We start from the raw sequence: 135,236 nt of genomic DNA on the forward strand, positions 1-135,236 counted from the left end.
TGGGTTTTGTAGCAGAAGGGCAACATCCAATCCTAGCTCCTGCATGTGATTAATGGAGCAATTCTCTGTTGCCTCTAGCACAGTGGTCCCCAACCTTTTTTGTCTGGCGGGCGCCAGACGACGAACCATGGAGGACTGTGGCGGTGGACGAGCATTTGCCGAAATGCCACCAACAAGCAGCAGCATCCAGAGGCGTCGCCGCCGAAATGCCGCCGAAATTCGCATGTGGGCGGCTGCTCATCTGCCGGCCAATACGCGGGCACCGCATTGGGGACCCCTACTCTAGCACATGGATTCTGTACAGCAGGGCCCATATGCAGATATTCTATAACCCAGGCCCCTGGTCTCCAAGATGAGAAATAAACCCTCAGGAGTGGGCTTACCTGGGGAGGCTTCCAGTCAGCAGTGCAGAAGGGGTGCTAAGGCCAATGGGAGTGCAGAGCCAGTGCTTGGGGCGGGGGCAGTGCGTGGAGCCCCTCCTTTAATTTTTTATTAATTGAGTCCTGTATCAGCCACTCCATTATCTTGCCCAGGATCAATAACAGGCCTGTAATTACTCAAGTTGTGCCATTTACTCTTTTTAAATATTAGCACAATATTAGCTTTCTTCCAGTTTTCTGGAATTTCCCCAGTGATCCAAGACTTATTGAAAATCAACATTATCGGTCCGGCAAGGCTCTCACCCAACTCTTTTAAAACTCTTGGATGCAAGTTCTGCTTTTTAACATCCTCCTGAGATACTAGTGGGATGGAAAGAGTGTTATCATATGATATAACTAATCACCTGTTCTCTTCCCAAATACAGAACAGAAATATTCATTGAATACGTCTGCCTTTTATGCATTATTATTGATAATTCTACCATCTCCACCTAGTAATGGACCAATACCATTGTTAGGATCCTTTTTGTCCCTAATATACTTAAAAAACTCCTTCTTATTGTCTGTAACTCTGCTGGCCACAGGTTTGTCCTTGTGTCCCTTTGTCTCCCTTATCTATTTTCTACAATTCCTAGCTTCTGATTTATATTCATTATTATGAACTTCATCTTTCTTCCATTTGTTTTATATATATACTTGTATAACTGCCTTACTTCCCCTCTAAATCAGGTCAGTTTTTGAACCAATATGGACTTCTTCCTCAATTGGAGGATTGTGAGGGGTTTTTTGGGGCATCTAGTGAGGTGTTCTTAAACAGTTCCCAATTATCATTCACATTTTTCTGATTACATTCTTCCTTGCAGCTGATTTGGCTCATAATTGTTTTAATCTTTGTGAACTTGGCCCTTTTAAAGCATCAACTATATATATCACTGGTTAGGACTTTATTCTGTTCACACATTATAATGGGATCAAGTCATGATCATTTGTACTTAAGTTAGCATTAATTTTTAGTTCTGTAATCAGTTCCTCTTTATTTCTCAAGAGGAGGGCTACTATAGAATTCCCCCATGTGGGATGCAACACTTTGAGTTAGGAAATTGTCATCTATAAAGTTTAGAAATTCCAATGTCTTTCTGTCCCCTAGTGTGATTTGACAGTCTATAGCAGACACCAGCTACTACCCCATCTTGTGCTGTATCTGGTAGGACATTGACCCATAAGCATTCAAGATCCGAGACCTGGAAACAGGTAATGACATTTTTGACAGAGTGTCATTCACGGACGGCAGGTTTCATAGGCTGGGGGAGGCTGTGTCTCTCCAAACAGCCTAGCATGGCCTCTCCGATGCTCCATCCCCAGACCCTCTCTGGCAGTTTCCGGCACTTTGCTCTGGCCCAGGCTGGCAGGGGCTGGCCAGCCTGCCTCCCGCCTGGTGCTTGGACCATGATGCCTGGCCACCCGGCACACCAAGGCTGGGGGCAACTTCCCAGTATACCGGGGCTTAGGGTGCTGTCACCACGCTGCCTGGCCTCCCGGCACACCAGAGCTGGGGATGCTGTGGCCACACCACCCAGCTGCCTGGCCACCCAGCACACCGGGGCTGGGGGCACTGCCACTCCGCACTGTGGGGCTGGCTGCCCAGCGCACCAGGCTGGGGGCTCTGCAACCATGTTGTCCAGCCATGTGGCGCATTGAGGCTGGGGGCGCTGCTGCCTGGTGCTCCAGGGGTGGGGACGCTGCAACCGCACCGACCGCCTGGGCTGGGGCCAGGGGCTGCAGTGGGGTGCTCTGGGCTCCTGTCGGGGAGGGGTGGCAGAAGAGGAGGGGAAGGGGCGAGGTATCGGGCACAAGGGGCAGGGCCGGGGGCTAGCCTCCCCCAAGGGCTGGGTCACTGGCCACCCATGGTGTCATTCCCTCTTCCCTTTTGCCCACTCGATCCTTCTTATTATGATCATTGATTTGTAACATTTGAATTATGGGAATCATCCCACTAGGTTTCAGTAATAGCAACTACATGAAATTTATGCTAATCAATGAGCAATTCCACTTCCTCTTGTTTGTCTCCTGTGTCCAGTGCTCTGTCCGCTAGACCTCACTGCCTCCCAAATATGTGAGGTAGCTCTGAACTTCTGCTCTTAAGGTCTAACAACTTCTTTCTTCTTAAGAGAATCCAGACAAAAGTGCACAAAGGGGAAGAGAGAGACAACGAGCAAGAGCCAGGGAAATGCAGCTTCAGTCTCTGACATTCCCAGCTCAGTTGCTGGATGATTACGGACTCAGCAAACGGCTCAGCAAGCCCCTTGCTTTGCTCCTGACACTGATTAGATTGCTCTTATGTGCCCATCTGTGGGTTGTAGTTTTTTTCTACTGAGATCAGGCTGCTTTTGGCTTCTCACACTGCCCAGTGATGGTCACAGCAAGTGATGCACTCTGCATAGATTTCTTCTGGCTGGCTACTTCCTTCCCAGCTAAGTAGCTGCTCATGACCCAGCCATGGAGACTGGGATGTCATCTGCTTCCTCATCCTGGTCTGGCCTGGACCATTTACAATCCTCCCCCATACCTCCACATACACACCCACTTATACATTTTCACCCACATACAGACATCCCACTCGCACACAGAATCTGCATCCAAAAACACTCTCTCCCACACTCTCTGATCCACCCTCCCCTACAGCCAAACACCTAGCAGCCCCAGGGCTCTTGCCTCTTCTCTGTTGTTCATTCATGCAGTAGCATGTGGACAAAGATATCGTCAGTGAGGAGAGGGGCAGGTTGGCCCTACAGCCAAGAAAGTGACAGGCCCACTGGGCAAGTACCTGGTGGTCCAGTCTGATATCATCAGAGGCTGCAGTGACAAATGGATGCTGCAGAGAAGAAGGCTCTTGCACCAGCTATAGTGAGACTAGGGCTGTGCCTACACTTAAAATGCTATAGCAGCACAGCTGCACTTCTGCATCGGCCCTGCAGCATAGGCAGTACCTACAGCAACGGGAGGGGTTCTCTCCTTGCTGTTGTTAATTCACCTCCCTGAGAGGCGGTAGGTAGGTCGACAGAAGAATTCTTCCACCATTCTAGCACTGTTTACACCAGGGCGAGCACTTGGCTGGTATAGCTATACCGGTATCCTATATGCTAGCTATACCTTGCTGTATATTATACTGGTATAACCATACGGACCCACTTGCTGGCACAGCTCCGTAGGGGCAAATCCAGGGCCTCTGTTCTTGAGCGCCATCTACTGACACGTTTCAGAGTATCTACTGACACCTGATCTATTAGCTAGCTAGCTGTCTACGTAGGCACAGCCATAGAGCGGTGGAATGCTTGGGAAGTAGAGAGGTGAGGGCTCCGAGAATGGCTGGCTGATGTGGGAAGGGGAGGGGGAGCAGAGGATGTATGTGCGGATGGGGGAGAGGTGAGAAGGCAGCAGCACAGCTGGTGCCCAGGGAGGCATTGATGGGATGTTTTGCCCAACTTACCAGAAGGTCACGGAGGGCATGCCCTTCGTCTCCACTCCCTGCTCTGGGACTGCACACACACCAGGAGCACAAAGTCCAGCCCTGGGACTTCCCCTGCACTCACAGCTCAGCCACGGGCACAGGGAGCCAGAAACCTTGACTCTTGTGCCGTCCCCTCAGTAAGAGTGTTAATGCTGCACTTTCCTTTGCCCTGCCACATGCCTCAGATCCTGCCTCTTGCCTTAGCAACCCCCCCACAACACCTGTTCTCCCGATCATCCGCCTGGCCCTCAATCTCCCCATCACTCAGCTCCCCCCCAACTCTTCTGCTTACATGGCTTGTGAATGGATCAAACCAGTTTCCCTTGTCTTTCTCTCCCATCAGCTTTCCCCATGGCCAGAGCCTGCCTCCCTGGCTTTCACAGGTCCCATCACTGCATGAAGCATGAAAGTCCCATTCAGTTACATCACATGAAGGCAAACAACTAAATAGTGACACATTTTATAAGTGCTCGTATTCAAATCCTAGAAGCCGAAATACTCAGATGGGTGAACTTGAGTGCCTGGTATTAAATGAGGATATGGATATAAGAGGCATCACAGAAACTTGGTGGAATGATGATAATGAATAGGCCATGGTAATACTAGGGTACAAAAGATATAGGAATGACAGAATAGGTCGCACTGGTGGGGTAGTGACTCTATAATGTGAAAGAAATCATAGAGTAAAATAAATTAAAAATCTTAAATAAATCAAACTATACCATAGAATCGCTATGGATAGAAATTCCATGCTTGAATAATAAGAGTATAGCAGTAGGAAAATGCTACCAACCACCTGACCAGGATGGTGACAATGACTGTGAAATGCTCATGGAAATTAGACAGGCTAGAAAAACAAAAAGCCCAATAATAATGGGGGATTTCAACTATCCTCATATTGACTGGGAAATGTCGCCTCAGGACAGGATACAGAGCTAAAATTTCTAGACACCATTAATGACTGCTTCTTGAAGCAGCTTGTCCTGGAACCCACAAGGGCAGAGGCAATTCTTGATTTAGTCCTAAGTGACGCACAGGATCTGGTCCAAGAGGTGAATATAGCTGCACCGTGCAGTAATAGTGACCATAATGTAATTAATGTTAACATCTTAATTCCAAAGAAACCCAGCACAGTAGCATTTAATTTCAAAGAGGGGAACTACAGAGAAATGAGGAAGCTAGTTAAATGGATATTAAAAGGAACACTCACACAAATGAAATGCCTGCAAACTGCATGGAAACTTTTTTAAAGTACCATGACAGAGGCTCAAACTAAATGTATACCCCAAGAAGCTTTCTAACAATGGGTGGGCCATTGGTGCCCAAACCGTGGTCCCACCCTCTGCACTGCCCCTTCTCCCCTGCCCTGCCCCTTCCCTCAAGGCCCCACCCTGCCCCTTTTCCCCAAGCTCCTACCCCTTCTCCCCGACACCCCACCCAGTCCCTTCTCTCTGAGCCCCCACCCTCACACTACCCCTTCCCCTGAGGCTACACCCCTACACTGCCCCTTCTCCCCAAGCTCCTGCCCTTATGCTGCCCCTTCCCCAGAAGCCCTGCTTCCACACAGCCTCTTCCCCCCAAAACCCCGCCCCCTCCAGTCGTTCATCCTTAGGGCCAATAAAAAGTGGAAGGGCATAGCCCTGCCTCTTTTAAAAGTGAGAAGGGCATGGCGCTCGGCAGGGCCGGCTCCATGCACCAGCTGAGCAAGCTGGTGCTTGGGGCGGCAGATTGTTCGAGGCGGCATTCTGCCCAATCCTAGGGCGGCACGGCCACTTTTTTTTTTTTTTGTTCCGCTCCGGCCGCCCTTTAGGGGGCAGCGGCGCGGAGGACTGGAGCGCCCTGCAGGGCAGTCCTCTTCCTTCCCTCCCCGCCGACGGGAGTGGAGCCCTCGCGGCAGGTGGCAGGAGGCGGCGCAGTGGGAGGGGGCCGCGTGGGAGCGCCCCTGCTGTAGCCCTGGCTGCCTCTTCTCTCTCTCTCCCGCCTGCTCCCTCCTCCTTCCCCCCACAAGCTGATCCCCCTGCACCCGCGCTCCGGCCGTGCCGCAGGTTTTTTTTTTTTTGCTTGGGGTGGCCAAAAAGCCAGAGCTGGCCCTGGTGCTCGGCTCCTCCTGTTCTGGCACCCCTGCTCTGGACCCCTTCCTATGGATGGCCGTCTCCTCTGCCGAGGTAAATCACCGTAGCTCATTGAGTTTATAGACCTACAGTGATTGACACCAGCTGGGGAGCTGGGTTGGCCCGTTGATGAGAAGTCTGAACTGGTGAATCTCTGGTCCCTTTGAAGGTTAGCTGCATCTCTGGTAACACGGCCCAGGTGAATGTATCTAAACAAATATGTGTTTGGGAGGCGCGAGGTACTTCTGAGCTTCTCACATGTCCTGCCGGTGCAGCCCTCACATAGGGCCAGATCCTGGGAGGTGCTGAGCATCCTCCTCTTCCTGTGAATATGGGAGCTGCGGGCACTCAGCCCTTTGCAGGATCAGGCCCAGAGATGGGTGTTGTGATGTGAGTCCCCAGGCTGGAAAGAGGCTGCCTCCACAGGTTTCCGGCAGGAGACAATTGCAGATCAAAGTGCACAATGGGGACCCATCCTGGGCGGATCACTGAGAACTTTGTATGAGGGGAGGCAGTAAAAGTCATGTGACGCACCTGTTCCTTGGGTGGGTGTTTTAGTTAGCATGAACACGGAGCATTGTATTTCCATTCAAGTCACAGCGAGGGTCCCTGGAGACTATGTGCCCTAGCATAGTCCGAGGCCAAGCCCACCACAATCCAAGCTAGACACTGCACCCTAATCAGCTGCCTGGACTGTGATGGCGCCTCCCGGGGGCCAGTCATCTCCACAGGACCCACAGCAGAGAAGTAGCATTTCCAGCAACATCCATCACCTGTCAGCAGTCAGAGCTGGAATAATCCTTGACCCCCTCCTTCCATTCCTGGGCTGGGACAGGACTGCTCCCTATTGCATATCTGCCAGTGCTTCACTGGTCTGGTGTCAACTGTCCCAAGTGAGGGGCTCCCAGGCCATTTGTGGGAGACGATTCCACAGCCCAAGCCATCTCCTGTCCAGGGCATGTCCCCTCCAACCTCACCCATTCCTCCCATGACATCCCTGGGTCTGCACTGAGTACCTGACGAGTCTCCCTTGATCCAGGCAAAGCTAGTAGGCACAGAGAGTGCCAGACCCCTTTGGGGGAATGGCCCCATGCCTGTGGGATCCCGGCAGCTAGCACCCTGCCCGTGGCTGAGCACTGCAAGGCAAGAACAATCCCTTACTCTGGCAGCAAGGTCTACCTGTCTCTGTAATGCCCCCAGCCTGCAGATCATGTCATAAGAACATAAGAACAGCCATACTGGGTCAGACCAAAGGTCCATCTAGCCCAGTATCCTGTCTTCCGACAGTGGCCAATGCCAGGTGCCCCAGAGGAATGAACAGAACAGGTAATCATCAAAAAGCAACAAAGAGTCCTATGGCACCTTACAGACTAACAGACGTATTGGAGCATAAGCTTTCGTGGGTGAATACCCACTTCGTCAGACGCATGTAGTGGACTCTTTGTCGCTTTTTACAGATCCAGACTAACATGGCTACCCCTCTGATAGGTAATCATCAAGTGATCCATCCCCTGTTGCCCATTCCCAGCTTCTGGCAAACAGAGGCTAGGGACACCATCCCTGCCCATCCTGGCTAATAGTCATTGATGGACCTATCCTCTATGAACTTATCCAGTTCTTTTTTGAACCCTGTTATAATCTTGGCCTTCACAACATTGTCTGGCAAAGAGTTCCATAGATTGACTGTGTGTTGTGTGAAAAAATACTTCCTTTCATTTGTTTTAAACTAGGGCTGTCAAGCAATTAAAAAAATTAATCGCAATTAATTGCACGATTACAAAAATTAATCACGATTAATTGCACTGTTAAACAGTAATAGAATACCATTTATTTAAATATTTTTGGATGTTTTCTACATTTTCAAATATATTGATTTCAGTTACAGCACAGAATACAAAGTGTACAGTGCTCACTTTGTATTTATTTTTTATTACAAGTATTTGCACTGTAAAAAAAAAAAAGAAATAGTATTTTTCAATTCACCTAATACAAGTACTGTAGTGCAATCTCTTTATCATGAAAATTGAACTTACACATGTAGAATTATGCACAAAAAAACCTGCATTCAAAAATAAAACAATGTAAAATTTTAGAGCCTGCAAGTCCACTTAGTCCTACTTCTTGTTCAGCCAATCGCTCAGACAAACAAGTTTGTTTACATTTGCATAATGCTGCCCGCTTCTTGTTTACAATGTCACCTGAAAGTGAGAACAGGTGTTCTCATGGCACTGTTGTAGCTGACGTCGCAAGATATTTACGTGCCAAATGTGCTAAAGATTCGCATGCTTCAACCATCATTCCAGAAGACATGCTTCCATGCTGATGACGGGTTCTGCTCAATAAGAATCCAAAGCAGTGTGGACCGATGCATGTTCATTTTCATTATCTGAATCAGATGCCACCAGCAGAAGGTTGATTTTCTTTTTTGGTGGTTCGGGTTCTGTAGTTTCCGCATCAGAGTGTTGCTCTTTTAAGACTTCTGAAAGCACTCTCCACACCTTATCCCTCTCAGATTTTGGAAGGCACTTCAGTGTCTTAAACCTTGGGTTGAGTGCTGAAGCTGTCTTTAGAAATCTCACATTGGTATCTTCTTTGCGTTTTGTCAAATCTGCAGTGAAAAATGTTCTTAAAATGAACATGTGCTGGGTCATCATCCGAGACAGCTATAACAGGAAATATATGGCAGAATGCGGGTAAAACAGAGCAGGGGACATACAATTCTGCCTCAAGGAGTTCAGTCAGAAATTTAATTAATGCTTATTTTTTTAATAAGCATCATCTGCATGGAAGCATGTCCTCTGGAATGGTGGCCAAAGCATGAAGGGGTATACGAATGTTTAGCATATCTGGCACGTAAATACCTTGCAATGCCAGCTACAAAAGTGACATGCAAATGCCTGTTTTCATTTTCTGGTGACATTGTAAATAAGAAGCGGGCAGCATTATCTCCCTTAAATGTAAACAAACTTGTTTGTCTGAGCGATTGGCTGAACAAGAAGTAGGATTGAGTGGACTTGTAGGCTCTGAAGTTTTACATTGTTTTGTTTTTGAGTGGTCATGTAACAAAAAAAATCTACATTTGTAAGTTACACTTTCATGACAAAGAGCTTGCACTACAGTACTTGTATGAGGTGAATTGAAAAATACTATTTCTTTTGTTTATCATTTTTACAGTGCAAATATTTGTAAGCAAAAATAATACACACTTTGATTTCAATTACAACACCAAATACAATAGATATGAAAATGTAAAAAAAATCCAAAATATTTAATACATTTCAATTGGTATTCTATTATTTAACAGTGCAATTAAAACTGTGATTAATCACAATTAATTTTTGAGTTAATCATGTGAGTTAACTGAGGTCTGGTCTATACTACCCGCCTGAATCGGCGGGTAGAAATCGAGCTCTCGGAGATCGATTTATCGCGTCCCATCGGGACGCGACAATCGATACCCGAATCGGCGCTCTAACTCCACCAGCGGAGGTGGTAGTAAGCGCCGCCGACAAAAAGCGGCAGAAGTCAATTTTGCCGCCGTCCTCACAACGGAGTAAGTCGGCTGCAATACGTCGAATTCAGCTACGCTATTCACGTAGCTGAATTTGCGTATCTTAAATCGACTCCCCGCTGTAGTGTAGATGTACCCTGAGTTAATCGACAGCCCTATTTTAAACCTGCTGCCTATTAATTTCATTTGGTGACGCCTAGTTCTTGAATTATGAGGAGTAAATAATACTTATTTACTTTCTCTACACCAGTCATGATTTTATAGGCTTCAATCATATGCCCCTTAGTCGTCTCTTTTCCAAGCTGAAAAGTCCCAGTCTTATTAATCCCTCCTCATACGGAAGCCGTTCCATACCACAAATCATTTTTGTTGCCCTTTTTTGAACCTTTTCCAAGTCCAATATATCTTTTTTGAGATGGGGCAACCACATCTGCACGCAGTATTCAAGCTGTGGGCGTACCCTGGATTTATATAGAAGCAATATGATATTTTCTGTCTTATTTCCTATCCCTTTCTTAATGATTCCCAACATTGTCTTTGCTTTTTTGACTGCTGCTGCACATTGAGTGGATGTTTTCAGAGAACTATCCACAATGACTCCAAGATCTCTTTCTTGAGTGGTAACAGCTAATTTAGACCCCATCATTTTATATGTAGCATGCCCTAGGATGCTCTGCCTGGGGGCGCCCTGTCACCCTCCCCCACCGTGCTGGGGGTGGTCTGGTTATGCTACGGGGATCCCAGTGCGGGGAGGCTCCGTCGCCCTGTCCAGCCATCCTGGTGGGCCCTATCAGAGATCCCCATCGCCCTGTCGGTCCGGGGTGGGCCCGGCGTGGGGCTGTCCGCAGTAAGCTCAATCTTCCCAGGCTGCTCTGGTCTGCCGGACAGGAGGCAGCGCCCTCTGCTGGCGGCTGTGCGCGTTACAGCTCCCACACTCCCGGAAGAGTCCATTGGGTGAGGCCGCACGCACAGCCCCTACTCGCACCTCCAACTGCGCTGTTGGTACGGCCCGGCCGAGCTGTCGGGCTGTAGTGTAGCGGACCGGGCGCGGTGGCTGCTGGGAGTTGTAGTCCCAGGGGGCGGGGGCTGCCTTGCGCGACGGGGCGGGCGGACTCGCTTTCCCGTGCTGCCCCGCGACTGGCTGTGGTGGTGCGAGTCGCTGGGTCCGGGGCGCTCGCTGGCCGCTTTCGCCGCTGCTGGGTCCCCGGCCGGTCCGGTCCGGTCCGGTCCCGCCATGGGCTCCCTGCTGAGCCGGCGCATCGCGGGCGTGGAGGACATCGACATCCAGGCCAACTCGGCCTATCGCTACCCGCCCAAGTCCGGTAAGGGCGGTTCGGCCCGGGGAAGCCCCCCGCACCCCCCCGGCGACTCGACCCCCGGCCCTCCCCCCATCTCCCCGGGCCTCGACCCCCCGCCCTGTCCCCGCATCAACCTCCTCTCAGCCCCCCAGCGCTCCCCCCGGCCTCAGCCCCCTCCATTCCTCCCAGCGGCCCTGGGCCCTGGCCCCCCTTGGCGGTGCTCAGGTTTAGGGCTTGGCCCCCGATTCTGCCCCCCAGGAGGTGCTTTCACCCTGCACCCGTTCCCCGGGGCCTTGGGAAGGTTGGAGGTTAAAGGCCACTGTGTGATGCCGTTGTGTAGGTGTGATCAGCGCAGTCCCGAGGTACACTGACCAGTTAACGCCCATCCGGCACCCCCCCCCCCCTTGTGTTATTGAATGTGAAGTTATTACTTCAGACAGAGCTTGCTGGGCCTCACCTGTGCAGTTTGATTGCTGCTATCACTGTTTGGGTGGCACGCAGCCGGCCAGGTCCCTCTTTTGGGGCCCCTGTCCTAGCCCAAGGGTGCAGAGTTTGGGTTGCACACATGATGGGAGAATTTACATCATGGGAAGATTTTTTTTTTCACCATGGAACTTATAGAGACCTTTGCTTATCAAACACTTAAATGATGGGCCTGTAATGCCTGCCAGGAGTCCTTTGGGTTGTGTCATAGAACAGGAGAGGGGAGCTACCTGGGAAAAGAATGGGTGTGGATCTGCAAGTGGAGTTTTAAGAGCACTTCATGGGCTTTTGGGGCTTAGCCCTGCTCTTCTAAAACGCAGAGCATTTGACTTCTTTACACCATAAGGGCTGTTCTCTATTTCCCTATCTCTGCATTTAACTTCCTTCTTGTATGGTGTAAACAATACAGGGTGTGTGGTGCTCAACAAAAATTACTGGGTGGGATAATAGTCTCTGTCAGGGAAATGCTTCCTTCCTGCCAGTATCTGACCTCAGGGTTAAAGACACAGAAAGCAACACCTTGCAGTAAGAGGACAGCATCTCCTAAGACTAAATGCTTCCTGCTGTCACTGCATGGATTGGAGACAGCTCCTTGTACCATCAGAACTTAACAAGAACCGCATGCCTCCACAGAGCAGGGAGAAACCCTGATTCTTACTGAATCAATAAATCTGTAACTTCCAAGCTGTCTGGCCCCAAAAGTCCTACGGAAAGGATTTTTTTGCCTGACGGTATAAATGTGTTGCCTAAATAAAAAGGTTCTGTTTGATTTTTTTCCTTTCACTCTTCCCTGGGACCTGTATGGCTGCAAAGGCTCCCAGCCTGCCACTTCTGTTTTGCGCCATCCATCGTTTTCCTTTCTTCCTTTCTCCTATGAATGGGAGGCTTGTTCAATGTCATTAATTCTGCTTACGGAGGGATTTTTGTCTATAGTCCATGGGACAAGGTCATTTGATTCTTCTGATTGGTGAATTCCTCAAACTGGGAGGTCCAGAGATCCCAGAATGTAACTACCAAGCTCCAGCCTGAAGGTTGCACAAATCTGAACTGAAGAGGCGATTGCCTGTCATTGGTTAAAGAGAGTTGGGAGGGTTCCCTCAAATTTTTCCCACACGTGGTCTGGACTGGGTTGGGGCTGGGGAGAGGTGCCCCTCCCCTGGCCGTGGCAGGTCCTGGCCGGGCGGGTTCCCTGAGTACCTGTGCAGCGCTTAATAGGCGCAGCTTACAGGGAATTTAGGTTGGGACATCCAGACCTGACTCCCCACAGCCTTCAAGACTCTAGGTTCACCTAAAAGTTGCTCCTGAGTATTGGTTTGCAAAGGAAAATAGGAACCAGATTGATGTGTTAACTTATCTGTTAACGTGAAACATTTTTATCAGGCCTTCTAGCTGCTCTCCTAGCAATGACAAACACACACAAACATCTGTGTTGCCAATGCCATGTGACTCTTTATCCTTTGTGTCTCTTACCCTCCCCAGGATAATTAATTGGCATCCAAATAAATCAGGGGCATCTGTTGCCATGGGACTGTAGAGATGTGGGTTAAATTCGATTTAACGGCGAAGCTTTCAGTGGGGGCAGAAGTGTTTGTGTTCCACCGTTTAAGAGGTGGCTGTCAAAGAGCTCTGTGTTTCTGGCATCTTTTCCCAAGGGCTTCTTAAGCAGATGCCCTTGTGCTTGTTCTGGAGAGAGACTGCTGTGATCAACAAACCTGAGGCACTGTTCACTGGTATATGACACTGGTTTGACCACTGCTGAATCAATAGAGTCTTTAAATGGCCTGATGAGGGGGAAAGGAAGGGAGATGTTGGTAGTCTTGGGGTGATTTGAAATGTATAGGGGAACCAGCCTACTAACTGAAAAAGCAAGAGACTTATGGTGCTGCTTTGTGTAATTGGGATGTAAGGCCGGTTATCACAGTGGGTTCTAGATGTAGACTCCTGACGGCTGTAATTTCAGTCCTCCTGGCATTTAGATTACTGTGACATTTCTTCAGAGGGAATGATGAACTAATTCATCTTATTTGAAGAGGCTCAGAGTATGTATAGACAGAAGACCTTGTTTGTGAGACATTTCTCAGTAGTTGCAGCAGTTTGATTATAGGGATGTTCATTGATTGGTCCCCAGGCAGTTCTCTATTTCCCATAGTGGGTACAGAACTCCTGACCCTGAATTTCCAGAGATGGACAGCCACCTTCAGCATTGTGTTCCGTGGGGATAGGCCTGCTTCCTAAAGGCATGCACAATCCTGACCCTGCCTAAAAAGGCTTGAAACTCAGGCCTGGTCTACACTACATGGTTAGTAAGTTGCCTTGCGTCGACCTAATTGTGAAGGCGTCTTCGCTTAACTTTGGCTCCTCATAACAGACCTCTTTACGCCGATTTAGTAACGCCACCTCCTCAAGCGGCATAGAGCCATGGTCGATGTCATTAAGTTGACGCGGTGTCAGTGTAGACACTGCATTGCTTATGTCAACTGTTACTGGGTTTCAGGATCTGTCCCGCATTGATAGTACGATCGACACAAGTGCTCCTGGGGAGGATGTGCACCGCCGACACAAGAAGCCAAGTGTGCGCACACAAACAATTTAATAACTGCGGTGGCTGTATGATTTTGGCACCATCCCATCTTGTCCCAGAGTACCTCTACAGAAAGGGATACTTCTCTATGGTTATGCAAGTGTTGGTGGATCATGGGGGACACTTCGCCAACATCAACATGGGCTGGTCCAGGAATGCGCGTGATCCTCGCATCTTTAGGAATGCAGGACTGTTCAGAAAGCTGCAAGCAGGGACTTTCTTTCCCAACCAGCGGATTACCATTGGTGATATTGAAATGCTAATAATGATCCTGGTGGATCCAGCCTACCCCTTACTCCCCTGGCTCATGGAGCTGTCTACAGGCCACCTGGACAGCACCAAGGGAGAGATTCATTGGCTCAGCAGGTACAGAATCCCAGTTGAATGTGCTTTTCGTAGATTGAAGGGATGCTAATGTTGTTTACTCACCAGATTGGATCTCGGTGAGAAAAATATCCCAATGGTTATAGCTGCCTGCTGTGTCTTGCATAGTATCTGTCAAGCAAAGGGGAAAAGTTGCTGCCAGGGTGGAGATGAAGCAGCTGTCCACTGAGTTTGAGCAGCCAGATGCAAGGGTTATTAGGAGAGCTCAGTGCAGAGCTGTACAGCTCAGGGAGATCTTGTGGCTCACTGTTAAAATGCTCTTTCAGTAATGCATTGTGGTGTACTGTGCTCTACCTGGCTCTGCTGTTTTGGGGGACTGCTAGGAGTTGTGTGCTGCTTGGTGTACATCTGTGAATATAACACTGCCAATGCACCTATTAATTTGGTGGTTCTTGCTGTACATTTATGATTATTATGCTGTCACTGATCCTATGAGTTGTGTCATGCTGACTGTAATAAGTAAGTGGATGCTTTCAGTTCTGGTAGGCATTCTGCAGCACATGTTGGGAATTAATAAACATGAATTATTTTCCGAACAATAGAATTTAATTGAGTAACAAAACCCGTGTGCAAAAAAAATTTGTGTGTGTGCGCAATTTAAAAGCAAATACATAAAAATCGTAATACATGAATGGAAGTTAACAAAGAGAAAGAATGTTCATGTCCATTTTGGCTACACATACAGCAACCATGGCTTTCATAGGTCAATGTATGTGAAGCTACTAGCCTGTGTGCTGCAATGGTGCCTGGCAATGTTATCACCCACTGGTGTGGGAAAGTGTCCTACTGCGGAGGAAGAAATAAGGCTGTCATCCCTAGAAACCTTTGGGAGAGGACTGCAAAGTACCTCCAGGAATGTTTCATTGAGCTCTCTCAGGAGTATTCAGGGGACATCCCTGTGCACACAAACTGCTCTGTATGGCCCCCTTTCTCAAACTGTACAGGGCAATGAAAAGCAGAGAACTCCTCTACCTCGCCTAGTATAAGTAAATTAATGTAAAGTTGATAGCTGCTACATTAGGGGTGCCATCAGTATATCATTATAATGGGACATACATTTACACGGTTACCTGATGTTCCTTCCCCCGCATCAGGCTCGCCTGTGCTCAGTGCCATGACTGACTGAACTGCAGTAGAGTCTCAAACAGATACTGGCTTGAGGTATAGCTGGAGCCCCTGGATGCATGTAGCAGGCATAGTCGGTTGGGCAGTTGCATACAATAGTAGATGACTGCTAGGTGTGCTTGCCAAGCTGTCCAATTGGGAATAGGCATTTCAAAAAATTGCGGGGTTTTAAAGGTCAGCTGCTGGAGGACTGTTAAGGTCGACATAGGTAATGCAGTGTCTACACTTTCACTGCATCGATCTCAGTATGTCGACCCTGGCTTTACACATCTCAGGGAGGTGGTGCTACTGCATTGCTGTAATATAGCGCACTTACATCGGTGGAAGACAAATTTAAGTATAGAGACACATGCACAGCGAGGTTAATACAAGGTGGTATATGTCGACTTAACTTTGTAGTGTAGACCAGGCCTTAGAGTAACCTTACTTCTGGACTAGGTAAACTCCAACCCTCTGACTTCTTTGGAGGAGAAATTAAAATGATTGAATTGGATCAATCTGGAGTGAATGTACAAACTCCATCCTCAGTGGTGGTTACTGCTTATAACAAAGGACTGACAAAAGACGGTGCTGGGTTGAAAAGCCAGATAGAGCTACCAGTAGACCAAGCATAATCCCAAAATACGTGTATTCTGGGCTGTCCAGCAGAGATGGAAAATCTAGAGCCTGGAGCATTTATGGAAAAGCTGCTGCCCTAGTGTTATATAAATATTAAAGGTTGATCCCTTTGAGAAAAGAAATAATTCACCAGGAGCCAAGATAGCCGCCTCCTGGTATGGAGACAAAAAGTTATGAATACAGCAAAAAATAAATCCACAACAGGGGTCCGTAGATAGCTTCTGCTTCTTTTGCGCCACCTAAGCAGCGCAAAGGGAGCAAAATAGGGCAGAAAATCTGTCCCTAAACTGTTGATTTGTGACCCTTGACTTTTGGGAATAACATGTTTGGCCCTCAGGCTGAAAGACTACCAGAGGACCAGGGCCTGAGAACTGAAAATGAAATAGACCGGAAACAAATGCAAGTGACTAGTTTTGATTTCATAGTCTAGGTTGGGAGAAATACAAAAGTTAAACTGTGCAAAGCAATTATATGTTAATTATTTGTGGATCACGATGTGGTAGTTAAAACTTGTTTTTAATAAGATTTTTAACTTGAAGCTGTCCCTTTGCATCTACCTCTGTTACTGATAGAGATATTAAAAGGGATCTTTGTATTTTCTTTAGTTTTGCTGTGTGTCCATGCGCGCACATGCCTGACCAGTCTCCTGAGTACATATACTGTGTTTTTGGCTGTCTTTCAGAACATCTCAACTGACATTTTTATCCACAAATTCTATCCTATTTTAATTGTTAATTCATCTCCAAGTGTCTCCTGTTGCACATCAGGTTCTCTGCCACCTGTGATTTGAGCCCCTACAGGCTCACTGTGAGCGTGCATGACATGCTGCTGTGACAGCTCAAATCGAGTGAACCAGTCTCTGGATCATTTGCAAAGACGCAAGTTTTCAACTAGGGACAAAAGCCTTTAGGCCAAAAATGGCTTTAAAGAAGGCTCCCAGAAAGGACACTGTTAGAAATAATGAAATAATGCGGTTTTTAGATAAGAAAGATGACAACCTTCATGTTGAAAGGAACATGACAGCTTGCCAGGTCATGCAGAGTGACAGCACCTTGGTGGGCTATCACTGGATACGAGGGCTGTGATGAATGCTTGGTTTTCATGTATGCCCTTCTGATGTGCCTATGCTATGATAGCTATGCAGGAGAGTTAGCAGAGCACTGGTGCTGCGTCCAACTTGGCCCATATTCTTTGTCTCTTTTTGTATTTCTGATGGATCATGTTGGAGGATGGTTACCAGTGAAGTGTTGCCAGGCCTTTTCCCAGCTATCTTTGTAGAGGAGATGCTTATACGCCATTCTACAGCAAGACTTCTCTGAAAACACCGTCTGCACCCCCAAGAGAGTTGAGTCAGTTTTTTGGCTGGCCGCATTGTCCCTCATAGGGAGGTGGGGAGAGAAGACAGGCACTGATACAGCTAGGATCTTGCCTGTTGAGTGATTTGTAGAGGAAGAAAAGGACCTCTTGCTAGTCCTGCAGTCATTCTATGGTTGCTGGACATGCAAAAGTAGATTAAAGCTGTCGCTCCAGGAGCAGAGCACCATGTTAGCTATTCCCACTCCTCAGCTGCCTTCTCCATGTGCTAGCAGAAGACCTGGAGCTCTGCCTTGGTGCTGTGAGCTCCCAGTTTAGCAGGGTGAAGTGAGTTAGGATTCTGTCTAAGCCGGGGTGGGCAAACTACGGCCTCCAGACAGCCTCAACTGTTGGAGAGGGGCTGGGAGCCAGACCTAAGGACAATAAAACGTATCAAGTGGGCTCATTAAAGACAAGCAGACATACTGACGGCCTCGGGGGTTAGAAGCAAGTACCTTCTTTTGGAAACACCCTCTTTGCAGCATTGGGACAACACTAAAAAAAAAGCAGCACAAAGGACCAATGGACACAGACACAGAGTTTGAATCTGATATAAATTTGCATAAAAGAAAAGCTGCTATAAATGTAAGGTGTCTTGCAGAGGACCCCGGGTTTCGTCTTGTCAACATGGGAGCATCGATCCGGATCGGCAGAAGCCCGGCTCCACCCCCTCCCCCATCTAACTCACCTGGCCAGTGAAGTTAAGGGGAGCAACTAATTGGTAACAACAAGACGGAGTGTGTGTGTGTGTGTGTGTGTGTGTGAGTGTAAGTGTAATATATTATATGCATATAATACAATGTTAATGAATACATGTATTACTAATAAATGTGGCGTTTTGCCTTATTCCCCCTGAAAAGATCCTGTGCAGTACTTTAAGTACAACTCTTATGTAATTCCTACATATAACGATGAGCTAGTGAAAGTCTAATGCAACACCCCTTCAAGCTATATTTACTCACAAAAATAGTCTCAGTAATTTTCAGATAGTTGATACATTTCTACTCCCCCTCAGAATCTGTGTCTGATGAGTTTGTTAGTCTGTTGCTACACTTGTCACTTTCCCAGCTGCATGCGTTGGAGCACACCAAATCTTCCCTGCGACATTTGCGTCTCCTTGTTGCACTGGTACACTCTCAGCCACATTGCACGAAGGTGAGGATGGTTTCTGGGGCAGGCGGCAGCACCATCGTGTTCGGAACAAGATGTCCCGTGCTGTCTATCACCCATCTGTTGCAGATGGGACATCTGAAGATTCTGAACTGTTGCATGATTCCATATGGCTGACTGATGATTTCCATTTTTCAGGTGCTCTCTGAAGGAGGCCATTTTTGGTGGCAGTTTCTCATGTGTTTTGTTGTTCTTAGCAAAAACCTCATTGCACATGTTATCCAGAGATGCTTGCCTCTTCCTTTGGCCGTTTTGTGTGGAGCAAGGCAGGTGCCTCACTCACTCCCACAAGAAACACAATAGGTGCAGCTGCCTGACTGGAGTGGGGGACGGGGAGGGGAAGGGAGGAGAGGGGAGGTTCCTGTTTGTGGGTAGCTAAGCAGAACTTACTTTCCTAGAGAGAGGGAAAAGGCTTAGAGCACACCCCTCTCCTTGACATCTCCAATTGACAAGCTTCGTTGGCTCCCTGCCTAGTGAGCTGATTTTTGTGAATTGCCTTCTAAGGCGTTGCTCTCTCACCATTCATTGTATATGGAGACAAGGCCCCTAACTCAGGCTTTGTGGATTGCAGTATTGCTCCTGATTTTTTTTTCTAGGTGCCTAAAAGTTGGGCATTGCAATACCTAAGTCCTTTTGTGGGTCTGGGCCAAAGTGTCTAATGGGAATCCATCCTAGTTAGCAAACTCTGTTAGAAACCAGAGGGATATGGAGGCATGTTTTCACTGTACTATTCTGGTTCCATCATTAAAAGTTTCAGAGTAGCAGCCGTGTTAGTCTGTATCCGCAAAAAGAACAGGAGTACTTGTGGCACCTTAGAGACTAACAAATTTATTAGAACATAAGCTTTCGTGGACTACAGCCCAAAGTGTCACCATAGTGTCAAGATTGCCTAGACTTCTCCCAAATACTGATTTAACTCACTTGGATTCTGTCCTGGAGCATCACTTGCTTCTCTCCAAACCCTGTATACAGTACCCTGTTGTTTGCCTCCTTAGCTTCCTCCTCTGATCAAGCTGCTGAGCTCTAGTTTCCAGCTACTGGGCCAAAGAGTTGAGCATAATCCTTTAGCACAGCTGGCAATTGTTAAGCAAGTCTTGGCCAGCAGCAAAGAGCGAGAGATGCTAGTCATTCACAAGACGATAATGTGATGGGCAGAGATGCTAGAATGAAAGTTGAGTTCCAGCTCCTGCTTTTTTTAATCAACATTCCTCTATTGAAGCAAATACTGTATACAAGGAGTATGGCAGACTTCTGCTATCGCTAGTAGGCATTTTGTTTTTGTAAGCAGAGGCCTCTAACACTTTGACTTCAGTAGGACTGTTCATGTCGAATTTGTTCCTACTTGGTCCTTCATTGAAGGAGTGCATGAGTATAGGGTGGTGGTGAAATGTTAAATATTTAACAAAGACTTCTTTTCTCCCAAGCATGTTGGGCAATTGAGTTAAATAGCTGTTAACAAAAAGAAACAAAGATTTAATTAGTATGAATAAAAATAGCTTCCCATGTCTGTCAGATTTCTCTTGTGTGTACTGTGGTTTTGTGGTAACCCCTATCAGTTCTCTAATGCTCTGTAGAATATTCTGGGGTAAACAAGACCTGAATTTCTAATGTAAAAAGTAACCAGAAAACAACTAAAACAACCACCCACCCAACTTTCATTCTGCCATTATACATTCTGAAGAAACAAATTAAAAATAAAAAGACGTGATTTTTTTTTCTTTGCAGGCCCCCTTTAACTCAGTCACAAAATAAGTATGCACTATTTTTATTCTGTCTGTGAGAAAAGAGAGATTTATTTTTAAAAAAATTCTATTACGGGCACGTGGAAGGGTGAATTTTATATGTCACCAAAATAAACAAGAGCATTTTATATTCCTCTTATTAAAGGGTGAAACCTTAATGTTTGCACCATGAAACATATAGGATGCGTAGCAGATCTGAGTTCCCCACCTTGAATGTTTGGAATTTTTGACTCTAAAATTGAAGTCAAGCATGCTAAAGTTGCAGTAGCACTAGGTAAGGCGTTTGGGTCTTTAAAAATATATTTAAAACAAAAATCAAGCCCAAAATCTGAATTTTGCTTAAAAAAAAAAAAAATAAAAGGTAGGGGGGAATGGGTGAGCACACAGTGAAGTTCAATGATGCAGTTTCTTTAAATGTAATGTAAACCTTCCAGGACAGTATTCAAAGCCTATCACTTTGTGCTAAACACATGGAAGCCAGAAAATGAAACTGACTAATTTAGTATGTGTCCAGAGGAAAATGCAAGAAGCAAACAAAGCATGAGCAGGGAAAACTCAATTGGATTTTTTTTCTCTTCAAATTCTCCTTGTTCTAAGACTCTGAGGTGCTAGTTAAACAGGGTAAGGACTTTAGAGAGAGTTCTGTGTTCTCTTTATTTTGGGCAAGCTTCAAAAGTCACCTGTGACTGTGGTTGAGCAGCTTGTGTCATTGGTAGTAGAGGGTTAAATTTTAGGCCATGTCTATGCTACAGAGTTAAGTTGACTTAAGTTATGTTGACTATCATAAATCGCTGTAATTACATTGCTTGTGCACATTCACACAACATTCTTTGTGTCGGTGGAGCACGTCCCCAGTTTGTGCTCTCGCACTGACAGAGAGAGCAGTGCACCGTGGGCAGCTACCCCAGTGTGCAACTCACCACCTTCTGCCACAAGGAGTTCTGGGAATGGATTGCGGTGCATCATAGGCGGGGCCGGCTCCAGGCACCAGCTCAGCAAGCAGGTACTTGAGGTGGCGAACGGAGGGGGGCAGCACGTCCGGCTCTTTGGCGGCAATTCGGCGGCGGGTCCCTCAGTCCCTCTTGGAGTGAAAGACCTGCCGCCGAAGAATGAAGCGGCGGCGGTAGAGCTGCCGCAGAAGTGCCGCAGATCGCGATCGCTGCTTTTTTTTTTTTTTTTTCTTTTGCTGCTTGCGGCGGCAAAAACCCTGGAGTCAGCCCTGATCATAGGGGCAGGCTCACCACCCCATGATGCAGTTTTCTCTGTCTCATTGTTCCATGGGCGGCTGACTACGTTTCGTGCCATTTTTCAACTGCCCCTGTGAACTGTGTGCCCGCCATCTCTGCCTGAAAGCATGGATCCTGCACTGCTCTCCAGTGTTGTGCTGAGCGTTATGAACACAGCGCGGCTGATCCTGCAGTATTTCATGAGCTGTGAATCTGAACAAGAATCTGTGCTGCCTGCCCTGCTGTGTGCCATGGAAAGAAACAATTCAAGACTGATGTTGGCATTCATGGAACAGCTGCACCCGGTGGACTGTCACTATTGGGCTCAGGAAACAAGCACTGAGTGGTGGGATCGTACTGTGATGTGGGTATGGGATGAGGAGCAGTGGCTGCAGAACTTTTGGATGCACAAAGCCACCTTCCTTGAACTCTGTGCGGAAGTCACCCCTGCCCTGCAGCGCAAGGATACCAATATGAGAGCTGCCCTCACAGTGGAAAAGCACGTGGCGATTGCTGTGTGGAAGCTGGCAACTCTAGACTTCTACCAGTCACTCACAAGTCAGTTTGGAGTTGGGAAGTATCCACCATGGGGGTTGTGGTGATGCAAGTGTGCGGGGCCATTAATTGCTTCCTGCTGCAAAGGACTGTGATGCTGAGCAATGTGCAGGAAACAGTGCATGGTTTTGCTGCAATGGGATTCCCTAATTGCAGTGGGGTGATAGATGGAAGCCATATCCCAATTTTGGCCCCAGAGCACCTTGCGATGGAGTGCATCAACAACAGAAAGGGCTACTTCTCTATGGTATTGCAGGCGTTGGAGGATCACCAGGGTCATTTCACTGACATCAACGTGGGGTGGTCAAGGAGGGTGCATGGCCCACGCATCTTCAGGAACACTGGCCTGTATAGAAAGCTACATGCAGGGACTTTCTTTCCAGACCAGAAGATTCCAATGGGGGATATTGAAATGCCAATTGTGATCTTGGGAGACCCAGCCTACCCCTTACCTAAGTTCTCTCTAAGCTGCACGGCCACGCAGCAGGCTATCAAGGGCTGAACGGATGTGCAGCCACAGGGGCCTGGACTGGAGAGGAGAGAGGTGCCTCTTCCCCGGCCCCAGAGGTGCCACGGCCAGGGAGAGGCGCCTTTTCCCCTGGTCCCGGAGCTGCCGCGGTACGAGAGGGTTGGGCAGAGTCCTCTCTCCTCGCCACAACCCCGGGGTAGCCTGCACCCCAAACCCCTCATCCTCGGCCCCACCCCAGAGCCCGCACCCTCCCCACACTCTTAACACTCTGCTCCAATGCTGAGCTCCCTCCCATACCCTGCATCCCTAGCCCCACCCCAGAGCCCGCACCCCCAGCCGGAGCCCTCCCCCCCCCCGCCCGCACCCCAACCCTCTGCCCCAGCCCTGAGCCCCCTCCCACACTCCGAACCCCTGCCCCTCCCCACATCACCTCCATATTGGTGCACATAACAAAATTCATTCCGCACATGGATGTAATTAATTAGAGGGAACATTGCCCATTACCCCCATGGCTCATGAAGCCTTACACTGGAATCCTGGACAGCAGCAAGGAGCTCTTCATGGACAGTTCTTCCTAAGTAATTCTGTAGGATAGACCAGGGCTAACAGTGTCACACGTGGAACAGATAGTTTAGTGTATGTAGTTAGCACACATTCTAAGGGACCAATAAAGGTGAAGAGGCCCGTTAACACCCCTGTAGTCATAGGACAAAAACTGGGGTTAATGGCTTACAGGTGGTTGTAATAAGCCATAAATCCCGTGTCTTTATTAAGACCATGATTATTAGTGTCTAGCAAAGTTATGAATTTAAGCTCCCAGGCTAATTTTTTGAAAGTGTTGAGCGGGTTTCCTTTGCGGATGAGGCCTGATAGGTCAGACATAGTGATCGCTTTTGTGAAAAGTGTTTGTGACAGTGTACCCCATAATGTATGTATGACATAACTGGAATATGTTTTGTGCTGCCTGTGCCATGTAACATATCTCTGTAAAGGTTATGGTCTACTAGATCTATTCATCCTGTTTGTACACATATATCATTTTCTACTTGAGGTTAAGAATATGGGCTGTATACTTGCTTGGTTTCTAAGTAAGCTTTGTGAGGCATTTGGTCAGCTTTAGGAAGGTATTCGCAAGGTTAAGTACCTGATCAGGAAGCACTTGGGGTACAATGCATCTTGGAATGCTCCAATCCACATAAGACGTCTTCCTGGAGACATACAAGATACCATGTGGACAATGGCTTCGGCCTGTAAAGACTGAGTCATGCAGGGACATGTGACTTGCCCAGGTGAATCCAGAACTCCATCTTGGAGCTGGACTTTGCATAGGAGTGAGGAGGGGGGTCTCCACCCACAAGAGAGAGTCTATTTCAACCCATGGGAGACCCCTCCATTTTGTCTTCAGCTGGCTAAAGAAAGAGCCTCTCCACCCCCAGGATACTTGAAGGAAACTGGAACAAAGGACAGTAACTACAGGGGGTTTGAGTGATTGCTGGACCCAGACTAAAAGGAGATTAGCCTGTAAAAGGGAGCATTCTGGAACTGGTGAGGATCTTATCTGTATTTAGTTTGATTAGACATAGATATGTGCATTTTCTTTGATTTTGCTTGGTAACTTACTTTGTTCTGTCTGTTACTGCTTGGAACCACTTAAATCCTACTTTCTGTATTTAATAAAATCACTTTTTACTTATCAATTAACTCAGAGTATGTATTAATACCTGGGGGGGGGGGGCAAACAGCTGTGCATCTCTCTCTCTATCTGTGTTATAGAGGGCAAACAGTTTGAGTTTGCCCTGCATAAGCTTTATACAGGGTAAAACGGATTCATTTGGGTTTAGATCCCATTGGGAGTTGGGCATCTGAGTGCTAAAGACAAGCACACTTCTGTGAGCTGTTCTCAGGTAAACCTGCAGCTTTGGGGCAAATAATTCAGACCCTGGGTCTGTGTTGGAGCAGACGGGAGTGTCTGGCTCAGCAAGACAGGGTGCTGGAGTCCTGAGCTGGCAGGGAAAACTGGTGCAGGGGTAGTCTTTGCACATCAGGTGGCAGCTCCCAAGGGGGTTTCTGTGATCCAACCGGTCACAGTGTTCACCTCCTTATATTTTCATGACTATTGCACACTGTATTATGACTCTGTCACCACAGGTAACTGCCATCTTTGACTTGTTAGGTAACCATCTAGCACTAATTTAGTTTATTTCCCCAAGTCTTTACGAGTACCCCCAAGGGCTTCTGATGCTGTTCTGGCTCTTTTCCTCTTAGCTCCTATAAACCCCTTGCCCTATGCTCTCTAGGATTTGCACAGTGCTGCGTTTCTTGCTTGGAATGTCTGCCTTTCAATGAGCACTTTACGTGCATATGCATTCATACATCTACTAGTTGCCCTAGGGGAGGAATGGAGGAATAGTGTTTGGGGTCACATAATGGCTGTCCTCTGGACCATACACCTCTGGCTCAAGGCAGACCCTTACTACTTTAAGGCAGAAGGGGCATCCGCAGAGCAAGAATTCACATTTTGACTTGGAAGTCCTCCCCAGCTTTGGATGGCATATACAGCCTGCCATCAGTATGGCAAGCTTTATTTATAGACTTTTCCATAGCACTGAGTGCCTCACACATTCATTATCCTTCCAACACCCATCTGAGATAGGGCTGTGATATTGTCAGATATCTTGCAAGCTAAATGATGTCAGGCCTGGGCAGTACTTGTGAATGAGAGGCCTCTAGGGCAGTGGTTCTCAGCCTTTTTTTGTTTGCAGACCCCTAAAAAATGTTGAATGAAAACAGGGCCGGCTCTACCATTATTGCCGTCCGGACTGTGCCGCCCCAAGAATGGACGGAGTGCCGCCCCTTAGCATGTGCCACCCCAGGCAGGTGCCTGGAGCCTTAGCAGGTGCCTGGAGCCAGCCCTGAATGGAGACGCGGACCACTTTGGAAATCTTAGACATAGTCTGCAGACCTCCAGGGGCCCAGTGACCACAGGTTGAAAACCACTGTTCTGTGGTAACAACAAACTTTCACGGACCCCTTAGACCAGGGGTCTCAAACTCAATTTACCTTAGGGCCAGTGCCAGTCCTCAAATCCTCCAATAATGTCACTCATGCTGCCCAGAACCTGCCCTCCAAACTCTGCCCCCCACCTGCCTAAGGCTCTGGGAGGGAGTTTGGGTGGGAGAGGAGGTCTGCGGTAGTGGATTGGGGTGCAGGCTCTGGGAGGGAGTTGGGGTGCAGAAGGTGTGAGAGGTTGGGCTCTGGGAGGGAGTTTGGGTGGGGGAGGGGGTCTGGGGTGCAGACTCTGGGAGGGAGTTTGGGTGCTGGGTGCAGGCTCTGGGCTGGGGCAGGGGGTGGGGTTGCAGGCTCTGGGAGGGAGTTTGGGGGCGGGAGGGAGTATGCGGGGAGGGGATGGGAATGCAGGCTCTGGGAGGGGGTCAGGGGGTGCGGTGCTTACCTGGGGCTCCAAAGCGGGGCATGCTGGGGGGACTGCGGGCCGGGGGGACTCTGCCCCCGCAGCTTCCCATTGGTTGCAGGGGCGCTTGGGGTGGGGGCAGCGTGCGGAGGCACAGCCCTGCCCTGGGGCTTCAGGGAGGGGCCAGCAGCCATGTGGAGCAAGCACGCAGGAAGCCGTTCAGCTCAGCTCCACTCCGCTGCCGGTGGTGGCCGGGGCCACAGGCCATTTTAAATCGCCCGGGGGATGCACGGGGGGGGGGGGTGCTCAGGGGCGGGACCAAGGGAGAGACCCGGTCCCAAAATTTCTGGAGCCCTGCAGCCCACATTGGAGAGGTTCTCAGGCCACAGATGGCCCGCGGGTCGGGACTTTGAGACCCTGCCTTAGAAATAGTCTGCAGACCCTCAGGGGTCTGGGGACCACAGATTGAGAACCACTGCCTTAGGTAAAATCCTGGGTGCTCCGGGATGTAATATAGTGGAGGAGAGATTCTTGACTGAGTACCGAACAGATGCTCTAGCTTGTAATTAGAGGGTGGCTGTGTTGCTAGGTGGGCCATCTTCTGGATGAGAACAAAAACAGAGATCTAATCATTTGTGGACGTTAAAGATCCTAATAGCATTTCTCAGAAGTGTGAAAATACTAGCTGTAATGTCCTGGCCAGATTACAGTCGGCCAGTTCTGTTCCACCTTCCTAAAATCCCTCCTGCAGTTCCAGTTGGCTATGATATTCTGCCTCACTTCTCATCCGGAACTGCTACGTAGCGTAGCATTGCTGTGCTCTTTTGAACAGCTGCTGGGGCTGCATTTCAGTGGTGGGCAAAGTGATCTATGTGGGGATAGTGCCTGCTCCTGCAAACCTTACTCACACGAGTAGGTCTATGCAAGGTTGGTTCATGGTTGTATAAAGCACTTTGAATTCCTGTGGGAGAAAAAGCACCATGGATGCTCTGATGAGGCTACTAAAGGATACAACCTCCTTTGAATATATGGGGATTTGTGTACAGTAATGTTAATGTGAACTGCACATAAATCCAGGTTTATTGAGATGAGCTATAACCCTGTTAACACGTCCCATTCATGGAATACAAAACCAGAGTCAAGAGCAAGCCATCTGACACTGAGCCAGGATAATCAGCCACTGCAATTCTGAGATTTCTTGCAGAGGAATTTTCCTTGCAGTTAATCAGATCAAATGCATCAAAACATCCTCCTGCGTGACCTACATAAAATGTAAAATTGATTCCTAAATCCTGCTTTCACAAACCACAGCATAAGCATAAATATCACAATGCATCCTTGGCTGGGTGGCTATATTGAGCAAAAAAATCTGGCTTGGATTTGTAACCGGAATAGCTTTTCCTTTTGCTCCTAGTTGCCTGGGGGTCTGTGGTTTGGGATACCTCAATACTGCCATGCTGCTGCAGTGGACTTGGTAGTGGACCTAGGTGAAGCTTGTGATTGGTGTATCCAGGGAGCAGGCTTGTTTTTAAAACACAAACATCTGGAGGTCTGTGAGCTTGTTAGCTGAGCTCAGCAGTGGGGAGCTCATCATTAAAGTGGTACCAGCTGTGAAGGGTAAAAAAAAAAAAAAAAAAGCCTTTCTTGGAGCCAAAAGGAACAAATATAATTGAAAAAGCAGAAACCTTTCATGAAACCTCTCTTGTTTTTAGAGAGCAACTCACCAGTTCTGCTAGCCAGATGGATGGAGAATCCCGCCCATCGAATTCCTCTCCTTCCTCTCCATAACCTTCCAGATGCAATCATTCTAGGTAGTGCTCTTTTGAGGGGCCCAAAATTCCTGTATATTGCACCGAGACAAGACAGTGAAGCTATATTCGGCCCATTTCCTTTCTCATTGTGGGCATGGAAAAGCCCCAGTTCAAAACTGCAGGAAGATCGCTCGGTTGGGTCTTAATAGGTCTGTGCCACCTCTCACTTCTCTGTGCTGTGAACATGTGACAGCTGCATTTGAGAGCTGCAGTTGCCCAAAGCGGCTAGCTCTTTTCTGCAACTGACTAGATTGAGTGTGGCATTGTAAGTAATTCAGTTACTGCTGGAGGGGGGAGTTTCAATGACCTTGCACCCAGCTTCGTCTCACACCGTTTGCTGCCTCAGTTCATCCCCTTGAAATGGAATTAAATGAATCTGTGGCGAGGGAAAGTTGTGTTCAGTCTTGGGGTTTATCTCTTACAGATGTCTGTTTTTTACAGTTATAGCCGTCTGTGTTTAATCAAGGCATGCATCTGTGTGGGTTACCTCTAGCACCCTATCTGTAAAGACTTAATGTGTTTTCACCCTAGGGGCATGGGGAGGGGAGGAGAACCAAGCATTGCTTGACAGTCACTCCTCTGGCTGTATGAGGAACTACATTCATGGGATCTGAAAGGAAATGTGTCTGTTCCTTATTGGCTAGGCAGATGGTGGACCTTGAAAATGAGGTTGGAATGTGGGAGAATTCCCAGAATTCAGCAGTTTTGTGAAGAATCTGCCCCTTTCCTTCCTTGGGGGAGAAACTTATGATAGGGTTAACAACCCTGTAATACATGGATTCCAAGACCATGAGGCCCCACTGTGATCCTCTCCTCTGCCCCCCTGTATGACACAGGCCAGAGAATGTCCCTGATATAAGTCCCATTTGAAGTAGGGCATATTTTTATGAAAAACGTCCAGTGACTTGTTTTCTGTAGGGTTCTCGATGCTGCTTCTTGCCCAGTGCTGTTGGCGCTGACTCCACATGATGTAGCGTTGCCAGGAGCTGTCTAATGCGGCACTGCGATTTATGGCTGTTGCCTAAAAAAAAGTCTTGTTTGTGTCTTATGCTCCCCCACTCAGCCACCTTCCCCCCCAACTAAATGCTGCACATTTCTGCCATGTTCCAGGAATGAATCTCACGTTAATTTTTTTCTCTTTCCAGGAAACTACTTTGCAAGTCACTTTTTCATGGGAGGTGAGAAGTTTGATACCCCACATCCCGAGGGTTACCTCTTTGGGGAGAACATGGATTTAAACTTCCTGGGGAACAGACCCGTTCAGGCAAGTTCACATGTGCTGTTAATTTCACATCTGTATGTGTCTGTCAGTAGGAAACCCAGCTTTGATACTTACCCAGGAGGAGACTGAACATTTTCTTGAAGCTGGTGCACAGTACTAGGGGATCGGGATGTTCCATTTCTGGCTCTGCCAGTGACTTGCTGTGTGATCTTGGGCAGAGGTATATTTGTGAGTGGGCATCTGGTATAATGCCCCATCAGCATGGAGGATGCCATTTTGAGAACAAAATGGCATCCTCCATGTGGCAAAAGTGCCATCCTGCCACAATCCAGCCCCACTGCAGCACAGGTTTTGGGCAAATCACATAGCCTGTCTCTGCTTCTGTTTTCCAATTTGCAATATGGGGATAATGCCTACCTCTCAAGTGTCTGACAAGACTGTAAAGAGGTCTGAGATCCTGGCATGGACAGCAATATGGAATTGCAGAATGCTCTGTTTGGAGAGAGATTTTTTTTTTCTTGTGATTGCTTTGGTATGAACAGGAAGTAACAGTGCTGCATGGTTCAGTTTGTCACGGGTGACAGCTCCTGACTCTCAAATTTGGCATTTTATACAAGCTTCCAAGTCTTATGAACAGCCTTGATATGAATAGCCTAATTGCCATTAGTTCTTTTTTCCCTTTAATGCAGACTGCTGAGCTGAGTAGTTCTGATCTGATCTCAGCACTGAGGATGAGAGACACTGATTCCCGTATAGTTACCTTGGAGTCACTTGTAAACCTGTTGCACTGCTATAACCTCCTGGATTCTCCTGCAGGGAGGTTTTAGACCTGGGGATAAATTCAGTGCAGGCTTTCAGCCAACTCCCTGCTGCCAAAGACCCTGTCCAAGACCTTTTTCTTTTTCCCTTTGTGTGCACCTCTGAGGCTATTAGTTCTGACTGGGAGAGAAAGGAAATTGGTCTCTCTTGAACAATGACAGTAGTCTTGGTCCTGGATTTCCCCGTGGGTCTTTTCCTCAGACTTCCCCGTTTTGAGCAGGAGAAGAGCTCAGGTGGCCAAGCCTAGGCTGTAGTACTTAGGAACGTGTTATATTCCTTCTTATCAAACTAAGGATGGAGATTTATTTTAGACTAAACAAATACCAAACTTTCCAGGAGGGGAGTAGAAAGCACAAGCATGAAGAGGTGCTTCCTCCTGCCTGTGGCAGACAAGTTAACAGTAGATGTGCATGAGCTGTGAGGTATTTAAGAGACCGATGTCTGGTTGTGTTGAAAAGTGCTGCATTGGGACAGCATGGGCAGCTTCAGGACAGGCTCTGCACTGTGTCCTGCCAGTGTGCATACACTCTGCTGTGGGGACTGCTGCTGAGCTGGAGAGGGCTGAGTAGTCTCTCTGGCCTATTCAGCTTGAGTCTCTCTACTGAGCCTGCCAGTGGGATTGCTGGTTAGTGCCAGCTGTGGTTGGTTGCAGCCCAGTGTTGACATAAGCATGATCTCGGACAGTGTGGATGTTTCTTGTATTAGATAGGCTGCATCTTGTTTAAAGTGTCAATTCTCAAGCTGGTGTGTTAACAAAGCAACTCCTTGCCTCTCATTCTAGTTTCCCTATGTCACACCAGCTGCACATGAGCCTGTGAAGACGCTGAGAAGTTTGGTGAATATCCGCAAAGATTCTCTACGTCTTGTGAGGTACCTTTACTGACCAAACTGTTTGTTGCATTGAAGGCAAAGGGTGGGTCATACCTACATTTGATGGCCTTCTCTTCAGAGCACTAAGTGACAAGTCCTTATTCCAGTGACGCTCCCAAGGGAGGTCAGAATATTCAGGGTTCACATGTGATTAGTGCTGTCCAGGGCTTTTCAGATAACTCCCATTAGTTATTTCCCTAGAGTCGGGTAATCAGCATTTCCAACCAGCGCCTGGGGAGGCATCTTTCTCCAGAGGCTGAGTAGAGCAAACACTGCCTTGTAGGAAGCTGTGACACTTGGGTTTCACTCAGGAACACTAAAACAAATGGAAAATATTAGTCATGTCACTAAACCTGCAGACAGATTTCTTTCTGAACTTTTGTGTTTGCAAAGCTAGAAGTTGTTTTTGGTGCAAGGCCCAGGCAAGGAGGACTGATTAGTTTTGAATAAAACTCTGCCTCAGATTTTTCTTGCTGGCTAAGACACAGTGTAGTCCCACTTGATCCACACGTTTTTAGGTGACTGTATCTCACACTTCTAGGGAAATAGATCATCCAGCCTAACGGGTCTGTATCTCACTGCTCTGCACCTAAATCGAATGCAGCGATAGCTAGAGTTTGGTCTGTGGATTAAACGTAGCTGTGGAGTGTCTTAGCAATCAGCCTGCAGCTGTACTTGTTTAATACAGGTGTAGAGCCTTGGGGTAGATCTAGGTCCCAGCATACAGTCTGAGCAGCCTGGCAGCTGCATGGAGCATTTCATACAGCCCCTAGAGTCTCTGTGCAGTTTGTCATTTTATGGAAATTTATGCATTCCTGGTAAGTTGCCAATTTCAGGTCATGGATGGGCAAGGTTTGGGTGCCTTGGTATAAAGTGTATGGCAGTGTAGTTGTAGCTGCTGGGAGCTTAAATGTATTCCTTTGCTAGACACTAACAATCGTGGACTGCACAGACACCAGATTTATGGCTTATTACAATAATCTGTAACCTACTAATCCCCTCTTTTTGTACTATGACCACCTTGAATGGTCATAAGAACATAAGATATATGCTAACTACTTATGCTAAACACTCTGTTCCACCTTGCATTTTGCTGTGACACTGGGAGTACCTTTCCCAGCCCTGAAGAAGAGCTCTGTGTGGCTTGAAAGTTTCTCTCTCTCACCACCAGGAGTTGGTCCAATAAAAGAATTTGTCTCACCCACCTTGTCTCTCTTGGTAGAAAAGGGATTAGATTAGCCAGAACTGCACTTGAAACTGATCAACCTTGTTTTTCTTTGAAAACTCTGATTTGTCTTTTTTAATGGTCAAAAACTCAAAGTGATGGTCTCAGAATGAGCTGGACAGGTGGAGAAGGAAGACGCGCCTGCTCAGATAGTGGGCCTTGGTAAACGTCCATGTTCTGAAGATCTCTTGGCTCTTCCACCCAAAGGATATGTGTGTCTCCATTGGAATAACACCTTAGTTTCTGCTTCCTTTGAAGCCAGGACTCGCTCTGTAAACAGTGTCTTAGTCCTCTAGGACAGTGCTTCTCAAAGTGGTGGTCTGCGGACCGGTGCCGGTCTGCGAGCCATCGGCTGCCTGTCCGCGGTGAGTTTCCTCATAAGATAATAATATGGCACTGGTCCCTGGCACATTGGGGAAAAAAAATTGCCGGTCCCCCACATCAGATAGCTTGAGAAGCACTACTCTAGGAAGCATATGTTAGCAATGCACCAGCTCTCAGATATGCAGTCTTACATCTGTGAAAGGGCCTGCTGCTAGTACAGGAATTTGTAAGTGCTAATCTTAGCTCTGTCATTGGTCTGCTGATGGACAAGTCATCTCCCTGCTTTGTGACTTAGTTTCCCTGTTTGTCAAGTGGGGAGAATGAGATTGACCTGCCTTCCGGGGGAGTTGAGGCTGCATTGCTGTTTGTAAGGTGCTTAGTGGTGCCACAGCGATGAACTCACGTAGATGCAGGTGGTAGCACTACAGGTCTGTCTCATCTTACACTGGGGTTACGTTCCGCGATCAGCGCATAAAGCGAAAACCACGTATAGTCAAAATTACATTGAGTGTAATAGCGGGCGGAATCGCCCGCACTACAGGAACAGTATTTAAATTGTTATTTTTCTCGTTTTGTTTTGTTTTGTTTTTTGTTTTTTGTTTTTGCTGACCACATAAAGCTGAATTTGCACATGTTAAATGCATGTAAGATGCCACAGACCTGTATCTGCTTTCACATGGCAGCCAGTCTTACTGGTCCTGGGTCAGCTCCAGAGCATGGTCAGGGCTCGTTGTTTAATTTTCTCTTGAGATCAGTATGTTTAGGAGTTCTAGTGACCCAGATATTTAAGGAATTTTAACACTTAAGGGTTAGCAGCCTTTTTCACAAGGGAACAGTCTCAGTTTGCATTGTGCTGCCTGTCCTGAGTGGAAGTTCGAACCCCTCTCTAGGAACATGCAAAACCCCCTCCCTGACCTCTCCAGCAAGGGTTTCTTTGTGATTGCAAACATGGAAAAACAGCCAGTTCATAGTTCTCTGGAGATTCTCCTCTTCTCTCCCTCCTGTCCCTGTAAAATGAGGCTGAATTTGGCTCACTTTTTGATGGAAGGTGAGATCTGACTGTAAAATTCCCACCAGCTCTTTGGCTTTCCCTGGCTCCGGATTGTTAGCTGGAGTCTCACCTGTCTAGAGGGCGAGGTGATTCTTCTAGATTGCAGTTCAGAGCTTTGGCGGAGGGTGTGAGGAAACTTCCACTCTGGCTCCCGGCCATGCTGTGACTGGTGAGCAAAGTTCAGTGTGTTGCCAATCCTGAAGTATTTATGGTGGTCACATGAAGAAATTCCACACTCATGAATGTTCCCTCCTGAACCTCTGTGTCTTTGAGAACTTTTGTGAATTCCTGATTTCCTGCCCGGACCAGACTGTGTTAACTTCAGAAGGGGCAGGGGTGGACTCTCCTGTTGAATGTAACCGAGTAAGATGGCCTCACTTCCCTCCTGCCCTGCCACTTCATAAGCTGACTGTGAGTTCCTGGTAGGAACTCTGCCAGCTGCTGAGTCCCCACAGGAGACAGAACAGCTGCAAGCAAATTGTCACCATGCAAAGTCCTGGGAGTCAAATGGCTGAGGATGTTTTCTCCTCTTGGTGCTGTGAATAAGTTTGAAAGTAAGTCAGGAAGCCAGCGTAAGTCAGCAGCTCCTAACCTGGATGGCATCTCCAGTTCTTGGAGGGAGATTCAGAGTCCTGAGGTGCATTATGTGTGTGGAAAGAGGCCATCTCATGGTGGGATCTTGTTGCCCTCTGCCGCTGCTGGCTTCAGCTTCCAGTCATTGGTTCTTGTTCTGCCTTTCTCTGCTAGATTAGAGAGCCCTTTAGTACTCAATATTTTCTCCCTGTGAAGATACCTGTTCACTGTAATCAAGGCACGTCTCAATCTTTCTTATAAGCTAAACAGATTGAGCTTTTTAAGTCCCTTACTCTAGGGCACTTTCTTCAGCCTTTGAATCATTTTTGTGGCTCTTTTCTGCACCGTGTCCTATTTTCTCAACATCCTTTTTAAAATGTGGACCCCAGAACTGGATGTAGTATTCTAGTATCAGTCCTGCCAATGCCATGAAAACGCTCTTCACTCCTCAGTACTCCCTGTGTATCCATCCAAGGAAAATATTAGCCCTTTTTGCCACAGCATTGCACTAGGAGCTCATGTTCAGTTGCTTGTCCACTATAATCCCTAAATGCTGTTCATAATCACTGCTTTCCAGGATACAGTCCCCCTTCTGTAGGTCTGGCCTACATTCCTTGTTCCCAGGCATGTAACTTTTGCATTTGGCTGGATGAACATGTTTTGTTTGAATGGGCACAGTTTAATAAGCAATCCAAATGGCTCTGTATGACTGCCTTGTCCTCCATCATTATTTCACATTATATCAATCTTTGTGTCATCTGCAAGTTTATCATCAATAGATTTATATTTACTTCCAGAAATTTGATTAAAATTGTTGGCTAATATTTGCTGGCTAGCATGCGTGCACGTGTTTGTGTGTGTACACACTAATATATATTATCTGCAACATATAAATATATTGGTATGCCTTGTGCACCATTACCGTTAAGCACAAATATTGCAACAGTGATGTAGCCTAAACTGGCCTATACCGTGTCTCCGCCAGTGATATTCCTGGCCAATGCCTGCCTGGTTGCCTATATGAAATGAGGTCTAGGTTTTGGTACATTTCCCACTGGAGAGGTGTCCCCATCACCATCCCCTTCCCCATCAAAATTGGTACTGATTTACCCCCCCCTCCCCCATGTCAGTGGTGGGTGGTGGCATGGAGACAGACCTCTCCTGAGCCTTTAGGGGGGGTTCTTCGAGCTCAGGGGCAGGCACACTGGCATGGGATGGTGCAGGGAAGCTTGCACTGCTGCTCTCTGTGTTGTACCTGTCTAGAGCAGTGGTTTTCAACCAGTGGTCTGCAGCCCCCTGGGGGTCCACAGACTGTCTAAGATTTCTAAAGTGGTCCGCACCTCCATTTGAAATTCTGTAGGGATCTGCAAGTGGGAAAAGGTTGAAAACTGCTGGTCTAAAGGTTTCTGCTTCCTTCAGTCTCCCAGGCTGTTGGTCTGCTTGAAATTCCAAAGTTACACTCGCGCTCGCTCGGAGAGGTTGCTGATCTGGCTATGCCTTGCCACGCTTACAGCCTTGAGCTTTGCCGTGAATTTATTCTCTTGAGTGGCACTGGTAACCACACTTAAATCAGGTCTTTATCTATTTGCATAATCGTGCAAACGCAACCTGGTCACGTTTTTCTTTGGCTGCCTTATGTAGGTCACAGCAGCCACGGTTTCAGAATGGCAGCTATTTCTTGCTTTTGTCCTTTTTAATCTAGCAAGTTGGAAAAGCTCTGGTGAAGAAGCCAGTTCCTGTTTTGACCTAGGTGAACCCTGGAGAAAGGTCTGTCATCTCCTGCTTGATTTGTGTGGAATATTCCAGATAGCTGTGCACTAAGGAAATAAAAATAAGGCTGTAACCATTCCTTGCATTGCTGGTTTAATTTGACTATTTTTAATCTTTATTTGGCAGCTTTTATATTAAATCGTCGATGCTTTAAAACCTCATACCTATTAAATGCCCGCTTAAGGTGGAATTTATGTTGGTGTTGTCCAGAGGAAGCAGCAGTTATTGATCTCACTGAATGAGGTCTAAATGGGTTCCCTTGGAGACATCCTGCTAAAGTTACATCTAGCTACATCTACTGTGTATTCCTGATAGCTTCATAAAGTGCTCTATATGGCCATTTGGGAGAGAAGATCTACAGGTGCTCTAGAGCCAGAAGGATTCTAGGCAAAAGCTCCTTTGTTATCCAGACCTTCCTGAATGGTTTGTCCACTAATTTAACCAGCTGAGCCTCAGATGTGCTACTGGTAGAATGTTAGAGGCTGGGCTTGGGCAGGAAACTCAGTATCATTATAGGCATTTAAAAGGCAATCTGTTTAAAACTGATCCACAGAAATAACTTTTCTACAAGCACATAAATAACTAAGGCACTGTAATGGGACGGGACTCACCACCTCGGTGCCTCCTGCTGGCTGTGCTGGGAATTAGCTCTTGGTTGCCAGTGAGCCTCCCTCTAGTAGCGTCTCACCGCCGTCACTTCTGCTCCACCTCTAAGACCTGCATTGCTCCCTGGATCGCAGCGTCCTCTTCTGGGCATGGCCCTCTAGCCAGGCCCAGCGCTTGAGGCCCCTGCAATGGCAAGGAACTAAGTGAGATAGACCCAGCTAATCTTGGCAAGTGACCTGCACCCCAAACTGCATAGGAAGGTGAAAAATGCCCCAAATCACTGCCAATCTCACCTAGGAGAATATCTTTCTCGACCCTCCATATGGCGATCAGTTAGACCCTGAGCATGTGAGCAACAGCCAGCCGTCTAAGCACGTGAGAGAGAGAATGCTCGGTGTCACCTCAGAGCCCAATGTCCCATCTCCAGCCATACTCATCGCTGATGAAGGAAGGAGATATTAAAAAAAAAAAAAAAAAACCTCTCCAAATATGTTGTGGAGGGAATCCCTTTCTGACCACTGCAGGTGTCCAGCTGAAACCCTGAAGCATGGCCCTCAGAACATAAAGGTGGTGATGGAGTAGCATTTTAAATTACATACTTCTCTGATTTCCAAGTGCATCTTGTCCTTTCTGTATCTCTCTGTTAGGGCATGTCTACACTACAATCTTAAATTGATCTATGTTAGGTCAACTTACAGCCACCGCAGTAATTAATGTGATGGCTTACGTCCACGCTGCCCTCCCGTCGATGGTGCGCGTCCTCACTAGGAGCACTTCCACTGGCTGAAGAGGGGCAGTGTGGGGGGCTGCGATCCAGGGCTCTCAGCTCTTCACTGCTTCCCACCGGGAGACCAGCTGCCTGGCCAGGCCTTCTTACCTCCCTGCTGAGAGTGGAGGGGAAGCTGCCGGTGTGTTTCACCTCCAGCGGCGTGATCCATGCCCAGAGTCTGGTCAGCTGCCATGCTCCCAGCAGGGAATCGAGACACCAGGGGACAGCAGGGCTCCCTCTGGGGAGCCCGGGTGGCAGCCTAAGCCAGGAGCCTGGGTGGCAGCCCAGCTTGGGGCGGAGACCCAGCAGCAGCCTAGCTGGGAGCTGGCTTTCTTATCAATGTCATGGCTCCAGCGGAGCCGTGAAATTGACAAGAATGACAGCCAACGGCAGTCGATGTAAGGAACAGTGTCACGCTGACGTAAGCCCTATGCCTCTTGTGGAGATGGAGTTATTATGTCGTGTACTAGGGCACTTACATCGGCGGAAACCAGGCTGTAGTGTGCATTGTCCATTGCGCGGATAACTTCATTTATAGTGCTTTCTCTTCTGTAGGATTGTGACTGTCACCTCCCAGGGACTGAATAGAGTGACACTGAGATCAGCTAACAGATGTCAATAGCAGGCATTTTGCAGATAGATAACCTCTGAATGAGATTCAGGTGCTTCTTAGGGCAGATCTCCTCCTCTTGGTTTAAATGCTCATCTCAGTGAGACTTGCGCTTCTTGGGGTTACTCCCAAGAAAAGGTGACTTGGATGGGTTTAGGGGGGTATCTTGATCTGAGGCAGATAACAAGGAAATTTAGGCTGAATATCAGAAAAACCTTCCTGACAGTGAGCTCTGCCGGAACGGTGGAACTCTCTGCGGTGACATGGTGACCCATCGCTTGAGTCATTAAGACTGTACTGGACAAAACTTAACATACTCTAGAAACGCTCTTACACTGGCCTCTGGGGATGAAGTAGGTGAGATAGTAAGTCTCTTCCATCTGTAATGTTTGTCCTGACTCTGGCTTTTTCTTGTAGGTATAAAGATGACCTAGACAGTCCTACTGAGGAGAACGGGAAGCAGAAAGTCCTGTACAGCCTAGAATTCACCTTTGATGCTGATGCCCGTGTTGCCATCACAATCTACTGCCAAGCTACAGAGGAATTCATCAGTGGCATGGCAGTGTAAGTCGTGGGAAAACAGATTTAAAGGGGCACTGGCGACTTACAGGTCACAAGTCTGTCTGAAATTTTTCTCCTGGTACAAGTAACACCTAAGGAGGCAGGAGAGAGCGCGAGGTTTCTCCTTTCCAGTTTGCTTGCTTTGTGCATTCAGCAGCTCTGTATATTAGTAGTTTCCCCTGTTAGTTGGTTGTGTGGGTTCTTCCATGCACGTTTGGGAAAAGAAAACTAAAACCATACAGTTTGTCAGGGAGACACAAAGTGTAACTCCTGAAGGTGTAAACTAATTTTTTTAAATTGATTGACTAGATTTGAAGAGGATGTCCCTTTTCATTGGGACCCCTGGGTCAATGGAACTGATGCGGTGAGAATGAGCGCCCTTCAAGGATCAGGAGAGGGAAAAATGTGTAAGGAATCAAGCTGCCTCTCCCCTACTATTGTGGTTAAATGACCATCTTATACAATTAATTATACTGAAGGGGCTCTCCTGTGTTTTATAGGCAGTATTGCCTGTTAGATGTTTCCCTCCAGGTGTCTACTCTAACATTTGCATGGTCGATGGGGGTGGTCAAAGTTCAACCAATGCAATTTTAGTGTGGCTTGTATTGTCAATATAATTCAGTCATGAAGACTCAAAGTCCTAGTATGCAATGCTTAATGTAGGTCAGCGTATCTAGGCTGTGTCCAGTCAAGGCGGAGTTTCCTATTTTTGGGCTGTTTTAGTCTCAAGGGACATGCTTCTGTGTTTAAAGACCTAGGGTGCTCTTTTTTTTCCATGCAATTTAAGTACACATTTGGGGGCCTGTTGACTTACTACTGCAGGCCTCTGATGGCATGATTTGTAGACCCCTCTGTTTATAAATAGCTCAGGATCTTTTGTTGCTAACAGAAATGTGCAACCTGGAGAAGCTTCATGTAGAACTATAATTGATGACTGACATGTCTCTACAGTTAGCATTAAGGGCTTCTGCAATTGTGTTCTACATCATACTGGCTTTCAAAGGAAACTTGTGTAATTTAAGATAAGTGATCTATTGATGATTAAAGCGAAAAAAAATCAAACAGAATTCATGTCAAAAGACTTGCTTTAGGCACAATATAAACATCCTGCTAATGATCAATGAATGTTATTTTTAGAAATGAGGCCAAAGACTGAACATTCCCATCCTGATGTGAATTCCTCCAAACTTGGAGGGTGTCCAAAGTCAGGATTTTGATCAGGCTCCTCTCTAGTTTTGTTAAAGCCTGCAGCTGTCTTTACTCTTTGTGAAAAGTAATAAATTAGCTCCTCTTACAGAGCTTTGGCACCTCTTGGGAAGCTTTGAAAATGCAGCTCTTTAGCCCCAGTCTCTCCTGAGCAGTGCAGTGAATAGGCAGGCTCCTAGAAATCCTAACTGTTTCCAGGTTATGTTTTCGTAAGTCTTTAAAAATGTTTCCTGTGAATTTAGTGCTAGCAAAGGTCTTGGCTTGACACTCTTGGCACTTGAAGTCCTCTGTCCCTAAAACTGGTGCAACATGGCTAGGCAGCAGTGCCAGCTTCCCTCCTACTGCCCTGCAGAATATCCCTCGCCCTTGCTCTGGAAAGAGGACCATCTTTAGGGACTATGCCTTAATGTTGGGGTGGCATAGCTGTCCAGTGCGCAAGCTCTTAGACTGAAAGAGCACAGCTGGGTTCTGTTCCTGCCTTTCATTGATCCCTGAGCAAATCAACCATGCCTCAGTTTCCCCACCCATACAAGGAGGATAATGAGGGCTTATGACTGGTAGTGGTTACAGTTGCAACAGAAGCCGGTGGACTCTTCTGAAGCCAAGATCCTGTTTTCATGCAGATGTGGTAGGTAATAGGGATCTGGGGAAGAGAACAGCAAATATAGACTTTATAAGCTGCTTTAATTCAACCCAGACTATTTTCCCATGTGATGGTGGTGGCGGCTCTGTAAGCACATCTTGGGGCTTGTGCAGCTGCCCGAAGTGGGTATCTCTGCTTCTCTGGATTTAGCATGCTGCTACTAAAAACCTTCTTTTAAAGCCCCGATTTTAGCTTTGCCAAGCAGTTCTGTAAGGGCAAACACTATAATTACTTTGATTTATTCTCTTCAAGTTCTGGTGGAAAAAACAACTCTGGGCTGCATTTTTAGAACACCTCAAAGTGGAGAGCTGCATTTTTAGCACACTAATTGGAGTGAACGATCACTGAGGGTACTTTATCTCCATTGGTTTGATGGTAACATCTCAACTGAAGGGTCAGTGTGTGCAACTGTTGTGTGTTTTAGAATCAATACCCCCCTCCCTTCAGACTGATATGCCCAGCGCTTCCGGGGGAGGAGCAGGATCTCTCTGAAAACCAAACTCATTTTTTCTTCTTAAGTGGAAGCCAATCTCTGAAGCAGGAGAGGCTTCCTCCAAAGGGTGCCAAAGTGAACATGTTCTCTTAACCACCAGTCTGCAGTGTGCTCCTTGGAAGTTCTAAATGGCTGAAGCTCACTTCCCTGGCTGCTTTGCTGAAAGACCCACCCCACAATCCCTAATCACACTAACATGATGTTTGCTTCAGTCTCCTGCTTGGAGCATGGCTTGGGCCTCTTAGAGACATTTTGCTGCATTTTGGAGGAGGGACTCTCAGATCTTGGGGAGAGGCATCCTGTGCAGAGACCATTCATCCATGGACCACAACCCCCCATGGCCTGCTTATCCTACAGTTCTATCCAGAGCTAATAGGTCTCCTTCCCTTTGCTAAGAGAACTGGGATCCATTTCACAGACAAAAGGAAATCTCCTCCTGGAATGGCTCAACACTCCAACTGAAAAAGGAATGACATCAATACCATGGGAATCCATCTTGAAGACACAAGGAGGGGAGACTTGTCTCTTCTCTGTCTGAGACTTGTCTGTCTGTTTCATGGGACAAGCTGCGTTTTCTGGAATCTGTTAGGCTGGGGAAGATGGCATGTGTGTGTTGTATGAGCAGCCTGTGTGTTTCATTTGCATGATTAGTAGCTTTGAGATCCCTTCCCTCATCTGTCCAAAGCCTCACATCACACTGGCATGTCATGCTCTTTGTTAAAACAGGGTACCTAGGGATTTTCCAGCTGCAGGTGTCTTGCTGAATGTCCCAGAACCATTTCCTAACTGTGAGGTCTGAGGGTTCAGTAGTCCCCTAAGGGAAAGAGTTGGAGTCAGCCCCATGACTGGAGTCACTTAAAACTAGCCATCTGGGCTGGACGTGCGCTTTAAGGACCAATTCTGTGCTGCCAAAGGTGACCTGATAGTCTTGGTTTCTAACTGCGTGAGGATATTGCTTGTGCAGAGCTTTTCCTCTCCATGTGCTTTAGAGACAAGAGATACTATTCCCTGGATTACTTATGCTGCACTGTTTTCTTGCAGGCACAATGAAGCACGGCTGATTTCATTGGAATGATTTATTACATTTCATTTCTATTAGTATTAGCTGTTGCAAAACCACCCCACCCAACCCAGTCTCTCTTAAACTGACAGCACATGTGACATGGGGTCACTTACCTGTTACACATTCTGTTTGCATGTGGGATTTTGAACTTAATTCCTTTTGATGGCGGTGACCCAGCTAATCAAATGTATGGCTTGGCCTACTGGCTGCATTCAGTTGAGTGTGTACAAAAAGGAGGCAGCAGTACTAGATGAGCCTCTGGTCACTTAATAGTCTCATGCTTATTCATGGCCTGTGAAAGTCCTTTCTGCTATAGACACTCATGCTTAATTTGGCTTCTCTGTACAATCAAGGAGAAGGGTGTGAAGCAATCCAGGGCTGGGAATTTGCTGCTGGGCACAAGCCTACTCCTGTCTTTAAGGCCAAAGCCTGCTTTGAACCATACAGATAGCAGCCCCCAAAGAAATGCTGTAGTGCTTGGAACTCATATGCCATAAAACTAAGTTCCAGAGATTTCACTGCTCACAGGTAAATAAGAGTTTACCCCCCTCTTGCCTTACATGCTAGTGCAGCTGCAGAGAAACTGAGCAACTTGGGCATGCTGGTTAGAGTAAATATGAAGGCAGCACCTCTTACACAGCAAGTCCAGCTAGCAAATCTAGATCAGCTACAGTCTTGGGATGGTGAAACCTGCCTGCCAAAGGGCAGATTTCACACACTCAGCAGGCCAGCGTTTCTCTGGGGCTGGTGCGGAGAAGCTGTGCCTTTTCCTGGGAGAAAGGAGAGAGATGACATTGCACTACGTGGCAACCTGCCACCAGGTCAGGAATGGACACACAAACGGACACGGGATCAAACCCCAAACACGGTGCGTGACCTGTCCTGCATGGGTCCTAACTGCTCTGACGGAGACCTGAGGGGTCTGACTTTTCATACTCAGCTATTTAGCAACATTTGTCTAGCTTATTCTGCCAGTAACATCTCATTGAATTGAAGTGATGCCTATGCCTGACTTGTTACACTTACGTCTGAAGGGGAAGTAAAGTTGACTGCGGATCCCTTTCCTAGGTGAAAGGAGAGGATGCAGTATGGGGGAGCGGGGTGTCAATTCCATGCCAACTCCTGGGACTCAGAACATCAGCAAAGCACTATTGGCTTTCCCAACTCTTGCCGCTCTCAGCGTGAAAATCCACCAAGAACACCCAGACCAAAATGCAAGCTGCCTACACTCAGACTTGCAGATGGAACTCAAGTGCATCCCCAAAAGGCAGACCCATGCTCTTAAATTTTCTTCTGTGCTGCTTATTGTAAGGCAGGCTGCACACAGGCGGTACATACAGGCTTTTGAAGCAAGATAATTCTAAATGTGGGACTGGTGTGGAATGCTACCCTGTTTCCCCGAAAATAAGACATCCTCCGAAAATAAGGCCTACTTACAGTTTTGCCTCTCGTTGTAATATAAGGCATCCCCCCGATAATAAGACCTCCCCGATAATAAGGCATCCACCGATAATAAGGCATTTTTCATTTCTGAAAAATAAGACATCCCCTGAAAATAAGACCTAGCGCATCTTTGGGAGCAAAAATTAATATAAGACACTGTCTTATTTTCAGGGAAACAGGGTAACTACATTGGCTGACAGTCCATGTGGTGGTAGTTGTGCCCATCGATAAAATGTCTTCCTAGCTGCGATGATGAGAACATCTGCCTTCTTGAGCAGGTCTTGTCTGAGGAGCTCCAAATGCTGTGCAAGCTACAATGAAGTACAGTCTTGTGGCTGGGGAAGGCTATCTTCTCCCTCATCTCTTCTAGCAAGTCCTAAGAATTGTCTAGTGATTAGCTCAGGGGATGGGGACTGGAACTCGAGGCATTTGTGTTTCATTCCCAGTTGGATGTGACCTTGGGCAAGTCCCTTTCGTTCTCCACTTCAGTTTCCTCATCTGTATGATGGGGCCGTTAACACCTAGCCAGCAATTGAGTTGGTTCTTTGATGTCATTGAAGGAAGGAATCAGACAGGTACACCGTGTACTCGCTTTAGCTGATTTGACTGTACGGGAAGTTAAACCACACTCACCTGCGTGCCCTATAATTCACACACAAAGCAGCTGTCACTTCCCACCTCCCCACAGCACTTTAATAACAGAGGTTGCAGCAAGATCTCCTATTACTACAGCTGTGTTATTTTTATGCTGTACTGTTCTGAACATTTTTTAGTACATTGTAAAGTATTGTCATAAATCATTAAAATGAAACTAGCCCAGCAAGAATGAACAAAGCACGTTTTAGTGCAGTCCCCTGGATTGTTTTTATTATTTGCCCACCCGTCGATTTGCAAAATCAGTCTTTTGCACCCCGTGCAAGTGAGTCCACTGACCGTCTAATTAGCCTGGCAAAATTCTACCAGCCAGGTCCTTAGCTGGTGTCAATGTAGTGGCAATGGATTTCCGGTGTAACTATGCCAGTGTACACCAACTCGGGAGGAGGTCCTGTATGCTCACTTGCCTGGGGCATGTAATTTTTGGCTCAGGCCGGCTGGGTAAGACATCCTCAGTTCTTTCTCCTCCAGACATTTATGCTGTGCTCATCACCAAGATAGCTGAGGCCAAACTGGGAGGCCTAAAATCAGAAGTTTAAACTCCTAAAATAGAAGTGGTCTCTTTTTCTCCAAGCTTCCTGCTCCCACTGGCTTGAGTGGGATTTGTAAGTGCACAGCTTCTCTGACAATCGGCGACTAAATCCTAAGGACTTGATTGTGGATTTAGGAGCCTAACTTTAGGCCCCCCAGTTTGAAAGTAGTGGCCTGAGCGCGTAAGGGTAAGGGCAGATGAGCAGGCGCTTTCCCTGGGTTGGTGCTCTTTAATGGTAGGTGTGCAGTGGTGCTCAAAACAGGCCGTGGATAGCTAACTATTGATCACGTGTGTCAGAACAGCATTAAATCTCTCGGCTGTTAGGTGGGTGAGTGGTGTAGCTGTCCTGGAGCAGCTTGCTGTGGACTCCAAAGAGAACATCCCCTGCTTTAGACTGCCAACCAACAACTTGGAAATGGAACTGTCAGCTAGTTAAAAGTTCATCTAAGGAGCCAACCAACTGTACCATGCAACCATGGCAACAAAAGCATTACTATGGAGCTCTGGGAAGCTTTAAGCTCTGAATGCAAGACAGAAAACATGAGGGAGATGACTGCTGTTGTGTAAATATGTGGGAGCTGCATCGTGCTCCTGGCTGGAGCAGAGGCAGGGCACAGTAGGTGGTGGCGGCTGTTGTCGTGTTCTTTGGAGTCCTCGTGGGAGCTGTGCCTTACCATCTCTCTTCTGCACGCGCTGCGTTAGTTACCTTGGCCGAGTTGTATTTTGTGGAAGTTGCAAGTGTGCTTCCCAACCACAGCAGGCGCTTTAGTTCCTAACAGTCTGTGAGCTCCACTTCTGTATCACAAAAGAGCTAATCAGATCCTTAATCCTTTTAAGATGCTGAATCCAGATCTCCTAGCCATATGTCTACTCCCTGACTTCCTCTTTCCTTGCACATTTTCCTCAGAGCCATGGTCTTGCCCTTCGCACACCTCTGCCCTTCTCTCATTCTCTTTCACCTCAGGAGCCTCGCCTCCCATTCTCCTTGCCTCCCTTGCTTGGTTTCTCTCCATCCCCTGCTCTTTGAGCAAGCACAAAGCCCCTGTTTCAAGCCATTTGTTTTTACAGAGCCGCTGCTATTCCTCTCCCTTACAATGGAGGATACTGAGGATAACAGCCTATTACTATGGCTAACCAATGGAGTTACTCCTTTAACTCAAGTACCTAAAGGTCTGGACTGTAGGTCCTGGGTTTGAACTCTGCTAAACACCCCTTTGCTTCCCCTGTGATTTGTAAGACATTACTTACACCCTGGACATGGTAAATAGTTGCACCAGGCGGAAATTTCCTTGGATGCTTACAGCCCTGCTGGAACTTCTAACTTGGGTTAGGGCAGAGAACCCAGCTGATTACAAGTGCAGAAGGCCTGGAGGGTGGCAGGTGACCCTATTGCTCCAGGTGATGCCTTGGTTTCAGAATAAGACACTAGACAGTGAAAGAACTGTCACTCCACCGTAAGTGTGGAGGGAGAGTCGGCCAATACCCCTGGATCTGGTGTTGGTGCAACTGGTGGGGGATGCCCTTGAGCTAGTGGAGTCGTACTGCCCTTAGACCAAGGTTGCTTCTCTTGCAGGGAGGGAAGGGGGCATGGGGCTTGGAGACTTGGGTGTGGGAGGAGGATGTCAAATTTAGTTCCTGCTGCTTGGCCCAAATGCTGATCCAATGCTGAGCTGCCGCTGCTGTCTGTGTGCAGCCATTAGAGGGCACCAAATGCCATCTCGCAGGCGGGGCGCAGACAGCCTGTCAGCAAATGGGGGGAGGTGTGGAATGATTTATCACTGTTAGATCACTGCTCAAGCTTTCAGCTGTGCGTGTGAGGGGAGGGGCCAGGCTTCCTCTTCAAAAGTATTGAGGAGACCGAGCCTGCTAAACCACGTGCCAGCAGTGCCCATACTCCAGATCTGTGGGGTCAGCCTTTGCTAGCCTGGGCCCCTTGTCTGCAGTGCTGTGTGCTGCCCTGTTGACTGATATTCTCAGCCAGGCCACTATGGAACTGATCAACTTGACTGCAGATCAGGGCTGTGTTCCTGTGCTGTTTCCCTCTCCTGAGCCCACTTTCTCTTCCTTTTTGTGTCCAGAGTGAATGACTGTCAGCCCCTGCCAGCGTCGCTTCTCAGAGCAGCCATTTGTGATTCCTGGGAGGCCGCAGGCATGAATGACTTTCTTAGAGTCCAGCACAGAGCAATCACTTGTTACACTGAGTTTTCTTTTTTGCCCCCTCTCCAGATACAGCACAAAGAATCCTTCTCTGCAGTCAGAGACGGTTCATTACAAGAGAGGGGTGAGCCAGCAATTCTCCCTGCCTTCCTTCAAGATTGATTTCTCAGACTGGAAGGACGATGAGGTAAATCTCTCCTTAGATTTCCCTCTTCTCCAAAACCCTATTGTTCCAGAAACACTGGGCTCTGTTTGTTTAACTTCCTGAGTTGTAGCTGGAAAATTATCAGTCACAGCTGCTGTGGCATGATCTGTCAGCGTGGGGTGAAGGTCCCTGGGAAAAATGGATCTGAAATATTCAGGACAACTGTTGGGTAGGTACATTAAGCCTCCTGCTCCTACTCCCCCCCCCTCAAAAAAAAACGGGCATGGGAAGGGGGCAGGTTGGACTGTCTGTTGAGATCTCAGATACCTGGAGTAGGATGGAACTTGTCTACAGCTCTCGGGGTGAATGATACTGGTGCCATCTCCAAAGGAAGCAGCTTGTTTTTCAGCCAGTCTTGATGTGATGCTCTCCCAACTGATCAGGGCACTGTGGGAGCTCAGGAACGTAAGCCCCCTTCAGAGAGGCGTTTATTGCCTAATAACATGTCTGTTTACACACAGCCTGCAGAAAAGTTGGTGTCCCCTTTCTGTAGCAAATGTATTAACCACATGATTGATAAGTAAACTTCTTTTTAAAGAGAGAGTTTCCAGGTACAATATTGACCTTTTTTTTTTTACCCCATCAAAGGAAGTCAGAATCGTCCAAGCAGGGTTGAATTTGATCGCTTTGAAAATAAATACTTATCTTCTCTAGAAAAAGAGTACAATTCTGAATTGTGTTCTGAGCTGTGAATTAGTCTACTTCTCATAATGTCCTACTGATGAATCAGTGTGTGTGTGTTTTTTCCTAGTGTGTGTCTGTTAGGCCTTGGCTACACTTACCAGGTAGTTCGACGGCTGGAAATCGAAGTTCTGGGTTCGACTTATCGCGTCTAGTCTGGACGCGATAAGTCGAACCCGGAAGTGCTCGCCGTCGACTGCGGTACTCCAGCTCGGCGAGAGGAGTACCGCGGAGTCGACGGGGGAGCCTGCCTGCCGCGTGTGGACCAAGGTAAGTTCGAACTAAGGTACTTCGACTTCAGCTACGTTATTCACGTAGCTGAAGTTGCGTACCTTAGTTCGAATTGGGGGGGGTAGTGTAGACCAAGCCTTACAGAATATTGAGGGGGGGCATATGTATTCATAGATTCCAAGGTCAGAAGGGATGAAAGCCACTGCGATCATGTAGCCTGATCTCCTGTGTAACACAGGCCAGAAAACTGCCCCACAATTATTCCTATTTGAACTAGAGCAGGTATTTTAGAAAAGCATCCTCCAAATCTTGATTTAAAAATTGCCAGTGATGGAGAATTCACCACAGCCCCTTTGGAAAGATGATACAAAGGTCATTGAACCTATAAGGCATATCTGCGTTCATTCAAGGGTTTCAAAGAACTCAAGATCATCATGACTGAAACTGTGTTGGTTGGGAAAGTGAGCATTTATGTATAGCCTTCCATAAGCTTCCCTTTTCCTGGTATCTGATAGATAAGAAGATTCTTACAAGACAATGAAAGGGATTCTACCAAGTCTTGTGGGCCCAAAGCGTAAAGGGATATGTCACCTCCAAAATCGTACTCTGTGTGACATGTTAGTTACAGTTATTACAAGTAATTTACCTACCTTCCTAGAACTGAGAGATTAGCGAGAAAAAATACTGGTATTTTTTCTGGGTTTTTGTATGTTTAACAGCACTTTTGGTATGTTCAATTTCACTGTTTCATCTGGTTTATCACCCTTAGGGTGAGGCTTTCATGTTTGCTGATTTAATTTCAAAATGATGGTGCACCTTACTACAGAGGAGGATTGTGAGGTCAGAGGTGACTGAGCCAGTCACTGCATTTCTTTTCTTTGGTTTCCATTTTTCCCAGCACCTGCCAATTAGGTAAATATTGGGTGGGATCTTTCTCAGTTTAAAATATTGTGTTTAGCATAACTGACGTTAACCACCCTTGGACGGTATAGTTGTCAAATTACTAAAATACTGATGGTGAATATCCCTCTAAACCTAGCTAGGGAGCTATAAGACTTCTCTGTTCATATAAATTGCCTGGTATTTTAATCATGCTGAAGTCTATCTCAGTTGCATCTGTGGCATTGAGATCAACATGTGAACTACACTCTGTACAAAATAGCATCTTCTCTGCTTGGTTTTAAATTTGCCTCATTTCAGTTCCTAAGTTCCCTTTGTTTTTGTCTCTTGGGACAAGATTAATAGGCGCATCTGACTAGCTTCCTCGATAGCATTTTCTTTAGCTTATCCTCGGAACTTGTCACATATCACTAGCTATGGAAGGCTGGGTTTTCTTTAGCTAAGTACTTACCTCGCCTATGTGCTAGAGGAAGTGGTGGTGACCCAATAGTCCTTTGAGTCAGTAACATACCAGTGCCCCAGCACGGAATTGTGGGAAGCTGTGCTGCTAGAATTGTTGTCCTTGTTGATGAGCCATAATACCAAGTTCTTGGCCATTTGTGGTTAATGATGCTCTCTTCTCGTAAGAGTATTATGAGTGCTATTAATCCGGGTGTCTTGGCCACATTCCAACCAAGATAGGGACCTTCTCTAACCCTCACCCTACTGTCCAAGCTCACCTGGATATGATGATACTCTCTTCCTGTCCCAAACTGTTGTAATGCTGCAATGCATGGTTAAATCGGGGGTGGGGGGGTAGAGAATAAAAAAACCTGTATATTTTGTGCAATCCCAGCAGAGCGAATAGCCATTGGTAAAATACACCCCAACCATAGTTTCAAAACAAACCACAAGGCAATTACCAGCCTCTTCCCCATGATCCTCAGAAATCTGGGCTGCAGATGTTCTGGCTTCTCTGCCAATAGATGACCTCACAAGTACACCTATGATGGCCTGAAAGAACTGTCCCATTCTCAGCCCTGCTTTTCGTTCCCTTTGTCACTCACTCTGACGAAGGAAGCAGGATGCTGGCAGTCCAGACTCTCCTCAGCCTCTTAGAAAAGCAAATTTGTTCAAATCCTCGTTAATGGCATTTCTGACCAGCCAGAGTTACTTGTAGTTGTGCAAACAGGTTTTTAACTCTTAGTAAAAGTTTTGCAGCTCATCTTTAAACAGCTGTGTGTCAGCAAAGGTGGAGGCGATCTGTGTATTGCGCATCTGTTGGTCAAGTCTTCAAAGCTCTTTGGAGTCAGAGGTACTATAGAAATGTAAGCTATAAACCCTCTTCCCATCCCCTCTTCAGACCAAATTCTGCTGATCCACTCTGCCGATCTGTTGCCTAATCAGCACTGCTGTCTGGCAGGTGTGCAACTGACTTCACTGGGAGCTCTGCTTGGGGAGCAAATGTAGAACAGGAAACATGGCTCAGAGGAGGGTTTCTGTGTGTGTGTCTATCTTCCCTTCCCCCCTCCATGCCCAATAACATGCATGTGGCTAGATCTTCCTAACTACTCTCTGAAATGCAACACTCCTATGTCTGACATCAAACTGCTGCTGTTCAGCTGTATACTCCTAAACCCTGTGGACTGCTTGCCAGCTTCACTGTTGGTTTGTCAGAATAAGATAGAGTTCATGCTTTTGCCTACTGTAATGCTTGTATATGACATAGCCCTTGACCAGATGAAGGATGGAAAGTGGTATTGCCTGGGGTGGTTGGTTGGATAAACTTTACTAAGTGCATGTTTTACTTTGTCTTTACAAATGTGTTGGTTCATTGGCAAGCTGTACTAAGAGGCTTTCATTGTCGAAAGACACTCTTCTACATATCCAAGAGTGAATGTGAAGTGCAGCCTTTGGGAGACTATACGTTCAGATGCGGCACAAATTCAGATTGTAAAGCAAAAGTAGTTCTGGCCTATGCTTTCTCCACCAAATGTGCAAAAACGTAGCTGTGCTCTTGCAATAGTAGATTGGAGCAGGAAGCAAAGCAGGAACCTAAGAGCTGCTTTCAGCAACACCGTAGTCAATTATCTTTAATGAGTTGAGAATGTTTGGAGCGAGACATGGTAGTTTGAAAATGGCTAGCTAGAGACGCAGCGTACCCCTGCAGAGGATCTCACAGTGTTTGAGGGTGAGCTGAGACAGGAAGTGGTTGCAGTCACAAGACCTTTAATAGCAACTGGTCTGAATTGATACACAGTAGTGTCATTATATAATTGAGAACTGAAAGTTTTTTCTAGGAAGCCTGTAGACTAAATATAGTTAAACATTTCCTAGAACATTTGGCCTCTGTAATGATTAGACTGAAGCTAGGAACAAAAAGGTAGTAGATTCCCAATTTTCTATTTTCCCGCACACTCCACAAAGTAACTAAAGCCTGGTCTACACTGCAAAGTTAGGTCGATGCAAGACAGCTTACGTGGACCTAGTTGTGCATGTGTCTATTCTTAACTTTGTCTCCCACCAATGTAAGTGCCCCATTACACTGACACAATAACATCAGCGTCCCGAGCAGCGAAGAGCCATAGCCATTTACTTAGGTCAATGCAGTGCGAGTGTAAATGCTGTGTTACTTATGTCGACCTTAACTGTCCTCCAGCAGCTGTCCCAAAATGCCCAACGCTGACTGCTTTCGTCACCAATGTGAACTCTGCTTGCAGAGACCGGATGTCCCGCCCGCCCCCCTTAAAGCCCTGCAAATTTTTGAAATTCCTTTTCCTGATTGCCTGGCTTGGCGACCACACCTAGCAGCTCTCTATTGTTGATTGAAACTGCCCAGTTGACCATGCTGGCTGCACATTCCTGCCTGGAGTAGGCAGGAGATATTGGCACTTCTGGGCCTGTGGGGAGAAGAGGCTGTGTAGGCATAGCTCCGAATCAGCAGTAGAAACCTTGACATCTATGAGCAGATTGCTCAGGGGATGCAAGAGAAGGGTCATGACCAGGGACCAGCAGCAGTGCCGCATGAAAATCAAGGAACTGCAGCAGATGTACCAGAAAGCCAGGAAGGCCAACAATCAGTCTGGTGCCGAGCCACAGACCTGCTGCTCTTACAAAGAGCTGTATGCCATCCTTGGTGGAGACCCCACCACCACTCCCAGCACCGTGGATATCTCTGAGGAGCCTGAGTCACAGGTCCCTGCCATGAACAGCAAGGAGGAGGTGGAAGAGGAGGGATATGGGAGACAGGTGACCAGGGGAATCCAGCTGCACAGTGAGGACCTGATTTTGATTCCACCGCAATCCAGCCAGTCCCACCTGTTGATCCCAGGCAAGCCCATTGAAAGGAAAGGAGCCTTGGGTAAGTGTCTGTGGATAAATATTTAAATTACAGGGGTGGCATCCCCAAAGTAGCAGGACATTTTTATTAATTGACTCGTAGAAGAGGGAGTGGTACAACCAAGAGAGGTAGAGTTGCTATCAGGTTTTCATTCCCCTCTAGAATTAGGCGAGGGGGCCATGTGGAGCAGTTTGATTATGTACACAGGGATGTCCCTTGAATCCTCCATAGAGATCGCAATGAAACTTTCATGGCGGTCCTCTTCCGTTGTCAGCTGAAGGTTGTTAGGGAGGGCTGTCTTATTTCTTCTTCAGTGGTAGGACACTGTCCCATGCCACTTGGTGATCATTTTAGCAGGCACCATTGCAGTACACAGGCTAGCAGCATACGGGCCAGGCAGTTTTGGGATGCCAGCAGCAGCTGTGGTCTCTCTGCCTCTGTTACTCTCAGGGCTGAGATATCAGCTAAAATCACCACCATCTGTGCCATTGCCCTGTATGGCTAGAATCATGTGATCAGACAATTCCCTCCTCACTTCCCCTACCCCCAATGGATCATACTCACCATGGCTGGTGCAGTGATGGGTGCCGTGCACAAGCAATCCCAAGTAGAAGCAAGAATGCAGAGCTTAAAACTTTAGAGGAGCAAGGGGTGTGAATTCAGCATCTTAAGTTTCGCTTTCTGTAGTGAATATGCTGACAATGCTACCTCTGTGTGTTTTATCTGCAGCTGCTGCCATTGCGACCTTCAGGGTCTCCCACTCCACACCCGCAGAGCCAGATAAGGAGGAGAAAAAGGAGATCTCAGGATGACTTCTTTAATGAGATCCTGCAAGCCTGTATTGCACCTTACCATGAACCCGCGGCCTGGAGGATGAACTGTGTGGACAGCCTGGAGAAGGAGTGAGTGGAGAAGAAAGGCTCAGGAGTCCCTGCAGGACCAGGAGACGGAGATGCACCAAGACATAATGGGGCTTCTCAGGCAGCAAACACAGATCCTGCAGATTCTGGTGCAGGTTTAACAATCCCAGGCTCGCGCCTCTCTGCAGCTCATTAAGAGCCCAACATTGGGACCTTTCTACACCCCCCCTCAACATTCCACGCGGAATCAAGGGTCACTGCAGTACCCTTGCCACTCCACACGGGGGCACATGGAAAAACAATCATAGCTTTACATACACTGAATCGTGACGGCCACAGTCGGTGTATTTGTTGCTGAAATGGGCATGAATGTTCTGTCCCCTTCACAAGTTCTGTTCTCTTTAATAAATTCAGTTTCGTTCTGTTTTTAATGGATTTGTTTTGAAATTGCACAGGTTCTTTTTGCACTGAATTTGTTACAGAATAAAATTCTATTATTTGTAACTATTCATTTTTATTAGTTCACAACATATGCTGCTGAGTGCTCAGCAGTTCTGAAAGCAACCAATAACCCAATTACCTATTACTGCACAGTGTCTCACAACTCATAAGGTCATTCAGAAACAAAATTAATAGGTGCATTGACAATGTTATATTCCTACATGTACAGCAATAACCACACGATTCTTACCAGGCCACTAAAAAGCAGGATGAGGTAGAGCCCACTACAACAACACATGCTACTCTGGTTCACTGTTAAAATGGTCTTACAAAGCTTCCCTGAGCTGTGTAGCTCTGGATTGAGCTCTTCTAATAGCCTTTGTATCTAGCTGTTCAAATTCAGCAGACAGCTGCTCTGCCTCCACCCACCAGAAACTTTTTCCCCTTTGCTTCACGGATGTTATGCAGGACACAACAGGCAACGATAATCATTGGGCTATTTTTCTCACTGAGGTCACTGAGTAAACAATGCCAGCGTCCCTTCAAACGACCAAAAGTATGCTTAACTGTCATTCTGCAATGCTGAAAGAAAGTCCTTGCTTGCAGCTTTCTGAACAGTCCTGTGTTCTTAATGATGAGAGCATCGTGCACCTTCCCTGACCAGCCCACATTGATGTCAGTAAAGTGTTCCCCGTGATCCATCAACACTTGCCTAACCGTGGAAAATTAGCCCTTCTATTGATACACTCTCTGTGGCGTGGTGGTCTGGTGCCAGAATAGAGATATGCGTGCTGTTTATTGCTCCACCGTAGTTTAGGAACCCCATTGCTGCAAATCCATCCACTACGTTCTGCACATTGCCGAGAATCACATTCCTGCGTATCAGGAGGCAATTAATGCATCAAAACAGTCCCTGCAGTGGATTTCCTGACTCCAAGTTGGTTTCCTGCTGACAGGTAGAAATTTGACGTTGCAAGTTTCCACCGTGCAATCGCCACTCGCTTCTCTGCTACCAGTGCAGCTCTCATTTTGGTGTCCCTACGCTGGAGGGCTGGAGCAAGCTCAGCAAACAGATCCAGGAACGTGGCCTTGCACATCTGAAAGTTCTGCAGCCACTGCTCCTCATCCCAAACCTGCATTAAGATGTGATCCCACCAGTCAGTGCTTGTTTCTCAGTCTCAGAAGTGGCGCTCCACCATCTGCAGCTGCTCCGCAAATGCCGCCGACAAACTTGAATTGGTTCTCGATATGGCCCACAGCAATCTGTCCTCCAGGGAAATGTCACATTCCTCCCTCATTCCATAGTTCTTTCATCTCTGCAAATTCCGCAGGATCAGGCACCCTGTGCTTGCAATGCTTAGTGCAGGGCTATACAGGTGCCATGCTTCTGTCAGACGTGGCAGACAGCAAAGAGGGCCGTGTGGGTTTGTGGGATTTTGAAAAAAGGTGCAAAAATTTTGGAATACAGATAACATTATGGGATGGAGACAGTTGCAAACTGGGAAGTTGACCCCATTCTCCCAGTCACTCTTGTGACACTCTTTTTGGTAGAATCATGCATTGCCAAGACTTCCCAAAATACAGTGTGCTGGAAGGTGGTGAGTTGCATAGTGGGATACCTATCCAGGATGCACCACACTCTGCATCGAGACAAGCAGTCCTGATGAGTACGCACACTGGCAACACAAAGGGGCCGGTATGCGCTCACATGAGCAATGTACCAACTGCAGCGGCTCTGTGCCGACCTAATTTCAGTCGACACAAGTTTGTAGTGGAAATCTGGACTAAGGCTAGATCTACGCTAAAAAGTTGACTTGACCCAGCTACCTTGCTCAGAGGCATGAGAAATCCACACCCCCTGAGTGACATGGTTAAGCCAACTTAACCCCAGTGTAGACCCCATCGACCTAGCTACTGCCTTTTGGAAAGGTGAATTAACTAAGCGAGGGTACTAACTAAGCACCCCCGTGCTGCTGCAGCATTTCTAGTGAAGATCTACCCTAACTCTGGGAGCTTGCTGCAGTCTGATATGCCTAGGATATTACTTATGGTGCCCATCTGTTGGCAGTGCAGCAGGGTGTTTAATGGGCCATGTTGGTAGGTGGTGCTAGTATACTTCAGGGCTGATCTACACTTGAAACTCTACAGCAACACAACTTCAGCTGCATTGCCATAGCGCTTCAGTGTAGACCCTACCTACACCAGTGGGAGAGGTTCTACTACCCATGAGGCCATCAACCTAGCGCGCTCCGTACTGGGTCGGCTAAACTACATCGCTCAGAGTGTTGATCTTTCACAACCCTGAGTGATGTAGCGGGATCGACCTAACTTTTTAGTGTAGAGCAGGCCTAAGAGACCCACTGTTACACCTTTTAATATTAGGTTATAATTAATGGAAGGAAGCACACTGAACAGAGAGAGATAATGGGACAGTGGGTCTCTGTTTTCTATAGAAGTGCCCCTTGTGCCGTGGTTTGAAATTGAAGCCGTTCTCAGCATGCTAAATGCTCCCCTGAAGGAACATCATGAACAACTGTGGGTAAGATACTAGGTATAAAATTAAGCTCATAGCAGTTAGAGATGGAAAGACACCCTAGAACTTCAAGTTCAGTACAGGATAGTTATCCAACACAGAAGCTCTCTTGGGTATTATGCTTTTAACTACATGGGACTTTACTCTTTTGTTTCTCCTCTTCTGCTCCCCTTCCCCATCCCCCCCCATTTGCCAGATGTACTCAGGGTCTCCTGCTGAGAAACTACACAGCTGAAAAGGAGTGCTCTGGATGTTTGGAATTCCAGTTGTCAACAGTTATAAAGCATTCTGTTTTTGAGATACTAGCTGATAAAATCAGTCCTAGATGAAGTCTTGGGGAAAAAACAAGATAAGAGGTCCAATTGGACAGGCTCGTGGCTGCTCCGTGAGCACTGCTTTTTCATTGGTGGGCATCTTGTGCTCTATAAAATAAGCATTGTTGCTTTGAAATTAAGGTCATGGCTACACTTGCAGATGTAGAGCGCCGGGAGTTAAACCAGCCCTCGGAGACCGCAGCAGGGAATGCGCTGCCATGTGTTCACGCTGTCAACTGCAAGTGCAGTGGCGTGAGCACATTTGTGGCACTTGCAGCAGCATTGGGAGCGGTGCATTATGGGCAGCTATCCCACAGAGCACCTCTTCCCATTCTGGCGCTGTGGCTTGTGAGAAGGAGTGGGGGGGCGCACGCGAGGCATCCTGGATCCTGTTCCAGTGCCCTGTGATGCATTGCTTCGCATCCCAGCAATCCCTGTGCTTCCATCCACATTTGGCGCCATCTTTCAATGTTTTTTTTGTACTGCACGCTCTGTCTTCCCTTTCAGTCTGCGGGAATGGATCCTGAATTTGTAAGGAATATGCTGATGGGTCTCACCAGCACGTCACAAATTGCAGTCAAGTTACTCCTTAAGCTACAAAGTGACAGTGAGGAGTCCGACGATGGTGTCGACACGCATAACGCATACAACACAAGATTGTTTGTGGCATTCACAGACATGCTCACCACAGTGGAATGCTGCTTTAGAGCTTGGGAAATAAGCATTGAATGGTGGGATCACATCATCATGCAAGTCTGGGATGACGAGCAGTGGCTGCAGAACTTTCAGATGAGGAAAGCCACTTTCATGGGACTGTGTGCTAAGCTCGCCCCTACCCTGCAGCACAAGGACACGAGATTGAAAGCTGCCCTGCTGGTGGAGAAGCGCGTGGCTACTGCAATCTGGAAGCAGTCTACTTCAGACAGCTACCGATCGGTCGCTAACTAGTTCGGAGTGGGAAAGTTGACCGTTGGAATCGTGTTCATGCAAGTGTGCAGGGCCATTAATCGCATCCTGCTCAGAAGAACCGTGACTCTGGGCAACGTATGTGACATTGTGGCTGGCTTTGCACAAATGGGTTTCTCTACCTGCAGAGGGGCGATAGATGGACGGATATTCCAATTCTGGCACCAGAGCACCTAGTCTCCGAATACATAAATTGGAAAGGCTATTTCTCGATGGTTCTCCAGGTGGTGTGGATCATCGTGGGCGTTTCATGGACATTAACGCAGGCTTGTCCAGACAGGTGCATGACGCACGCATCTTTCGGAACACAGGCCTGTTCAGGAAGCTGCAAGCCGGGACTTTCTTCCCAGACCAGAAGATCACCGTAGGGGAAGTCGAAATGCCCATTGTGATCCTTGGAAACCCCGCTTACCCTTTAATGCTGTGGCTCATGAAATCCTACACAGGGAGCCTTGACAGTATCAAGGAGCGGTTCAACAACACGCTGAGTTGGTGCAGAATGACTGTTGAGTGTGCTTTTGGCCGTTTAAAGGGCCGCTGATGCTGTCTGTATGGGAAACTGGACCCGGCCGATGACAACATCCCCACAGTTATAGCCGCATGCCATACCCTCCATAACATTTGTGAAGGGAAGGCTGAAAGCTTCACTCAGGCATGGACCATGGAGGTTCAACACCTGGAGGCTGAATTTGAACAGCCAGAGAGCAGGGCTATTAGAAGGGCCCAGCGGGGGGGCTATAAGAATTAAGGATGCCTAGAAGGAGCATTTTGATGCTGAAAGACACCAGTAATGTTTGGTGCCCTGCACGGGAATGAAGTGCAGTGATTCCAATTCTAGTAGGCATCTGTGTTTGCTACGTATGATGCTCTGACTTGCAGTGCCTGTTGCTTTCCTGGGCTATGCTATCTTTTTACTTAATGCAATAAAGAATGTTTGCAAAGCCAAAAAATTCATTTATTGAAAAGAAACACAACTGCTGGGGAAACATACATGACATGACACATCTGTGCTGTGTGGGAGGAGGGAATGGGGTGGAGTGGGGAACGGGACAATCACAGATTTGCGTATGTCCTGTTATCATATTCAGCCTTCCTGTCTGGAGTGCCGTGCAATGAGCGCTGCACTTCAGGCTGGCTAAAACGCATGGTGATGGGGGTTGAGTGTAGTGGGTAAGGGTTGTAGTTTGCAGGGCTGGGTGGTGAAGCTACAGGTGTTGGAGGCAGCTGGTGGCGATAAGAAACCAGATGTTGGGGAAAGTGGGTTGGCAGTGACAAGGGAGCACAAGGGAAAGAGTTTTGTGACAAGGGCTGTTGGGGGGAAATGGGGGAGGCAGATCTGCTTCATCTGCAGTGCTATGAGGGCCTGCTTCGAGTCCGCTTGGCGTTTCATAATGCTTAGGAGCCAGTCCGTGGCTTGTTGCCAGCGATCCACATTCTCCTGGCGGAGCCTCCTTTCGGTCACCCACCACTCCTGTACTTTTTGGTTTTCAGTAAGGGACTGCTGCATGACTTCATGCAAAAGGTCCTCCTCGCTTCTTCGCGGACGCTTCCTGATTCTTTGCAGCCTTTTGGCTGTTGATAACAAGAATGGCTGGGATCTAAATGTTGCATCTGTAAAGCCAAAATGCAACATTTAGCACAGGCAGCATTGTTCACACTAGACAGAGCAATGATTTGGCCGAACTTAAAGACAAGCACAGTGCACGCAATAGCAGAAAGTGCCTGTCCCAAAGCGAGTGCACATAACCCACAAGAGCCCTGAAATGGTGAGTAAGCACAGGGGCAAGGGGGGACTGATTGTTTCAGGGCCGTACTGTTCTCTGGGGTTCTGTGCCTTTGGAAGAGCCAACAGCTGCAGGGGCCTCTATACTGAACACTGTCCCCACATTTTCCACAGGATGAGTTCGTCCTGGAAGATATCTCGCTGCTGAGGGTGACCTGGGAAGCAAGGGAGGGTCTTCTACTACAATGCGGCTTCTGCCCTGGCCCTTATGCAGCTTGCCTGTGTGCAGCAGTGGTCCCCCCGCCCCTCACGGCACAGTGGCGCGAACTTATTAGCCTTACTGGGACAAGGAGCACAGTAGCGCTGCCAAGGAACCTGCGCAAGCGGATTGCCCAGCTTCTGCATTAGACCTTTGATGAGATCACTAAGGCCGATTATCGCGATGTGAAAGAGCACATCAATGCCCTATATCCGCATCTAGGCATGCACGCAGCCCTAACCCTTTTTTCGGCAACCCTCCTCGCCCCAAGAGCCCACACCGAGCAACTCCCTTCCCAAAATAAAAGCCGCTTATCGGGCACCTCCTCTGCTGTTTGTTCTTCCACAAGCACCGTCCCCTGTGACTGGCTCTCTTCCTCCTGGCTTGAAAACAGCTTCTGGCTGCATGCATCTAAGGGATACTGGGCTGTCCTCTGGCTCTGGGCCCCCCTCCTCCTCAGCACCCTCGCTCCCACTTTCCTCCTCCTGCTTTCTTGAACTCTGGGCTGCCACGGCTTCTGAAGTGTCCATGGTGCTCTTCGAAGTGGAGGTGGGGTCGCCCCCAAGTATTTCGTCCAGTTCTTTGTAGAAACAGCAGGTTGTGGGCACAGCACCGGAACGGCGGTTTGCCTCCCACACTTTGTGGTTATCTTCATGGGGCTAGAGATTTAGGCCTTGGCTACACTTGCAAGTTAGAGCGCATTAAATCAACCCCGGGCGCCCTAACTCCTGAGGTGTCCACACTGGCAAGGCACATAGAGTGCCTGGACTCCATGACTGGAGCGCCCCTGGTAATCCACCTCCATGAGAAGCATAGAGCTTGCTGTGCCCTGGCAGGAGTGCTGCGGTGCCAGTGTGGATGCCCTGGTCTATTAATGTGCTCTGATCGGCCTCCAGAAGCGTCCCACAATGCTTGTTCTAGCCACTCTGGTCCTCACTTTGAACTCTACTGCCTGCCCTCAGGTGACCAACCATCAGACCCGCCCTTTAAATTCTCTGGGAATTTTGAAATTCCCCTTTGTTTGCTCAGAAAGGCGTGTAGTGCTCTCAGCGCATCCTTCCAGGTGACCATGCTTCCATGTGCCAGGCGATCCCTAGTATGGAGCAATGGCGAGGTGCTGGACCTCATCAGTGTTTTGGGGGAGGAAGCAGTCCAGTCCCAGCTGCACTCCAGCCATAGGAATTACGATACCTACGGGCAGATATCAAGACACAAAGTGTGAGGTTTCAAATTGCAAACTGCCTGTAATACTGTGCAGTGCTGTCTGCCTCTGGCTGCAGACAGCCTGAAACAATACCTCTGAGAGGAGTGAGCTGCTCCCATTTGACTCATTGGGTGAGAATGGCGAAACATAAAGATTAAAATGTTCTGACCTTTTGCTGCTGATCAAACCCAATGAGAGAGAGTGTCTATTTAACAGCTACCTGATGTTGGATCCAGAGAAGCTGGTCATCAGTACAGCTAACAGGGGGAGCGTATCTGGATGCCTGTCTGTGACCCAAGGAGGAGATGTGGTGTATAAGCCATCTTATACTGTGGACCATCATTCTCATGCCTTCATTTCCAGAGTGAACCTTGAGCATCTGGAACTTTTTTGTAACCTCCTGCAATAATTCATCATTTTCTTCCTTTTCCAGTGCACGCACACGACACTGGCATGTGGGGATGTGTCCCTTCAGAACGGACACAGACACTTTCCTTTCTCACAGTGTTTTGCTTTTGTGAAGCAGCTGTGTGAGCCTTTTCTGGAATCGGGTCTTCCTGTGGCTTTGAGAGACTCCAGTGCCCCATAGCATGCAGGCATTGATTTCTTTATTGTCACTATTGCTGGATTGGCAGGGCTGGAAAGTGAAGCCATCAGGTAGCCATGGAATGAGCCTGGGCAGTGTCATCCCCTCGCACCTCTGTTACCTCCTGCCATTGTGATTCAGCCTAGCTTGAGGGTAGGGTGCCAGCAGTCCTGTATTACAAGGGACATCCCTTATTTAAATGGAAAATTACCTGTCCCATACTAAATTGGGACACCTTTTATCCAGTATTTCAACAGCAGGGGGCCAGTACTCACGGGTGCATCTTTCCATTCCCCTCCCGACTTTGGCCCTTCAGTGCTGCGCAGGGAAAGCAGACGGGGCCATGCTCAGGGCCGGGAGGGGAGTGGACAGATGCACCCATGAGTATGGCCCCCTGCTGGCCAGGGCCCCCTGCTGACTCCAGTCCTTGAGCACAGTCCCCTCTGCTTTCCCTGCACAGGCTCTGTCTGGCAGGGCAAGTGGTCAGGGCTGCGTGCCCTAGTGCTGCGCTGAAGGGCCGGGGTCAGGAAGGAACTCTGCCTGCTGCGGCGCTCTTGCAGACAAAGACTAGCCATGCAGCCTCCAACTCGGCTCTTGGCGCCCGTGCAGACCCTGAACGGCAGTCACAGCGGCTGCTCGCCAGCTTCTGATGCCCTGGGCTCCCTGCAGCATCCAGAGCTGGGAGAGAGAAACCTAGGAAGCATGGGGGTGGGTAGAAAGGGACTTGCCCTCAGAGGTTCAAGTCAGACTGGGGTCATCTGAGGTTTGTCCCTTATTTTTTAAATACGACGTTGGCAACTTTACTTGAGGGCCAGGTCTAGGCCAAGAAGGGAGGTTGGCCTCCATGAGGCACTACCTGTGGCCTCTCACTGATGGGCTCTGATTATTAGGAACAGAATTTGCTTTGCTTGACTCATTGAACAGTAGCTCTTAGATCAGGGGTGGGGAAACGACAGCCTGCGGGCCACATCCGGCCCGCGGGACCATCCTGCCTGGCCCCTGAGCTCCTGGCTCGGGAGGCTAGCCCCCGGCCCCTCCCCCACTGTTCCCCGTCGTCTGCAGCCTCAGCTCGCTCACTCCGCCGCCGGCTCAATGCCCTGGGCGGCAGGGCTGTGAGCTTCGGTGGCAGTGCAGCTGCAGAGCCAGCCTGACCTGTGCTGTGTGATGACGGCAGCAGCGCCCAGCTCCAGCCAGGCAGCGCGGCTGTAGCGCCGCCAGCCACCGGTGCTCCAGGCAGCGTGGTAAGGGGGCAGGGAGCAGGGCGGATTGGATAGAGGGCCGGAGAATTCAGGGTGGTGGGCAGGGGGCAGGGGTGTGGATAGGGGTTGGGGGGAAACAAGGGGTTGAATGGGGGCAGGGCTCCCAGGGGGGCAGTCAGGAAGGGGAGGGGGGTTGGATGGGGCAGCAGGGGGCAGTCAGGGACGGGGAGCGGGGGTGTGTGAATGGGGCAGGGGTCTTGGAGGGCAGGGGGAAGGGACAGATAGGAGGTGGGCTGGGCCATGACCCCCTCCCCTAACTGGTCCTCCATACAATTTACCAAACCTGATGTAGCGCTCAGGCCAAAAAGTTTGCCTGCCCCTGTCTTAAATTGTCCCTCAGCCCTAGGCAGGATTGCAGCCTCCCAAAGGGTAAAACAACTGTATCTCATGCTTGGTGCCTGCCGCTCAATTTTGTTTGTATTTGGAGAGGCCCCCCCCTTCCTTGACTGAAGGACGCTGACCAGGTTTTGAGGGTGTCAGAGTGGAAGATTTTGGCACAGCTTTTGTGATCTGCAGCTGAGCAGAAGTAATTAAGAATCGTACTACTGAGCCCTTGGTCATATGGCTCCTACACTGCCTACCGGCTCCATTTGGTCAGTATTTTTGCTGTAGAAATGGAACTTTGCAACCTCCATAAGCAGCAGATCCAGCTGCTCTGAGCGCTGGCTTAGTTTGTTGCTGCTGCATGCCTGAGCATATGCCCGCCTGGTGGTGTGGAACTGGGATATGAGCAGGTGACCGTGGGAAGAACTCTCTGTCCCTTTCTACTTGTGTACATTCACTTTCTTCCAGCCCCTGTTGATGCCTGACTGACTCGCTCTGTGGCGAGGAGGATACGCAGCATTCAGCAGCACTGCTACTCCACAAACAGATGCAAGAGGAAGGGGTAGAAAGAAAAGAGTGTGTTCCCTGACAGTCCCAGCCCTCTTATCAAGGGACCAACATCCTCAAATCCTTCCCACTCCTGTCTCTTGCATGGCAGCAAGTTCCCCTGACTCCTGAGCTGGGGCTCTGCACCGCCCTACTCTTCACTGGCTCCCTCTTCTGTGTAACATTCAAGCTGCTAGTTCTCCCCTTCAGGGCTCTAATTCCCGCCTGTCTACATCTCTGCCTTGATTTCCCCCTCCTCCCCTTCTTGCTCCCTAGCCCCTCTCTATCCTAGAACCATCTCCAGGTCTTGGCTCTGCGCCTGCTTTCACTGCCCTCTGGGGTTGGCCTTCACTTCCCAGATGCCCATCACCCCCTCTCCTCCTTAAACCCCACTTCTTCTTATGAATCTCCTTGTGCAGAGGCACCTCTCCCCCGACCCAGGGATTTGATTAGATCTGGCAGAGTTGGGGTGAGTTTGGGACCCGGCCTTCTGCTTGTCTAGGAAAGCACTTGGGGTCCCTGTAACTTGCCCTAGTGCTGCAGCTTTGGCGCCGCCTCCTGGACATGCTGGAGTGTTTTGGCAGAGTCGCTCTGAATCTGACGCCTGTGTGTAAAATAGGACAAAGGATCCATTTATTTCGTTCAATTCTGCGAGTGGCTCAGAGGCGCCATGATGGTAGCACCTTCTCAGAGGGGAGCGTTGTGGAACCACAGCCTGCTGGGCCAGCAGAACCTGAACCCGTTGGTAAGATGCCTGGTTTCAGCTGGTGCGTCAGATCAGGAATTCTGTGGTGGCAGATTTGACGTTTTGAATGGAAGCAGGCTGGAAACGAATAATGCAGCTGACACAGTAGTGCCTCTGTGATCTGTGTGCATGTGTTCAGTTCCATTTATTTTACTCTCTTCCCACCTTTTCATCTTAGGGTCTGCCACAGCGCTTTGTATCCAAAATGCATAACGGGCCCCAGGCAATGAACTGGGGATGCCAGAGTTAAAACCTGAGGCTCTGCAGCATGAGCTAGGCTCTATCTGACAGCTGTAACAGACTCACACCTCTGGCTTGGGCATGGAGGGTGACTCGTAACATGCACTGACCCATGGGTTACAGCTGCATCTTAGAAGCTGCTAGGAAGGAGCTGAACGACAGTGCTGAAGCAACTTGCATTCTCTTCACATTTCCAAGGTTACTTTGCTAACGTCAAGGCATAAACATAATGATGTTAGAAAATGAAGGTACTGATAGGTTCTGGAGCACAGTTGTGTGGCCAGGAATGGATAAATTACATTCTGACCTGGAGGCTTGTAGGAGATAATTTCACCTTTGTGCAGGCCCCTGGGTATTGTAGATCCAACCAGACCACTTACAAACTGTGCTAAAACTGATTATGTTGCTGAAGCTCTTTGTGTGTGATCCTTTATTTAAACCAGAAGAGATGGTTTATTTAAATACATTTCCTTTTTGGTGTGAGTGAGCATGTGGGATTGTTAAATGGACTGATGAATCCAGTTCCTGTATGGCAGGAGATGACTTCATAGAAATATAATGTCTTGGAGTGCCAATTTGCTTGGGGGAGGCTATGACCCCAGGTGCCAGAGGCAAATAAAATAATCAGGGCTTCAGATGCTCTGCAATTCCATGGCTGTGGAATTTGCCTCACAATCCACTCCTTGCTCTAAACTCTAAGCTTTCTTTTAAAGTCTATTTCTAGCCCATGCTATGAAGAGAACCTTAAACATATGGCCTCATTGTAACCAATGTAGTGACATCTTCCTGAGTCTGTAGGCAGATACAATAGCTTTGCATGGTGGAGCTGCCCCAGGCATTTAAATAAGGTGTGGATTCTGAAGCATAAGGGTGACTGTTATCAGCATTAATGATTTCACTGTTGATCGTTTTAGCAAAAACATTCAACTAAGGTGCTCTAATCTATAATCACTAACTGCTTCTCCTAGTATCCCAAGTACCAAAATCCCCAGCTGGCATAATTTTATGTTTCCTCTTCCCCTCATTCCCATAACATTTGAGATGCAGTTGTGTCTTCAGTATGTTTTGCGGCCCATGGCAGATGTCGGTCATAAAAGAAATTGAATTGAGTTTTGTAACAACTCGCTCAAGGTGCTAGTTGGCTCATTTGTTTTCATATTTAAATAGACCTCACATCTTTAACTGACTTGAAGCTGGTATAAATATCCCGCAGTGCTGCAGAAACTATACAGCCTTGTTGCAGGCTACATGGGCTCTGTACGGACCTGAGCAAGGGGAAGCCGATCGTTATTAGGAAGGTCTGGGGAAGGAGGAACCTGAACAAAGTTCAGAAGGTCTTTATCTCGATGTCATGTACTCCTTGAACATGCTGCACTGCAGGGCTGTTACTAGCAGGTCAGGCTTCTGTACCAGATTTGGACAGAGCTTCCGTCATGCAGAGAGCCACAAGAGAGATATTCTCTTTGAGACGCTTTAATGCACTGCCTGGTATAGCTTTTACCAGCTGAGGCAAGGTCTGTGACACATGGCACCACCTAATGGCTGAACATTACAATACAATTTTTGCCTTCCCTCTCACTCAGAGCCTGATTCACAAAACCCAGCGAGAGTGCAGTCAGCAGGACTTCTAGTCCCTTCTCCCCCATTCAGCTTCCTTGTCCTGTTTAAATTACCCAGCGCCAGGGCAGGGCAGGAGGCCTCCTTGTTTACTGCCAGGCTGTTGGGTTACATGCTCCAGCCTGTCTCTTAAAGAGGTAGTACACTCTTCCGCAGGGCCTGGAAACAAGCCATTTAGGCTATAGGATGGAGCAGCAGTTTATAGAGATTAAACAGTAGTTTTTATGTAAACACTGAAGCACACATACTCTCTTTTCAAGTGTCTGAAAGTACAGAATTACCCTCTGTCCCATGGGCACTGCAGTGGACAGAGTTGAGCGTATTTTAGCAACCTCAAGAATTCCAGTGCTTTGGGGGATTTGCCTTCACTTTAGATATTTTTTTTACGATGAGGCCAAATCCTGTGCAGCTCCCTATTGATCTCCTCACTAATGATTATAACCAAGATCAGTGGATGGTTCTGCTTGAGCAAGGACTACAAGATTTGGCCCATCAGTTTTCCCCCCTCTTTAATATGCAAACTTACTTACTGTAGGGCATAGCCAATGTAAACAGCCCCCAGCCTGCAGCAAAGGAGTTGCTGCTGTCTAAGCTAGGACTCAGATGTATGTCAATAACGGTACCTTGTTTGCTTTCTACTGCGGTTCAACAGATCTCATTCCAGGGCAGTGGGAAGGTCAATCTTCAATTGATGCCTATCTAGCTGGAGTTAATAGATTACCATTAAAGAATGTGACATTGCCCTGCCTTGGCAAACAAGGTCCGGGACCTGTAGAATCATGCGGCAGGCTGAGATATTTTTCATGTTATCAGCTGCATTATCAGCCACTTCTGAAGACGCTGCAGTAAGAATCTCCAGTGTAGAGATTATAAAATACAGCATTTATGTTTCTGAAACGATGCTTAAAGGGCTACGGTCTCTTCTCATACTGTACAGACGCATGCTCTGGTCTCTTTATTCCTGTGAAATTGAAGGCATAGGAGTTCTAGGGTTTGTGTTTGGGGAGGGGGGAGCACTTCAAGTCCATTTTTACCCTATTGGAAGGAAAGACCAGATGTTAATTGAACCTCATGAGCCTGGCAACATCTTTCCCCAGCGTGTGTTGTTTTCCAGCGTCTCTCCTTTGAATCAGCAGGCCCCCCTCCTGCCAACTTTGTTAATTCGCTACATTGGGGCATCTGCATTCCTAGCATCCAAAGTATATGTGTGTGTGTGTGTGTTTATGTGTAAGGCTACATCTGCACCACGAGCTAGAGGTGTGACTCCCCTGCTTGTGTACACACGCTCATGACAGCTCTCATCAAGCTAATACTAATATCAATAGCAGTGTAGCCTTGATAGCACGGGTAGCTGCTGTGGAGGCACGGCTCAGCCAAACCTGCCTGAACTAGTGGGTATGTACTCAGCATGGCTCAACCATCCCTCTGCTGCATCTACCCGTGCTACCGTGGCTACCCATCTAGTTATACTCAGGTAGCATGAGCAGGGGAATTGCACCCCGAGCTCGTGGTGTAGATGTCACTTAAGGCACTGCTTTCAGTTGCCAGCAAGAGCAGAAGGCTGGCTCCTTTCAGTGCTTTTTTTATGCAGTAAACAGCTATAATGATGAGGCCATTAATGGCAACTAACAACTTGAGATGGCTTTTGAAAGCAGCATATTGCCTGCAACAGCCCTTTATGGTTCTGTTTGCAGGCAAAGTTGATTAGTTGCTAGGGAACTTCAAATTATCTGTCCGGGGAGATACACGTAAATAAGGTCTCCTTGCCTGTGGCATTTGGTTGGCCTAGTGGCTTTGATAAATGAGACCTGATAAAAGAGGAAAAGTGTCTGCACTGTGAGGTCGTTTTGCTGCTTTATGTAAAGGTGGCCTAAAAGGAAATTTCTGCTTATTTTTTTTCCGTAGGAGTATTGGGTTTTCGTTGTTATATTGTTGGTGTTGGAGGACTCATTGGATACCTCAGAGATCTGGCTCAGGGGCTTTCTTAATGCTTAACCGTGTATCCTTTCTCCCACCAAATGCAGTACGTTATCAGTTGGACCGCCATTTCTCATACCACCATAGATGGGTGCCTGGGGGAATGTGTGTACTGTTTTGTAGAACAATGGTGATTATCCTGAAGTGCAGGGGGAGAACTCTTGGTCTGCAAATTGGAACTTGGCTGTGGTATTCCGCTATATCTGTGTGAGCCTTGCTCATGTAGTTCAGATCCCCTGTGCACATCTGACAGCAGGTGTGCCGTAAGTGTGTATGACATTGATGGGTCGGACACAGTGTTTGGGTACTATTGTGAGATAAGTGCTGTAGTTAAATGTTCCTATTTTCTGAACGGCGGAGGGCTCAGAGAGCAGGAAGAGGCCTTGGAAGGGTCATTTCTGATAGTTTCAGAGTAACAGCCGTGTTAGTCTGTATCCGCAAAAAGAAGAACAGGAGTACTTGTGGCACCTTAGAGACTAACAAATTTATTAGAGCATAAACTTTCGTGGACTACAGCCCACTTCTTATGCATCCGAAGAAGTGGGCTGTAGTCCACGAAAGCTTATGCTCTAATAAATTTGTTAGTCTCTAAGGTGCCACAAGTACTCCTGTTCTTCTTATTTCTGATAGTCTGACCTAGGATGATCACTTGTTCAGATTAAAATAAATCTGTGGTCCCTCAAGAGGCTCCTGTGAATAATGGGCCCCATCTTTATCCAACGGGACTCTTCTTTCTTGCTCATTAGGAGCTCAAAAGAAAGGGTTTGGCTGGCTTCTCAAGTCAGCCTTCAGTTTAAATTGAAAACAGCCTTAGAGGGCAAATGGGGCCATGGACAACACCAGCCCTGGGGGGCAGGGCATGGAGGAGGGCAAGAAACCCAGCCTGTTTTGGGTCACCCCAGCCTCAAGAGCTTCAGGTGCTGGGTTTCTTGCCCTCCTCCATACCTTTCCCCCAGGGCTGGTACCTTCTCCAGCTGGAAGCCAGTCCCTTTCACACTGCTCCTCTGCCTTGGAGATCTCATGGCCAGTCCTGAGCACAAGAGAAGCCATGGCTTAGTGTCTAACTGCAACTACTTAGAGCTCTGTAGCTAACAGATTTCCTTAGTCATGCTTGCAAGTTGAAGGCGGGGAACTGATACAGTAGTTTCAGAAAACTCCAGAAATCAATCCTTGAGACACCTCCTCTCCTGGCATTTGACAATACTTTAAAGTTCCATTTTCTGTAATTTACAAGATTCCCTGCAGTTCTTAAAGTGCTATATGAAATTCAGGCAATGGAAGCATTTGGGCCTATGCTGTGCACTCTCAAGTGAGATTTTAAATTGTCACTGTCAGCTGTTGTTTTGAAATTCATGTTCCTCACCTACTGTGTGTACAACATGGCAGGAGAGGAAAATCCATGTGCTGTGTTTCAGGGGAGCTTTGAATTCTGGGGGAGAGGTTTATGCCAGATTGCAATTTTACTGATCTGCTGCGTGCTAATCTAATGTCAAGGACTGTATGTGGCACTCTGGGTTTCTTTTGTGTCATAGACGGGGTCACTAATTTATCAGCTGAAGAACATGCTTTTAAAATGCTGTAGCCTATTATTACTGTGCTGAGGTATAAAGTGGAAAGCAAAATCTGTACCACTACACTTAGGACATTACTGCTGTCATAGAATCACAGAACTGCAGGCTCAAGGGACCTTGGTGGGTTATCTAGTCCAGTCCTCTGCAATGAGGCAGGACTAAGGATTATCTAGAGACCATCCCTGACAAGTGTTTGTCTAACCTGCTCTTAAAAACCTCTTTTGACTGAAATTCCACAACCTCCTTAGGTAATTTGTTCTAGTGCTTAACTACCCTGAGAATTAGGAAGTTTTTCCCAATGGCCAACCTAAAGGTCCCTTGCTACAATTTAAGCCCATTACTTGTCCTGTCCTCAGTGGATAAGAAGAATAATATAACACCCTCCAGTTTATAACTACCTTTTATATCAGGGGTCGGCAACGTTCGGCACGCGGCTCGCCAGGGTAAGCACCCTGGCGGGCCGGGCCAGTTTTATTTACCTGCTGACGCAGCAGGTTTGGCCGATCGCGGCCCCCACTGGCTGCGGTTTGCCGTCCCGGGCCAATGGGGGCGGCAAGAAGTGGCATGGGCGAGCGATGTGCTGGCCACGGCTTCTCGCCGCCCCCATTGGCCCGGGACGGCGAACCGCGGCCAGTGGGGGCCGCGATCGGCCGAACCTTCCGCGTCAGCAGGTAAATAAAACTGGCCCGGCCCGCCAGGGTGCTTACCCTGGCGAGCCGCGTGCCGAACATTGCCGACCCCTGTTTTATATACTGAAGACTGTTATGTCCCCCCTCAGTCTTCTCTTCTCCTGACTAAACAAACCCCATTTTTTCAGTCACTCCTCGCACATGTCATGTTTTCTAGACCTTTAATCATTTTTGTTTTGGATTTTCTCTTTGGATTTTCTCCCATTTTGTCCACATCTTTCCTGAAGTGGGCTGCCCAGAACTGGACACAGTGCTCCAGTGCTGAGTAAAGTAGAAGAATTACTTCTCGTGCCTTGCTTGCAACACTACTGCTAGTGCATCCCAGAACAATGTTTGCTTTTTTTGCAGCAGTATTTCACTATTGACTCATATTTAGTTTGTGATACTTCGTTTGTATAAAGCAGGAAGCAAAATCCGCAACACTACAATTAGATACTGCTACTATAACGTACCATTCTGACACATCACTAAAGGCATTAGTTATTTTCTAGATACTTTGTGCAGCTGGAAATTGCACAAGAGCTCCTTTGGATATGTGAATTGGTGGGATGCAAATAAATCCAAATTGCTCTGGTTCCTTAGTCTGCTAGCTATGTTTCCTGTTTAATCATCGTACCCGTAATAAATATGTTCATTTCTTCCTTCTGGAAGATAAGCGTCTTCTATGTTTGGTACGGATTCATTGTATTCATTGAAAGTGAGGATTGACAGCCCATCAGAATGATGTCCTCTCTCCACAGAACAAGTACAGCGCAGGAGGTGGCCGGGGAGGCATTCCCCTATACTACCCCACCAGAGTGCCTCTGCTCTACCCTGGCAGCCCCACCTTCTAAAGCTGGGAGGGGAGCTCAGCCACCCAGGCCTAGCAAAGAATCATCACTTTTTGTGGGCCATGCTCTGTATCCCGGTACAGTTCCCATAGCCAGGCACCAGTCTTGAGCCTTACTTTTCAATCTGTCCTGACGTTGGCTTAACGTGGGCTTTGGCTCTCATTGTTGAAACCCTCTTTTCTTTCTTCTCAGTTGAACTTTGATTTGGATCGTGGCGTGTTCCCTGTGGTGATCCAAGCCGTAGTGGATGAAGGGGATGGTAAGCTAGATGCTTTTTCATTGATTGGTTGTTTCTCCAAGCTCCTTGTAGGCTTTGTCTGCACTGTGAGCTCGCAGGGCTGAGTTCCCTTCTCACATACACATACACTAGCGCTCTTCAAGCTACCATGAGCATATATAGCAGTGTAGCCACAGTAACACAAGGGGTATCAGTGGCCGCATGGCTGAGCCGTGCCGAGTACGCACCCACCAGTTTCAGGGGGGGTTGGACTCAGCACGACTCAGCCATGCCTCCATTTCCAGTACCCATACTTCTGCGGCTACCTGCTCTTTATACTTGTGCTAGCTCCAGCATGAGTATATGTACATAAGCAGGGGAATCACACCCTTGGCTTGCAATGTAGAGATAGCCATAGAGGGGCACTACCCCCAAACACGTGCTTCCTGCAGGGTAGGGCTTAATGACTCCATGTGCTTCAAATGTTTCAGGAATATGACTTAAACATCCATGGGAAAGGGGCCCAGGTAACAGTCAAATCTGCCTTTTACGCTCAGATTTCATTTGGAGAGGAAGGATGGTCTTGTGGCTAAGGCACTGGCTAGGTCAGATCTTGGTTCAGTTCCTGGCTGTGCCACAGACTGTGGTGTGACCTGGGGCAAGTCCCTTCATCCCGCTGCACCTCCGTTCCCATCTGTAAAATGGGGATAGTAATATTTGCCCTTTGTGTGGTCAGACTGCAAGTCCTCTGGCTATGTGTATGTGCAGTGTCTAATACAGGCAGGCCCTGATCTGGGTGAAATCTTTAGGTCCTGTTATAATAACATTCATGTTTCCAAGCTGTTCAAATCACTGTTAAATCAAACTGTTTTTACAGTGAAACCTAACTTTGAATGTTGAAAGTCTCTGGATAGTTCAATGGGCAGCTGAATTCTTTCGGCCCTACTTGACAATCAGCCAGAGCAGCTTTTTATTTGTTGATTTTTAATACATTCTTCCATTTAAAAACATTCATTGCTTTTTTTTTTGGACGCAGGGCTGGCTAATAGATATAATGTCTAGACTGCCATTCATGTTGCATGAGGTTTGTTTCTCTGCAGGCTGTTTGTGTGGCTACCACTCCTTCTGAATGTCAGCAGTTAATGGGAGACATTTTGGTTACCTTTGCCCTAAATGCAGTCCTTTCCCTATTGAAGTCAATGGGGCCAGGATTTCACCCTAGCTTTTTTTAATAATGTCTTCCAAAGCGGAGACAATCAGATTATTTACAGTAACTCCATTTCCAGCACAAACATTGCAGCGTTGTGCTAGGGCATAAGAACCAGAAACATGAAACTGTCCAGAAACTGATGGCAAGCAAAACTAGTTGAGAAAAATCCCCAACTATGAACCAACATAAAGTTGAGCAATAAGGCATAAAACAGTATGAAGGAAAGGAGTTGTAAAATGTTTGCAGTTGTAATAATCTAAGGTGCTGTTAGTAACACTGGTAAAGAAGTTTGGTTTTTCTTATAATGAAAGACACTTTTACATCTGCCTGGGGAGTGCTTTGACAATATACTTGTATACTGCAGTGGTGCATACATATAAAAATGCCTATCGTGGCCTGATAAATAGAACAAAAAGAGATGGAGAATAAGGAAGCAAGCATTCAGCTGTGTGCATACTGCAGTGTCTCTTAGTCAATAGTGCACTCTCATTTGATTTAATAAACTCTGTAAATCTGTCCTAATAACCTAGACAAGCAATGGCTTTTAAATCCCCTCCTGGGAAAAACATGAACGCACACAGTAGATGACACTTCAGAGCGATCTGAGAAAATCTGATGTGCCCTTTTCTTTCCTTTTAATGAATGAAAGAGCTAGTCAGAGGTGTTCTGATTGCCTGGTAAATTATAGGCATGTGCATTAAATAAAATTGAACAGCAAATGGAAAGAGCAATCAGCCAAATGCTTTTTGTCCGAAAGCTGCCAGAAGGCGCCTCCTTTCTGTGAAGAACTGAGAGTATAAAGCTACTGGGCTGGAACGGCACTAAGTTTAAAAGCCTTAATGGAGGGGAGATTTCTGTGCAGTGTGTGACTGTTTAGTTCTGGCTTTGCAAGCTGCCTAAACGAACAAGCATAGTTTCAGTTTAGGTTCTCAGCTCGCTAACTTGGCTTTAAAATGGTTTATGAGAGAGCTGAAGTTAATTCCATTGCTCAGACTAGCATTTATCCTGGCTTGTTTGCAGAAAAATCTCCTGGAACTTGTTTCCCCCTCACTGATAGCAGGGAGGGATCAGCCCCCCATACACACACTGTTATCTTTGCCAACTATACTTTACCTGCTAAGACTCTCCGTGAGAACTCGGTGTGTCCTCAGTCACTCTTGCAGAGACAGTCCATAGTTTCTCCTCCCACATGTTGCTTTTTTAAGCCAGAATCAAATGAATGGGTCACCTTGTCGTTTATGCCCTTTGGGGCTGCAAAGGAACTACTGAGCTCCCTTCCCTTGGGAAGCTGAGTCGTTTCCTTCTGCTGTTACTAGCCTGGGAGCTGGTCACTCAGAACGTTCCCTGCCTCCCTAGCTCGTCGGCATGTGTTTGTGTGAGTAGGATCAAAGGCAGTTATACCTCTTGTCTTGCCTCGTGACTCCTCCAGACTCTCATCCGAGGCTCTGCATGTACTTGCCGGTTAATCCTCCCAGAACCTCTGAGGTAGGGAAGTGTTATCTCCAATTTTCATAGGAGAAAACTGAGGCATCAAGGGGAAGTGGTCACAGGAATCAGTGTCAGTGCTGGGAGTAAGCTCAGGAATCATGACTCCTAAAACACGCTGTTTTTGCCTGGCTCCAGTGTGTTGATGGAGCCATGCGTACGGTGCTGGAAGCTTCATTGGTTGCTTTTGAGCTCTCCTGGAAGAATGAGGAGACCTCCAATTGGGAAGGGGCCAAACGTGATATCTGTTTTGGGGAAAGAGGACAGAAGGGGCCAGAGAATGAAACCAAAATGTTTGTGTCCGTACTTGATAAACTGCTAGTACAAATAATAAATGCATTGGGAATCCCTAGGACTAGAGTAAAATAAGGCAATAAACATTGAGGATTTGCCAGCTGTAGATAAACCAGCCTGATGTCTCTCTTTGCGAGGATAACAAGCTTAGGGAGTAAAAGAAACCCAGCAGGCTTTTCAGTCCCACTGCTTTGGTTCACTGGTGTCTGTAAAGGAGAAGCCAGATTGTATGGAACAACTGTGAGAGGTGCAGCTGGTAAAATGGATCTGAGTGGTCAGTGGTTCACAGGCTGTCTGCGGGGTGGAGGCGCCATTTGGCCCTACAGGGCTGTTCTCTGGGCCCAAGTGTTTACCATTCTCCAGGGGCTAATGTGGAGAAGCCACTAATTGAATTCCTGGACAGTATAAACTGGGAGAGCTCTTGACACTGCAGACGATTAAGATGCAGCATGGGCCACTTAAAGCGGGAAATGGGATGGAATTCGACTTGTGTGCAGCAGTTGCATTCCCAGTCATAATAACCTGGGCTGTTTCAGTCTTCATGCTGAACCACTTCTCCCCAACACACTCCAAACCATAAGGGGATTGGCCTTACAGAGCAATAGCCATGAAATCTTCCTCCCCTCCCCCCCCCCCCCCCCCCCCCCCCGGAAATGGGGGTGAAAAGCATAACCCTCGTTCTATTCCCTCTGTGTGTGGTGGGCTTGGAGGTGCGGACCATGTTCAAGGTTTTAACCAATGTTCTCTCTTTCCAGTGGTGGTTGAAGTTACTGGCCATGCTCATGTCCTCCTGGCTGCATTTGAAAAGGTAAATGAGCCCTGCCATTCTGCTTCATTTCCTGTGTGCACATTGCCACATGGATGGAAGTGTTCATGGTACAGAATGTCTGTCTTTTGTTCTGTTTGCACAGCTCCTACCTAACGCAGTGGGCTCCTGGTCCAGGACTGGGGCTCCCAGACGCTACCATAATACGTAACATACAGGTGTATTCAGTACATAGAGTTGTGGTGGTCAACCAGCCAATTGTAGGCAACATCTCCTGGCCCCCTGAGGATTGGAATGATTCCAGCATCCAGGATGTTTAAATGCGGTGGTGTTTAGACAAAAGAAAGCTGTCACGGTAGTATGGTCAGAGCCTTAAGATCCGTCTGCAGGACCAGATCTGCTATCTGACTCTTTGGTCTGAGACTAAATCCTGTTACAAACTGGTGCTATGTCATATGTGAAGACCAGGGCTCTCACAGTGTTTGGGAACATGGTAATAGATGCTTATTCCCACCCAGAGGGCAAGCCTAAACCATGGTATATTACAGGGAACTCTGCTGTATGGATAGGTCCTTGTATTGATTGCGTCTCCCCCTCTGGCAGGCAGATTCTGATAGCAGTACAGCTACTGCTGCTCCATGCTGCAGCTGTTAAGGCATCTTAGTGGGAATACCTAGAGGTTGTTCAGGGAGTGCAGTGATGCAAGCTGCACTTGAGGGTGAGGCAAGAGGGGCTGGGAGAGCAATCGGAGGGAGCAGCATGTTTGCTTTTCTTGTGCCGAGCCGTGGGGGGGCCCTCCGATGGGTGGAGAGAGCACAGCTGGGGGTGCCATCTGCCAGCTAGGGAACTGTTAGAACAAGGAAAAGGGCAGCTCTCGCCTCCTCTGGGAATTCCCTCCTGCCCCTTCTCTAAATTCTCCTGGAAGCAGGAAGAGCAAACTTGCTCTCTCCCAGTATATCTGGCCCTGCCCATACTGTGAATCGGGAGAGAGGAGGGCAGGCATTGAAGCCTGCGATGATCAGAGCCAGGCTGTTGCCTGCGGGAGAAAGTCCTCTAGGTGACCCTTTGGGACTATGACGAGATTACGGGAAGGATCAGGCCCTTGTTCCATGTGAGACAAAAGTGAGTGATGTTGCATGGTGCCCAGTGAATTAACATCTGTAGCCGGAGCGTTCACCGTTCCCTGCTCCCCAAAGACCCTTCGTTATTCCTCTCGCTGCTGCCTTCGTGCCCTCTTGGCAGTAGCTAGTGCCAAATCCACTGCCAGTGTAATTTGTATGCAGGACAGTGGGAGGGATGGGGTTTGTCTCGCCACTATCCGCTTGAGAAGACCGAGCTCACCACTCTCGCATAGCGCCCAGCCTCCTGTGGTTACGGAGCTGGAGTCCTGAAATGAACCTGGCTCTGCATTCCTGGCATCATATTCTAGCACCATGTGGCCAGCCTTTATAATAAACCCTTCTTATAGAAATCTGTTCCCCGGGGCCTCTGGCTGATGGAGCAAGTTTTGTCTCCTGAGCTGTGAGAATTGGCACCTCACTGTGACTGATACCGGAAGGTGCAACATTCCATGGTGCATGTTAATTCTGTTAGAAATCATTAGTGCTGCTGTGATAGTTTCCATTTCAATAGCACTTTCTGCCCCAGCGAGTCCAACGCTCTGGATGCACAGTGACACCGACACTCAGCTCACTCTGGGATAGAGGCAGCAGCTAGTACCCACGCGGCATGTTACCGCACGGTGGGGAGGAGCAGAAATTTAGCAATGATCTTGTCCCCCAACAAAGTGGCCCACGGGTTGCTTGCTCTCCAAGCAAGGCAGAAAGGATCTCAGGGATTTGAGCCCTCCTGGAATTTTCTCTGCTTCAGAAGATCCAAGGGCTGAACCTGTAATTCCAAGGAGTCTGGGTGCTTTTGACCTGATGCATAGAGCACCGAGATCTCCAGCTATTGTAATGTGGAGGTCCATGGGGTTTCGGCTGAAGGGGAAGCATGCCAAGCGCACCTTCTGCCAGGTGGAGATGAGTGGCTCCCTAATATTCAGAGAGCAGAGCAAGGTGGTCAGCAAAGCTCAAAAGCACCTAAAGCTGCCTGGGCCATTGCATCAGTGGTGCTGCGCTCAGTCCAGTGCCCAGACCTCTTGAGTGCCCCAAGTTTGAGCACGAGGACTGAGAGTGCACCATCATTCCTCTTCACTGCCCAGCTGCTCTGTGCTTGCTAGCCCACCAGCTGGGCATCACCACCCTTGGTGCAGCCTGCTCCTGGATATTGGTGGTTTTTCTGGGCAGTCCTGAATGCCTCCTGCCAGACTTGGCTGCCAGACTGCTTCAGGGAGCATTGCACAGCAGCCCCTGCCTTCAGTCCAGCCAGTGTGGAATGGAGGATGGAGTCCTGGGGTGACAGAGAGTCTGTGATCACTGCATCGGGCTCCCCTCAAGCTGTGGAGGGGCTGAGGGCCCAGCTGATCCTAGACTGGGGGTGGGACACACCCATGGCTCCTTCTCCTAAACCATACCCCCGCCTCCCCCATCTTCCTGCCCCCATAGCTGGCCCTTGGTTTCCTGTGTCTTGTTGAATGTTATCTTAAAGGCTAAATGCAGACCAGACCACCCCTATTGGGCCTGGGACACCTTCTTTGGGGAGCCTCCCACACCCTGACCATGTTATGAGGGGCCAGGTTACCTCCTTTATTTCCTTGTTTGGTTCCCTGTGTCCGGGGTTACTGGCGAGCGTGGAGAGTTATTCTTTGCCTGGTGTTTTGGGAGCACGGTGGTGGGGGAGTTGGCCTGATCCGTGGCCCTGTGTGAGGTGTTGCAGTGCAGGAGGGTTGAAAGAGGGTCAGGCTGGGGGCAGGTGGAAGGGGGGGGTGCAGTAAAGAGGAGTAGCTGGTTCCCTGTTTGCAGGCTGAGGAGCGGTGTTGCCTGTACCATGCCAGCAGGCGTCTTGGTAGTGAATGGCGCACTGTGGGAGCTGTACAATTTTAACATTCGGGTGTTTTATTGATGGGGGGTTCTTTGTCAGTCCATTCCCTGAGCAATGTGTATGTCCCCAGGGGCAGCCTTGGCCTCCCTCACACTGCTTATGCAGCAGGCCGGGACTCTCGGTGGCCTTGCATGGAATTCACGTTGCTGGCTGATGCCATTCGGGTCCTGCCCAGCATTGGGCACAGAATGCAGTGGCAATTTCCGGAGCATGCTACCCACTGCTGAGCAAATGGAGGGAGCAGCTAGGATCCTTCACCAGAGGGCTAAGCAGCCAGGAATCTTGGTGGGAGACGGGGGAGAGTGTCAAGGGAGCCATGGAATCGGGATATGGTCCCTTGACTTTGCTTGATGGGATTGTGATGCATGTTTGTATCTTGAGAGAGCATCCTGCTGTGATTCTGTCATGGCTCTGAAACTCTGCTCGCAAGGCTGAGCTACCCCGCTGCAGTCTGAACAGAGAGCTTGTGAGGTGCAATGACCATTAAGGACTTTGGCATCATGGGCGGTGGGTATCGGAGGCCAGGGGAGGATGAGCCTCCCCAAACAACCCTGCATGGCCCCGCCCACACTCTGCCCCAGATTCCCTCCTGCTTTCCAGCGCTCTGTGGCTCTTCCCCCATGGCCGGGGCCACAGGCTGGAGCTAGTGGGGGCCAGCCTGCAGCCAGGAACTCCGGGTGGCTGGAGCTGGTGCTCGCACTGCCCACATGGCGTTCCGGGCCTGGGGGCACTCAGGTGGCCTGGGGTGTGTGTGTGTGGCCTTTGGGCTCTGGTGGGAGAAGGGGGCAGGGCCTCAGGTAGAAGGGGCAGACCGGGGGCTAGCCGCCCCGAGCCCACGGTTCACCCACCACCCATGTTTGGCAGGCTAGGGAAGGCAAATCCAAGCATAGGTGGAACATATCAGCAAAATGTCTCTTGCAGCCCCCACACTGCTCATGAAAGGAATACAGGCGTCAAGCAACCAGGAAGCTGCACATTTTCTGCTCTACCAGCCACAGCCTTGTTCCTTCCAGACAACCTCCACCCCACCCATGCCCCTCCCCCACCTTGTTTGCTTAAATCACATTTACTCTCCTTAGAAAGGTCCTGGGCTGTTTGAAGTGCAGGCCATTAATCCAAAGCAGTTTTGTTTGTTAAGGATCCAGTTACTGCCGGAGTCACCAGAGCAAGCGGAGAAGGGTGCTCCAGAACTCGGACATACCAGCAGGCTTCAGTAATTTGCTATTTATGTATTGGTAAAACAAACATGTAACCTCAGCAGTACATGTGTAGTCTGCTGGCCTCGCAGCTCTGTCAAAGGAGTAGACTTGGCAGCTTGGTGTCTGACTGGAAAATGGGGCTCTTGAGTCTTTTTGTGTTTCATGTTAATGATGCAGTTTTTTCCTTTTTATGACTCCCTCAGTGAACAGATGCGTGCTTATATATGTACACACCTATCGATCTGCTAGATGTTTCCCAGGGCTATTAAGCATCTTGCAGTAAATCTCCTCTCCCGTCCCCAAAATATCTCGATCAGCCGCTTCTTTTCTGGGTTGTAACTGACTAGCTGTCCCTTGAGTGTCCCCAGGAACATGGAGGAAATGGAAAAAAAGCACAGTGCCTCAGAGTCCCATCTCTAGCATTCTTTGCATGTAAATTTGTAAACTTGTTCCAACTCTAGACATGCCAGCTAGATGAGTTAAATACAGTTCTGCTCTGAAAATGGCACCATGTTAATTGTGTCCATGACTTGAAATCAAATCTACACAGCTGGCAAGTAAAGAGATGAAAATCTTCATCAGCAACGATTTTCCAATGGGATGCTGCTGAGATAGTGGTGCAAGAGCCAGACTAGATTCCAGCTCCCCCTCTCAGAGCTGGGCTGGCTTTGGAGCACTCCTAGCAGTAAAACGGAGTAATCACTTGTAGTGTGTAAAGAGTTCTGGCTCTGAATACTCCCAGGGAGAAGGCTTATTGAGTAAGGCGGGGCTGTTTTGACACATCCCTTTTCAGGGTAGAAATGCTCTGTTAGTTGCTTTTCAGTGGACTACTTTGCAAGGCTTCCGCTTCCATTTCCAAATGTCATCTGCAACAAATGAAGTTTAATGCCCTGATTTTCAGTCTTCATAGAATCATAGGGTTGGAAGAGACCTCAGGAGGTCATCTAGTCCAATCCCCTGCTCAAAGCAGGACTAACACCAACTAAATCATCCCAGCCAAGGCTTTCTCAAGCCGGGCCTTAAAAACCTCTAAGGATGGAGATTCCACCACCTCCCTAGGTAACCCATTCCAGTGCTTCACCACCCTCCTAGTGAAATGTTTCCTAATATCCAACCTAGACCTTCCCCACTGTAGGATTACCATACTTAACAAATAAAAAAAGAGGACCCTCCACGGGGTCATGGCCCCGCCCATTTCCCAGCCCCACCCCGACTCCGCCCCTTCCCTGCCCCAACCTCCCTAACTCCGCCCCCTCCTCCCTCCCACTCCCAGCCACGCAGAAAGGGCTGCCCAAGCGCTACTGGACCCTGCGCCGCCGGAGCCCAGGAGGGGAAGTGTCCGGCTGGGGGCGCAGGGTCCGGAGGCAAGGGGGCTGCCCGAGGCCCAAGCGCTACTGGCTTCACGGTTTGCCGGGCAGCCCCCAGACCCTGCGCCCCCGGCCGGCGCTTCCCCAGCGCAGCTGGAGCCCGGGAGGGGAAGCGCCCAGCCGGGGGCGCAGGGTCTGGAGGCTGCCCGGCAAACCGTGAAGCCAGTAGCGCTTGGGCTTCGGGCAGCCCCCTTGCCTCTGGACCCTGCGCCCCCAGCCGGGCACTTCCCCTCCCGGGCTCCAGCGGCGCAGGGTCCGGAGGTATGGGGGCTGCCCAAAGCCCGTAGCACTCGGCTCTTAAACAGAGAAGAGTCGGGGAGGAGCAGAGCCGCCGCGGCCGGAGGCTCTGCTCCTCCCCTGACTCTTCGGCTCTGTTTAAGAGCCGAGCTGCCCCAGCGCTACTGGCTTTGGGCAGCCCCCATGCCTCCGGACCCTGCGCCGCTGGAGCCCGGGAGGGGAAGTGCCCGGCCGGCGGCTGGGGTCCGGAGGCAAGGGGGCTGCCTGAAGCCCATAGCGCTCGGGCAGCTCAGCTGTTAAACAGAGCCGAAGAGTCAGGGGAGGAGCAGAGCCGCCGTGGGAGGGGAAGTGCCTGGCCGGCATTTTCCCGGACATGTTCGGCTTTTTGGCAATTCCCCCCGAACGGGGGTTTGAGTGCCGAAAAGCCGGACATGTCCGGGAAAAACCAGACGTATGGTAACCCTACCCCACTGCAACTTGAGACCATTGCTTCTTGTTCTGTCATCTGCCACCACTGAGAACAGCCTAGCTCCATTCTCTTTGGAACCCCCTTTCAGGTAGTTGAAGGCTGCTATCAAATCCCCCCTCACTCTTCTCTTCTGCAGACTAAATAACCCCAGTTCCCTTAGCCTCTCCTTGTAAGTCATGTGCCCCAGCTCCCTAATCATTTTCGTTGCCCTCCGCTGGACTCTCTCTAATTTGTCCACATCCCTTCTGTAGTGGGGGGACCAAAACTGGACACACTATTTCAGGTGTGGTCTCACCAGTGCTGAATAGAGTTCCTTAGTTCCTTCCTCCCCCTGTTTTTAGAAGTGTATGAAACTCTTAGAGCATGCCTACATGGGACAGTTATTCCAGTAGTAGGTAGAGTGTGAATTTAAACCACTGTAGCTATCCCAGTATAACTCCCCATGTGGACACTCTTATTCTGGTAGGAGTTCCTTTTCTGTTTCAATTCGTTGCTCTGGAAGGAGTTCGAACTAAACTGGAACAAAAGCCACTAACGTTTCAGAATAAGTATGTCCACATTGGGGAGTTATTCCAGTATAACTACAGCAGTTCAGCTATCGCAGTATGATTATACCAGTATAGTTAGAAGTCCCCTGTCAAGCCCTTAGGTAGCAATAAAGTGATAAACAAAGCTGTTTGATTGGCTAGAAGGAGAGCATTACCTGTGCTGTTCTTGCTTCAGTCCTGGTTTTCCTCCCTCCCATGTTTCTTGTGAGAACCTCCTGCAAAGTTGGACCCATGCTCGGTTTCCTGTGTTGAGAGTCCAGTCCCTTTGTAGCGCTGATTCCTGCGCTGTCCTGGAATTCTCCAGACCCCAGTGAACTGAGACACTTGCTATAGAACTTATTAGGGCAAGGTCAAGTGGGGGAGTTTGGGCTCTTCTGAAATGCATCTTAATTGGGGAGAAAATTCAGTGAAAGGGGAGAGTGAGGGATGGGCCAGCATGGTGGTCCTGAGGTTCTGGGAAACTGCTGCTAATGACCCTGGGCAGTCTCAAGGAAAAGGGTGCTAAAAGCACACAGAGATACTGCTCTTTAGCGAGTGTTGATAGTGATCCTGAGTGCTTAGAGCCCCTTCCATCTACGAACCTCAGCACACTTTGCAAAAACTCATCCAGGCTCATAGCCTCTGGGAGGCAGGTGGGAATTGGTTCCATTTTATGAAGGGGGAAACTGAAGCAGAGAGTGACTCAGTGTCTTGCCTATGGTCACACACGATCTGTGGCAAAGTCAGGAGTAGGACCCAGCTGTGACGGGTTCGGTCACAGAGACTCCCTTGGGATTGTCACCTGACATGCTGAAACTACCTCTGAGCCTGTTTTCCCTGCAAGCTTGGGACTCCAGAACCCTATCTTGTTGAGCCAGACACGCTACTCCGCTGCAACATAGACCCAGGGTCTGAACCACGCCCCCAAATCTGCAGACTTTAACCAAAACTGATCAGCAGGTTTCCTATCTCCAGCACCCAGACCCTCAGTTCCCAATGGGATCCAACCCCCAAATAAATCCGTTTTACTCTATCTAAAGCTTATACAGGGTAAACTCATAAATTGTCCATCCTCTAGAACACTGATAGAGAGAGATGCACAGCTGTTTGCTCCCCCAGGTATTAATCACTTACTCTGGGTTTAATAATAAACAAAAGTAATTTTATTAAGTATAAAAAGAAGGATTTAAGTGGTTTCAAGAAATAACAGACAGAACAAAGTAAGTTACCAAGCAAAATAAAACAAAACACGCAAGTCTAAGCCTAATACATTTAAGAAACTGATTACAGGTAAATCTCACCCTCAGAGATGTTCCAATAAGCTTCGTTCACAGACTAGGCTCCTTATTAATCTGGGCCCAATCGTTCTGCCCATCTCTGCTTTGTTCAGACACTTCTAAAGCAAGAAGTGGGATTCAGTTTGTCATTGTTGCTGCTGGAGAAAATCTGGGTCTTAGAGAGTGACAAGATAGCCATTCAAGGGCCTTAAAACATATGCTTTGGGCTGTGCATCTTCGTGTTTAAAATCTCGAAAAGAGAGGGGCACTTTTTGCTTACGTGGGTGTCTGTCTGTGAGCCCTGCCCTGCTTTCTTTCCTCTAGGCCAGTGGTTCTCAACCAGGGGTACGCAGAGGTTTTCCGGGAGGTACATCAACTCATCTAGATATTTGCCTAGTTTTACAAGAAGCTACATAAAAAGCACTAGTGAAGTCAGCACAAACTAAAATTTCATACAATAACTTGTTGGTACTGCTCTGTATACCATCCACTGAAATGAAAGCACAATATTTATATTCCAATTGATTAATTTTATAATGATACGGTAAAAATGAGAAAGTTCACAATTTTTCAGCAAAAGTGAGGTGAAACTTGGGGTACTTAAAACAAATCAGACTCCTGAAAGGGGTACAGTAGTCTGGAAAGGTTGAGAGCCATTGGTCTAGGCCACACCTTCAACCTGATTATTATGTGAAGTTGCAGAGGGCATATTGTGGTAGGTGCTGCCCCTTTGATTACCTGACCTCTTTGTCCTGCTGACCTTTTGATGGTAAAATTACAGCTCTGGCTGCTGCCACCAGCATCCCCCCATGGCCCTTTTATGTTTGCCCATTCACATCTATTCTTCTTCTTTCTAGCCCACATCAATTCTCTCACTTGTCATTTTTGCATCCAGAGATGTACTTGTAGAGCCGTTAATTGTTTAACAGGTTTTTAAAAAGCTCTTATCTTCAAAACTCATTCAGCAGGTTTGCATTTCCATCTAGCACACCCGGGTACTGAGGTGGTAACAGAGGTGGGGTGATGGGAGGTGAGCACCTCCTCAACAGAGCATTGAGAAAGATGTCACTAGAAATCTGTGGTAGCCTCACAAATAAATGTTTGATGCCTGCCTCTCCTGTGCTCGGGTGTCGATAAGTAGCAGGATAGAAACCGTAGTGAAATGTCTGAATTATAAAGTAAGACGCACTGAATTTGCAGGAATTTTTAGCTGAGACTAGCTGCTTTCTCTTCATGCCAGTTCATATAGGAGGGCCTTCTTTCTAGCAGCTGAAAGCTTTAAGAGTTTGTACAAACACAAAACAGTGTCATCCCCATAGGGTAGTCAGACCCCGCTGTCTTGCTCTGGGGGAGCTATATGGTTGTGCACACACCACATGGAAAACCTGCCAGAGCCACGCGCTGCTTCCTGCGTCCCAACAAACCCTGTCTGTGACAAGCCTCTAGGGAGATCAGGGACACGAAAGGCACAGGCAGACTGTCTGTTGAGAGAACCCCATTGCTGGTCTGAGTCTAGTCCCAGGGACAGATGCTTTAGTTAGTTTCCATATGTTACAATAGCAGCTGCAGCAGTGTAATGGCAGCTTCAGAAATCAAGAAATCACTTGCTAGAGAAACCGACTGGGCAAATGTCCCTTTTTGGGTAAGGTCCCACCAGCGGGATGTTTCTCCAGATCTCCTGGCTTGGTGTGGGAGTCACATGAGAACAGTCTCCTGCACTGGGGTAGCACCTAGCGGGGGCATGGCAATAGATACATTTTGAAGGGATTCTGACTTTTTGACCCGAGCAGCTTCCTGTGGCTGGGTCCATTATCAATATGCAGGTGATACCCAGGACCTGCTACTGGAGGCCCAAATGAACTTGTTTTCAGGATCGTGGTTGAAAGGAAGTCAGTCTCTCTGCATCCCCTTGGGCGGCCTGTGTGGTTTGCCCATGAGGCCACAGGCCAATGCACAAACAACTTCAGTTAAAAAAAAAAAAAAAACTAATAGTTGTTTCATTGGCTTCTGTTTTTCAGTGGAGGGAGCCATCTCCTCCTGGTAATTACAGCCCCTTATCTGTGGTGCACTTCCCCAAAGCAGGATCGCATGGTGCTGGACGTATTACCAGTCAGTTTGACATACTTCCGTTGTCCTGCAATACAGAACTGCTTTGGGGAGTGCCAGTGTAAATGGTTCTGTTTACTTAGATTCCTTCCTTCCCTGTAGGTCTGTAAAGGAGACCACACAAGCTGTGTGAAACTCTGCAGGGAAAGTGTTTGTATTTCCTCTTGTCACTAGGTCTCTGGAGATGTTCTTACTCCCTTCACACTCTGTAAAACGATCCACTTAAAATAACCCAGGTACTAGATAAGACTAATCTCCCTCATCCCACCAGGAGGCACCTCCTGACTTCACAGCAATCCTTTGGCTTGTGCTCCCAGTGCATGTAACTTTATCCTTGGATGGCAAGCTCCCAAACAGCCCTTTTTGCAGCGTGGCTGCTTCCCCAAAGCAAAAGCTGTGGCTTTTCTTTTCCCTCCTGCTGATGGTAATTTTGGAGCACACATTGCCTCAATTACAAAATCAAAGGGCTCTGCAGAGCATTGAGCCAAGCTGTGGCTGAAGGGTCTTGTGCTGGGCAGCTGGAGTAGATTCTGTTCTTCTGGTCTAGCTTTTACAGTCGATTAAGTAAGCGAGGCCCATTAGCACGGTAGCAGTAACTAAGTCTGCAGTCACAGGAGCACATGCTGACCATCTGTAAGTCCAGTTTGACTCTCTGCCACATGCTCTGTGCGCCTGGCAAATGCTGGGAAAACCACAGCTCTGCCTGGTTGTGGGATGAGGCCCCATGTCCTGTAATGCTCAAGTGACACTTGCAGATAGATAAAGTAAGGACTAGTCCTGGTGCAACATCGAAGGGTTGTCTACACAGGGAAGAAGCCCTCAGGCCGGGCCCGGGGTGCACTAGCTATTATGCACTCATTCCCTGTGTGGACACATTAATTGTGCATTGAGTGTCTTTGCACTTTGCTTTGGCTATTTCCGTATAGTCTGTTTAACCTGTCTGTCTTTTCCCCCCACCAGCACGTGGATGGCAGCTTCTCTGTGAAGCCTTTAAAACAGAAGCAGATTGTAAGTATATGGTCCCTGTTTATATCCTTTACAGAAAAAAAAATGTGCTGGGTAAAGGTGTTTGCTGCCATCCCAGAGATGCCCACATGTGCCCAACGGGCAGCTGCATTGGCAGATAGCCAGGAGCCCAAGGGCTGCACCTAATTTGTCTGGATTAAGCAGCAGATTGGAGCCTTCCTCTTCTTTATTGTGGAGGTGGGGCCTGTGCAGCCAAAAGGTGCCAGCATTGCGCTGTGGGACCTGTAGTGTCACCGGGCAGCACCTTTTGTACTGGCTTAAGTGGTGCATTGTGTTTAGATCAACATCTGTCATTCTGTGCTCCTGGGTCTCCATGTCAGATTTAGGCATATCAAAGTGGTAAGTGCCTTAGAAATATCTACTGTCCTGATGTCTTCACTAAGCTATATCAACATCAGTTTGAGGCCTGTCTGAATTGCGTCATTGCTGGATGTGTCGGGCAGCACAAGCACCACCTGCTCAGAATCTACTCTATGCCCCTTCAGCTCTGTTCTGTGAGAGAGGCTCTAGAAGTCTAACTGGGTGGACCATTTTTTGGCCATGCCAGTGTTAGCCACGTCCTCACAACTGTTAGCTCTTTCCCTTGCACATCTGCGTGTCTTAACTAATTGCAGGGATCTCTGTACTTGTTTTCTCCCTGCACAATGTGTCAAGTCTCCTTATTCGCTGAAGAAAGAAAAGTCTTTTTCTGGTGATAGCCTAGGAACAGCTGGGGTGACGGGAGCAGTCCAAGGAGATCTAAATGGAGGGTGCTTGATCCACAGGCAGCTAAAAGGAAACCTGGGAGCAACTGCAAGAAAGCAGAGATAGAATTGCTGTTAACTCACCTGATCCATCCTCCTGCCAGTGCAGAGGGGCTTGGGAGAGCTGGCTTGATTGTTGCCTAGCCAGAATGAGCGACAATTAAGCCATCATATAATTCCAAGCAGAGTTGAAGGGAATATCCTGAGGGCTGGAAGACTCGCAAGACACCAAGGTTCCCAAGGAATTCAGACTTTGGGGGAGAAGTTTGACGTGATCTCTCAGCCAGGAATAAGGAGAGGTGGCTTGGGGGCACCTGCAGTTCAGGGCCTTGAAGAAGATGCAGCACACGGATGTTCTGCTGAGGTAACGGAAGACCGAAGAGCGAGCTGTGGTGAATGCAGGGGCTATTCAATCTCATCCGGAAGCAGATTGGGCATGTGCAGTTTCCACTCATGCCCTTGCTGGAAGACCATTCTAAACTGGTTATATGATGCTTTTACAGGTGGCCCCTTCCCTCATGGGAATTTGGCCGAGCTCACTGTGACATTGAGCTGGTGATCTCAACAAGTCTGCTCGGCAGGGAGGAATTAGTCCAGCAGATCTCATGCTGAGGACCAGAGGCACCAGTGATGTGGAGTTTAAAAAGAGCAGCAGTTTATTTACAGTTAAACGACTCCTTTGTATCATAGCAACAGGATGGATAGCATGGCAAAAACCCAGCCTGATCATCTTCCCCTTCTCCCTCATGTCTCCATTGGCAGCCTCGCTTCCCTTCCCATGGCCAAAGCTTGCAGAGTTGCTGTCAATCAAGTCTGAGTTGTCATTTTCTCTTCCCATACAGACCCTTCCTAGATCCTGCTGTTGCGTTCTCTGCATTTTGGAAACTCGTTCCTTCCTCTCTATCCCCACTACCAAATTCATCCATTCTGTGCACCCTGACCGATGACCACCTTGATTTTACGATGTGTATTGCGGTTGCGCCTAGGAGCTAAGGTCATGGCCCAGGACCCCATTGTGTTAGGCACTGAACAAAGACTTCTGCACCCACCCGTTTCTCTCCTCTCCCCTGTTCCAGTCCACCCACAGTGCAACTGCCCATCTCTTCCTTTCCCCCCACCTTAATCATGTCTCCCTCTTCTTTGCACCTCACTCAGTGCTCCCCAAGACTTTGGGTGCTGGGGCTTGCTTTTCCCTGGCAGATGTGTGCCTTATTTCTAATGTGAATATTCAGTTTTTGAATGAAGCTGCATTTTCCTTGAGCTGCTTTAGAGAGAGCATTGCCTGTTAGAGCGCTTTGTCCTGATAGAACTCGGTGGGTGGGGGAGGTTTAAAAACCATGCCTCTCTGTAGCTTTTAGGTAGTGCGTTTTGGTGGGAAAAAATAGCAAGGTAAAAAGCCCCTAAAATGTGAGATGATGTGATACCTTGGTTTGATGTGGATGTCATTAATAAGTTGCTGTTCTGGTTGGTCTTTTAGTAGTGGACTCTGTCTTTGATCTGTGATAATCATAATACTTAACAAGGGACATTTTCCCAGCGCTGTGCAAACAGTAACTCAATTTGCTTGCCTGTTTCTACAGTCGGTGATCTAATTTCTGCACCTGTCATTTGTTCTCAGTAAATACAGTTATTGCCATGGTGCATCTGACACAGCTGGCCGGGCTGTTGTCTTTATTCACTAACTGCATCCTCTCTGGTCTGAGTTGGCTCCCAGTTGCTTCTGCAAGACTTGCACAAAGGATGAAATCTGTCCTAGCCCTTCTCTAATATATTGCTTTAGACTGAAACTTGGGGGGAGGGAGAAGGCTTGCTATGGAAATTGAGTTACTCAGGGAATTGGAATGGGATATGGAGCCTTACACTTCTGTTAATCCACAGCAAGGAGAGCAGCCACATAACCTGGGGGGGCCACCTGTGCAGGAGAGAGGGGAGCTCCGTCTGACTCATTTCAATCCCAGTGTCTCTCCAAAGGTTCCAACAAAGGGGAGCAAATAGTGTAAAGAAAAATATAGGCTCCACACCAGGAAACTTTGCAAATACAAAAGGCAGTTAGATTATGGCTACAGCTGTTTTCAATAAACTTCTGACTCTGGAACCGATCTTGGAAACTTGTTGTCAAATAAGGCTCCTCTACTGTCCATATCAGAGCTGTCCATTTTGCCTCCGTTGCTGCAGCCAGCAGGGAGTTAGTGGCTTAGACCGTTACTGCTGGGGAAGATGGGCTGAAAGCGGTATCTTCTTGACTTCGGCCTGGTCTACACTAAAGTTAAGTTGACCCAACTACATCCCTCAGGGTGTGTGAAAAATCCACACCCCTGCGTGATATAGTTAAGCCGACCTACCCCCTGGTATAGACAGCGCTTGGTCAACAGAATAATTCTTCCATCGACCTAGCTATCCCCTGTCAGGGAGGTGGATTACCTACGCTGATGGGAGGACCCCTTCTGTCGATGTAGGTAATGTCTAGAGCGGCGCAGTTGCAGTGTTTCAAGTGTAGATGAGCCCTTAGAAGAGCTTTCCAGAGTCAAAGCAGTGTGAAAAGTGTCTCAAGCCTCCTGCTGTGGGACATCTACACAGCCAGAGTTGCTCGCTCTAGTTCAAGCTGCTGTAAACGTACTCATCTAAGAACTCAAGCAGTGGGGAAATGCATTCATCTGCAGTAGGCCACAATGAGGGGTGAATTGCTGATGTTCACCATAGCCCATATTCTTCTCTAGGCCATTGGGGATTCAGAGAGTTTAAAGCCAGAAGGGACCATTAGATCATCTAGTCTGACATCCTGTATATCATAGGCCACCAACACCACCCACTTACCCCTGCATTGAGCCCAATAACTTGTGTTTGGCTAAAGCATATCTTCCAGCAAGACAGTCAGCACTGATTTGAAGACATCAGGAGATGGAGAATCCACCATTTCCCTTGGTTGTTTGTTCCAAAGGTCAATCATCTGCACTCTTAAAAAACGTGTGCCTTATTTCTCATTGAATACGGCAGGCTTCAGCTTCGAGCCGCTGGGTCTTGTTCTGCCATTCTCTGATAGATTCAAGAGCCCTTCAATACCTGGTATTTTCTCCCCCTGTAACAAAGTCACCTTTCAGTCTCCTTTTGAATGAACTAAACAGATTGAGCTCTGTATGCCTCTCACTGTAAGGCATTTTTTGCAGTTCTCAAATCATTGGCCTGTTTTTCAACATCCTTTTTAAAATATAGAGACCAGAACTGGCCACAGTATTGCAGTATTGGTCTCGCCAGTGCCATACAGAGTTAAAATCACTTTCTGCTTGTACTCACTGCTCCCCTGTCTACACATCCAAGGATCACATTAGCTCTTTTTGCTGCAGCATTGCACTGGGTGTACATGTTCAATTGCTTGTCCACTCTGACCCCTAAATCCTTTTCAGTGTTCCTGCTGTCCAGAATACAGTCCCCCATTTAGAAGGTCTGGCCTGCATTCCTCGTTGCTAGATGTCTCCCTTTGCATTTGGCTGTATTAAAACTCAGTCTCTGCTCTGGTCGTGGAGCTCCCATTAATAGGTTCAAGATATGAAGCAAGAGAATTCAGCCCAGAAAACAAACTGACGTGTGTGAAGTAAAGCCCAGAAAGGGATTATCCCCAACGGTCATTGTTCTGAATTTGAGAACTGCCAGGCAGTGTAGAGCAGAATGCCATCTCGGAGGCTGCCCTGCGGCTGTGAAATCACAGTGAAATCAGCAGCGTCTCCTCTTTGGGGTTGGTTTTGTTGGTGTTCTTTTTAAAGCAGGAAGAAATGTTGCATTCACAAGCTCACAAAAACAGCCTGTTCTTGATGCTAGAGCATTGGCCCACATGGCAATGATCTATTCAAATAAATGGTAGTTACTGCACGGACTTACATTACATGTGCACGGCTCTCCCTTAATACTTTAGCCTGCTGAAATGGAGAGCTGTTTCCTTTTAACTGGCCGCCAGGACAGTTCTCAGCCTACCACAATGTAGTGAGCCCATTCCTGCTGTGAAATAGTGTGTATTTGTCTGTCTCTCTTTGCTGACACAGTTCTCTGCCTTCCTAATTGTCCCTTCCTCCTCAGCTCATAAAATCTAGGAGTTAAACAGTCCCTCCCATAATGTTCCCAGGTTTTTAAAATAGACCTGTAAGCTGTTCCTACAAGAACACAGAGTACTGCAGAAACTAACGTGGCATTAGTCTGCTCCCTGTGTGTATAGAATGAGCTGAAAAGTAGTGGAGTGAGGTGTGTGTATATTAATGTAAACTTTTCTCCTACAGTCATTAGACTTCTTTCCTTCCCTCCCTACCATTGTAACCATCTGTTACTCCCTGAGGGTATGTCTACACTACGAAATTAGTTCGAATTTATAGAAGCCGGTTTTATTGAAATCGGTTGTATACAGCCGATTGTGTATGTCCACACAATAAAATGCTCTAGGTGCTCTAGTCGGCAGACCGCGTCCACAGTACGAGGCTAGCGTCGACTTCCGGAGCATTGCACTATGGGTAGCTATCCCACAGCTATCCCACAGTTCCCGCAGTCTCCGCCGCCCCTTGGAATTCTGGGTTGAGATCCCAATGCCCGGATGATGCAAAACAGTGTCGCGGGCGGTTCTGGGTACATGTCGTCAGGCCCCTCCCTCCCCCGTCACAGCAACGGCAGACAATAGATTCGCGCCTTTTTATCTGGGTTACCTGGGTTACCTGTGCAGACAACATGGAGCCCGCTCAGCACAGCTGAGCTCACCGTCACCATATATCCTCTTGGTGCCGGCAGACGTGGGACTGCATTGCTACACAGCAGCAGCTGCTAACTGCCTTTTGGCGGTAGACGGTGCAGTAGACTGGTAGCCTTCATCGGCGATCTGGGTGCTGGCAGCCGTGGGGCTTGCCTTTTGGCAGTAAATGGTGTATTATGACTGTTAGCCGGCCTATTACAAGTCGGGTCATCGCACATTAGCAGAGTCTTCCCTGAGCAGCAGCTCGTGCAATAGGCCTGAAGACCATCGTCATACACCGCCCCGTATTTGCTGCCAAGCACCCAGAAAGATGCCGAGGGCTATCAGTCACGCTGCACCGTCGTCTTAAGATGTAAAAAATAGATTTTCTCTGTATTCATTTGCTTCCCCCTCCCTCCGTCAAATCAACGGCCTGCTAAACCCAGGGTTTTCAGTTTAATCTTTGGGGGGGACCAGTCTGTGACAGTTGTTTGTGTCTCTCCCTGATGCACAGCCACCGTTCTTTATTTTAATTCCCTGTGCCTGTACGCCATGTCGTCACTCGGCCCCCCTCCCTCCTTCCCCTAGGCCGTCAGATACTACGTTTGCGCCACAGCTCGAGCCGCGAAGCGGTTCACGCCTTTTCTTTGAATTCTGGGTTGAGATCCCAATGCCCGGATGATGCAAAACAGTGTCGCGGGCGGTTCTGGGTACATGTCGTCAGGCCCCTCCCTCCCCCGTCACAGCAACGGCAGACAATAGATTCGCGCCTTTTTACCTGGGTTACCTGGGTTACCTGTGCAGACAACATGGAGCCCGCTCAGCACAGCTGAGCTCACCGTCACCATATGTCCTCTGGGTGCCGGCAGACGTGGGACTGCATTGCTACACAGCAGCAGCTGCTAACTGCCTTTTGGCAGTAGACGGTGTAGCATGAGTGATAGCCGTGGGGCTGGCAGCCGTAGGGCTGCATTGCACCAGCCCCTTCCAGGCGATGGTATATTATGACTGGTACCCGTCGTCGTCGTACTGGAGTGGCTGTCAATCATGGCCACCTGGGCAGACATGCTACTGTCTCGATGATGACGGTTACCAGTCATAATGTACTATTTTCTGCCAATTGCCCAATATTGTCTGCTAAGCACCCAGAAGAGGCCGAGGGCGATGCTGGGTGCTGGCGGACGTGGGGCTGGCAGACATGGGGCTGCATTGCTACACAGCAGCAGCCCCTTGCCTTTTGGCAGATGATGGTATATTATGATTGGTACCCATCATCATCATACTGGTATGGCTGTCACTCATGCTGCAGCGTCGGCTGCCACCTTAAGATGTAAAAAATAGATTTATTCTGTGTTCATTTGCTTCCCCTTCCTCCGTGAAATCAACGGCCTGCTAAGCCCAGGGTTTCCAGTTTAATCTTTGGGGGGACCATTCTGTGTGACAGTTGTTTGTGTTTCTCCCTGTTCCTGTACCTGTACGCCATGTCGTCACTTGGCCCTCCCTCCCTCCCTCCCTCCCTCCCGCCCTCCTTCTCCTGGTCCATCAGATACTACTTTCGCGCCTTTTTTCTGACCAGGCGCCATAGCTAGCACTGGGATCATGGAGCCCGCTCAGATCACCGCGGCAATTATGAGCACTATGAACACCACGCGCATTGTCCTGGAGTATATGCAGAGCCAGAACATGCCAAGGCGAAACCCGGACCAGGCGAGGAGGCGATTGCAGCACGGCGACGAGAGTGATGAGGAAATTGACATGGCCATAGACCTCTCACAAGGCACAGGCCCCAGCAATGTGGAAATCATGGTGTCACTGGGGCAGGTTGATACCGTGGAACGCCGATTCTGGGCCCGGGAAACAAGCACAGACTGGTGGGATCGCATCGTGCTGCAGGTATGGGACGATTCCCAGTGGCTGCGAAACTTTCGCATGCGTAAGGCCACTTTCATGGAACTTTGTGACTTGCTTTCCCCTGCCCTGAAGCGCCAGAATACCAAGATGAGAGCAGCCCTCACAGTTGAGAAGCGAGTGGCGATAGCCCTGTGGAAGCTTGCAACGCCAGACAGCTACCGGTCAGTCGGGAATCAATTTGGAGTGGGCAAATCTACGGTGGGGGCTGCTGTGATCCAATTTGCCAGGGCAATGAAAGACCTGGTGATAGCAAGGGTAGTGACTCTGGGCAACGTGCAGTCAATAGTGGATGGTTTTGCTGAAATGGGATTCCCAAACTGTGGCGGGGCCATAGACGGAACCCATATCCCTATCTTGTCACCGGAGCACCAAGCCACCGACTACGTAAACCGCAAGGGGTACTTTTCAATGCTGCTGCAAGCCCTGGTGGATCACAAGGGACGTTTCACCAACATCAACGTGGGATGGCCGGGAAAGGTACATGATGCTCGCGTCTTCAGGAACTCTGCTCTGTTTCGAAAGCTGGAGGAAGGGACTTTCTTCCCGGACCAGAAAGTGACCATTGGGGATGTTGAAATGCCTATCGTGATCCTTGGGGACCCAGCCTACCCCTTAATGCCATGGCTCATGAAGCCGTACACAGGCAGCCTGGACAGGAGTCAGGACCTGTTCAACTACAGGCTGAGCAAGTGCCGAATGGTGGTGGAATGTGCATTTGGACGTTTAAAAGCGCGCTGGCGCAGCTTACTGACTCGCTCAGACCTCAGCGAAAAGAATATCCCTATTGTTATTGCTGCTTGCTGTGCGCTCCACAATATCTGTGAGAGTAAGGGGGAGACCTTTATGGCGGGGTGGGAGGTTGAGGCAACTCGCCTGGCCGCTGATTACGCGCAGCCAGACACCAGGGCGGTTAGAGGAGCACAGCAGGGCGCGGTGCGCATCAGAGAAGCTTTGAAAACGAGTTTTGTGACTGGCCAGGCTACTGTGTGAAACTTCTGTTTGTTTCTCCTTGATGAACCCTCCAACCCCCCCCCCCGACCCGGTTCACTCTACTTCCCTGTAAACCAACCACCCCACCCCACCCTCCCCTCCCCCTTGCAGAGGCAATAAAGTCATTGTTTTTTCACATTCATGCATTCTTTATTAGTTCCTTACAGAGGTAGGGGGATAATTGCCAAGGTAGCCTGGGATGGGTGGGGGAGGAGGGATGGAAAAGGACACACTGCATTTTAAAACTTTAACTCTTATTGAAGGCCAGCCTTCTGATGCTTTGGCGATCATCTGGGGTGGAGTGACTGGGTGGACGGAGGCCCCCCCACCGTGTTCTTGGGCGTCTGGGTGAGGAGGCTATGGAACTTGGGGAGGAGGGCTGTTGGTTACACAGGGGCTGTAGCGGCGGTCTCTGCTCCTGCTGCCTTTCCTGCAACTCAACCATACGCTCGAGCATATCACTTTGATGCTCCAGCAGACGGAGCATTGCCTCTTGCCGTCTGTCTGCAAGCTGACGCCACCTATCGTCTTCAGCCCGCCACTTGCTCTGTTCTTCCCGCGATTCAGCCCGCCACCTCTCCTCTCGTTCATATTGGGCTTTTCTCATCTCCGTCATTGACTGCCTCCACGCATTCTGCTGTGCTCTATCAGCCTGGGCGGACATCTGCAGCTCCGTGAACATCTCGTCCCTCGTCTTACGTTTTCTCTTTCTAATGTTCACGAGCCTCTGCGAAGGAGAAACATTTGCAGCTGGTGGAGGAGAAGGGAGAGGTGGTTAAAAAGGACACATTTTAGGGAACAATGGGTACACTCTTTCATTACAAGGTCGCATATTTCGACTTGCAGGCAGCCATCGTAGGCCACAGTGTTTTGGCTTTTTTAACCTTCTTAACATGCGGGAAAGGTTGCAAACAGCAGCGCATTTCCCATATCAAGGATGAATTGGGTTGTCCATTTAAAATGGGGTTTCAATGTAAAAGGAGGGGGCTGCGGTTTCCCGGTTAACATGCGGCACAAACACAAGTAAACCACCCCCCCCCACACACACACACACGATTCTCTGGGATGATCACTTCACCCCTCCCCCCCACCGCGTGGTTAACAGCGGGGAACATTTCTGGTCAGAAGAGCAGGAACGGGCGCCTCTGAATGTCCCCCTTAATAAAATCACCCCATTTCAACCAGGAGAGCTTTCTGGAGATGTCCCTGGAGGATTTCCGCCCCATCCCCATACACGTTAACAGACTTGCTTGCTTTTTTTTTGTAATGTTTACAAATATTTACAAAGTTACACTCACCAGAGGTCTCCTGTGTGCCCTGAGGGTCTTGGGTGAGTTCGGGGGTTACTGGTTCCAGGTCCAGGGTCACAAACATATCCTGGCTGTTGGGGAAACCGGTTTCTCCGCTTCCTTGCTGCTGTGAGCTACCTACAGTACCTCCATCGTCATCTTCCTCGTTCCCCGAACCGTCTTCCCTGTGTGTTTCTCCAGTGAGAGAGTCATAGCACACGGTTGGGGTAGTGGTGGCTGCACCCCCTAGGATCGCATGCAGCTCCGCGTAGTAGCGGCAAGTTTGCGGCTCTGCCCCGGACCTTCCGTTTGCTTCTCTGGCTTTGTGGTAGGCTTGCCTTAGCTCCTTAATTTTCACGCGGCACTGCTGTGTGTCCCTGTTATGGCCTCGGTCCTTCATGGCCTTGGAGATCTTTTCTAATACTTTTCCATTTCTTTTACTGCTACGGAGTTCAGCTATCACTGCTTCATCTCCCCATATGGCGAGCAGATCTCGTACCTCCCGTTCGGTCCATGCTGGAGCTCTTTTGCGATCCTGGGAGGACTCCATGACGGTTACCTGTGCTGATGAGCTCTGCGTGGTCACCTGTGCTCTCCACGCTGGGCAAACAGGAAATGAAATTCAAACCTTCGCGGGTCTTTTCCTGTCTACCTGGTCAGTGCATCTGAGTTGAGAGCGCTGTCCAGAGCGGTCACAATGAAGCACTGTGGGATAGCTCCCGGAGGCCAATAACATCGAATTCCGTCCACACTACCCCAATTCCGACCCGCAAAGGCCGGTTTTATCGCTAATCCCCTCGTCGGAGGTGGTGTAAAGAAACCGGTTTAAAGGGCCCTTTAATTCGAAAGAAAGGGCCTCGTTGTGTGGACGTGTCCAGGCTTAATTCGGTTTAACGCTGCTAAAGTCGACCTAAACCCGTAGTGTAGACCAGGCCTTAGATCTTCTGGCTGCCCAGTGCTGTAAGCCCTTTGGTGGTGGAAGGGCCGCAGCTAATGATCTGAGCTGAGTTTCTTTTGGCTAGATTGGGTGTAGTGCACTAATTAATACCTAAAGGTCTCTCTAGCAGGAGTTGCGTTCTACCTTGGTGGAGGAGTGGATTTCCCAATCGAATGGGTCTCGTATATTTCTAACTGGCGTGTGATCCTACATTCTATTTTAGAGACCTTTCAATAAAGGGAACACATCATCCTGGTTAGATTCCAGTGCCCACGCTTCCATCCATCGGCAACCTCGGAGCTGACCCCCCCCTGCACATCTTGATCACCCAAGGAGTCAGGATGGAACAAGGCCCTCTTTGAAATGTCCAGCTATAAACGCTCTGCTCCCACACAATAATTCTAAAACTCCCCAGCCTGTAGCTGAGAGACACTGCGGAGGATTTCACTCCAGAGTCCAACCACTGACCTCATTGCCTTGAAATGCAGCTCCAGCATGGATGTAGGCTCCATGCTGAGTTCAATGGGGAGACACTGGAATTAAGCTGCTGGTTCATGAGTCAGAGCATTTTAAACTGGCAAGCAGGGTGGATATAATTAGGCTTGGCCTGCGTCGTCTGTGTGTGGTGCTTCCTGCAGCACTGAAGCTCTTAGTCACAGACACAGCCCTTCAAACAACCAAGTTCTTGTTATTGTCAGGAGGTGCAAAACTCAACATGGGAGAGTTCGAGCATCTGATTCCAGGTGGCTTCGCAATGTAGTGGCAAAGGGTCAGTTTTGGGATATGCAGTAAAACATTTCCATGTCCCATCTTCAGGATGTCACTCTGGACAGGATGTCACTGAGGGTCGCCCCACCATTTCGCCCACTCCCTGGGCTTTTCACAGGGTGGATCCAGGAGAGATTTGCTTTTTGGTGGAGCTCACTGTATAGCATCTGCAACAAAGTGCAGTGATAAATGATTGTGTCCGTTACCTTGGCGCTTCAGTGCGTAGAGGGCTCAGGTGAGATTAGCACTGCATCTGCCAGCGTGGCCGCCCCAGCCATCCTCTGTAGAAGCACCTGCTGGCAAGTCCCCGTCTGCTCTGAGCACTGAGCCCTTCTTCCTCTCTTTAGTTTTCAGTATCTCCCCCTCAAACCTTTCCTGGAACAGAGAAGAAAAGATCCGTCTTACCCCAGCTGTCTCGTGATGCAGTGGCAGACCCCTGCCCTGCCACATCTCCCCAGTGTGGGAAACCATAATCTCAGAAGCCTTCCCCCAGTGGGAACTGCACCTATGACCTAGTTACTACATGCACATGAGCTCTACGCCAAGGCATCACCACACTAGCTGCTGATCCTGCTCCTCCATGGGTTTTCATGTGGAGGGGCACTAAGTTGGGCACATGGCAAGGCCAAGGGTGCATAGTAGCTGCAGTACAGTCCATACCCAGTTACCGCGATTTGCCAGCAGTGCCTCTTTGCGCTCGCACATGCCATCCCAGTAATTATCCATGTACAGTCCTAAAGTGCAGACACAGCAAGGGCTCGAGCACTTTTCTAGGTAAATGCTTAACAAAACGCACAGCGCTCATGGAGCGCTCTCCGGAGCCTGACCCTCTGAAGTAGCTTTCTCATACGGAAGCATTTCTCAGTCTCTGTTGACTCGTGTATCTGCAAGCAGAACACCACATGCTGGTAACGAGTGCTGGGGAAACTTGGCTGCCACAGTGTAGAAGCGAGGCCTGCTGCTGCTGCGTTTGTCCAACCTTTCTTATATGGAACTGAGCAGGAGGGTCTGAATTTCAGCATGGCCATCCATGATTAAAGCTAAGCCACCAAGAAGGGCCTGATCCTGAGAGGGGCCAGGTCCTGCAGAACCCATTGAAGCCAGCAGAAGTTGCAGGTGCCTGTTTTAGGCCTGCTATGAGCCAAGTGTGTTTTGAAGTGCAGTATTATCAGTTGTGTTTGATGTAACCATTGTTCTGTCCCTGCCCCTCAGCCAGTTCTGAAGCCGGGGCGACGGAAGCTCCCTAAAAGTGGAGGGGGTCACTGGTGCCGGAACCATGGCCCCGCTTCCTAGTGCCACTCCTGCTCCCGATGACCTGCCCTTCCCCAAAGGCCCCACCCTCACCCCGCCTCTTTCCTCAAGACCCCGCCTCCACTCGCTCCTCTCCCCCCCCCTTACCGCCAGGAATGGCCCCCTGGGTCCCCCCTTTTCTGGCATCCCTCTCTGAAGCCCCCTCCTCAGCATGAAGGCGAAGGGAGGGGCTCTGCTGGGCTGTGGCTCATCCAGACTCTCTCCTTTGCTGTGTTTTGTATAGATTAGCTCCCCTTCAGCACTGCCCAGGCAGTGCTACATCCCCTAGGCCAGGGGAGGGCAAACTATGGCCCACGGACCGGATCCGGCCCGTCAGGGCTTTCAACCTGCGGCCCCGGAGGGGGGGGAGGGGGCAGAGGGCTCCATGCACTGCCCCTCCCCCCCCCCCCAAGCTCCCATTGGCTGGGAATGGGGAACCGCGGTCAATGGGAGCTTTGGGGGTGGTACCCACAGACAAGGGCAGTGGCAGAGCCGCCTGCCCCCTCTTCTCCCCCCCCCCCCCCCCCCCCCCCCCCAGGAGCCACTGCCAGACATGTTGGCCACTTCCGGGAGCGGCACAGGGCCAGGGCAGGCAAGGAACCTGCCTTAGCCCCCCCTGCACACTGCTGCCACCCCGGAGCCACTCAAGGTAAGCGGTGCCAGGCTGGAGCCTGCACCCAAACCCCGCCTGCACCCCAGACCCCTGCTCTGAGTCCCCTAACCCCCTGCCTTGTGCTCCCTGCCACACCCATCCTGCACCCCATCCTCCTGCCCTGAGCCCCTTCCTACACACTGCACCCCCTCCCACACTCCGCACTCCCTTCTGCACCCCAACCCCCTGCCCCAGCCCTACATTCATGGCCCTGCATACAATTTCCCCACCCAGATGTGGCCCTTGGGCCAAAAAGTTTGCCCACCCCTGCCTTAGGCTGTGGCATGGCTCCGGGTGCCAGCCCATTCTCTCCCTTGTTGCAGGTGAAGTGACTAAAATGGAATAAATTCAAATGGAGCAGCCGTGACTCCTAGGCTAAGTGATGTCCCTTTCTTTCCTAGGTGGATCGGGTGAGTTACCTGCTTCAGGAGATCTATGGCATCGAGAATAAAAACAACCAGGAGACAAAGGTACTGGTGCCTAGAAACCCCCTTCTGCATGCTGAGTCACATGCGGGGCCTGGCTGTGCTGCCAGCCGGGCTTGGCTTCTCCTTGGAGTTTGTTTATGGGCTGATACTTTATGTTCCGGAGGTGACGGGAAGGATCAGAGACTCCTCACAGCCGCTGCCCCTCACTCAGTTTGGGATTGAAATAGGCCATGTTACCTTACTACTAATCATGGCGGACCAGGCCCTTCTGTTGTGATGCCACAGTCAGTGGTGAATTTGTCCCCTTAGGTTTTGTTCGGCAGCCTGAGGATGGGTGCTGTGCCTGACGTTCAAAGGAGCTAGAGGGAGTTAGGCACCAGCTGCTGCTGAGTTTCAGTGGACACCTCTCTGCATAGCCCATACCAATAACGATCTATCACAAGAAGAGCCGTGCCAGTCTCAGCTACTGTGTGCTCTGTCTCTGGTGCCCTGCACAGGCTGCTTCCCAGCCCGGAAATGTCTTCCTTTTCCTCCCCCGGAAGTGGCCCTTGATCCCACCCCCACCCCAACCCCCAAGATCGCTCCTTGCAACTGACTCATCCATTAGCACAGGGCAGGCTGAGGAAGGCTCTCTCCTCGTGATCCCTGAGGTTTGCTACTGTGGCTGCGCTGTTAGTGTGTGCAGGCTGGCTCCTTATTGCCAGGGGTTAAGATTCCCCATGTGCTGGGTCTGCCAGTGCAGTGCATCCCTTGGGCCTGGGCAGGTGTTGGAATGGACTGCTGTTCTCTGCATGTCCCTGCAGCAGTGGAGGAGTTGACTCTGGGGAGTCTCACTAGTGCCAAAGGGATTATATGGAAAATGCTTCAACTACAAACATAATCAGCCCCTTCTTGAGAAGACAAGCCTGGAATTTGATCCTGGGTTCTTATTTATTGCATGGCCTTGGGCAAGTCATGTAACTTCTCTGAGCCTCAGTTTACCCATCCATAATGCTGACCTTTCCAGCTCGGGGGACGGGGGGGGAGAGGCTGAGAGTATTCATCTGTGAAGTGCTCTGCAGATAAGAAGCATGGTGAGTGTCAGGTGTTGGCCTCTACAAATTCGACTGCTTTTGTGAGTGCTGTACTCGATTCCCCAATGATGCGCTTGCGGGAGGGAGTGGGATTCGGAAGGAAACTGAACAGGGGAAGCCCCGCCCCTTCTCCCCCAGCCTTTTCCCAGTCCTGTGCTAACTATCTGTGTCCTCTGTGTGGCTGCTCCACCAAGTAGCACCATCAGGAGGCTGGGAACTTTATTCAGATCCTATTACCTGGTCTCCTAAGAGACTCCTCTTTGTGCTCCTGCTGTCTTCTGATGAGCCCTTGGACTCAGTTCTTTCAGACAGAGCCCAGTCAGTTCGTGACTTCGGGCTGTTTGTCGTTCAGTTCCAGTACACTGAGCAGCCAGTGTGAAAAGGGGAGAGGAAGGACGTCCTTGAGCAACACGCAGGAACCCTGAAATAGATCAAGAGCGCACACGATGTGCGCAGGCAGCTTCCAGCCGCTCGCTAGCGTGGTCCGCGGGCTGGCTCGCTCATCTGGCAGGAGCAGATGCTGTCGTCTTGTTTACGTCTCGGTCGCCCCACAGTGCGGCGTGCAGCCCAGCGTGCATCAGCAAAGGGAACTCACGCGAAAGGATGAGCATGTTTGTGCACATCACTGAAGTCACTAATGGTTGGGCCCCAACAATTGTGACTGCTCCAGCTTCAGCAAGGGGTGCTGGTGTGGGGGGAGCAGGGTCTACCCTGGGCTGGAAAGATCACCCCTCCCCCCCCGGCTCTAGCAGAGGGAGCTGCTGTGACTGGGAGCAAGTTCTTCTTTGTAGCAACTGCTGCATTTGAGTGTCAGCTGCAAGTTGCAGGGCTTTGTTTAATAAAAGCCATATAATAGAGCCCAAACTGCACCAGTGTTACACCAAGGGGGACGGAGGCATCTTCCCTCTCCCACCCTAGGTATCTCACTTTGAACAAAGCCACAAACTCCCTGCAGCAGCCTGTGGCCCCGGGGCTGCTTCGAGGCCCTTGAGGCTCTGCATTGCAGCCCTGGAGGGTGACTGTCACAAGTGTTGGATTCTGAATGGACAGTGCTCCCTGAGCTGTATCCAGGGCTTCGAAATTAATGTGTGTGAATTAGCAGGAGGAGATGGTAGGTGCCATCACCTCCCACTGCCACTACCCCAGCATCCCTGGTGCAGCTCTGGTTTGAACTGTGGGCAGCTGCTGCCCCTTCCCTCCTGCTGCTCAGCAGCTCCCCTGCTGGTTGTCTGTTCAGTTGCAGGGGAAGAAGGCTGGACAGGAGCCTTAGACTGTCCTCCTGTAGGACACAGGCCAGGGACCTGCCCCAAAATGCTGCCTAGAACAAATGTTTTTCTAAACATCCAGTCTTGGTTTTAAAAGTTGCCAGTGATGGAGAATCCACTACGACCCTTGGTAAATTGTTGCAGTGGTTAAAAAGTGTATAGTGTGTTAGACCTTTCTGTGCTAGACTGAAGATCTCATTATCAAATATTCATTCCCCGTGTAGATACTCATGGACTGTGATCATCACCCCTTAACCTTCTCTTTAAGTTAAATAGATTGCGCTCCTTGGGTATGGATTGCAGCCGCTTTACCTTTTGAGCCATATTTCACCTTTGAGCTGCAAGGACCTCATTGGATTGCAGTGTTCCTTTCCATCCCTGTGAAGCACCTACATTCACGTGGCACTGCCTCTCTTCTCGTAACAGCCTTCCGACGATGAGAACAGTGACAACAGCAACGAGTGCGTGGTGTGCCTGTCCGACCTGCGAGACACCCTCATCCTGCCCTGCAGGCACCTGTGCTTGTGCAATTCCTGTGCAGACACCCTGCGCTACCAGGCCAACAACTGCCCCATCTGCAGGCTGCGTGAGTACACTCAAGAGAGGGCGCTAGTCTCGCTGCCATCCAGTGGGTAGATGCAGTCTCCCCGTTCGGGTACAAAAGCCCTAACCTAGCTGGGCAGGGGTGGCTTTACCTACCAGCATCACAGGTGACTGGTTGGTGCCCTGGGATCATGGGTGGGGCAGTAACTTGTTGTCTGATTCTCTCCCCTCCCGCTTGGCCAGTGGGACCAAAAGGGGAGGCAACGTCCAGATGGACTGCAGCCTGCTTAGGTTCCTCCACCCAATGTCCCAGCAACGTGTACCTTTATCTTCCTTTCAGTCCACTCACTCTGTGTGTCAAGCTGGCAGCCCCATCTGGGAGAGGAAAGGGGCGTGTCTTTTATATAAGCACCACCATTTTTCCTGAAGCAAACTGTCACTCTAGAGGGTTGATGCTAACTCACTGACATTCTATTAAATCAATGGCGCTCTTGCGAGTGAGAAGTCTGTTCGGCTTCTGCCACCAGCCTGCTTTTCGTCGAGCACGTGGAGGTGTTAAATCCTTTCCATATCGGCTAATTCAGGGCCTATTCATTCAAAACATGAATGCCTGATGCAGAGTAGAGTAACTGCAGCCCTGTCTCCAGCTAAGTGCGCTGTTAATATTTCAGCAGTTCCTGGGAATAAGACGGCAAATTGGATTAGGTCACAAGCATGTCCCCATGCTGTGAGCTAATCAGGCCGGTTGGGGGGTTGCAAGTTGGGCCTCGGCTCTCATGAGCTCTTCCAGGCATGAGCATTCTTCTGAGCCCCAGGAGGGCCTAGCATGGACACAAGCTCGTTGAATTGTAACCAGTGTATCTCTGGGGCTGGGTGGCTAACCTTAAACTAAGCAGCTTAGTGTTATGGTTTGAAAGGGCCTGAAGCAGTTGGCTTTCCCTGCTTGTTTGTTGGCCACCCCAAAGCCATATGATCAGCAGGAATCAAACCATGGTATCTGATGTATTGAATCTATTCCATACTCACCTACCTCTTCAATTACTGCCCCATCTCTCCTGTACCCTTCACTTCCAAATTCCTCAAACATGTATTTACAGCTGTTGCCTTGAGTTCCTCTCTCCCTGCTCCATCCTGGATCCCCTCCAGTCTGTCCCCCGCTCGCTGTCTTGGACTGTAAGATCTTTGGGACAAGGCCTGTCTTGGTATGCATTTGTGGAGTGCCCAACATACTGGGAAGCTGACCCTGCTTGGGATCTCTGGGTGCTACTGCAATATAAATATTTAAGTGTCTCCGGCTGCTTCAGAAGATAGTGTTCTCTCTTGTGCTCATAAATGCACCAAATACGACTCCTGGGGGAATTCTGTGCCAAAAAATTAAAAATTCCGTGCACAATATTTTAAAATTCTGCAAAATGCTGCATATTTTATTTGTCAAAATAACACAAAATAATCACACCAGTTTCAATTATTTTTGGTCATTTATTTCAAAATACCTGTCAGCAAGTATGTCTGTAACAATACAGACAACAAAAAAAGATTCAGGAAATGTTTTTTGACAAATAGATTCCTTACTAAGCGTATTAATACAGAACTCTGAGTAATAATTAATTTAAACTGCAATACAGAACCATATTTCCCACACCCCCAGAAGCAGTGCACAGGCTGGGGGGAGTCAGGGGTAATGGAGGAGCTGAGAGAGAGGGAAATAATTGCTGAGAAAAGACCAGAGAAATGGGCAGTAGCTTTATAGGTCTTTAATTGAAAGGATGGGGATATTTAAATCTTCAACAGAGACTTTTAAATGGTTCCACTAGACATCATTTCTCCTTGCAATTCCTTGGGTTTCAATTCCTTGATACTTGTGATATCACCTTAATTCTCTAGCCCTCCATAAGAACGGCCATACTGGATCAGACCAAAGGTCCATCTAGCCCAGTATCCTGTCCTCTGACAGTGGCTAATGCCAGGTGCCTCAGAGGGAATGAATAGAGCAGGGAATCAACAAGTGATCCATAGAGTACTCCAAGAAAAAGAACCCTCCCTGCTCAAAAGTAACCTCTTTTTAAATAGAAAACTCTTATGCTTTTGCTGTTTACATAACAAAAATGTGACGAAGCCACAAAGGCGCAGTTGGGTCCCAAATAATCATGTTAACTAAATACATGCACACGCACACAGCCTGGCTTCATATATACTGCCGCTGTGGCTGGTTTCTGGTGGCTTCTAAGACCTAGAACGTAGCGTGGACCATAGAGCGCTCTCAAACTCCTCTGTTCTAGACACCACAGAATCCCTTTCAGGCATTCTTTATGCATAAAAAAGCAAACAAAGAAAACCCCTATTTGTTTCCAGATCACCATTAAAAAGGATAGCTGGGTCTTCAGAAGATCCTGTGGAAAAAACAGCATCTGATCATGTAACTAAAGACTATATCATAATGCATTTGCATTGGGGAGCAGGCAAATTAAGGTTGTACGGACAGGAAATACCAGATTTAAGGCTAACTTATGAGCGCTTCACTGTACAATCTTAACATTCTTTTGAACATAGTCTTTTATATCATTTTCTTTTTTTTTTTTTTAAACTTACTGAAAAAACTGATGCCCTCATGTGGAACCATATTGACCCTCACATGGGTCACCAGCGGGTTTGGGATCTTTAGATCCACAGCACAGATCTCTGCCGCTTGAGCTGAGTAACTGGTAGTAATAGAAGGCTGTTATCTTCCTTGTGAACTGGCCACTAGAGGGAGATGAGAGCTGTGAAACCTACTGGCAGAGCGTTTCTATTTGCTGACAGTAGAGGAATGTAGAACTCAGAAGTACACAGAAGTGGGGGGAAAGGATAAGAACTGGGTTGAGAGGAAGACACACACTAGGGGGAGACAGGCTGAAGTGTGTAGATTTTCTTTTTTGTAATAACTACTAGATAAAACAAGTGATTGTGCACATGTATGTTACACTGCAGGCATACGGGTGCCCAGTGCATTCAAGTCAAAGGCTTTTGCCAGCAGTACCACTAGGTGGCGCATGCACTCCTACTCTCCCTGTGCATTGAGCCAAGGCCATGAAAGGGGCATGTCCGCCACCTCCCTCTCTGTTCCTTGGCACGGACAGGCACAAAAACTGCTTAATCTAACTAGGGAAAGGTCTTGTGAGGGACAGATATCCAGTTTGTATCTCTTCCCCCACTAGAAGAGAAAAGCAGAGGGATTTCTGCCGAAAAGTTCACTGTGGTGGTTGGTTTGCCTTGGCACTGAACCTGCACATTAGATGATGGATTCTGAATCCACAAGGAATGCTCCTCCAGCTGCCCACATCTCGGAGTGCAAGTCAGGAGAAAAGCACTGCTCTTCCTCTCACCGTCAGCATCCTCAAAGCACCCGAAACATTCCGATGCTGACAAGCAGTTGTAATCTCAGTCTTCACCGAGCAAGTCTTCCAGTAAGTCCTTCAGTACCGGTTCGAGGCATTGTAAACATAAGCACTCACCAGCTCCATCAGACTCCAGTTCCTCCAGGGCCATTGAGTCCTGTGCCTTTATCTTTACTGGGCCCCTCTTCACCTGTACAGACAATCCAGACCACCTTGGCAATGCTGGATCCACCAATGATCGAGTCAGTGCCTCTGGCTCCTTAAGCCTTCCTATCTTCAAGAGATCTTGGGTGTCTCCTTTTACCAGCCTCTCCATTACTGCAGCATCCAGCTCTGGTATTGACCACCACAGGGTCTTTGGCATTCTCAGTGCTATCAGCACCATTGGCCCTGTCCATACTGTAGACACACGTGGCAGCATCCACACAGACACATCTAGTGCGATAGACATTGCCAGTATTTTCAACATACCCGGGACCACCGATGAAGTCAGCTTTGCCAGCGCGATAAGCACAACCGAAGCCTTTGTCATCACTGATACAGTCAACTTCAACACTGCCAACACCCATTACCTCATCGGCATTCAGACCTCCTTATTCCGTGCTATATATGGACTGCAGGGCCCATCTCTCTCAAGACCCCTATGAGCCCCAACAGGAATGCTCCCTCTGTTCCCTGAGGAGTCATACATTCCCTCTTCAGACTCGGAACTCTGTCACCATCCTGACCTTTCAGATCACCTCATAGACATGGTGACGGGGCACGGATTCTAAGGACTATGACTTGTCTTTTTTCAAGGAAGCCCCAAGATGGTGCCCTCCACTGTGGGAGGCTCCAACTGTGGAGTTCCCCCCTTGGCCATACTGATCATGGCCCATTCCAAGGGAGCTGAGACCTCCTTCAGAATCTCAGACCAGCCGGGGTCCCCTTCTCCAATCCAAGAAGCCATTCACCAGGCTCCTCCGATTGTCCCCTATTGAGGAGGGTGAAATACTCAAGTAACCCCTGGTTGTCCCTTCATGCACTTCTTCATAGTCTCCAGACAAGGCTGTCACCCGCAGAGTCACCTCCAGAGGACTTCAAGGTCGTCCAGGACCTAATGAGAAGAGTGGCCTCTTCTTTAGGAGTGCAGGTGAAGTTCGTTCAAGAAAATCTGCACAGTCTCTTTGATGCTGCACAAACACCTGCTATGGGAAGTGTGGTCCTTCCCATTGAAGAAGCCCTGCTTGAGACCAGAGAAAAACCTTGGGCAGACCCCAGTTTCTATTCCACCTGCAGCCAACAGACTGGAAAGATGCTACCAAGCTCCTCAAATGGATTCTGATTGTTATCAGTTATCACACTCTCTGATGTCTCCAACTCACTGGTGGTTTTGGCTGCCAATAAGCATTCCCACCTGTCTCATCTCAAAGCCAAGCTTAAAGATAAGTTGCTCAAGAGACTGGCTACATATGGCAGGAAAGCTCACTCTACAGTTACTCTGCAGATGTGGGTGGCTAACCATCAAGTTCTCCTGTGCAAATATAATTGTATTAATTTTACAGCTTTAGCCAGACTACCAGAGAAGCCTAGGGAACAGTTTATGGCTCTGAAGGGCACCTCATGGCAAAAACATCCCTCCTCGCAGCTATTGATGCAACTGATATGGCCTTGTGATCCATGGCCACTGTCCTTGCAATGAGATGTTCCCCGTGGCTCCAGGTGTCTGGAATTCCAAAGGAGCTGCAATCTGGGATTTGCCATTTGAGCAGTCTGAATTGTTCTCTCAAAAGACTGACATCACGTGCACCCTGAAAAACTCCTGGACGACTGAGATCAAGGAGGGTGTACACCCCAATCTAAAAGAGGAAACAGTTTAGACCTCTGCCCTACCACAGATCACATTTCCAGCAGAGATTCCAGGACTCTTAAGAGACGATCCAGCCCTTCTCAATGGCACCAGACGGCTTTGTCTCCATCAGGCCCTTCTCACTAGACATTGACAGCTTCTTAACAGTCACTTTGACAGCATACCAGTTTCTCCATGTATCCCACCTTTTGAAAGATGCTTACTGCACCTTTACAGTGCTTGGAACTGAAATAACATCAGACAGGTGGGTGCTCAGCACTGTGAAGAGGAATGTGTTATCCGGTTCACCTCCCTCTCCCCAGCCCACCTTCCCTGTCCCTTTTCAGGGACCAACTCAGAAGAGTGTATTACTCTCAGAAGTACGGTCTCTTCTGCAATTGAGTGTAATAGAAAAGGTTCATTGTCATCACAGAGGGATTCTATTCTTAATTCCCCAAAACTTCCAGGAAGTTGAACTGCTTTGTTAAGAAAATCAAGTTCCGGATGGTCACCCTCGCTTCCATTACCCTTCACTGGAGGGTGGAGATTGGTATGCTGCCCTTGATGTGCAGGACACATACTCCTGATGATACATCCAGGCCACAAGAAGCACCTTCACGTTGTAGTTTGAGATACACGCAGCCAATACCCGGTGCTCCCCTTTGGCTTGGCACGTGTATCAGCCTGCCTGCACTGCCTAGGTGTCCAGCATGTCCCTTACCTAGACAATTGGGTAGTGTGCAGTGCCTCAAGCATCCAAGTCCGCAGCAGCATCCTGATCAGAGGCTCTTGTCTGGGCCTGAAACTGAATTTAGACAAAGTTACAGCCAACGCAGCTCAAACTCCCTGTAACCTCTGGCTTCAGGCTGCCCCTGCTAGCAGCTGAGTGCAGCAGGGAAACTGACTAATCCCTGGGTTGTCTTTAAGCACAAGCAACCTGCAAGCTGCATAAGTTGCAAGCCTGGTATATGTATAGGCTCCCTTTAACCTAAGTCTGAGCAAAGTGACAAAATTAGAGCTCTTCAGAGAGTGAGTTGGGGCAAGAAATGAGATGGAGGCAGGGTGAATTGACGTAAATCGTCACAAGAACAGCCTTGATTGAAATAATCAATTTAAATCAACTTTGCCACCTGTACTTCAGTTATTTCTACAGAAAGGTGCCTTGTCATTGGTTGATATAACCATTAAAACATGTTGATTTACAACTAAATAGAGCCTTTACACTAGATTTAGGACATCTTTTTGATACCTAGGACAGTACACTATAACTACATACATTTATTTAAGAAATTATATAGCTTAATATTTTCAAATTCTTATTAATTGTATATTTTTAGTATGTTAGAAAATGGTGAATGATGTATTGTGTATGTACTAGCTAATTAACTTTTTTCTCAGAATTTGTGTTAAGCTGCAATAGGATGGTAACTGGAATTTAATTAAACACACAAATCAGCACATAAAATTGATTTTTTATTAAACAAAATAAGCCCTTAATACAGTGCATTACCTAATGTGCCATATTTATAAAGCTTGATCTCAAAAGTTAGATGTGTTCCCTGGATTCTTTACACCACGGATCAGCAACGTTTGGCACATGGCCCACCAGAGTAACCCCCCTGGCGGGCCAGGCTGCTTTGTTTACCTGCAGCATCCGCAAGTTCAGCCGATCGCAGCTCCCACTGGCCGCGGTTCACCACTCCAGGCCAATGGGGGCGGCGGGAAGCCGCGACCAGCACATCCCTCGTCCCGTGCCGCTTCCCGCAGCCCCCATTGGCTTGGAGCGGTGAACCAGTGGGAGCCGCGATCCGCCGAACCTGCAGACGCGGCAAGTAAACAAACCGGCCTGGCCTGCCGGGGCCTTACCCTGGTGGGCCATGTGCCAAAGGTTGCTGATCCCTGCTTTACACCAATGAAGCAGACACTTTATCTCCGAGTTTTTGATAGAGGCTCGGGGAATCCGTATATTTATTTTTTATTTAAATGTTTTTAAAAATTATAGTAAGTTTAGGCCTTAACCTATTTTGTGTTAAATTCAGATTTCATTTTAAACAGGTTTCTTTTTAAAAAGAAAAACTTGTAATTTAAATAGCAACCCTTGATAGATAGTGAAGAAAATAATCTATTTTTTTCCCTCAAAAGGACCCATTGATTTGTCTGCACCCTGGGCAGAGACTCTAGGGTAATGACATGGAGGCAAACGTGAGCCTGTGAATGAAACGTTCTGTGCAACGAAACAAGGGGGCCCGAGTTTAACCACCTTGATCCCTTTGTATGGGATGGGCCAGGACCCATTTCAGACCATCTCGGAGTCTTGTTCATTGGGGGATTTCAGCACATCTGATGTGCCTCCTACCCCAGCGTGTGAATAAGTCATCGCTTAACTCCCCCCGTTACCAGAAAATTAATGCCCCATTAACAGTGGCCAGCTCCTCGCCCCCACCCTGGCCTGGAGCCACAAATCTGAGGCTGAGAAATAGCAGGGGGAGCTGTGTCTCCTGCCCCCTGGTGCAGTTCTTGCAGAGCAGTCACAGAGAGCTGCTGACCGTCTCCTTGGCACTCTGCGTGCAAATCTGTCAGGGCCTGGCCTGCTTTTTTCTCCTTGTCACTTCTCTGGGAGTAGCCCCAGACCTGGCCCCACCCCCACACCTCTCAGCACTAGTGCAGCACCTCGTGCATCAGGGAGTCTTCCTGGGCCCCCGCCAGTCTGAGGGCCTGGCAGAGCTGCCCCAAGGTGCCCTGGTGACTGCATCTTTGCCCTGGGCCTGCGTTGGGGATCATCACAGTGTACTCGGGTACCAACTTCTGGCCTCCTGCCATGCGTCAGCCCCTCTCCTCCCTGCGGGTTACTGGCTGGGGGCAGACTGACACAGCTGGCGCTGGCAGCAGATGTAGGGTCATGCTCAGGTGAAGCAGCACCCCCCAGGTTAGTTATGAGAGTGGGCGCTTCCAGAAGGTCATGGGGCTGTATTTCCATATAAATAGAGCTGCCATTTCATTCACTACAGACGCTGCTTGGGGCCAAGGGCTCTGTCTGCTGACAGACTGCTCCTCTCTCCAGTTTCTTGCACTAGCAGATGAGCTAAGGGGACTGGACATCAGCACTTGCCTTCCATGTGTTCAGCTGCGAGACCTTAGCCTGAAATTGGTGCCAGTCAGCTGGAGGCAGCTCCCCCCAGGAGCCCCTGCTCTCTGGGGTGCAGGGTTTCACCATGGTGAATTCTGCCCGCTAGCGCAGTGTCTGAGCCGTGTCCTAGAGGAGTTGCTGTGGCACAAGGTGGCACTGTCTGACATGCTGCTTTGGCCGACTAGTCACCTGTACAATGTTCCCTCCTAGCCTTCCGCGCCCTGCTGCAGATCCGAGCCGTGAGGAAGAAGCCTGGGGCTTTGTCGCCCGTTTCGTTCAGCCCCGTCCTGGCCCAGACCATGGACCATGATGAGCACTCTGTAAGTAACTCACAACCCTGTGTGGCTTCTGGCCCTGTGTCCCCCCACCCAGCGAGCGGAGATCGGGCAGGCTCTCTGTTCTCCATGCCCAGGCTCCATTTCCATTGGCTTGGTCCATCTGTGGATGTCCTTTCCTGAGGCTGTTGGCCAAAGCCCTTCGAACTGTGTTTGGGGTGAGCCTTTCCTACTTGGATCAGCTTCATGCTTGAGCATTCGAACCTCCTGCTCTTCTTGAACCCCTTGATAGCTGGGGAGCAGCCCTCCCCATGGCTTGTGGCTTTTCAGAATGTCTGCTACCCTCCACGCCAGGTTTATGAAGCTGTTTCAGGCCCGGTCTCCGCTCTTTTGTTAGCCAGCATGACTTTGAGCGGGAACTGCCACTGTGTGCCATAGCATGAAGAGGTTTCCCTGGGTCATGCAGGATACAGTGCCTGTCTTGGAGGGGGGTGGCCCAGCTCTTGGTTTGGAAGAATAATTGGTTACAGTTTGAGCTTGTGTGTAAATCTGCATCCGCAAGTTGTTTTGATGAAATGCCGTTGGCCTCCTGATTCCCCTCTAAGGTCTGTTCGTGGGCTGGCTAATAACCCTATATGTGCAGCTCTCCTGGGGAAGCTCATATCCCAACCAGTGTAAGTACACAGCTAATTATAGTGAGATACGTGAGATCTCCCAGAGCTAGTGTGATCAGCACCACTGGGGGACTGTCAAATACAGCATTGTTCGCTGTTCTGAACGAGCCCCGTCAGGGAAGAAGGTGTAACCTAAGACGGCTCCAGTGCGTTCAGAGACTTGCTCCCCTTGCCCTTGTTCTGACATATTGCTATACATACTCGTTGCTGTGCCCCAAAATACTGGGGCCTGCAGGTATAAACACAGTTCCCATCATCCTGGCCCATTCCTTTGCAGACTCTAGAATGGAAGCCTCCATCCTGAACATTGCTCACAAGGGCAGGCACTGCTCGTTGTCAGTGATGTGGTTGCAGAGCAAATCACAAATAGACCCTCTTGACTGAGCGGCTGGGACCCCTGGGGGCTTGGCTCATGGTGGAGCATGGCACACTGGGACCTGTGTTCTCTGCAGGTCGCATCTCTTCATTAAAGATGAGGGCTGTTGTCTGATGCTGTTATACAAGCTTGACAGAGCCCGCAGCCTCCTCGCAAGCTGCAGATGCAGCCTTCTGAGGGTCACGCAGGGCACCCTGCAGTGGTGCTGTAGGCAGAGCAATAGGCTTCAGGGACAGCTGGGTGGTTAGTGCCCAGCGAGAGGGAGCCATTGCTTAAAGACGTGTGTAAGTTTCAGTGACTGATTGGCAGGGCCCTGCGTGGGCCCTGCTGTGGACTTCACTGCAGGATCCACTCCCGGCCTCAGAACTGAGCTACAGCACCTGAGCTTTTGCTTAGAAATAAAACATAAAATCAAAAGGTTGGTTCTTGCCCCTCATGACTGCGACAAAAACGTCCCCAATATAAACCAATCTGTTACTGTCTCCTCACGTCTGCTGCCTCCTGAAACAGGAGCTCTGAGCTGGTGTCTGTAAACAGTGCCCCCTCCGGCTTGGTGGGGCAATAATCCCGGAACCTAGGGGCAGTTTTAATGTCAGTGCAATTAAGTATTTCATTGCTTGCTTATCCCACTATCCCTCACTGCCTCTCCAACTGCCTAAACTCACAATGTGCTGTACCTCGCTGCCATGTCCTCCGGCACGCATGCACCAGCCTCTACCAGGCACTTGTGCTTTGTCAGAGCAGACGTTGTTGGCACTGAAAGGCATCACAAAGTGAACTGGTTATAACATCTCAGTCAGTGGCAGAGATGCTGAGCTGAACATATTCTTTATATTCCTCCTCAGCGCAATAAAAACTTCCCTCCGTGAATTTACCGGCCCGCCCCCAAAATATGAGCATCACGGTGCAGAATGGAGGTGCAGTTTGCCACTGATGATGGTGATTAAGAATTGGGTTCAGTTGACATTGGTTTAACTGCTTTGAACAGGACACCATCAACATGTACTGCATATTCCCTCAGCCGCCGGTTTCCCAGTCATGTGAAAGACCCAGACAGACAACAAAGGAAACTCGCTATGTGGAGGAAGCAGCAGGAAGGGCTGTTGGATGTGCAAAAGAAATAAACTGACCAATAGCAAGCACATAAGAGATTGCTCTCTCTAGTCTTTCCCTTATAGAATTTTGACTGTTGTTTGAAACAGATGTGTGTGCAGAACTTTAAGCTGATGGTGCCCCTTTAAATTAACCACTAAAGGAGCAAAGGATTTACTGTGCAAAGAATAAAGAAGGGATCCCAGTTTCACACTGGGTCCAATTTTGTGGGGGTGCCTAACATTACCCCTGTTTTCCTCACCTGCAGAGCTCCGACAACATCCCTCCAGGATATGAGCCCATTTCGCTGCTGGAAGCATTGAATGGCCTCCGCTCCATCTCCCCATCCATCCCTTCCGCTCCTCTGTACGAGGAAATCAGCTACACCGGCGTGGTGGATGGGCTGCCCCCTGCCGGCCGCCCGCTAGGTGGGATTGACAGAGCCATGGAGAGCGGCCCTCAAAAGAGCAAGCGGAGCAAATCTCCAGACAGGTCAGCCCCAACAAAGGAGTCTGCTCCTCACATGGGCCCTTCGGGTCCTCCCCAGCACAGTACAGCCCTGTCATTTCCTCCTTGGCTTGCCTGGCCCATGGCTCTGCATTGCCGCCTAGCTCTCCTGGCACTGCTAATCCTGCAGCAGTGGGCGGACGACAGCTGCTCACAGCTGGGAGGTTGGGGTGGTGCCTGCATGTTTAGCCTTAGAAATGCCTGCCTTGCGATTGCTGGAGGACTTCATGGAGGGCTCACTGCTCGCCGAAGAAAGTTGATTTTCAAGCTGGTTTTTCAGCCGTGCTCTCACACCCTGCATGTCCTGCACCCCCAGTTCCATGCCCATGCTTCCTTTGAGCATTTTCTGGTATCGTGCGCCCCAAGCCCAGGGCTGCAGGTGAACCTCCCCTTGACACGTGGAGGCCCAGTCGGGAAGCAGAGCCCTGACAAGCATTGCAAGAAGGGGCTGAAACTCCTGGGAATGCCAGGTTCAGATCCCAACAGGCCTGAGGTGGCCCTTTGCCCTGCTGAGCAGGTTCTGTGCAAGTGACTGTTGGTGTGTGTCTCAGATGAGACGCACCAGGGGTCTGAGCACTTGAAGTGGCTGCTTATGCCCTTGTGGCCCTTTCTATGAGAGGGAGGTTCGTGATCCCACGTTCCCCTGTCTGAACTCTTGTGCACCTCCTGGCTTCTGCTGTTTCCACTGTGCTGTGCCTGCCGGGGGCTGGGAGGTGCCATGGGAATGGAAATCACTGTTTTGTGGCTCTCTGCAACATCATTCTTCCCCCTCCCTCCCAGTGCATTACGATCTCCTTCGTCTCCAATCCATGAAGAGGACGAGGAGAAGCTCTCTGAGGACTCGGACTCCCAGCCAGCGCTGAGCGGGGCCGAGCTGGTGCTGAGGGAGAACAGCTCTCCTGGAGTAAGTCCCCATCCCAAATGCTGCTCAACCCTGGCTGCTCCTTGCCCCATAGCCCTGCACCAGCGAAGGGCCACTCCCTGGGCTGCAGCATGACAGCTGGCTACGGGTGCTGGTCTGGGGAGCTGCATTTCGGGCAGGCTCTTCCTGAGTAACAGGGCTCGGGGTAAACCCTTTAGTGTAGGACGGGAAGGAGCCCGGAGTCCACTCCCGGGGAGACCTGAACACTTCCCCTCCTCCCTTAACTCCACAGCTCTCCACCCCCCACCCCCAGTGCTTTGGGTTTCCCATGCTGCCAACCCCTCCCCCCAGGCACAATGGGAACAATTACAATTACAGCCAGGGAGGGCATTTCTAACCCTTGGGGCTGGCGCCTGAAGGGCTTTGTTAACATGGGATGCTCCTGTCGGTGCAAAAGGGTTCCAGGGTGGCATCCTTAGAGAGAGATCTAGGTTAATTCTGGCTCTAATCACTGCAGTTGGCTCTGCAGCTTCCTAGCTCTGAACCCCCCAGCCTGGGCCTGCCCAGTGCACCCACAATCAGCATCTGACACCCGGGAACCTCCAGGAGGGGGTTTCAGCAGGGGGTGGTGTGCCCGGACAGGTGGGCACCCTCATTCCCCAGGCCAGTATGGCACTAGTGTGATAATGCTGGGCACCCTGTATCAGGGCATCAGACAGGCTGCCCCCCATCCTGGGCACAGTCTGCTGAGCGCGTTGGTAGAGTATACTGAGTCCGAGGGGAGGGGTTCCAGCCTGCAGAGATTGTCCTATTCTCTCCTTTTCCAGAGCATGGTGGCTGAAGAAATCGAGGAGATCTCGTCCCTGCAGCAAGGTACGTCCTGCCCATACCTATGAGACAAGTCAGTCTAGAGGGTGGAGTTTGGGGCTGGAAGTGACCCCCTGCTAGCCTCTTGGCCCTGCTCTCTTGGCTTATGGCAGGGCTCCTTCTAATCCCCCTGGAAGGTGCTTCTTGGGGTTGGATATGGTCTCAGCCTGGAATCACATGCCCGGGTCACTGATCTCCTTGGAGACTGAGCACCCCCTAGTGCTTGTGCACAGACACAGCGCCTGACCTGTGTCTGCTGGGGCCCAGTGAAACATGCACTTTGTGCAACAGGGATCTTTGTGTGAAGAATCATAGAATATCAGGGTTGGAAGGAACCTCAGGAGATCATCTAGTCCAACCCCCTGCTCAAAGCAGGACCAATCCCCAGCTATCAAGATCTGCAGAGCTCTGTGCTCTGCGACACTCTCCAGCGTTTCTCGTGTCTCAGATCTTCCAAAGGGAGTGTTTAAAAACTGCATTTGGACAGTGGCCGAAGCTGAAGGGGAAACCACGCTGGGAACTAGGGAAGTGACAGTGACTGAAATTTCTCACGCGTTCCTTCCCAGACGGCTCTCCCTGGAGCTGAGCTCTCCCAGGGTGGGCTGATGGGGCAGATCAGTAGTGCAGTGCCAGGCTGGCTGTGTATGTTCCCCTCCCCTTTGCTGCTGTCGCCATGTTCCCCAGCCTGCGCCAGAGGGCCAGGAGGGATGCAGAGGCTCTCAGTTGGCCATTGTGCCAGGCAGCACCCACCATTCCCAAACACTTGATGGGAAATTTCACTGCAACTTAAAAGCCTAGATCTCATTCCCTAGACAAACCCTCAGTAGCACCGGGCTGCCTGTTGATCCGCTGTGGGAGGTGGCTTCCACATGGGGAGGGAGGAGAGCACCGGGGGTGGGTTCTCCATCCTGCCCAATGCCAGGTGGCCATCTCCCCGCTCCAGCGCTGCTCGGTGGGCAAGACCCAGGCTGTGTCCTGCATGCGTGGGGCTGGCTCAGTGCTGGTAGGATTCGCCCTCTGGTGCTGTGGTCAGTGCCCAGGGCAGGGCTGGCAGGACAAATGGCAGGAGGCGCTGCACGACTTCGCTGGGCTCCCTAGGCCTGATGTGTCTTCAAGCGTCTCGGCTGCAGACAAGAGAAGTGCCTTTTTCAGTCGCTGGCCGTGTCACCTGGCAGCGTTTGCAGGGCGTGGCAAGGGGCAGTGGGGAAGGAACCTGTTCTCCCCAGGCACATGCCAGTGGGGGCCCTTGTTGGCACTGGCCTCTCCTCTGGAGGGAAGACAGCACAGAGCCCTCTGTCTCTCTCCCACTCGCTGCAGCGGGCCTAAGCTCTCCGCATTCTCTGCTGACTCCAGGTAGCCGCCTGCCCTCCATGGAAGACATCCTGCCGGAGAGCAGCTGCAGCGAGCACAGGAGCCTTACGCAGTCGGAGAGCGACCCCCCAGTCGATGTGTACCTGCCAGGTAACAGCCCAGCCCGGGGGCCGGGGGAGGTCTCCTTGTGCTGGCATGGCACTGATTGGTGGGGGGCTGCACTGCTGTGGCTTGGCAAGGGGTCTGTGCTGTGCATACTCGCTGCGGGCTGAGCCACCCTGCTTGCAGCTTGCTTGGCTGGATCGTTGCATCAGGCAGCTCGTCTCCAGCAGAGAGCGAAACTCTCCCCTAAAGCACCCACTTGCCATGATCATATGGAGCTAACTGCTGCCCCCAGGGGCATGGGCGAGTGGGGCTCCCAGAGAGGTAACTTGCCCTATATCTCCACTTCCCCTCTCCCTTTGCCGTCCCCTCCTCCCTCACCTTTTTGTCTTGCTGCTTCCAGTCCCCCACCCCACCCCCTTTCCTCCTTTCTGCTCTTTAGGCTGCAGCCACTAGAGGGCAACCCAATTGCAAGTGTGATAGTGGCTTCCCCATGTGAGTTGGTGAGATTCTCTCTTCTCCCACCCCCAACCGAAGATTCATGAATACATGAGTTGAGGCATAACGTGGGGGGGGGCTGAAAACCCCTGGTCTCCCTCCTCTAGTGATGGCCACATCTGATCACTGGCCCTGGCGCTCCAGCTGTGAGCTCCCTCCAAGGGTAAGGGCCCACCTGGCAGCAGATCCCGGGCACACCCAGAGAAGAGCGCAGGCTCCTGGCTTTATTGCTCCTCGTCTCCATACTGCTGACCCAGGGAGGGAGAGGCAGGGCCTGCCACGCTGGGGCCGCTGAGCATGCATGCTGTCACCATGAGCCACACGCGGCGCGCTGGGCTCATACTCTGCGGGGGAGGGACCATCTCTGGGCAGGCCGGGCCCCACTCGCTGTGCCGCGGGTGGGGGATTGCGCTTCGGGGGGCTTCGTGGCTGAGCTGCTCGCAGCGCAGCTCCATCAGCCATAGTCGTTGCAGCCTGTTCTCTCCTGTAGAGTCACAGTCTGTTCTGAGCATCTCTCTAATGTCTCCTTCCTTCTGCCTGCCTCCCTGCTCCTGCCCTGGGCAGCACTGGGTCCCGATTCCTGCTCTATTGGGATAGAGGAGTAAGCTGGTACGTCGTCTCATTCTCTCTTACGCGCAGGGAATTGCATGGGGCGGCAGGAGCCTTTCAGGGTGGGGCTGTAGTGGGGGCAGACTGGCTGAATGTGTCAGTACCAGGCTGGCCCCTTCTCCCCTCCCTGCCCTTCCAGCTTGGCCCAGGGCGGTGCATTGTTGCAGTGGTTTCCCCTCACCACGGGGTGGCAGTAACAGGCCCCAGAGCAGGGCGTGGGAGCCAACTGGCCTGAAATCCGGGAGTTCAGCTGCTCCCTGGGTTTCTCTCTCCAGACGGCTCAGCTTGTGCCTCCTTTGTATACTGACCTGGCAGCTCTGATCCCAGCCCCTGGCAGCAACTGTCAGCATTACTGAATCCCCTCTGCCGAGCGCTAGCCAGGCCAAGCACCCCGCCAGGCTCTGAGGGGAGGCTGCTGGGCAAAGCACCAGTGTCCCTCTCCCCAAGAGAGCGAGGTGAGTTCAGCCCACTCCTTGCGACTCGGGGCACATGGTGCCTCCAGCCACCCCTGCTGTGACAGGAACAGAGGAGCCCTGTCCCTGCTATGCTGAGCACCCTCCCCCAGCCCCTCGCTGAATGCTCCTGCAGGAGGCCCTATGGCTGTATGTGAGCCCATAAACGTGTGGGTAACTCAGTCCTGTTAGCATGAGTGGCCAGGGTGCGGAGCTGGCCCAGAAACCTCCTCTCTCTCACACACACACACGGAGATCTGATCTGACCTGCTTCCGCTCACCGTGTGCAGGGTTCCCCAAAGACTGGGGGGCCAAGAGCCTGAAACCCTTGGGGGTTCCTCTCTAGGCCCTGGTGCCCGCTAGGTCCACGTCCTGCTGAACTGTGGCAGAGGGCACAGGGCTCGTCCACTCGTCAGCAAAGCCAAGAAACTGGACAGGAAATCCTTGTGGGTCTCCACCCAGCCCTTCTGTCCTGGGAGCCAGCGCAGGGCAGTCCCCTTCCCGAGCAAAGGGGAGCGGGGCATACCTGGCATCTGCTGGAGTGTGGGGAGCATCCCGTTTGCAGCATGAGTCCCCCACCCAGAACCGTCCCATGCCCACGGGGCTCCTCCGGTGCGCACATGCTGGCTGATTTCCCCCAAGCTGTAGCTCAGCCCATCCTGCGCCCGCCTGCTCCCCCCTAGGCTGATCAGAGGGTGGCAGGGGCTGTGATGTCTCTGTCTCTTTCTCTCTCCCCTCGTTCAGGGTCGTCCGACTCCGAGACCCTTCCAAGCCATGGCGCCAACAGTCCCACTCAGCCCCTCCTCTTTGACCAGCCCCGGTTCCGCCCGGAGGACGCGCGCAGCCTTTCCTTCCGCCCAAGCCTGCGGGGGTCTCAACTACATCCCAAGCCACACGCACAAGCTCTCCTCTCCCCGAGGGAGCTGGGAGCCGCCCGCGCCCTGCAGGCCCCCCAACTGACTCTCTGATCATGGCTCAGGTGTGTTAAATGAGTCTGTAAATGGGGCAAGAGGAAGGCAGGCGCTGCCCCCTGCAGCAGGTTCGAACCAGGCTCCCTGGGGCCCTGGCGCCCACTTTCCTCTTGGGACTGGCCGCTCCCCTCACCAACGGGCACAACTTTTGCACAGGTTGGTTTTTTAAAGATGTTTAAAGTACTTCCCGTTCTAACCCCTCCACCCCCTTCCCCCCCCCCGAGGAGCCAGCGGGAGGGGGCTGGTGGGGGGTGCAAATGAAGGACACTCCCATGTATATTTTGTACACACGATGACTGCTTGCAGCTGTGGGCTGGCGCTGCCCCTCCCCTGTAAATCCCTTGCAGGCCGGCCAGGCCCTGCTCTGTTTTCTCCTGGGGGCACCCAGCCCAGGGCAGTCTGTAGCTGGGCTCATGTGGCACCTCCTCTCCTCCAGGCGTCGGTCCCCTGGGCGTGGCATTGCCTCCTGGCCAGCTGGTGACCCCATGATTGCTTTGCAGCTGGCGCTCGCTCCCCTGCAGCCTTGTGTGGGAGGAGCAGGGTGGACGGGTTCATGCCTTCCCCTGCAAAGGGATGAGGGCCCCGGCTGCACTCACTGGGGGGACAGCCCCTCTGTGGGGAGCCTGCTCTGGGTCAGTCCTTCCCAGGGAAGATCCAGCCGAATCTCCAGCGTGGGGCACACGCGCCACCGCTCCCCTTCCTGATCCTGCACCAGGGCTCTTGGATTCAGGCACCCCTGCTACCCTGCCCCCTCCAGCCCGTGTGTGGCTCCTCCCTGCCAGGCCCTGGTTCCTGGGCCCTCAGGTGCCATGCCTGGCTGCAGGCAGGCTCTTACCTAGCTCACAGCCAGGGCAGCCTGGTCTGTCAGCACCCGCGGGCTCCAGGTGGCTTTCTGAGGTCCTTAGACACAAGCACAAGCGTCCTGCCGGAAGGTGGGGACTTTGCCCCGCCAGGCAGCCACCAGCAGTACCTGCTTGGCTTCCTGCAAGGCCAGGGCCAGCAGGGCCTTGCTGAGTGACACTGTTCAGGGGAGCCCTTAGGGAGAATAGCCCGTTCCTCAGCCTTTACTACTCTGCGCACTTTTTCCCTGCTGCGGTGAGGCCCGGGCACCTGCTCCTCCCAGCTCTGGAGAGACCCTTCCCCGGCCTCAGTCCCAGCCCCTGGCATCTCCCCGTAGTCCCTGCACCACTGTGGTGTGTCTGAGCCTGGCCTGCAGAGAGTGGGGAGCAGCGCACTGGCAGTGCTAGGCCTTGTTACAGCTGTGGGCCCCAAAGGTGGGGGAGGAGCAGCCCGGCAGCTTGTCTCACCCTGGCTGGGACAGGGCCGATGAGTCAAGCGCTCAGCTCTGGGTGGGGTCAGACCCAGCATCTCTCCAAAGCTAGCAGCTCCACATTCAGCATGCAGCACTGCCAGCAGTGAGGCCCAGGGAGGGCGAGAAGGGTCCTGCCCCCTGCTATGGGATTCCTGCCATGCTGGGGCCTGGGAAAGGCCTCCATGGCAGAGAACCACCCCCCAACCCAGGGCCCCTTTGAGTTGCAGCCAGCTCCCCCCATCCAGGTAGGGCCTTTATGAGGCAGGAGATCAGCCCTGGGCCCCCACTGCGATCCTGGGCTCGGGTGTGTCTGTTGCTGAGGAGATGGGGTGTGCATTGTAGCAGCGGAGGGGGCAGTCTTCCCAATGCTCTGTTGCGGCCCCTGCCCCAGAGAGCAGGCATGGCCATGGCACAGGGAGATGCCATGAAAAGCATCCCCTAGCCCTCGCTGCTGACTGCAGTGACTCCCTTCGGCAGTAGGGCAGCTCCCATCACCGCTATCTTCAGGGGCATGACTCTCTGCCCCTCGTCCTAACCTACTGCTGCATGGTCACTGGGCAGGGTTCCAGACGGGGCTAGCAGGGCATGGGGGTGCTGGCAGCCTGCGGGGCTGAGGGAGACCTGCACTCTGCGCACAGCTTCAGACTGGGACCTGGAGCAGGGGGCGTTTGGGCACCTGCCTTTCCCCACTGTACATAACCAGCGCCCGTGGCCTCATTGGTGCCCCCTTTGCCCGCCTTGATCGATGTCGCTCAGTGCGGTGACCTTGCCGTGTGCCTTGTTCCTGCTTTCTGTGCTGTGGGGAGTCTCCCACCCCTGGGGCTGGCCCGGACCCTGCAGGAGTCTCCTGTCCCTGCTGGGAGCTGTGCCCACAAGGACCCATTCCCGTGGGCAGATTTGTGTGCATGGCTGCTGGATGCTGCCGTCTGCTTCCGTTTGCTGTCACACCTTTCGTTCTCTGCTCCTCCCCAGCGAGATGGGCCAGCCCCCTGTCTCCCCCGGCAGGGATTTCTGGGGGCTCCTCCCTTTGTTCCTCTGTTTAGAGTAATAAATCCATGGAGCAATAGCCTCTGTTTATCTGTTATTGGAGTCTCCGTGTGCATCCTCCGCCCCATGCAGGGGGAGCAGAGCATTCCGGGGCAGGCAGCTGAGAAGAGTTTTGGGTCTGTGGCACCTTCACAAACCAAACCCCTGGCTGCTGACCCCAGCTGAAAAGGCTGAAACTCCTGCAAACTCCAGCCTAGTCACAGGGCAGGGCAATCACTCCCCTTCTCCAAGGGCAGGCAGCGCTGGGCCCTTCTCATGCCTCTGGGAAGCACATATCAGTCTCTGGTGCTTTGCCCCTGCAGCAGCCCAGACTCGGGCCTGGGTTTGCCCTATTGCAGGGTGACCCCCTGCAGGACACCGGGTGGACACTGACTCCTTTACAGAGGCCAGGCCTCATACCCCATGGCACTCAGACCCCAGGATGTGCACAGCTGGCCCGGGAGAGGTCTGGTGGAGACTGTGGCTGGAGGGGTGCTAAGGGGTGTCCATCCTGCCAGCCCCACCCTCTGAGCACAGCACGTGTCTCCCCAAGCAGCTATCTGCAGGGCCCCAGGCATGGGATCTGTCTGTGGGCAGGCAGGCTCCACATGCCCAGGGGGCTGGGGCCCTGCTGCTCATGACTGCTTCTTCAGGCCATAGCCCTCCACACCCTCAGGCCAGCTCGTCTCCTGGGGGGGATGTCCCTGCCACACAAGCAGGATGGGCTCTTTCCATCTGGCACCTGGGCTCACTGGCTGTGCACTGGGAGTGGACGCCTTGGTGTTCCCCTCAGCTCTGACAGGGTGCCCACTCACCCTCGGGCATCAGCCTTCTCCTAGTACTCCCTGCTGCTGCCATGTGTCCCCTAAGCTTGCTCCTAGCCATTAAGACGACTCCGGGAGTCAAAGGGTTAACTACAGGTCACAGTGCAGAAAACACCCTGATTACAGCCAGCTGTGAGGGGCAGGTACCTGCGGGGGTGGGGGGCCCCTTCCCTCCCACCCCCTTGTTGGAGCAGGAGCACAGTCTGGCCTCCCTGCCCCCAACTGTCAGAGACCCCAGTTGCTGTTCACTGGGAGCCAGGGAAGCTGGAGCTGGTGGACAGCTTGGCCATCGTTGTTCATTGTTGGAGCCTGGGGTGCATTTGAGGGTGGGATGAGGGGTTCCGGAGATAGAAAGTTCAGCCTGAGCAGCTTTATCATTTTTGGATTCTTATAACTCTCTGGGTTGCAGAGGAAGGAGACAAAACTCAGGCCCTGACCACCCCCACCCCCCAAAATGTACAGCCCCGGCCTGCCCTGATACACTGAGCAATGGGACCAGGGACCAGGCTCAAGATGTTTCCAAAGCTATTGCTCTCTGACTGGTGTGCAGGAGCCCTTGACGGAAGTGGGAAGCTAAGAATGGGCATGTCTGGTGTGTGGCACAGTGCGCAGCTCTGAGATCATAGTTGGAAGCTGAGAACAGGCATACTCAGTGCTTGGCACAGGTCCACAGGAGGGAGGGCTGAGAATACCCACTCAGGTGAATGCAGCGGTTGACACCGCTTCTTTCAGACTATTCATCTGCATGGGTGTCTCACTCAGCTGAGAACACCTCATTGAGATGAATGGGCCACTTCACAGCTCCCAGAACTCCCTGTGCTGCAGCCGCAGATGGATGTGCAGAGCCCCCTGTGCCTCAAAGGGCCCAGAGGTGGAGCAGAGACTCTGCATCTACACTCTTCAGCCCCTGCCTGCCTCCGGCGGTTTCATGCGCTCCTCACAGCTCTACCACCTCCCCTCAAGGCGTGGCATGGGCCTGCCAGGGGCATAGAGTGGCCAGGAGAAAGTGGAGCTGGCAGCTGAGTGGTGCATAGCTCAGTGGTCAGAGCAGTGGGGGCGTGGTCAGAGCAGCAGGCAAGAATATGGTGGGTTGGAGAAGATGTAGGGGACCAGCCAAACCCTGTCTTTAGAAACCCCAGTTCATTGACTAGAGCTCTGATGAAAAACTGAATTTGATCCCTTGGTGAAAAAGGGATGGTCTTCAAAAGGGCTTTTGCTCCCCCAACTTTCCCTTTTCTGATTCTGTTCTGGCAGTGGTTTTGAGCCCCAGAGAACAATCTGTTCCCTCCCCTACAAATACCCCCAACATCCTCTACACTCCCTCCCTGTGGCTGCTCCATCAGGTTGGGGGTGAGCTCAAGGGTTCCACTTCCCTCCCCTGCTCCCCAATAGGGGAAGGGAACCTAGAAGTCCCCATTTCCCCATGCTCTCTCCAGGCATGGGACAGGGCACCAAGCTTACCCCTTTTCCCCCAGTGATGCTGTTTCTAGGGAGAAAGAGGAACTCAGAGCAGGGTAAAAGAGTATGGAGAGGAAAACAGGGGTTAGAGTTGTGCAGGAGGGTATTGGGGGTCTTCAGCTCTGCCTCCCAACTCCCACATCCTTGCCCCTGCCCTTCATTCCTCCCTTCAAAACATACTGCCTACCACTGGCTCCATGTCAATCCCTGTCTTCTCAATCTGTGGGACCCTCACTGATGCCCTGCCCCCATGACTTTAGATGTCCAAAAACTATTATTCTAACACTGAGAAAGAGGACAACTTTGGGTAAAAGCCCATCCTTTTTCAGTGGGGAAGTGAAATGATAGATTTGGGGGGGGGGTGTTGGGGTGTGTGTGTATATATATAAAAATAAATAAAAAAGATTGATAAGGGAAGCTCATAGACTTTAAGGTCAGAAGGGACCATTATGATCTTCTAGTCTGACCTGCACAACGCAGGCCACAGAATCTCCCCCACCCACTCCTGTAACAAACTCCTGACCTATGTCTGAGCTGTTGAAGTCCTCAACTTGTGGTTTAAAGACTTCACGGTGCAGAGAATCCTCCAGCAAGTGACCCATGCCCCACGCTGCAGAGGAAGGCGAAAACCCCCCCTGGGCCTCTGCCAATCTGCCCTGGAGGAAAATTCCTTCCTGACCCCAAATATGGCGATCAGCTAAACCCTGAGCATGTGGGCAAGACTCAGCAGCCAGACACCCAGGAAAGAATTCTCTGTAGTAAGTCAGATCCCACCCTACCCTGTTTCCCCGAAAATAAGACATCCTCCGAAAATAAGGCCTACTTACAGTTTTGCCTCTCGTTGTAATATAAGGCATCCCCCCGATAATAAGACCTCCCCGATAATAAGGCATCCACCGATAATAAGGCATTTTTCATTTCTGAAAAATAAGACATCCCCTGAAAATAAGACCTAGCGCATCTTTGGGAGCAAAAATTAATATAAGACACTGTCTTATTTTCGGGGAAACAGGGTATCTAGTGTCGCATCACAGGCTATTGGGCATATTTACCGCTAATAGTCAAAGATCAATTAATTGCCAAAATTAGGCTATCCCATCAGACCGTCCCTTCCATAAACTTATCAAGCTTAGTCTTGAAGCCAGATATGTCTTTTGCCCCCACTGCTCCCCTTGGAAGGCTGTTCCAGAACGTCACTCCTCAGATGGTTAGAAACCTTCGTCTAATTTCAAGTCTAAACTTCCTAATTGCCAGTTTATATCCATTTGTTCTTGTGTCCACATTGGTACTGAGCTTAAATAATTCCTCTCCCTCCCTGGTATTTATCCCTCTGATACATTTATAGAAAGCAATCATATCTCCCCTCAGCCTTCTTTTGGTTAGGCTAAACAAGCCAAGCTCTTTGAGTCTCCTTTCATAAGACAGGTTTTCCATTCCTCGCATCATCCTAGTAGCCCTTCTCTGTACCTGTTCCAGTTTGAATTCCCAGCATTATTGAGCTGTGTGTCACACTGAAGCCTAGAATATTGAGTCAGTGTGAAGTGATGGAGACAGCTACAATCAGGGGCTCTTTTGGTTCAGAATATCACTAGGGTCAGTTGTCACTGGACTTAATGATTTGGTACTGTCACAGTTTTTAAGTTCTCAGCCGTTTTGACTTCAGCAATTCCACCCTTGTGACAGCAAGGCATGCATCTATGCCATGCCAAGGTCCTAGACAATTGTGATAGCAGAGGGAACTCAACGAATCACCACCCTTACTCTACCACTCATTTGCATGCAACAATTTCATTGGTTGTATGAGAGACTGCACAGATGGTGGATTCTTGTCCCAACTACTACCTGCACAAATCAACACAAACCTCCCAGCACAACCCACCTTGACACAAAGGAACTCAACAATATACCCAGCACACACAATGACCTCAAACACAGATAGCTCTTATAGCAGCCCCCACCATCACCATTCACAACCCACCCAGATCTACTCCATTCTCCAGCAGTACAACACAAGTCACCACCACCTACCCAGCAACAACACCCCTTAGAGCAGGGGTGGGCAAACTGTGGCCTGGGAGCTGCATCTGGCCCTTCAAATGTTTTAATCCGCCCCTCAAACTCCCACCAGGAGCAGGGTCCGGGGCTTGTCCCACTCCAGCCAGGGAGCAGGGTCAGGGGTTGGCCCTGCTGTGCGCGTGCTGTGGCTCCACACAGCTCCTGGAACCAATGGCATGTCCCCCCTCCGGCTCCTACGCGTAGGGGCAGCTAGGAGGCTCTGCATACTGCCCCCTGCCCCAAGTGTAGCTCCCACAGCTTCCATTGGCTGGGAACTATGGCCAATGGGAGCTGCAGGGGTGGCTCCTGCAGACAGGGCAACACGCAGAGCTGCCTGGCTGCACCTCTGCATAGGAGCCGGAGGGGGGGCATGCTGCTGCTTCTGGGAGCTGCTTGAGGTAAGTGCTGCCCGGAGCCTGCCCACCTCCCAGGTCCCAACTCCCTGCCCCAGCCCTGATCCCTCTCCTGCCTTCCAACCCCCTCGGTCCCAGGCCGGGGCACCCTCCTGCACCACCAAACTCCTCATCTCCAGCTCCACCCCAGAGCCCGCACCCCTAGCCAGAGCCTTCACCCCTCCCACACCCCAACCCCCAATTTCATGAGCATTCATGGCCCGCCATACAATTTCCATACCCAGATGTGGCCCTCGGGCCAAAAAGTTTGCCCACCCCTGCCTTAGAGTTATCACTTTGAAGCCTAAAGTGTCTGGTATGAGAGACTGGACTCTCCTCTCCTGCATGGCCTAGACAGGTGCTGGAGTTATTAAGACCTACCTGGGAAGTTGTCAAGGGCAGGGTCAGGATAGGGTGACCAGATAGCTAGTGCGAAAAATTGGGACTTTTTTGAGGGGGGTGGGGGGTTGTAGTTTCATGTATTAGAGAAAGGGCCCCGCACTTCTGTCGGCCCACAGCAATGTCCCTGCGTGCCTTCTGCCTGTGATCGGAGAAAGCTACAGCCAGGGCAGTCCCCACTGTCCTGTGAGGACAGGAAACTACGCTTCTGTATGGCCTACCTGCAGCTCCCCAAGTGACGCGTCAGGACACACACTCGCTCTCCACATCACAGAACCATTGACTGCCCCAGATCCACCTCCATGTTCTCACGGGTGCTGAGGAGTCTGAAGGCTGCCAGGAGCCCTTCCAGTGCTTGAAATCTGCCCTGCTGGCACAACCGATACCAGCCTACCCAGATTACGCCCTTCCCTTCAAATGCTATTTAGATGCTGCCACGTGGGGTGGGTGCAGGGCTCCCCAGGACAGGCAGGTGGGGGGTAGCATATGCCAGCTGAGGACTGAGCAGCTCAAATATGGAAAATGGCCACTACAGCAACTTCCTACTAGAACTGCTGGCCCTTGTCCGAGGTTTAAGAGATACTTGGCAGCTGCTCACTTTACTGTATACACAGACAACAGCCCCCGGCACAGCGCCACTCTGCCAGGTGAGGAGCACTGGGAGGATGCTGGGCATCACAGCTAGCCAGCTCCACCCCCACTGTGCAGTTTAGGCAGATGCTCTGTGTAAGCGCAAAGCACATGGGGTCTGGCATGGAGTGGAGGGGGGGGGAATAGAGGACCTTGGGGGAGATGGGAGAACAAAGCCCCTGGCAGTGGGGGGAATGGAGGGCATGGGGTGGAGTGGGAATGATGGACACTGAGCCACTGGCCTGGGGCACCCTGGAGTGGGGGGAGCTGGGACTGGAGGGTGCACAAAACTCCAGGCAGGGGGAGGTTGGGGTCTTCCAGGGATTCCCTGCAATAGAGGTGATGGGAGCGTAGCCTGCAGGGAGCTCCTGGGGCTCAGCCCACAGAAGCTACAATGAGTGCACCCCTCTGGTTTGTTAAACATCAGCTGGCTCCCAGACAAGTCCTCCTATGCCCCCTCCCCCCTGCACCCATGTCCGGGGCTCCACATGCCTCCTGAGCACTGAATGGTTCACATGCACGCTTCCCCAGCCTGCCAGCTGGCCCGATCGGAGCAGGGTCTCAGCCCTCCTTGTGCGGCTGTGCCCTGGCTGAGCTCTGCCTCGCAGCTGCTCTCCTTCACTTGGCTGGAGCCTGCTTTTTGGATCACCCACCCGCTCATCTGCCCCTGCCCTTGGCCCTTCCCCGATGGGTCTAATCCCCCCAACTCCTGCCTGGGCTCATGGGGCGCCGGGCTGCCCTTGCACCAAGGTGCCTGGCCTCAGGCCCTGGAAGGAACAATGGCCTGGGTTCTCCAACCCCATCTTCCTCTCTCCCAGTGCCTAGTTTGATTATTGCCTTCAGCCCCATTCACCTTGCCCAGGCACCTGGAATGGGGCGACTGCCCTCCCGGCCTGCTTCCGAGAGCCAGTGCCCGTGACAGAGGGGCCCAACTCGCACAGCAAGAAAGACATCTAAGGAAAAGTGAAAACAGCCTTGAATACAAGTGACATCAAAGAGATCTTAACAGAACAGAAGCATCCCAGCCCAGGATAGGTGTGAGGAGCCCAGCTTGGCAAGTGCCTCTGGCGTCTGCATGGGGCTGTGTCTGGGGACTGCTCTGAGGAATGGGCCACTCAAATAGGGCCCACTGACCCACGTCGATTTGCTCTAAAAGACCTGGCTACTTTCAGGCCGGGGACCTCGGAGTCCGACTGCACCAGTCCTAGTTCTACCCGCCCGGTGTCTGTGCCTGTGCTTTATGGAATTGCTTCACTTTGACATTTTGAGCAGGATTCACATTGCACCAGCGCCCCCCACAGGCCTTTGTGTGAATTAAATTGTTGGAGTTCCCTGTTCCCACCGGTACTAAATCAGCTACTTAGTGCCAGCTAGGGCAGAAGCTATCCCCCGGAAGGCCAGAGGTGAGCAATGCCCGCTGGAATTTGGGCAATCCTCAGGAGGGGCCTGGCTCATATCCAGGAGGGCATCTTGTCCAGCCCCACTACACACCCAAACCCGACTGACCCAGCCCAGCTTAGATCCAATCCTTATCCCAATCTGGCTTGCTGACTTCCCTTCCTACACATGCCAGAGGCTGTTCCTTTGGAGACCTGCTGTGGATATGGGTATAGCCAACACGAGGTTTACACCATCTGCTCCGGATTTTCAAGCCCAGCGAGAGCTCACTGGATGCTGCTGGAACCACGATGCTTTCCAAGGCTTGGGCCCCTCTCTTGGGGTGAACCCATTCCAGGGCGCCCTGCCCTTCACAAAGAAAAGAGAACTCTCCCTGGGGCTCCCACTGGCTTCTCCGGGATCGGTTGCATTACCGCATTGGATGCCTTGCTGCACCCATCTCCGCCACTCCGGATTCGGATATCTGCACCCAACTCCCTTTCGATCAGCTGAGGGCAACAGAGACCACCGCCCATCTCTTCGGAACGGCTCTTGCCCGTCCCTTCGGACCAACCAACCCTATTCACCCTTCTCCACTCCAGCCTTCAAAGTTCTCGTTTGAATATTTGCTACTACCACCAAGCTCTGCACCTACCGCAGCTCCCCCTGGGCCTGTACCTCAGCGGCCCTCCTGCCTGTCACAGCGTAGATCCCCCAGCTCTCATCCCCAAAGCTCCAGCGTCTCTATTTTCCAGGCAGGTGAGTTGTTACATGCTCCTTGGATTCCCACTTCCATGGCGTCCTGCTGACTGTGCCAACCAGCACCTTTTCTGGGCTCTGATGAGCATCGGCATCAGGTGCCTAAACCCAGCGTTCAGCTCAACTCACAGTGCCAGGTCTGCTTACCGAAAGCAAGCACCAAGCACTCCCGTCCCACGCCTGGCTTCATGAAAGCAAGCTGGGCACCTCACCCATGGACAGCCTGAGAACAGCTTGAGATGGTTTCAGCCCCACAACCTGCAGTCATTCGCTGTGCCAGATAAAACTGCTGATACAGATGAGCACCAGCTCCCTGTGGGAGCCAGCTACTAGATGGGTTGCTGAGTCTGTGCCCCTATGCCCAAGATGGATAACTGACTCGAGTGTCCTCTGGCTTTGCCCTGTCCAGGCATGGTTCAGTCTCATTGCCAAGGGGCTGCAGGTCAGGACTGAGAGGCATCAACAGAGCTGCAGGAGCTATGGGACGCTGGAAGAGCTGTGTGGGATCCCCATATTGTCTGGAATCAGTGTCCCTGAGTCTAACCCCTACCTTCCTGGCTGGTTCCGCCCCCATTCCACGTGGGATCATCCACTGTGTGCCCCCCTGGGACTAGGCTGAGGGGGGCGGTGGCTGGGCTGGGGGGTTGCTCTGTCCTGGGAGGGCTCTGTACAAGGCCCTTTCCCAGCAGGTGGGAGGTGGAAGCAGCATAGAGAGGGCATGGGGAGCACAGAGCTGGGGGCACAGATTCACCCAGCCCACACCGGGGTGCTGGGAGGGTACACCCCCTGAGTCCCTGTCAAGCAGCATGAGGTTCCCCACCACCTCCCCCATACACACCCAGCACTACACAGAACTGGGGGTCACAGAGAGAGCCAACCTCACTTGGCCCATTGCATCCCACTGCCCCCCGCCCCCAGTCCCCTTGCAGGGACCTCAGACCCAGCTTTCCCGAGGGGCCCTCTGGGACAGAGCTAGCCCCTGGGACAGGGAACGAGGCACAAGATTCAGCCAAGGTCCGAGAGGGGAAGTCGAGCCCAAGGCTGGATCCCCACAGCCCAGCACCCCTCCAAAGGAGCCCCAGCTTTCCTCCCCAGGCCCTGCCTCCCCCAGGCCCTGACGCCTGGGACCGGGCCTGGCTCCAGCTGCTGGGACAGGTGCGTGGGGCACAGCACCCTAGTCCACACAGGACCTGTGCCATACAGCTCAGGCCAGCGACCAACCCACTGAACAATGGCCAGGCGGGGAGGGGGAGGCGGTGGTTGGAATGCGGAGCAGGGCAGGTGCGTATGTCTGGTGGTGCAAGCAAGCCCCAGCTTGCCCTGTGCTAAGCACCTCACACAAACCCTGGCCCAGGAACAATGGGCAAGGGAGAGGCAGTCAGAGGGATCTGGTTTCCCTGCAGCCCCGTCCAGCAGGCCCAGCATGGGGAAGGGACCCTTTTCTTCCTCCCAGACTCAGCCTCCTTTGCTGCTGCTCTGGCCCATGGCTTTGGTGCCACGATGGGGCGGGTGCATGGGCTCCTCTTCCTCTCCCCCATTGGCCCAGGGCCCAGACATCCAGGGGCTGGGGCTGGAAGAGACACTTTGAGCAAGAGACCCAGCTCTGTGAGCCCCAAATGGGGGAGGGGAGAATCGGGGTGGGGGAGATCTCTGCCTCCAAACTAGCCAGCTAATAAGAGCCTGGCAGCGCTCCCATCCAGACTGGCAGAGACGAGCTGGGCAAGCCTCTTGTTTGGGCCCAATGGGCACAGACAGCCCCTAGCGCTCTCACTGCACCCTGAACCCTACCAGGCATTAGCGAGGGGTTGATCACACAGCCTCTGGCCATGGGCTGAACCCGCCGGATGGTGTGTGCCCCAGACGCCGCCGGATGGCACGAGGGCCAGGGGAGCCCCCCCGCCCCTTCCAGGGTCCTGAGCCTCATGATCCCCACTAGCAACCTCTCACCTCAGGACCAGCCTGTGCTGAGGAGGAGCCTCAGGCCCTGTCAGCAGTTTCCCCGCCCCCCCTCCCCCCTCCCGGGCTAGAGCCAGGCAGGGACAAGCCAACGGGCCAGACTTGGCCCAGGGTCAGCTGGCGTCAGCTGAGCCCAGAGTGCTGTGGTTCCTTACCCCAGCTCGGGGTTTGGCCCCTGTACTGGAGGGGTGGGGGGAACATGACAGATGGCACAGCTGGATTCCCATGGGTCGAAAGGCCTGGAGCACATTGTCCCACACGTCTAAGGGGAGACAGCCCTATCTGGTGCTATGACCAAACCTCATCAGCCCTGTGAGAACAGGCCAGACAGCTGCTGCATTGTGCCATCCCTCCCCCTCCCCCCTCTTAACCGACAAGGGCGCAGGGACTACTGAGCCACAGGCCAGAGAAAGCCCCACCCGGACGCCTTGTTCTCCAAGTGACTGCCCCAACTCGTTAGCCCCATAGCCTGTCTGCTCTCAGGGGCTGAGCTTCTGTGGTGCTTTCCCACACCTCCTGAACACCTTTCTTTTGCTTCCTTCTTTCTCTCTCCAAGTTTTGCTTCCGCCCTGTTAACTCACCAGATTAATTTCCCCGCCCCCCCATTAGCACATTGAAACCAGCCCTGCTTTTGGGGGGCTCCCGTTCTCCTGGGGGGGGGCAGCTCTCTGCTGGCAAAATCAAACACAAAAGCCAGCTGCTCCCAGCTCATTAATCCTGGAGAAGGCAGAGGGAGACTGGGGGGGTTTGCGGAGCACTTTGCCCAGAGCCGCTCAGCCAGACGCCCCGTCTCTCAGAACAAGGCAAGGCTATTAGAGCGTCAAGAGTTGAGCAGTGGTTACAGCCAAGCAATGGGGCTGCGAGATCAATGTGGCCTCTGTGCCACCAGCCAAGCAGCGGTGGGTGTCAGCCTGGGGGAAGGGCTCCCATGGGAGATGGCTCAGACCTCTCTGGGTCTTGGCGGGTGCTGCTTGGGACAGTGTTGGTAACTCATTGGTCCCAGCCCCTCTGCAGCGTGGGGGGCAGAGCATGGCCTTTCGAAGGGGATTTCAGACAGAGGTTAAGCTCGTTAATGTCCGTGTGACACAGAGTAGGGGTGTCAGCCCTCCCCGCCCACACTGGTCAAATGCAAACATGGGCAAGTTGCGCTAAGTATGAAGTCCAAGTGCAGTGGCAGGCTGACTGGGCTGGGGCTTGAAGATGCCAGGAACAGAAGAAGTGATGCCTGGTGCCACTTAAGGAGCAACAGCCAAAGGGAACAGGGCTTGTATCTCCTGGTCAAAGCTCACTGGCTTGGCCTTAGTGCCCTGCTCAGCCAGGGGCAGAACGCAGATCCAGAGCCCCAGACCTGGCCCAGGCTACTCGTCCATTCTGCCTGGCACTCGGGGGGTGACCTGGAAACTCACCCAGCTCTCAACATCAGGACCCAATCACTCACCCTAGAGGCTGCCCCTCACCCAGAGCTCTGGCAGGTGATGGTCGCGGGGGAATCGGTTTGCAGAAAAGATACAATGATGGGCCAAGCAGAGACAGACCAAACCCTCCAACCCTGTGGCCCTATGAAACGTCCCGGCTCAGCCAGGAGGAGCCTCCGCCAGTTCCCAGAGCTGAGCCAGGTAGTGGGGTTGGGTCAAAGCCCTCACTCACTCTATCTTCTTGTAGGACCACATCATGCTTGCAGCCACAGAACACTGCTGATTCCCATCCCAGGGACAAGGGCTGAAGGTGGCTTGAGGTGGCTGATCAAGTCGGGGCAGGCCAGGCTGGGAATGTGAGGGGAAAGGCAGCTGATCACAGGGTTCCTCTACAATCAGGGGCTGCCTGGCCAATCGGCCGGGGCCGCATCTCTGCAGAGGTGCAGGCAAGCTGGGGTTTGCTGTCAGGAGCAGACGGAGCCCCGAGGAATTTCCCCATGACACGCAGGAGGGTAAATCACACCTCGTGGGAGGGGGTGGTCATGAAACGCAGCATCTTGGCCACCCATAGGGCAACACTAACCCATCCAGGCAATCCTCAACCAAGCCTAGACTGAACTCTCAGGGTTGTCAGAGCCTGTTCAGATACTCCCTGCCCCCTCATCCCACCTCACCCGCCATCTAGAGCAGGGTTCCCTGTGCCCTGCCTGGCAGCGCCAGCACTGCGACTGCATGCTAGCTGTGGGGCATGGGCAGGCCCATGCTGCCTGCAGCTAACGCGGGGAGCTGGTATGTGAGATGGCCGTAAGAGCCTGTGGCCAGGGGCAAACCGGGCCCTGGGTATCGGCTCTGCATCAAGTCCCAGCTGCTCTCTGGTAGTATCCTGGGTGGTTCAGTGCTGGTGCAGTCTGTGACCCTCTTAGTAACCAGCCCCCATGCATGCCCCTGACGACACCCCACAGTGCAGGGCTGCTGCTGACCCCAGCCTGGCGTCTCCCTGGTGGTGGTTCCATGCTGTGCTACAGCCCGGCCTGTGCAGGGGTTGGGGGCCTAGAGAGGCTGAGCAAACCTTTGCACAACTAAATCAAAATTCAGCCAACCCCTCCCCCGCTCCGAATTCTGCCTATGTGAGCGTTCCCCCAAACTCCAGCCCACAACCTCCTAAACTGACCCCTGGGAGCCTCCGCTGGGTCATGTTTGGGCTGGACCCAGCCCCCGGATCAGAACCCTTGGGGACAGGCTGGACCCAGCCCCAAGATCAGAACCATGGGGATGGGTTTGGAGCAGCCTTCAGGCTCCCCAGTGGCATTGAGGTGGTTTGGCCCCAGAGTGGAGACATGCAGCGCACACAATCGGGTTTACAGCCAAGCCCCACGCGGACAGGAACAAACGTCCCCAGGAAGCAGAAAGTCCACAAGGAAGGGGGCTGCCCTCTCTGGAAGAGGGAATGTGGGGGGAGAGCCTGCGCTGGGCAGATCCCCAGCCCAAAGGCTCAGGGGGCTCTGCACCAGACCTGTCAAGGGTCAACAGCGGTGGTGGGGTGAACGCACCGTTCTTAGGGCACATTGTCTAGCATGCTCCTTTCACAGCCTCCAGCCCCTAGGCTCCCAGTACTTCACAAGCAGCAGTAATTAATCCCCGTAACTCCCCAGGACAGGTCAGCAGCAGCATCCCCATTGTACAGTCAGGGAAACTGAGTCGCAGAGAGCTGGGAACTTGCCTGAGTTAGTGGTAGAGCAGGGACTAGCACCGAGGTCTCCGGAATGTTAACCATGAGAACAACCCCTTGCACAGTGCTAGGCACCAACGTTATCACCATGTTGGCCGTGCCCGGCCCCTCCTCTGGCTGAGATCTCAGTGTCACTGGGGCAGCTAGTCTCTCCCCCAAAGCTGAGCCTCCGTGTGCTTGATGGGAACGAGGCTGCAGTTGAATAACGGGGCCATTTTCCCTTGGGGCGGGGAGGGGGAGGGAGATTTGGTTTGACGCTGACCTGTTCTCAAAGGAGAATGGACCCTGTTTACTTTAAAAACCCTCCTGGATCACATTTCGTGAGTCCCAGGGGCTGATCCTGGTGTCACACAGGCTGGGAACATGCTGTTAGCCCTGCTGGGGCTTCGTGGGCCTCTCCATGGACTCCCCCACTCCCACGCAGCTGCCCCTTCCCCTGGGCATTGCTCCTGCCTCAGCAGCAGGCGAGGGGGCTAGGAGAGCAGGGATTGTCCCTGTGCGCTGTCCCCTGGCGCTCTGGAAGCTGGGGAGGTCCAGTCTGAACAGCCTCTTTGGGGAGGGTTGTTGCTTTGGTCGGGGAGCAGCTGTTTCATTCTCCCCCCCCTGGGAGTGCAGAGGAAGCAGCAGGATGTGGACACCCACCTCGCTCTGCCTGCTGCCATAGGGAAGTCCAGGAGCTGCCCGACTGCAGCAGGGGGCCCACACACTCTGGCTCTCGTGACAGTGAGGCCTGCCAGGCACAGCCCTGTTCACCAAGCCACAAGATGCTGAGCTGGATCCAAACTTTCCCCATAGGGGCCTTTTCCGAGCCAGAGTTTTGCTTCAGGCTCATCTCTAGGCCTGAGATATTTCAAAGTGCTTTACTCACTATAGCTCCA

The 135,236-nt window shown here is 50.4% G+C and overlaps 1 protein-coding gene across 4 annotated transcripts; it reads left to right on the plus strand.

The window, feature by feature from the left end:
* Positions 1–10,647: 10,647 nt before the first annotated feature.
* MGRN1 (mahogunin ring finger 1) lies at positions 10,648–121,404 on the plus strand. 4 transcript variants are annotated; one of them, XM_054041179.1, is made up of 17 exons: positions 10,648–10,832; positions 28,880–28,998; positions 30,557–30,645; positions 37,991–38,137; positions 46,395–46,512; positions 70,538–70,604; positions 74,307–74,359; positions 85,442–85,489; positions 99,194–99,262; positions 101,985–102,144; positions 110,641–110,750; positions 113,116–113,339; positions 114,135–114,258; positions 115,044–115,089; positions 116,437–116,544; positions 117,485–117,603; positions 118,800–118,888. In XM_054041179.1, the coding sequence occupies exons 1-16, from the start codon at positions 10,745–10,747 to the stop codon at positions 117,589–117,591; spliced, it is 1,677 nt and encodes a 558-aa protein (XP_053897154.1). In that variant the 5' UTR covers positions 10,648–10,744; the 3' UTR covers positions 117,592–117,603; positions 118,800–118,888. The 4 variants fall into 4 exon arrangements, with proteins under 4 accessions (XP_053897154.1, XP_053897155.1, XP_053897151.1 ...); XM_054041180.1 differs by having other exon boundaries at positions 117,559–117,603; XM_054041178.1 differs by lacking the exon at positions 117,485–117,603 and adding an exon at positions 17,954–18,073 and having other exon boundaries at positions 10,741–10,832; positions 118,800–121,404.
* Positions 121,405–135,236: the final 13,832 nt, after the last annotated feature.

This window comes from Malaclemys terrapin, chromosome 10 (genome assembly GCF_027887155.1).
Source record: "Malaclemys terrapin pileata isolate rMalTer1 chromosome 10, rMalTer1.hap1, whole genome shotgun sequence".
NCBI lineage: Eukaryota > Metazoa > Chordata > Testudines > Emydidae > Malaclemys > Malaclemys terrapin.

Excerpts from the sequence above, each read along its gene's own strand:
- MGRN1 (XM_054041176.1), top strand. The coding sequence starts at position 10,745 with ATGGGCTCCCTGCTGAGCCGGCGCATCGCGGGCGTGGAGGACATCGAC. Across the intron at positions 10,833-28,879 it reads TCGCTACCCGCCCAAGTCCG|GAAACTACTTTGCAAGTCAC; the intron begins GTAAGGGCGGTT and ends TTCTCTTTCCAG. Across the intron at positions 114,259-115,043 it reads GGGAGAACAGCTCTCCTGGA|AGCATGGTGGCTGAAGAAAT; the intron begins GTAAGTCCCCAT and ends CTCCTTTTCCAG.